The sequence below is a fragment of the Emydura macquarii genome, unplaced genomic scaffold (genome assembly GCF_026122565.2).
Source record: "Emydura macquarii macquarii isolate MOO-44397 ecotype Brisbane River unplaced genomic scaffold, CSIRO-AGI_Emac_v2 contig_2768, whole genome shotgun sequence".
NCBI lineage: Eukaryota > Metazoa > Chordata > Testudines > Chelidae > Emydura > Emydura macquarii.
Genome location: NW_027132905.1, coordinates 18,395,314 through 18,519,726, shown reverse-complemented (window position 1 = coordinate 18,519,726; position 124,413 = coordinate 18,395,314). Strand labels below are relative to the sequence as shown.

Below are 124,413 nucleotides of genomic sequence, written 5' to 3'. Positions count from 1 at the left end.
GGAGAATCAGGCCCTTCATTTCATAGGCCCAGCTCATTAAAGGCAGTTATGTGTTGTTCCACTCATGGTTGCAACATCTACACTTAGGCTGTCTGCCATTCAGTGGCATTTTCAGCTCCAAACTGAATGCCCAGACTCCCCATGCAGGGAGCAGTAAGCACCTAAGAAAGGAATTTTAAGAAGTGGGCAGCTGAGTGGGAAATTGCCTAAATTAGCCAGGAGTGAAATGCCACACAGGTAGAGAGAGGGGGTTAGGCATCTATGCAGTTGACCTGGTGCACCTCATTGACAGGCCAGAGTCAAGCACCTCCTACCACTTAAGAACCTCAGCCATAAACTCTTGCCTGGAGTTGGGCACCTAAACCAGGGCAGCTGCTTAGATCGCTCGTGCCCTAGAAGCTGAACATTTCTGTCTCTTGCTCTACAGCTCTCTCATGCTGGTCTCACATTGACTTGTGCCCTGTGCAGTTGGTGTGTGGGTGCTCTGCTCCCCTTCCACCTGGTGGTGGTCTGCCTCCAGCCCCCGGGGTTGGCTTGCTCAGAGCACACCTATGGAAACGGGCCCACTGCATGGTGAGCTTGGCAAAGTAAGTGGGGGGGAATGTCTGTCTGCTTTGGGGACTCTGAGGGGTTGGCTGGAGCTAGGGCCAGCGTGTTAGCTGGGAGGTTGGCAGCAACACTCAGGCAGCATTGCAAATACCAACTTGTGGGGACATTGGTGCCAACAGAAGTGAGCAGCAGCAGTTCTGACCATGTCAGCAGCGCCTTAATGGTGGACTCGTCACCTAACAAGGCTGATAGATAGGGAGGTATTTTGAAAGATCCAGGTCTTTCGTGCCTGTTTCCTTACATCTGAAATGCGGATGCTGTCTACAATACCTGCCTCACGCAGTGGGCCTGCTCCAACTAAGTTAATTATCAGCCACCTGTGTATGATGGAAGTACAGCTGAGCTGCCTGCCCCTTAGAGCAGCATCCACAGTCTAATGGTCAGATCCTCAACTGGTGCAAATTATGTTTCATTGCTCAGTAGAGCGCTGCTGATTTACAGCAGCTGCCTGGGCCATTGCATCAGGACAGGGTGGTACAGCTGTGTGATGCAGGCTGGGCCCCGTAGTACATGGGTGCTCACACAGCTTTCAACAGCTCAGCTGTATGGTGGCTACTCGGGGCAGCTGGTGTTTACCAAAAAAAAAAAAAGAGAGAGAGAGAGAGGGAGGCCCTGAAACCAGAGAAGTGGCTGTTTGCAGAGACCCTAGTTACCCTCTAGATTGTGCAGTTTACTCACATTAATGGGCAGTGGGGGAGATTGGTGGCAAATGGTTTCACATGCTGGGCTTTAACACACTGGGCTGTGCCCTGCATTAGGGCAGTCAAATGGGAGGGGTGTGTGTGTAAAGATACAGGACCCTGCATCTTAGTGCTCGGTACTTACCTTTTCTTTGAGAGAAGGAACAGGGCAGCGCTCAAAGAGCTGGAGGCAGTCACGCTGTCTGCAGCCTATAAACCCAACTCATCTTGCATTGGAGCCGCAGCAAGACAGGAGGAGTTTGCATAGTGCAGTCCCACTTGCTAAGGGGAGAGAAAGGAGATAAGACTATGGAATGGCAGGGAGGGGGCAGCATCACTCTTCTCCTTTACTAGAACTGTTCATAAGTGCGAAGGACCCAGAGAAATGCATCCCAGAATCAACTAGGTTAGAACTGGAGAAGAGGACTGAGCAAGGCCTGGAGGCAAAATGAGCAAGCAGTGAGACTGTGTCTATTTATCACACTGCTTATCTACCAACTGTTTTGTGCAGGGGTAGGCTGGGTGATAGAGCTTACTGTATCGGCAATCTCTCATACCACAGGCTGCACAAGATGGTGCTACAATATGAGGGATTAGGAGAGGAAACTTTTTAATGTAGAAAACCAGACACACACATAAGGCCTCGCTTTAGCTACCATGGAGGGTGCTCTTTAAATTGGAATGAACACATTTTGATAGTCTCATACAGCCTGCTACGAAACTCTGCACAGCTCTCTCCAGGGTGTACAGAACGCTAACTCAATGGTGCCTTTTTCCAAGGTTAAATTGTTCTACAGAGTATTTCTCAAAGAACTCAGATACACCTTAATACCCCTCCAAAGATTAACTATTAAATTAATTTAGAAAGCCTCCTGTGCCTTTCAGTACAGCATCAGTCACCAGCACCACACAGAACGGAAGAGTCGGGAATGGTGTGCTGTCTCCATGGAGCAAAAAATAAAAGCTGTAACTGTAAGACTGGGCAGGATCATGAAGTCATCTGGTAAGTCTCTGCTGGTGATGATACACATTAAAACTATTTACACATCATCACATAGAACTACACAAGTAGGATGGTCTGCATTTCAGAGATGGAGGAGTTAATCATGGCCGTTAGACTAGTTGGAGCAGCCAGGAAGCTATTGACTAGCACTGCAAGGGAAGGGAGCTAAGACAACAAATGCAGCTCAAACTCAGCCTGTTGCAAACAAACTGACACAGCAAAGAATGTGAAGTGACACATTTTCCGTTGTTTATATACCAATGTGAGGAGCCTGAGTAACAAGCAAGAGGGAAATGGAAATTCTCACTGATGAGAAGGAATTTAATATAATTGGCATCACTAAAACCTGGATGGACAAGTCACGTAATTGGAATATTAAAATCACTCGTTCTAGCTTGTTGATGCAGGGTGGCGCTCTACATTAAATAGAGTTAACTCCTTTAAAAAAACCAACCTATCAATAACTGGAGCCACAGCCCCTGGAATGTATAGGGAGCAACAGGTAACTACAAAGATTAGAAAGAAGTTGTGGTCTGTTCCAGACCAATCAAACCAGAGAACACGATGAGTTACTCTTTAAACAACTGCCTAATGGGTGGGGAGAAAAATTGTGTTATGGGGGATGTCAATTTTGGGAGGTTTACGTGGGAGGGGTCATGCAGGCAGTAGTAAAATGTCAGACTTCCTAACACAAAATATTGCACCTTGGTGAAACACAAAGTAACTATTTTGGACCTCATTATGATGGGAAAAGGGCAGCTACCAACTTCCAGTCCAGTGATTAATCCATCTAAGGACCAGTGATCCTCATTACGTTCAGTATCGGCAACCAGAGGACAGTCCCACCCAGTAACACCCACTGCTTCAAAAGGGCTAATTTTTCAAAACTGAGGAAAACTATAAATGAGATTGATTGGGAAGAATAAATTGAAACAGAAAAATGTGATTAAAAAGTTTATTCGATGACCAGAAAGCCATGATTTCACAATCAAGAGGATAACTTTGACTAAAAGCCCATCCCACTCGTGGTGATGGCAGCAATTAGAAATAAAAAAACAATATATAACAAATGGAAAAAAAAAAAAGGGGGAGGGGGGAAGGGAATAGATAGCACTATAAATTAGAAGTTGTGAAGTATAGAAAATTGATAAGGCATAAAGCTAAGGATCTCGGAAAAAAATCCTTGGCTGGCAGGGTTAGGGACAAGAAGTATATTAGGGACAAAAGAAATCACAGAAATGATATAGGCCCAGTGCCAGCAAGAGACGGTAAAATTTGAAGGCAGAAGTGTTAATAAATTTCTGTTCTGTATTTGGAAAAAAGCAGGACCATGTGCCTGTAACACATAAGGATGACGAAGCACTTTCTAGTCCATTGGTACCCAGGTGGATGAAAACATCTACTAAGGCTAAACATTTTAAAAATCAGCAGGCCTGATAACTTGCAAGCAGGAGTCTTTAAAGAGTTGGCTGATATTAATTTTTAAGAAATCTTGTAACAGAAATTTCAGAAGACTGGTAGAGCATTAATGTTGTGTCAATATTCAGAAAGAACAAGTGGGATGCCCCATTAACTATAGACCAGTTGCCTGGGATTGAAGTCAGGCTAAAATAATGGAAAAGCTGATAGGGATTCCATTAATATAAAATTAAAGGACAGGACTATAATAAATGCCAGTTAACATGGTTTTACAGAAAATAGGTCTTGTCCAACAACCTGATTTCATTCTTCACATTTACTTTCCTTTGTGGCAGTCATTTAAATACCTACATACTGCAACTGACATTTTAAAAGCTCATTCAGTATTCCTCAAACTCATGGTGACTGCACGGGCAAAGAACAAAACTAGTAATATCATGTAGTCATTCAATTGTGCTTTTTCCTTTGTACTGTAAGATAAATAATTTCCCCTCTTATGCACAGAAAATATTTTCAGCCCTTCAGGCCTTTAAAAATCTGAAGCAGGAATATAATACAGGAAGAAATCTGCCCCTTAAAGTTTGTAAGACAAGGCATCAGGTGTTAAATCATTGACTGTGGCTCTACACATCTGATGTACATTTGAGAGTCCTGTTCACTGAAGTTAACTGTTGATTAATCAGCCAGTCAAGAAAGATTTCAAATGTCCAGAATCAGTTTGGGATGCTCCAGTTTAAAAATCGACTTTATATTTATAAAAGATCTGGGGTTTTTTCCTTCTAAAGGAGTAGCAGACGGAAGCCTCAGGGTGCTAACCGGAGCCCCTTCACATCCTCTTTGCACTTGCAGGTGCAAAGAGGCTGTCAATCTTGTTTACACAACCAGCAGAGTAATCCCTGGTGCAGGGAGAATCTACAGGTGACAAAACCTGAAAAGCAGGTTCTGACTTCCCCCTCAGAACCCTGGCGAACAGCTCTTTGGGACTGTTGCAGCCAAGCTGTAGTTAAAAGTAGCCCTGTGGCTGCTCTTAATTACACGAGGACCAACTAGCTCCTTCAGAGCTCCTCCACCTCTGCTGCACCGAGCAGAAACTGGGCAGAGCTGAGAACAGAGCCTTCTGTGAGACATAAACCCCATTCCACTAGCACAATTCATGACTAAGGCCAAAACACATGGAAATTCTGGTGGCTGTTTTCAGTTGTTGACATTTTAGTTATGCAGAAGAAGTTAAAAGTCCGCATAGGCCTCAGTGTGAACCAGGACATTTTTCCATTGACATTTTAGTCCCCATGGACGTTGTGCACATTCACTGCAGACATGAGGTAGTTTGTAACAGGTGCTATAGACAGCACACACCCAGTAGCCATATAGTCAAAACTAGCCCACGAACCTCACATGGCAGGACATAGCTAAGCAAAATCCCAATCTTTCCAAACAAAGGAGAACCACAGCACTAAAAAACTCAACAATAAAAACTAGGATATAGCTTGAGGGGCTGTCTCCCTCTGGCATGTCATTGTAGGAAATAGGGCTCAAGATATGCGAGTACCAGATTAATCTATGGTGACAGGAAGCTGAAGTCAGGTGCACACAGCTAAAAAGTTTCAGGGCTAAGTTAAAGGAGAAAGAGAACTGGAAATGAATAAACAGCTATCGTTCAATTATTAATTTAATATTTTAAATAAGTGATGTTTTCAAAGCAACACAATATTAAATTAACAGCTGCAGCCAGGTTTTGGCCTTACTATTACAAAACTGGGTCAAAACAAAAAACCATGGTTAGCTACACACTACCAAAAACCCTCACCCCAACTCAAACCCCACAATATTTTAATAGTATATTGCATAGATGTAAATCTTTCCTAGATTCAGAGACTCTAATACAGCTCAAAGACCTTTTGCAACCACTTTAACATCACTGATATTTGCATCTCATTATCCTAGCATCAGAAAGCTACTTTGTGAAACCCACATGTACTGAATCCAGGCAGGTGAATTTCACTGACCTCATAGTAGAAGTTAACACACCAAAAACATTAAGGCAGTTTGTAGCTTCCAGATAGTCTCCAGAGAGTATCAAGATAAAGTAGAGAACCTCTGATGCCAGCATGCTCCAGAAAATATTAATGATATAAACTCTATAAGATAATGTTAAGATTAAAAGCCTTGCAATTAAAAAAAAAAAAAAAAATCAGTCTCTTGCAAATTTGCTCTCTTATTTGTAGGTTATGTTTATATGCATTAAAAAAAATTCCATCATTCGTTGGTTACCTCTTGAGAGAGGCCAAAATACTGGACAAAAATCACAAATCAGCCCAACAGAAACATCAAGCCTTTATTACAATGAAGATAAATTATACCACAGAGGAGGTCAGCTTGCTTCTATTGCCACTGCCAGTCACACTCAGTGGCTGAGCAGAGAGAGGTGCTTCTGATAGATTCACTAACACCACAAGACACCCATTAAACACACCTGTAACATGGGTTACAGGCATGTGAGCATTTTGATTCAACTGAATTGCTTGCTAGACTGATGTTGCTGAGAGTGAATGGGACAGGGTAGCCAACTTCCTTGTTAGGGAAGACAAATAATGCACTTGGAAATACACTCGGCTCAAAGTCGTCACTGTAAAAGGGAAATCAAATGACTTATTAAATATTTCAGAAAAGTGGAAATGAATAGCCTCAAGTCTATTTTCATTTGGATAAAGTGATTTTACATGTTAAATGATTGCTGGACACTTTTATTGGTAGTTCAAAGCACTCTGTCACAAAGCTTGAAAGCCAGCTTTTTAATAGGAGTAGGCCTAGCTCATGTTATCTGTTGTTATTGTTTGGATTTTGAACAAAATTGATGGAGTATGAGCCAGTTGAAGAATCCTGGTTGATCTGGAAATTTTCTGTCGACAGGCCAAAGGGTCGAAGAACCAAGTTCCCAAGATCTTTCAGCTTACCTAAAATGCAAAATTAAGAAAAAATTAAACATACAACTCCAGCCTATGTATAAGTGGCTTGAAAGATACTGAATTATCCGTAGCTCCACAGCCTGGTTATACTGTTCGAGGCAGATGCAGCCCATTCAATCCTTAGCATTTGAGACCAATATTTTTTTTCCAGTTAATGTGTTGCAGTCACTTGTCCACTAGAAACTAAAAACAGACAAGCAAGCCAATTTCATATCATGTCCCAAACAGCCTGATGGTAATTCTCAGATACTGGAGACATGGGTGTTATATTTTAACTGATGGCCTACAAGTGGCTCTATTTTCCCATACCAATCTTCAAGGCAAGAGATTTCTTAAGACAGCAACAGCAAAGTGCTTCTCTCTCCTCAACATTTCTATCTAGATTTAACTCTGATAACGGCACCATTTGTTGTTCCATTTCTGATAATTCTGAAAATTCTCAATTCCCACCTGGTTATCATTTGAAACATCTTCAGTTTAGAAGTATACTACATAAACATTAATTAACTTTATAACTAACCACAGAGTGCAAAACATCAGTAAAACTGTGTAAATATATCGGTCTCAATAACTGGTTTTGACAGTTCTCTCATTAGCTGGCAAAAAGTGTGGTTCCCTTGATTGGACTATTTTACAGTGTCACTACAGTTAAATTATCCCTCTGGCCAATTAAGGAGCAGCATTAAAGCACTCTGAAGAAAGAGTTCAATCCAGCTCTATACTAACCAAGAAAATGGCTAAAATCAGAGGCCAATAGAGCAATGGAAGACGTAATAAAGCTCAGAAGAGTTAAAGATCCTCAGATTTCCAAAAAAGGAACAAGGAAACCACCACAGACTTCAAACTTGTATTTACTCCCTATTTGTGAACTATGATAAAAAATATGCATGTTGCTAGATGAGTATATCCATGTGTAATGAATGAACAAAGGAAAAAGGAACTGGATCTGTATATACCAATGCATTTGCACATGCAGACTGAGTATTTAAGTTTCAATGTATGCTTACTGGCCATTTTGTCTGCAAAAGCTTGGTATTTGTGCACACAAGTAAGGACACGTAACTGCATTCCCACTGTTGAAAGTAAGGCCCTCTGTGGCCAGCTTCAAAAACAAACGAACACTAATGCCACCAGCTACTGTAACTGCAGTACAGGTCAGATGACAGTAGTGTTACAGGTAGTTTATTTTGGTACCAAAGTTAATGAAAACTAAGGGTTTATCCTATGGATTTAGAACTAATTATTGTTATGACTTCAGATTCTTTAAACTACTAGTATAATTGGCACTTCAGAAACATAGTGAATGAAAGGTTAAAGGGTTTGATAGTACCTCCTGAAAGTTTTCTTTATAGACAAGAGGTAAAAATCAGGCAAATAAAATAAAATAAATAAATAAATAAATGGGATTAAATTAAACCGAGACAGAAGGGAACAGTGCTCAATATTGGCCTAGTAACACCAGGCAGAGCCACTGTAGTGACGCTGAGGCAGCTGCAGGGTCAGCACAGAGCCAGGCAGTTGATGTATGAAGCTGAATGGCCTTAAAGGAGATAAGAGGGCAAAGTCTATGTTGAATAATAAATGTAGACTGCTTCCCAGGTAGCAAAGAAGTTTGAAGCCAGTGCTGGGGTTGGAGCAATAGGCTACTTATCCTCCTTAGAAAACCCTTCTATCACTACAGCCAATCGTTATCAGCACAGCTGTCCAAACAGAAAATGGAAATTATTTCAGGAAAAATAATAGTAGGAGGTGGAACAAAGCAGTTGGGAAAAGAACTAGTACTATTATTTTTATTCATAATTCTGTATTTAAGAAATCTACAAATACTGCCCCCACCACTACTTGCCAAGAAGCGCACAGATTCAGAATCCATTTTTTACAGCTCATATGGATCATAAGGAACATTCTCTTCTGTGCTATTCAAGTTCTTCTTCACTCATGGAGAACCTGGTTCATTACCATGCACGGAAGTTCATAAACTCCAAAAAGCATTCGTGGCCAAGTCTGGGATTTTGGAGTCTGATACTAGACTATCATGGACACCGTATTTGGCTTCTTCTCTTCTGATACAGAAAGTAGAACAAGCCTCTGCTTTTTAACATGTCCTGGAAAGAAGTTGTCTGCACCAACTCCCTACTTTTCCCAAACAGTATAACTCTCATCTCTGCCACTTATAAGGTTCCTCACAACAATGTACAGGACTTTGCCCAATAGTTAGGGCTTTACTGTTGAGCCTGACTATTACAGTGAAGCAATAACTTCACAGAGTGCATGGTCTGGCACCTCATGCATTTAGCATTTATCAAATCATATTAAGGGAGCACATAATAGCGACTAGTGCTTTGTCTGAGAAATGCTACTTTAACTTTGACTTTCCTAGGTTCTAACTGTAACTCACATTCTTGGAAGGTAACATGCACGCTCCACACATATGCACCTGCAACCTTAACTTCATCACAACACAGGTGTGTGTGTGGTTACAGTTCTTTAACCTCAATTTCTCATTATCAGAATGAGAAAGTCGAATTAGAACATAATTGGGTATCTCAGTGCCTTACAAAACCGGCATTTCTTAGACATACTTAAATATATCCCTTGCATCAAGGATGCGCAAGATAGGCTGGAACAAACTATTCTTATGCTAATAAGCAGCAAAGAGAAAGCTGATAGCATTTTCAGTTAGAGCTCTCAGTTGGAGTACAACTCTTGCACATCATTTCAAGAATTCAGTAGCAATAAACTACAAAGGTCACTAATGTAATTACAGGTCAATATGGAGCTCTGCAGGAGAGTACCCAGAGTAATTTCTGGCAGCTGTTCAATGAAAATGAAAGTTACCTCCACTGAATTGTCACACTATCCCACTACCAATATTTGTCAGAAACCACAACTGTTTATTACTGTCTATCATAGTCTGTTTAAGCAGGCTTACATACATAAGCAGAGACTCTTTTAGATATATTTCATTGAATATGTTGCAAGCTGAGAGATCAGGCATTCAGATACTACAAGCATGGGCACCAAAATAAGAACCTAGACCAGCGGTCCCCAAACTGCAGGAACATTCAGGGAGACATGGCAGGGCTTGGATCAGCCCCCATGGGGGGGCGGGGAGGGAGCACCACCCAGCCTCTAGCTCCATCCTGAGCTACAGCTCTGGCCCTGACTATGGCCCTGCTTCTGGCCCCAGCTGCAGCTCCAGCCCCTGGCTCCGCTCCCAGCAGTGGCTCCCAACAGCAGTTCCGATGGGGGGACGGGATGGGGACAGGGCTCAGACAGTCCATTACAGGTAAGGGGTGACGTGAACTAAGAAGTTTGGGGACCACTGACCTAGAAAGACACCAAATTGTTCTCTCTCTCTGACTGAAAAACTGCTGTTGTACAGATTCAGGATTATGAAGTCAGAAGGGACCGTTGTGACCACCTAGCCTGACCTCCTGTATAACAGGCATGGAACTTCCCTGAATTCATTCCTGTTTGAACTAGAACCTCTCTCTTTTAGGAAAGCATTCAATTTTTATTTTAAAAATGTCAAACAATGAAGAATCCTTCACAGCCCTTTTTAATTTTTCCAGTGGTTAATTGTTCTCATGGTTAAAAATTTGTACCTTGTTTCTAATCTGTATTTGTCTGGCTTCAAAACTTTCAGTGACTGGATCTTATCATCATCTTTGTCTGCTAGAAGAGCCCTCTATTAAATTTCTGTTCTTCATGTCGGTACTTAAAGACAATGAACAAATCACCCTTAACCTTCTCTCTGTTAAGCTAAGTATATTGAACTCCCAGAGTCTATCACTATAAGGTAATTTTCCAATCCTTTAATCATTCTCATGGCTCTTCTCTGAATGCTCACCAATTTATCAATATCCTTCTTAAATTGTGGACACCAGGACAGGGACACAGTATTCCAGTAATGGTCCAATCAGTGCCAAATACAGAGATACTATAACCTCCCTACTATTACTCAAGATTGTCCTGTTTATACATCCATGGATCACATTAGTCCTTTTGTTAAATTGCTTCACCATCTCTGAAGGATGACAGTCTCATATTTCCCATTATACACAAAGAAAATTATGCATCTGTAATGCAGCAACACATAGCCACAGGCAGGATCAGGGCCCTGTTGTGCTAGGCACAGTACAAACACAAGGTAGTACAAAGTAGCTCATACATAGTACATTAGATCTCACAGTGCTTTACAAAGAAGGGAAGTATTGTTTCTTTTTATAGATGGGGAAAACAGGTGGAAAGAGATGATGCAGCAAGCCTATGAGAGAGCTGGAAATGGGTCTCCTATCTCCTGAGTCCCAATCTAGTGCAACTACAAGGACTGTTTATGCTATTTGACAATATTTCAGATCAAATTAAAGTCCAGCTGCAATAAACCAAAAATGCAGCATTGTTTCCACTATAATGTAATTAATCTCAGAGGATTTAGGGGTTTTGGCAGGGATGGAGAACAGAAAGGAAATGTAAATAAAGTCAGTTCCTTGAACACATCACCAATCCATGCACTGGGTGGGTTTTCAGAAGTAAACTGACGAAAATCATCATTACTTCTACCTCTATACTTCTTTCCCCATATAATTCAGATCTCAGTTCAAAGTGCTAATTCACCAGGGGACATTTCTTAAAGAGTCAGTGAAATTAGGCTGATCTTTGGCAGTCAGTATCAAAATTCTGCATTCCCGCGGTAACACTGGCATCATTTCTGTAGAAGTACAGTTATCAGGCTTTCAGCTTATTTTATCCAGAAAGACCTAGTCTATACCAGAGTAGCTGGTTTTCAGGGCAATCTTTCCTTTTAATTCAATTTTCCATCAGGGTTAACTAAGACAAGGAGATCAAGTGATTTGGCTAAGGTCACTCAGTGAGAAGCTCAGCTAGTTTAGCTCCCTGCTACCAGGGCCTTTGCTTTAACCCCACTAATGAACCATTATAAGTAGTTTATAATTTACGCTGCATCCTGAAAGCTTTTTGGTCAATACAACTTGGAAATTCTTCATAGTGTCTATGTCATCATGATTAATAGCTACTATTGTATTTAGAGACAAAGAAATTGGTCATTGCTTAGCTTCAATCTTTTGGGTGAGCAGTGTCTTTGTCTACTAGTGGAAAAAACTTGGCATAGTTGGGATCTCTGGCACGTTCTCGGAGCCAGTTGTAAACAATTTACGAATCATCCAAGCATTGCAGCTGGCTCAGGCGCATGAAGATAAGTTGGTCTGTGTCAGGAACCAGTGAAGGGCCTTTTCTAATCACAGTTAGTGTCTCAGCCCTTTCCCGGGCATACTGAAGCCAATAAACAGAAAATAACTCTTTTGGTATTCTTACTTGCAAGCTAAGCCATTTTTTGAGAAGCCAGATGCTGTGTGATATATCTGATATTACAAGCCCCATCTCCCTAGAAATCTGTTCTATTATTCAAGCAGTAATTGTATCACAGTCCACCTACAGATTTAGTCTTCTGAGACACCCATAGCTGCCTGTTTTGCTGCTTCTAATTTAAGTCCAAAATAAAGTGAAAAAAAGACTTTTTCCAGGAACGCTGGCCCAAACACAGTTTCTTCTGCTTACAGCATATAAACCCATCATTGTAGCAGGACACTTTCCTTCCCCCTCCAAATGCCACTTCCCCAAATTTAAGTTAAGGTTTGTACTAAGTATCTCTCTCTCTCTCTTGTGCGTACACACACAAAATCTCTTAAAGAATAACTGTGTTGGGAACACAAGTGACTCAGCAACAAAGTATTCTGACCTCTTAGCAATCAAGTGCTCATTTGTCCTGGATCAATGTCAGGTTCTCTCCTGTCAGAGAATTACTGTTTGCTCACAACAAAGTCATTTTGATGGACATTATCAGTCTTGACATTTTAAAAAGCATCATTCACACAATCTACTGTGTCCACTCTCTACTTGGAGTTTCACCATGATAAGTGTTTATTAGACAATACATTATAGCTATTTACAGATTCCCCATTAGCCTCTTAAAAATTGCTACAATCAATAGATGTGACTCAGAAGTATGCATAATATATTATCATTCAGCTAGATGAAATTTTAAACTTTCCCTGGCAATCATGATCAGTAGATGGATACACAGGAGTATACTTGTTACAGTTTGTTTATAAACAGATCTTAGATTCATCACTATTGAGTCTTGCAATTCTTCTAATGTGAATCTGCCAATATTCTTCTAACAATGAATCTGTTTTGTTTAGAAACCAAAAGATAAGCAGAACAGTGTTTTGAAATTTCTCCTCTTCTACACAGCAAACATAATATTAATGGATAAAAAAACTAAGGCATATCAATTTGCATGATGAGTTTTCACCCCTGGGCAAAGCTACTGCTTTTTCAACATAAGCGAACAAGTTCAAAAGAGCTAGGGCAAATCTGCTCCTCTCCCACAATCACGCATTAAAGATGAAGTAAAAAGAAAGCTAACAATTGATGAACACTGAGCTGCCGACTATTTCACGTGAGCTCACGGTCTCCATATCTACAGTATGAGGGCTTAGCAGACTACTCAGTTTCATCAGAGTGTGCCTTCTACCGGAGCAATTTTCATTCTCTTAAGCACTAAACCCAATGAATATGCTTGCTGATCTCAAATAGCTGGCAAATGAAGAGGTCCTGAGGAAAGCTCATGTGAGAAAGGAGGCCAGGTGTTCTGGTTTATCAGAGACTTTCTGTTGGTTATTAACATGATTATGCACCAACCACACTTGGTAGTTTTCTGGTGTCGTCTCCTTTATGCCCTTCACAGAGGTAGCCATATTTTTTATATGATTTGATATTTAATCAAATGAACAGGAGTTGGGAAAAATGGACTAGCCAACAATTCAAGTGGCACACCGCATACAGATTATATAGGTAGTTTTGGCAGTCTGATAACTTCTCATCTTTTCATGATGCTACACGGAAAACCTGTAATGCCACCAAATAAACCCCAAACTGCTCAAAAAGCAGCATCTAGCTCTTAAACTTGCAGTGGGTAGATGGGTGGGTTATGGTTATCAACACTGAATTAAAAGGGAAACAGCAAATAAAACAAACTGAGATGGGTTACATGATCATGTCCTATGCAATATAAACTATATCATGTCCTATGCAGTATAGTAGAGTATATAGTCCTATGCAGTATATAGTATAAACATTCTCTCTCACCAACAGAAGCTGGTCCAATAAAAGACACTGCCTCATCCATTTTGTCTCTCTAATGTTCATGCCTTGGCAATTTAAGTTAGGCATAATGTGTTCACAGTGAGGAAGTCAAGACAGAGTATATTTTTAACTAGAAGAATAAAAACTTAGAAAGTTGGTGTTATTGGCTGTTTTATCCATCTAAAGTGGGAATTCACTGTGGTGGATAGATCTTAATGGGGTAAGGCCACACAGTGAACCACCGCTAAAGAATGCTGTTAGCGGCTCTCCAGTGCCCTGATCTTGCAGAGATGTATGCGCAGTTTTTGCAGAAACACTAAGTTGCCAGAGCTTTGAAAAGACTAAATATATTGCATCCTCATTGACAGCCCTTGGGAACAGGATTGGGGTGGGAGCATTCTCATCACTAGCATCCAAAGTGACCTACCATGAACTCACTGTATAAGTGCCCTAAGAAAGGTGAAGAAAACGGTTGTCAAAGTAGCTACAAACATGAGAAATTTTCAATCCCTAAAATGATTAAAATCTGAAATTAAAAAAAAAAGAGAAAAGGAAGGACCAAGGCTCTTTTTGTTTTGTTGATGCATAATACATGTTTGACAGAGACAGCAAAGAATCATGAACTGAAAACTAAACTATGTTTCAGATAGACAAGAGGATTGGCTGGGTGTGATTTGGTGCAGCTAAGTCTACTGCTCTCAAGAATGGGACTGTCTTGAAATAAACAAAGGAGCTTGAGCCTAGAGTGCACATACAGGAGGAAGAGACTTCAGGTCCCCCTCCAAATTTCACTGTGGTCACTTCTCTATAGTGCATAGACATTTTAAATGTATGACTGCAGCACAGCCTTCAAATGGCTGTGCCTCAAGACTCCCATTCCCAACTGGGATACCAGGAATGTTACCGTGAAGTGGCAAGTTCAGGTGACTAGCCTGATCACAGTCAGTATTCCAAATTTAGTTTTTAACTTTCCTATTGTGCATATGTATTGCAGGGATTCTCCAAATATATCTGTTGCAATAGTGATTGCAAAAGGAAGAAATAAAATAATTCTTTGCTCTTCTAGAGTATTTTTCATGGCTCAAGACACGATGTCAAGCTGAAATCTAAACTTCCACGCTTTTGGCAGTTTATGTCAAGCCCTAAATCAATGTCTCTTGTACAAATACATTTATTGCATGTAGGGTTGGATGCCTCACCACAACTCCCAGAAACCCAGTCAGCAGCCTGGCTGTGTGCTTCCATGCAGCTGTATATGACTACCGATGGATTTAAGTCATTGCTCAGCTCTGAGACAAGGGACTCTACTGCTTATTAGAGTAAAACTCCCAAAGGAGCAAACACTGATTTATGTTACACAAGTTTAAATCCAAAAGCCAGAACTTCACTGGATTTATACCTGCAAAAGTGAGATCAGATATGGCCCCAAGTCTCTCCATCACTGAAAAGTGAAGGACAGGGTTTGTAATGGTAGCTTATATTGCTGAGTTTATTGTTTTAACACAGCCTCAGATGATTAGCAGTGAAACCTTTCTGCCATCTGTGTACCATTAGCAATAATTCTGACAGACTCAAACAGGAGTTCAAAAAAGTTCCAAAGACCTTTTTCACACAGATAGATATTGAACTCACTATACTAAAACTTAACCCCAAATCCTGAAAGCAAATATCTTCCTTCTGGAGTTATCCACCTTTGTCATTTACTTAGGTCAGCATCACACTTCATATATTATTGATCAATATATTTAGCCTCTTACAAATATGACTGCTGAAATTGGTGATGTGCAGCAGCTCTAGAAATCCTTATTACTTGTAACTTCACTTAAGCCTACTGGGAATAGACAAGTATCTGCAGAAGTAGCTTGAGGACTGAGCTTTCAGCCTCACTGCTCTGCAGAGAAAAATCCAATTTAAGAAAACACTGACTTCAGCAGAAGCTCTTGAAACAATTCTTCCTTCCCAATTTTTTCAGGGATTACACAGCCTCACAGTGTGCAAGACAAATGGAATGTCTTTAACTTGGCTCTTCCTAGATTAGACAAAGAATATGGTCAACTTAAAAAAAACCCATACATATATGAGAACATACTATTGGCACACAGAGGATAACTAACCAGATTAGTAAAACATTGTTTCTAGGTTTTTCAGTCTGTTTTGTGCATTTTCCAGCACTATGTATATAATCAGTTTGTTTGTGCCCTGTGTGATCACTTGTCCTTTTATGTGTGCATCTTCCAAACAAAACAGCAAAGAACAATAATAATAAAAAAGGGGAGAGATTTTTTTTGTAAAAATAATAAAATAAGGAAAATAAAATAGTAAAGGCATCAAAAGTGTCAAGACAACTCTAGCATTGGCATAGTGCCTCCAACAGCTACCAACTCACATTTTCAAACTGACTAGATTTCAATCGACAGTATCCTTTAAAATACAGTAGAAAATGAAATATTTAGTCTGCTGAAAATTGCATCCAATATTCCAATTACTACTTTTAAAAAAAGTATTCTAAGCATTCATCTGTGTTTAGCCAGGGGACTAGACTTCATACAAGAAGATTACTTACTCTCATGAATAACACATTTGAAAACCAATCATACTTGGACAATGTGTACTAAAGAATTGTTTTTTTTTGGCCATTTCCTTATTTCAGAGCAGTGTATGCAGGTACTCAAGACACTGCAATCACAGGGACATATAAGTACTTAGGAGTATCATTGATTTAATCAGAGACTGTTTTTCCTGAACAATTTCAGGTAACAGTACCTTAATCTTTGGCACAGATTTGTCTGAGAGGCAGCATGAACCAGTGGCTAGGACATTGGGCTAGAAGTCAGGAGACTGTTCCATTTCCAGAGAGCCTTATGACTTGCTACGATGCTTTGGGTACTGATATCTACCCTCCTATTTGAGATCCTCTGAGATCTATGGATGGAAGCTATCACATAGAGCCAAGTACTTTTTACACAGCCATTCTTTTATGCACATCAGATTCAGAAATACATAGACACAATAGCTGGTGAAAATTTTGTTTGAAAACCTGACACAAAACTGCCTGTAAGAAAAAAAATTCATCTTTGCCAAGTTTGTTTTTGAATTTTTCCAGGTTTACAAAAGATGGAAAAATTTCTGTAAAAGATTGAAATATTTCAAACATTTTTTGTGCAGAAAATAGATATAGCATTTTTTGACCAACTGTAAATATGCACTTTACAAACAAGACTTGGGTAATTTTCAATGTGTCATCCTATTACGAAACTGGTAGAAAACAGTCTTTTTTTATGTCTGAGGGAAAGGATATTTGGCATTTTTATAGTACCTTATCCACATTTATCTTCAGAGTTTGGTATAAAAGAAAATTGACATTCTTTACTCAGAAGAGAATGAGTTCTCTTATAGCAGGACAGGTCAAAAGTGTGATTTGTTGGCAGCCCACAGAGCCATCTGTGGCACAAGCAAGAAAGTGATTCATTTTCACAAGCATCAAAAAATTATTTTTTTCTTGGTGAATTTCTCTCACAGTTGCTTATTTATTTCTGTAATGATTGTTTCAGCAAAGCAATTTCTAGCAGCAGAGTTTTCCATGTCTTGGGGAGTGAAGGGGAGAGCAACCCCGCAAAAAACAAAAAACAGACATTTAGGAAACTATTTTTTTTCATTTAAAACAAGTGATTTACTTACCTACTTTTGTCTACAAAGAATTTTATCTAGTCATGCAGTTTTGTTATTTCTACAAAACTTTTCATAGACATTACAAGTTATTTGTATGCACACAAGTTATATGTATGAATTACTTACCTAACATTTCTGTTTTTAGTCTTTCATTCCGCTCTTCAATCTGTCTAGGTAATCGCTGAAAGAATATAAGAAGACCAGATTCAAGAGAAAGCTTTTGGCAATTTCGTAAGTTACATATATATAATTTGCATACAAATATCTAGGATGTAGACCTACTACTTATGATCTAAAAGAAATGCAGATGTAAGACAAAGACACTTTTTCATCTGGTTTAGAAAGCCTAAAGTCTGCCTTATTAAATAGGGAAAAAAGTGCAGTGTTCATTTATAAATCAATTTTCACTTCTAGGTTAAGGAGGTCAGATGGTGCCTATTTGTTTTCTAATATTTTAATTGAAAAGCTAATGGAATTTAAAAAATACAGAATCAAAAATCTGTTTTTAGTTACATAGCTACATCTTCAGTGCAGCATTAATCTTGATAAAAGAGACTGTAAAAAAAACAACTCCAAGCAGACATAGGGTTTAAATCATGAACACAAACATATTTGGGTAAGAGGGGAAAGAAGATTGCTAGGAATCTGGGTCATTTGCATGAGATTGTAGAAAACTTCCATTTTATGAAATGTATTAGAAAATTTCAGATTTCATATGGTGCTTTTGTCAGCCGTTCTTTAAATTTGCTATTTATGCACCTCAGGCTCTCTTGTTTTAATGAAGCAGCAACTTGTTATGCAAGACATGACACATCCAAGTCTGAGAGATGTCAGAATGTCAGAGATCAAGGATTCTATCTTGCAAGTTCTTCCATGGCGGAGGGGAACTCCAGCACTTACATACAGCCCCACTGCACAGGAACTGGGTCCTAGTTACATACTCTTCTTTTCAGTGAGTATCAATCAACATTAGGTCTTTGGGGCAATCCTCAACTATGAAAGCTTGCAAGTTTTTATTGAACTAGTGGGCAAAATTAGTCTTAATTTCTAAAAGAAAAGGATAGCTTAAAATTATACCTAAAAACAGTTGCTAAATTATCAAGTCAGTTCACATCCTTATAGTGCATTCTACATTGAGCTCTCGCCAGATGAATACCGTGAAAATATTAATGAGACGTTTGTTGCATTGTAAGTGTATACAGTACTTCAAGACAGAATTAAGGGATTCAATTGACCATTTTAGTAAAGAAAAAGAAACAGTCTATTGTGTATTGATTCACAGAACCATCTCTATTAGATACATCGTTATAACAAAATTAAAATGTAGTATGGATGACATCCATTCATTATACATCACATATATATTCAAAGGACTCTTTCTTGAGACTATGTTGTGCTCACCTTATAAAATGAGCATTTGAGGGAGCAATTCTATGCACTGAAAAAGTGCAATCCCAGCTCTTAATATACTAACACCTCTTCTTGCCGGGGACAGACCTTCTGTGAAGACGCAGAGATAGAATAGCTCCAGAAGTGTCCCCCACAGATGCATTAAACAACAATCACCAACTATGATAGCAGGTGAGGACTTATTCCCCACTTGCTCCTCGAAATCTAGAGATCACCTTTACAGGTGTAACTTGCTTTTCAGGGGGATAAGTGAAAACATTCCTTGCCCTGCTAGTATAAGCAGGAGTTGGGTGAGAGGCCTTGTTTACACTACACAATTAAGTCAACCTATGTGGGGTCAATGTACAGCCACTGCAGGGTTTTTCATGTCCACACTACCCTCCTTCTGGCGGTGGGACATGTCTTCACTAGGAGTGTGTCTGCTGACTTAAGTGGGACAGTGGGGGGGCTGACAACCTGAGCAATCAGCTCTGCATGGGGCTCTCACCTGGGAGCCTGGCTCTGAAAACCCTGTCTGGGAGTCCCGCTGCCTGTGCTGAGACCCCATGCTGTCTGCTCCGCACGGTGCTCTCAGCACAGGGCAGGAGGGCTCCCAGCTGGGCGCTCTGCAGGGAGCTGACCACTGGGCAGCACAGTGCTGACAGGCAAAGTAACCGTATCTACATGGACATGTGCCACCCTAACTACATTGACCTAAGTGCTACGCCTCTCACTGAGTGCAGTTGTTCGCTTGGTGTAGTGGGAGACTTAAATAGGTAGGAGCAACATTGTAGTGTAGACACTTCCAGAGTTCGGTTGACATAAGCTGCCTTATTTCAACCTAACTTTGTAGTGTAGACCTGGCCTGAGTGAAGGTGTTATGAATGGGGTATTCAGAGGTAGGGGAATCTCAGTTTCAACAGAGGGTGGAGATGCCACATAGGAGGGATGCCCCTTGTGAACATAACTATGAGCTACATAGCTATAATGTGTCATTAGCAGTTCTATCACTGAGGTAAGCACAACAGATCCCTAGTTCTAGCTCTGACATAGACTCAGCTTATTAAGAGTCGACATAACATTATGATTCTGCAGCCAGAGGTGAGTGCACAAGAACATCTACAGTAACAAAAGTCGCTCTTTATATGCTATTATAAAATTATCAGAACAAATTTTAAGAGACCAAAACCTCTCCAGTCAAAACCTTGCACATCACGTTTGAACTGTAGAAGAATTTTGTATTTTCTTGGCTTGGATTATTTCTTATTGGTTCTTATACACAACCACCATAAAAACTCTGAAAATAGGATTAGAGTTTCAAAATGCTGTATTTTAAACTATTCTTTCCTTGTAACAGTTTGCTTCTGAAGTTGGATAAAGAATTAGAACTGAAGTTTGTTTTCTCTGTTACATCCTGTAACTGAAAGCCTTTTTGAACCATTAGATATAGCTTTGCTGTCCTGACAGTCTTTTTATATCTATATTCTATATACATAATTATGTACTTATAAGAAAAAAGCTCCTGTAGAGAGAAAGCCATTTGATTAGCAAGCATGTACATGGCTTTTGCTTTTTGTTTTGTTTTAATTATTTCTTTGCAGACTATTGCAGGCTGGTAAAGATGCAAGAATACACGTCAGCATTTGGCTGCTTGTTCTGTTTTTGTTTGTTTTGCTTTTAAAAATATGTCCTTGCAAACTCTAGATGCCTCGACTGTCCTTTGTTAGAGACTTGGCAGGTGTGTGGGGGTAAGGATGACACTTTGTGCTCCACCATTACTGTATATTCTGACAATAGAAAGGTGTCTTGCTGTGCCAGGGCTTCAACAGTAATTGGGAGGAAAAAAAAAGGTCAGAAAAAACTGCAGCAGTGACAGATCTATTTGGGTGTGGAATAGACTCCCATTTCCTATAAACCCTATTGCTCATTTATAGCTAGACCACACAGTTGTGTGTGCAGTATAATGCACTGAAAGATAGCCAGAAAGGCTTTTCTACCAATATCCTACAGTGGCTCCCACAGACAAATGTTCATAGATAGCTGGGTTTGTGATGACCGGGAGAACTGCATGGTGACTTGTCTGCCAGGTGCAAAGGTTGCAGATCTCTTAAGACATCCGACTTACGTGAAGTGCTGGGGAGAAGCTGATGGTTGTGATACATGTAGGTACAAATGACATAGGGAAGGATAGGAGGGAGGTCTTGGAGGACAAATTTAGGCTGCTAGGTAAGAGATTGAAGTCCAAGACCTCCATGGTAGCATTCTCTGAAATGCTTCCAGTTCCATGCACAGGGTCAATTAGGCAGAACTGCAGGGTCTCAATGCATGGACGAGACGATGGTGCAGGGAGGAGGGGTTTAGATTTATTAGGAACTGGAGAACCTTTTGGAAAAGGGGAAGCCTATACAGGAAGGATGGGCTCCATCTAAACCAAAATGGAACCAGATTGCTGGCATGTAAAATTAAAAAGGGCGTAGAACAGTTTTTAAACTAAGGGCTGGGGGAAAACCGACAGGTGCAGAGGAGCATGTGGTTTGGACAGAGACATCCCTTAGGGGAGGATCTATTAATGGAGATTTTCTATATCCTAGTAAGGAGGAGAGGATGGATGAGGACAAAATATGGGTAGGATCTGATGAGAAACAGTCAAATGAAAGAGTTCCATTTAATTACATCACATAATGGTAGACAGCTAAAAAGTGACATTTTTTAAAGTGCTCATATACAAATGCTAGAAGTCTAAATACTAAGATGGGTGAACTTGACTGCCTTATATTAAATGAGGATATTGATGTAATAGGCATCACAGAAACTTGGTGGAATGAGGATAATCAATGGGACACAGTAATACCACGGTACAAAATATAATGGAAGGGCAGAATAGGTCATTCTGGTGGGGGAGTGGCACTGTATGTGAAAGAAAGCATAAAGTGAAATGAAATAAAAATCTTAAATGAACCAAATTGTGCTACAGAATCTCTATGGATAGTAATTCTACACTTGAATAACAAGAATATACCAGTAGGGGTATATAATACAGACCACCTGACCAGGATGGTGATAGTGAGTGTGAAATGTCAGGGAGATTAGAGATGCTACAAAAATAAAAAACTCAATAATAATGGGGGATTTCAACTATCCCCATATTGACTGGGTACATATCACCTCATGATGGGATGCAGAGATAAAGTTTCTTGACATCTTAATGACTGCTTCTTGGAGCAGCTTGTCCTGGATCCCACAAGAGGAGAGGCAAGTCTTGATTTAGTCCTAAGTGGTGCACAGGATCTGGTCCAAGAGGTGAATATAGTTGAACCACTTGGTAATAGTGACCATAACATAATAAAATTTAACATCACTTGGGTGGGGGACACACAAACACCCACCAAAGCAGCCCATCACAGTAGCATTTAATTTCAGAAAGGGGAGCTACATAAAAATGAAGAAATTAAACAGAAATTAAAAGGTACGTGCCACAAGTGAAATCTCTTCAAGCTGCATGGAAACTTTTTAAAGACACCATAACAGAGGCTCAATTTAAATGTATAGCCCAAATTAAAAAACATAGTAAGCGGACCAAAAAAGTGTCACTGTGGCTAAACAACAAAGTAAAAGAAGCAGTTAGAGGCAAAAAGGCATTCTTTAAAAAGTGGAAGTTAAAGCCTATTGAGGAAAATAGAAAGGAGCATAAACTCTGGCAAGTGAAGTATAAAACTATAATTAGGAAGGCCAAAAAGGAATTTGAAGAACACTAGCCAAAGACTTAAAAAGTAACAGCAAAAAAATTTTTTTTAAGCAGGAAGCCTGTTAAACAACCAGTCCCTCATCAAAGGAAGTGGTCATGGGATAAGAGGGAAGGTCCTCTCTTGGCACAGTAACTGGTTAAAAGACAGGAAATAAATGGTAGGAATAAATGGTCAGTTTTCAGAATGGAGAGAGGTAAATAATGGTGTCCCCCAAGGGTCTGTACTGGGACCAGTACTGTTCAACATATTCAGAAATGATCTGGAAAAGGGGGTAAACAGTAAGGTGGCCAAAAATTTGAAGATGATACAAAACTACTCGAGACAGTTAAGTCCAAAGCAGACTTCAAAGAGTTACAAAGGGATCTCACAAAACTGGGTGACTGGGCAACAAAATGGCACATGAAATTCAGCGTTGATAAATGCAAAGTAATGCACACTGGAAAACATATTCCCAACTGTATATATAAAATGATGAGGACTAAATTAGCTGTTATCACTCAAGAGAGAGATCTTGGAGTCACTGTGGATAGTTCTCTAAAAACATCCACTCAGTGTGAAGCAGCAGTCAAAAAAAACTAAGAGTGTTGGGAATCATTAGGAAAGGGATAGATAAGACAGAAAATATTGTATTGCCACTTTATAAATCTGTGGTATGCCCACATCCTTGAATACTGTGTGTGGATCTGGTCGCCCCATCCCAAAAGATATATTGGAATTGGAAAAGGTACAGAAAAGGGCAAATACAGTTATTAGGGGTATGGAAAAGCTTCCATATGAGGAGAGATTAATAAGACAAACTTTTCAGCTTGGAAAAGAGATGACTAAGGTGGGATATGATACAGGTCTATAAAATCATGACTGGTGTGCAAAAAGAAATAAATAAGGAACTCCTTGACAGAGGATGTTGTGAAGCCCAACACGATAACGGGGTTCAAAAAAGAATTAGATAAGTTCATGGAGGATAGGTCCGTCAATGGCTATTAGCCAGGATAGGAAGGGATTGCTGTTTGCCAGAGGCTGGGAATGGCCAATGGGATGGATCACTTGATGATTACCTGTTCTATTCGTTCCCTCTGAAGCACATGACATTGGCCACTGTCAGAAGACAGGGTAGTGGGCCAGATGGACCAATGGTCTGATTCAGTTCTTATGTTAACCTAAACTCCACCCAAACCCTGAATGATATTGATTCCCACTGAACTAGTTATTTCTGTTAATGTGAGCAGTGAAAGAGCCAATGATCACATGAAAGTGTCCATTATTAGGGTCCAGAATCACCCTCCCACTGAGATGAAGGGGACAGTTCATAGGCCTCTGAGCTATAGTTTTAGGTTGTCTCCTTGCAGGCTCAGGAACGTCAGAACAAACTGGATCAACACAAAACAACCAAAAGAGTGAGACTATTTAAAGAAAGACTGATTCCATGGAAACCAACAGAAGCACCAGGTAAGTGTTAGATACATTCTGTACTATACCACTTGTATTAGCGCTGTGGCTTTAGAAAAAAAAGCCACCTTTGTGGTAGGATTACGTATGAGTAGGGATGGAGAGTGAGCAAGATTAATCATCACTGTACTCTCATTACGGTCTTTTTTTAGTAGTTTTTATCTGGTAATTGGTAAATTAAGGGGCCCTGGTTAAAAAACCCATTCTTTCAAGAACTGAAAAACCTTGAACTGTCAAAATATATTGAGCCTTCAATAGTCTCTAACACAGCCTGAAACTCAATGACGTGAAACCTCAATACTAATGCCTTCTTTATGTGAAGTATTTTATTTAAAATTTATGTCCAACTTGACTCTGAAGACAAGGTAACAGTCAGTATTACTTACTATTAAGAATTACCTAACAATTATATAGTGCTTTTTATTTAGAGAGAGATTTACAAAAGGAGGGTAAGTATCATTAACCCCAGTTTTATGGATGGGAAGCAAAGAGGATAAGTGACTTGTCCAGGATCATACATCAAGTTAATGGAAGAGTTAGGAATAGAACTTGGGTCTTTTTACGTGAAAGCTTGTGCTCTATTGATTGGACCACACTGCCTAGCATACCACCTGCACCATGCAAATTGCAACAATTTATTACCAGCATATTCCTCTATCTTAGAATAAGTGTTACTATGTTACAATACTTCCTACACAAATTCTGTAAGTAGTGTTTACTTCAAGGGGGAAATTTTTATACTAATCAAAAAGTTTTTTCTGAAAAACTAGATTAGAACTATATTGTCTTTCTGTTCTGTTGAGCTAGAACCCTTAAACACAAATATGAAGCTTGTGTAGTGATCTGAAGCAGTGTTTTTGAACCCCTCATTCTTAGATTTCTGTAAAGCTTTGGTTTAGTATGCAACATGCCACTATATCCCTACAAACATCTTAGCATTCAGGGTTTGTTTCTAGAGTGGGAGAAGTTAGTTAACTACATTGAGACCTCTAACAGAGAGCAACAGGTTTCCTCCTAGTCTTCTCCACTAAGTGTAGCTTCTTTCTGGAACACAGAACAATGTATCTAGTCTTACAGCTCTTCACAAACTGCTTGTAGGCTGAAACTTTCTGATATATTCTTAGTAAAAAACAAGGGCTAGAAACTGATGCAGCATAAATGAATAAACACTCTGGGGAAGTATGAAGAGGGGATTATTTGGACACAGAACACTGTAATTTCAAACTGCTTTATTTTGCATGATGGCTGTCAGGAGTAATTCAAATGTGCCACAGTGGGTTTTAGTGCTGAAACTCCATTGCTGTATACTGGAATTCAGAGTGAAGCTTATCTCGCTCACGTAGGTACATAAGGGCTGAGGCAGAGAAATGCTGTGTGCCAAAATATTTTTAAAAAGTCATTGAACAGGATTATTAAACTCACTAAAGCAATATGCCAAAATCCACAAAAGAAGAGACTCGCTCTAACAGCAAATGAAGCTAATTACTTGCACCTTTTTTATTTTATTTTTAACAAGAAAATAGAGCTACACTGAATTTGTTTAAAAAAAAAAAAAAAAAAAAAAAAAAAACCTAAACACAGCCAGATTCACTGCTCTCTGGTCCCTACATACTACAGGTATGTTAAACTATAATAATCTCAAAAAGGCAGCACCACGTCTAGAATCACATTTTTATTGTGAAAGTCAGACCATCTCCCCTTTGGAGCAGAGAAGCTACTCCACAGTTAGGGAGAAGCCTGGCAACCTCTCTTTCTTTATGCTAAACTGAACAGTGGGGTTTAACAACTCCCATCTTAAAGACTGCCTTGAAACAGGACACATATCGGGCCCTATTCAGAGGGCCCTTAATGCCCCGACTACAACAGGGGTCAAGGACACTTGGACCTCGTCTACACTGCAAACTTATGTCAGTATAAGTATGTCACTCAGGGGTATGGAAAATTGAACTCCCAGTGTAGACAGCGCTATATCACTAGGAGGGCTTCTCCCATTGACATAGCTGTCACCACTTGGACAGGCGGAGGCATTGGCAGCACCTGCACAGGTGCTACAGTGACACAGCTGTACGGGTGCAGCTGCACCACTGCAGTGCTGTATGTGTAGACGAGACCTCATCATCTTGCAGGTGGTACACTGTACAATGCAAAGTGGGCTAAAGTAAGCTAGAGTAACAGAACAGGGTATGTAGGTAACACTTAACCTCTCTACTTCACAACTACAAAAGTCAGGATAATTCCCCAACATTTAAAGCACTTTTGAAAGCCACACATCAAAGAGCACTATGTCCCTACTGTACTGGTACAAAGTGTTGAGTGTCTCATGCAGTAAAGCTATCAGCATTAGGTACCTTTTCACCTAAAAAGGTCTGTTGTAATTCTGATGCTCACATTAGACTGGTTTTTGCTGGCAGTACATTAGTAATGAGAGCCAATGTCTATGGCTTAGTTTACACTTAAGTTTTACAGGCATAGTTATGTTGGTAAGGATGTTTTATTTTTTCTGAAGTCACACCCCTAACCGACATAGCTATTCTAGCAAAAGCCCCAATGTAGGTGCAGTTACAGCAACAAGAGATTGTCCTTTTGGCAGTATAGTTTATTTCATTCAGGGAACTGGTTTAAGCAATACTGGAAAAATAACTCTTTTGCTAATATAAACTGCCACAAGCTGCTAAAGTGGCAAACCCTTTCTAGTGTAGGCAAGACCTATGACCATTTGAATAAGAATTTCAACCAGCCAAAAAGCCTTTTTTTAAACATACTTTAAAATTAGCATTAACGATGGCCAGTGGCTCACAAACTATAATCTGTGGAACACTTGCACATGGTCTGTTGACACCCAAGTGGTCATATGGCTCTTCTGTTTTCAGCTGCTAAATTGCATCTTGATTTTAAGAAGGCTTTTGACAGTCCTACATGACTCTCTCATAAGCAAACTAGGGAAATGCAGTTTAGATAAAATTACTATCAAGGTGGGTGCACAATTTGCTGAAAGACTGTACTCAAAGTAGTTTATCAATAGCTCGCTGTCAAACTGTGTGGGCATATCTAGTGGGGTCCCATAAGTCAGTCCTGGATACAGGTCACTAATGACTTGGTAAGGGAGTGGAGAGAGTGCTTATAAGGTATCATCTGCTAACTAAGATGGGAGGGGTTTGCAAGCACTTTGGAGGAATGGATTAGAATTCAAAACAAATGGGAGAATTGGTCTGAAATAAACATGAAATTCAATACAGACAAGTGTAAAGTACTTCACTGAGGAACGAAAAACCAAATGCCCAACTACAAAATGGGGAATAACTGGCTAGATGGTAGTATTGCCAAAAGGGATGTGGGGGTTATAGCGGATCACAAATTGAACACGAGTAAACAACGTGAAGCAGTTGTGAAAGGCTAATACCATTCTGGAGTGTATTTAATAAGAGTGTCATATGTGAGACACAGGAGATAACTGAACTCTACTTGGCACTGGTGAGGCCTCAGCTGGAGTATTGCATCCAATTCTGTGCACCACACTTTAGGAAAGATGTGGACAAATTAGAGACTGTCCAGAGAAAAGCAACAAAAATTATAGAAGGTTTAGGAAACCTGACCTAGGAGGAAAATTAATAAAGAAACATGTTTACTCTTGAGAAAAGAAGATTATGGCAGGGGGGGGGACCCAATAACATGTTAAAGTCTGTTATGAAGAGAACTGTGATCAGTTGTTCTCCATGTTCACTGAAAGTACAACAAGTAGAAATAGTTTTAATCTGCAGCAAGGAAGATTTAGGTTAGCAAGTTTTTCTTAATATTTATCTATAAAAGGTAATTAAGGTCTGGAACAGGCTACCAAGAGAGGGTGTGGAATCACCCTCTTTCGAAGTTCTTAAGGATAGATCGGACAAACCCCTGGCGGGGCTGGTCTAGGTTTACTTGGTGCTGCCTCATCACAGGGGGCTGGACTTCAGGCCTTTTTGAAGTTTCTTCCATCATTACATTTCTATGATTAAAAGGCAGTTAGATACACCTTACATGATTTCCTAATATTACCTCGTTATATAACTACCTTGCAATAGGTACCACCGAGGTTATACAATTTTGAATGGGAAGGGGTCTGCAGAGTATTGAATGGCAGAAGTGTCCAGGTGACATTCTATGAAGATGTGGTGCACTATGTCTGCAGAAAAGGACCTGGGGGTAACAGTGGATAAAAAGCTGGATATGAGTCAGCAGTGTGCCCTGGTTGTCAAGAAGGCTAATAGCATATTGGGCTGCATTAGGAGGAGCATTGCCAGCAGGTCATGAGAAGTGATTATTCCCCTCTGTTCGGCATTGGTAAGGCCGCATTTAGAATGTTGTGTCCAGTTTTGGGCCCCCCACTACAAAAAGGATGCAGACAAGTAGGAGAGAGTACAGCGGAGGGCAACAAAAGTGATTTTGGTCTGCAGAAGAGAAGAATGAGGGGGGATTTAATAGCAGCCTTTAACTACCTGAAAGGGGGTTCCAGGGTGGATGGGGCTAGGCTGTCCTTGGTGGTGGCAGATGACGGAACAAGGAGCAACGGTCTCAAGTTGCAGTGGGGGAGGTCTAGGTTGGACATTAGGAAAAAAAGTTTTTCACTAGGAGGGTGGTGAAGCACTGGAATGGGTTACCTAGGGAGGTGGTGGAATCTCCATCTTTAGAGGTTTTTAAGCTGAGGCTTGACAAAGCCCTGGCTGGGATGATATAGCTGAGGTTAATCCTGCTTTGAGCAGGGGGTTGGACTAGATGACCTCCTGAGGTCCCTTCCAACTCTATGATTCTATGTCATAGATTGAGAAATTTTGCTAGAGCACATTACGTTTTTGCACGGATTATGTTTTATGAGCTCTTTTACCAGGAAACCAGAATTACAACATGTACTAGACCTCAATCAGGGAAATGCTGACACTTTAGAGATCCAAGTAAAATACCCCAATATACCCTATATTGCAAGAACAGTGACGGTCTGAACAAAAACTAGGAAAGGCCCTGCTAAAAAGTGAAGAACAAGTACAGCAACATCAAGGAGGAAAGGGAGGAAAATAAAAAAGTCGATGGATTATAGTAACAGACAGAGTTTAGGGACTATGGTGCTAAAATTAAGGATATTTTAGAAACTACAGAAAGTAAAAGAATCATTGCTTTCTCTATGAAGGTCACCGGAATTTTTAACTGAATTATTAGATTAAGTAGTCATGGCTTCAGCTAAAAGGAAATCATGAACAAGGATAATATTAACATATTTACACATGTGTTTCTATAACATAATAGCCCTTGCACATTTGTTATACATGAAATGGTGTGACAAGCTTGACAACAGCGTAGTGAATGACAAGAGTGATGTGCTTAGGATGTGCCCTCAACTAGACATATGCAACTTACATTAGCATTACACATACACATATCAGGCTGGGGCAGAAGAGAGTCCTACATAAGGATCTACTCCCACAAAAAGTAGTTTCTGTTCTGGTTTCAGGCCAAGATTCTCTCTGGTTGTTTCCATTGCTACTCCTATAGCAGCATAATGGGTTTTTAAACAGAAAATGAAAAACTGTTTTGGGCATCAATTTAGTGTTATGTCAAATCGAACTATACAGAAACCAGTTTATAAACCACCACCAAGTTTTAAAATGTGAGACCATTCATATATATGATCAAAATATTCAAACTTGGAGCCTAAAGTTATTAATAGTGCTATACAAACACATGAAGACGTGTACACACACACACACACACACACACACACACACACAGAGAGTTCCTGCCCCAAGGAGCCTTCTATACAATCTACACACAAAGGGTAGGAGAGGAAACAGAGGCACTGAAAGGTGATGGGACTTGTCCAGGGTCATGCAGCAGAGCTGGCATCATAACCCAGATCTCTTGAGTCCCAGTCCACTGTCCTATCCATTAGATGAAACTGCTTCTCACGTTACAGTTTTAGAGCTAAAGATAGAAACAAAGAGGCTTCAAATGAAGCTACACCAATTCACATGAAGTGATCTTCTCCATAACAGGAGTTTGCATTTTGAATTGAATGCTAGAGCTAAATGTTCAAAATTTGGGGTAGGTACAGGTGGTTTACGTGCAAGGTGCTCATTCAAGCCAGTCATTACTCAAAGCCTCAAAAAAAGGTTCAGTTCACACTCTTCTTTTCCCAAGGGAAGATGTGATTGAGCCCCATGCTACTGTTAATTGCATTTTTTTTTTTAAATAAAGAAGTTAAAATTTTAGTCCTTAAGTCTTGATCTAACGGCTGCAATGAAGTCAATGGGAGATTTACCATTGACTTCTATGGCAGAAAATCTAGATTACTGCCAAGTAGTTTCAAAAATCTCATCAACCAACACTACTGCTACAGGCATGATTGTCTCAGACCTTTATGCAGTCTTTCTGCACGCATACCCTTCTTGGTGATAGGCCATAGCTTCCACTTTTCTACATGGGGAGCCCTACCACTCCACTACTCTGAGACTGGGTCCCCAGCTTTAGCACTTCTCTTTCCCACTTTGGCTTCTTCAGTAGATCCCAATGACCTTGTGCTTGGGCCCCTGCTGGAGATTTATGTTCTTGGGAGCTATACAACCAGCAGATGTTTGCAGGGACACAGGACAGCCTTTTCAAAGCAAAACATTATTAGTCAACTGGAATACAGTATTTAGGGCCATTAGGTTCAAATGGTAAAGCAAAGCCTGAATCTAACTTGCCAGCTTTCCCTTGTTTAGTTAGGTGGCTGCCGCTTTGTCTGGGCCTAGAAAGCAAACTATGTGCTTGCTGCAAAACATCTCTGGTCTTCCCCAACCAACGCCAGGCTGAAAACCTATAAGGAGCTCTTCCTGTTTTACATCCATATTAAATGCAGTTTTATTTCAAGTATTAAAGTAGCTGGATTTTTAGTGGAGTGGAGGAGCACTTGCAGCTCCTACTGAAGTTAACTGAAGTGGTAGGTGCTCATTCCTCCTTAAAATATAATTACTTGAATTTAAGTGCCCAAATTTGGCTTTATATGCCCAATTTTAGGCACTAAATTTGAATATTTTATCCATTCTCCTTAAAATAGTAATCAAAAGTATTTTCAACCCATACAACATTGCTGTTCATAACAGTCACAGGATTGTGCACATCATTTTATAAGCAGATCATCAAAACTAATACTAGATCCCAGAAACAATGTATATGAACCAGCATTTCCACTTACACAAAAACTTAAAAACCCATAAACCACAACCCCAAGGGCTATATGACATGCTGTAATGATAAAATTCATGTAAGAATGAAGAGGCACTTTTGCAAATGCCACCAAGTGTTCCCCTTGGAAACGAACAGCTGCTTGTGGGTATGAGTGAATGGCCTCCAAAACCCAGAGTTCAAAGACAAACTGCTCCAATTGTTTTGAGTGCAACTACTTCTGAGCGGTTTTTGAGAGCTACCTTTTCCTGGCAGCATGCTCCCTCAAGAGCCCTACTGCCCTTTCACATGGCCTTAACAGAAGCATGAGCTAACTTCCACATGAAGAGCCAGGGTGTGATAGAATGCACCCCTATATTCACACCTTATACACTACTGCAGGGGTGGCCAAACTTACTTACCCTCCGAGGCACATACAATCTTCAGAAGTTCCAGAGCCAGAGCATGCCTGCCAGCCCTCTGGGCTTTAGCCCTGCAGCGAGGTGGTGGTGGGGCTTCTGCCCCACTCCCGCTGAAGCCCCTGAGCCTTGGCAGGCATGCCCTGTGGGGAGAAGTCCCAAGCTCCCCACCCCAGTCTGGTGGGCAGAGAATAGGGTGGGGGGCATAAGGGATTCTGCGAGCTGCATTTTAACTGTAAAAGAGCTGTATGTGGCTTGTGATCTGCGGTTTGGCCACCCCTGCACTATTGTAATAATCTTTGTACAAAATATGCCCTGGAAGGTATCGTTTGAAAGCTAGTAGCTTGCCGGTCAATAATATAATGGTGGACTGTATGTAGCAACATTATATGTAAAGTTATGAATTCTCCATGAATGATGCTGGTGGCACATATTCAAGCCCAGGTAGTCCTGATTAGGCAGAACTGGTCAAGCAGGTCTTAAAGGAATGTGTGTTTAGCTCCATTTGTATACAAGTTGTAAACAGAGTCCTCAGATAGTGAGAGGGGGAAGGCAGGAGACAAGGAAAAATGCACATTTCAGCAAACAGAGGTAAAAAGAAACAGCATGGAACTTTGTTCACCACCAGCCTTCTTTACTGTTTGAATAAATTTTGCTTTGAGGGGTAACCTTCAAGAAAATGCACCACAAATGGGGACTGGACTATAAAAGTGAGGGGTAAAAACACTCCCAAAGTTCTCTCTCTTTCTCCTACGAGAACAAAAGAAAACAGGCCATTGGGAGCAGATGCTAACCTGAAGTTTCATCAGCAATACTACTGGAAACCTGAGGTAAGAACTTCATTTTGAACCAAGTTTAGAAAGTGATTTCTCTTGTAACTATTTCTGACTTCAATACCTCATTACCTTGTACTCACTTAAAACCCTTTGTAGTTAAATAAATTAGTTATATTCTTTAATCAAAAAACTAATACAGTCTTGTGAACTGTGTAGGTCACTCCATTTTAAAGTGGCAAACTGTTGTATTTGGATCTCCTTACAAGGGCAACTGACCTAATATCTGGACTACCCAGGAGAGGGCTGGACACTGCCAAACACACATTTTTTTGGGAGGGGAGAAGGGGGGAATCTAGAACTACAAGTGTGTTGGGGTCACCCTGCAAGTGATAACCAAGGCTGCTGGAAGCCAGAGTGTGACTGGTGTCTGCTGACAAGCTAATGGAATACAGCTCCAGCCGTGCTCCAGCAAAATGAGAGGACATGCTTTTGGTTGTAAATAGCAATCTTAAACTGCAAGAAAAATAACTCAAAAAGTTTTCAAAAATAAACCGCTCAAGATTTTGAATGATCTTCTAGTCTGCCTCAAAATAACCACTTTAGCTAGAAATATCTTAAGTTCATTTTCTGATGTCCTCAAAATTACATGATCAACACACAAGTGAAATTATTATTTTTAACTCCAGTTATTTAGGTCCATCTCCCTCAGAAAAAAAAAAAAAAGACAGACAATTGTGTTGTAGAGATGTTTGGCCACAGAGTCACCATGCAGAAGAATGACGGCAGTATATTACCACCTAGGTCTTCTACAGGTGGTTTCATAAATTCCAGTCCACTGAAGAAATAGCAAAAGCAGCATTACTGTGTGCCTGTTTTCTGATCTACCAATTCCTCCCATCCTAGATGCCTTTGCACCTCTACCCTTGCAAGAGGACAGAGGCAGTGTGGGATGTGATTTCCATTTCAGGGCCTCAAGTGCATATCACACATGCGCTGCCTGCTTGGCACATGTGTGTGGCTGTTATATATAGGTGTAACTACCAGTCAGAATTTGAACCAAGATTTGTTAGATATTTATCTGAATGATATTCTGCAGAGGATACGTTGAAGAGAATCCAATCATAGAAAAGTGTATATATTCACTTTCAGCTTCATTTCTAACAATTAACGTAAGCCTCAATGCTATCCTGCCATGGTTCCTATGGGGAACATTATAAACCAAATCATTGCCCATTTTAGGTACAGAATAAACCAAAGCATCAAAGAGAACAAAGACAACAAAGGACGATAGTGTACACAGTGATAAACTGGGTGTGGTGGCTGTTTACTAACAACAAGTAAAGCACAATTACACACAGTTCTTATATGCTAAGCACCTGTAGGCCAGAACACCCATGTTTTCTTTCATCCATTTATAAAGGTTAAATAGTTCCATACTTTGTAGATAATTTTTCATGACTCTTTTTTTAAAAATAATGTTGGGGAAGGGGGAAAGGAGGGTGCAAGAAAGTGGGATGACAGAAACCCAGTCAATCAATTTTCAGAGCCACAGGGACAAAATTTAGTAACAACTTTACTAATAATATCAACATTAAGCAACTGAACAGTTGATATCCTAAGTGTACAAGGCTATACATCTGGGTGTTGTGAATATAACATGATCTGAGATTTAAGCCTGTTTGCATCACTAGTGAGAGTTAAGTCAATCCCAATGAGTGAAGCAGCTTGCATAAGTAGTGTCAATGCATTGCATATGTAAATTTTATGGTTAGTCCTAAATAGGGTTTAAAGGCTTACCATGCAAGCTTCTCTCGCCTGATGTACTGATGGATCTTTTTCTAGGACTGTTTTATAATCCTCCAGGGCTTCATCTAGTTTTTCTGTTTTTTCATATAGTTCTGCTCTCCTCAGCAGAGCCCTGATATAATTAGGATCTAGTTCGATTGCTGGAAAATTAAAACAAAGTGGTACGTTTTTATGGAGTGTTTCTACATCCCACTCAAATCAATGGTTAAGTGAATACATATATCTTGAAGTTAATGGTTGATATTTTCAGCATGTATTTTTATTTATTTATTAAAATAAAATAAAGCACAGTACCAGTTTAATATATTTCATCGGGGGACTACAATCCGCACTTGCAAGGGAAAGACTCAATCAAAGAGGGTTCTTTGCATCTCTATGGGCCTGTCTACGCGGGAGGTTTAATTCACAGTTTTCGCACACTAACTGGTGAGTTTTAGATAGTATGCAATAACTACAAACACATGGTCAACTGTTTTCTGATTCAGTACAGATTAGTGTGTCTACACTGCATAGACTTTATGCAAAGTAAGCTTGCAGAATTCTGGGCAGGTATTCCATGGTGCTTTGCCTCATGCTGTGCTCCCTGCATTCTGCAACTTTTCTCACTGCACACATGAGATGCATAACAGAAGCGTGCCAGAAGGGACTGGGTCTTGGGGTATTATTTATATTATACATAGTAATTATACTGGAAACTTCAGAGATAATTTGCAGAGTACCATAAAGCCAATATACTACAATACATGATCTGTAAGATAAAAAGATAGCAGATTTAGACAGATCCACAGAGGATGAATTTCTCTTCATCTGCTGGTATAAGTCAAAAGTAACTCCACTGAAGTGCTTCTGAACCTACACTGATAACAGATTAAATCTGGCTCAGTGCCTATAAGTGAATGGGTAGACTAGTTCTAAAAATTACCAGAGAACCATGTTGATTCATTTTATGCTTTTTTCATCTCCTTATTCTCCAGGCAGGCACGGCCATGATTACTGGTGCAGCTGGGACTGAATACTAAACTGTTTGCATCTATATACCACAGTAACCTGCTAATAAATAAGCTCTCAAGACATTTCTCCAGCCAGTTTACAAGGAAAAAGCAGTGAAAAGCACCTTTTTTTTAAAAAAAGAAAAACAAAAACAAACAAAAAAAAAAACACCAAAAAATTCTTAATTTAAGCAATGCAGCCCAAAATATTCTAGCCAAGCATAGCTTGTTTCTTCTTTTTAGAAGAAGGACAAGGACAATGCTGCAATCAGCAAGATGCAGGTCAGTGTGAATTGCTTTGCTATGCTCCTAGTGTTGCATTGCAGCTTGTGAGCCAAGCCCCTAGAGACTGTCAAATGATGGTAAAGTTTAAATCGTGTAATGTTGAACAGCTGATTGATTTCGTTTCAGCCAGTACAAAATTAGCAGAAGCAAAAAAAAAAAAAAAAAAAAAAAAAAAAAAATCAAAACATCCCAATCAAAAACCGGAAAGACAAAGCAAGCAAAGTGGTACAAGCCAGTTAAATTTTGCTACTTTCAAAAAGGCAAGAATACTTGTAACACAAAAAATGCTTACTGTATAAGCAGTGCTGGCACTAAGCCACTGAATTAGTTCTCCAATTGGTAAAGCTGGACTTTTGTCCCAGCTGTCATAAAGAGTATAATGCACATCCAAGACTAGACATCTGGGGATTTGCATATGGGTGAGTGGATGGATGCAACAGTACACAGCTGAACAGATTTCACCAAGAGCTGCAGACATAAAACTAGGCAACATGGGATGAGAGCATGAGCTCAGCAATAATGCAAAAGACTTTGACAAAGGGGGATTTGCTAATGCCTTTAATTCCAAGGGACCACATAATTTCTTGCACTTCAAGGTTAAAACTCGAAGACTTGGAGAGCAGGGTTGGGTTTACATGAGTAAGTGCAGGAAAAAGGGCAGCTTCTGTGATAAAGATTTTGCTATCATCACACTGCAAACATTCTTATTTGCAATGGGGAAATAAGATATTTCAGGTAGTAAAAGCCTGACAGCCATTTTATAAAGTTAATCCAGGTTACTTGCCCCTTTCACCATGACTTCCCTGAGTCTTTTTTTTTTTTTTTTTTTTTTTTTAAAGTTGCCTTGCCAAAAATTGCAGCCCTACTGTTTGGCATGATTTCTGCACCAATGACATTGCACTACAGCAGCACGGTCAGAATAAGGAAAAATGATCGTACCTTTGCTGCAGTCACTTAGGGCAGCTTCTGTCTTGTCCTAAAACCAAAATCAATAATATTAGTTTTGTTTACCCATTTTTACTGACATATTTTACTGAATACGTACAAATGAGTGCCAGTTGGGAACTAATATATTTGTAGAGACTTGGATACCCACTGAAAGCCTTAAATTACATTAGCAGTATGCTAGAGATGTCTAAATTAGAAAGAGACCAGCTTTCCATGAGAGAGGTTAGTGTCAGTCAAGTGACTGCACACTCATTCATTTTGCACTTAGCAGCTCACAGAAGGCAGTGTGCAAAAGGCTGAGTCACTCATGCAGGCCCCAACTCAGGGCTGGTTCACACTGACCGCGCGATTCGGCAGCAGTCGACGGGAATTACGCAAACTACACAGAGTAGTTTGCATAACTGATGTCGACTGCTCAGCTTCCCTTCTGCGCGCTGTTCACACTGCGCTGAGCCATTCCCGTCGACTCAGCGCTACGCTACTTGAGGGGGAGGGGGGGGACACGATGATGACTTAGTCGACTTCCTGATAGATTGAGAGGGTCTCACTGACCTCTCAATCGATCCTGAAAGATCGATCTGGCGGTGGCAATTTTGCCGCTGTCAGTGTAAACGTAGCCTCAGTTGAAGTGTCTACTGCACTTATCTCCACTTACTGGGATCTGGTCCGGTTGCTTGAGGAGTTAGATCTAAAGCCATAGGCCCACACTTCCCTAAGCTGCCAGCTCAGTCCCTGTCCATGTATGCTGATCTACTTGACAGCAGATTGCTGCCTTTAACATTTACATACAGTGCTCTGCAAAGAACAATGCAGTAGACACTTTGCAGTGGAAGGGACTAGTGCACATGGGCTCTGCAATGAAAGATGAGAGGGTATCCAGCTGTAATGGAATGAGGGCAGATAAAAGGTTTAAGAAACAAACATCCTGTTTTCATCCAATAACTGGAGTAACAGAGAACAAGGGCTGAGAAAGATATACAATGCAGGAGCAGAATGGCTTCTAAACAGTGTTTTTTTCCAGAAGGCACCAGCTGGTCTTTCAAGAAGTGTCTTGATTAAACTATCTAGCGAAGTGCTGATTAAACATATCCATAGCAAGCATATATTTAAAAAAATATGACTGACCATAAGTTATTGCAGAAGCCCCTTAAAACAAGGATATTTTAGATCTCCAGGGCCTGGTATTAGCCTAACCAAAAAACATTAGTTTATAAGGAGACATACTAATTGTTTGTATCCAACTCATTTATTCCCCTTGGAGACTTTGGCCATTACTGGATTTTTTCCCCAGTGACATGGATTTTTAACATCTGGATTGTGAGGCTATTTTCCTGTTTATATATTCAGACAGCATTCATGTTTGAGAGATTATTGCAACAGCTGCTGAGAATCTTTTCTCTGCTTTAATGGTCTGGTAGTACAAAAGTAGTTTAGGTGGTTCTACTTGAGCAGAAATGCTCAGCTGACTCTCTGGCACTTAATATCAGCTTGACGACAGAGTATTCTAATATTAGAGACTGTCACAATGTTTTCTATCCCCAATTCTCTCCCTGCATGTTGGACGGTCATGCAAGTTTTCCTCAAGTATTGTAAATAACTGGTGGGCGTGGGGGAAGAAATACACATCTCTATTCAGAATACATTTAAAAGCAACAGAAGAAATTGCTTCCTACTCCAAAGTTCTTGGTTCCCCAGAGGTTATTTAGCAACATATCTGTGGCCCATATAGAAAGTGTTGAAAATTGTATAAGCTTTTCTATGAGGTATGACATTCAAGTGCCTCAGACAATTAATTTAGACCAACCACTTCTCTGTGATGCAGGGAAGTATTGCTGAATGCTCATGTTAGGTTCTGCTCCAGCTCCCACTGAAGTCAATGGCATAATTCTCACTGGCCTAAATGGGAATAGGATAAGGCACTAAGGGGTTGTCCTTGCTAGCTCCTCACTCTTCTCCATTACCCTCTTTTTCAGTAAAACTCTGCAACAATTCTGGCAGCACATTTATTGTGATGAAGCCCACCATACCCACATCGTAGCTTTTAACTGATTTTTTAAAAAAACTGAATAGAGGCATAGTTGATTGGTGTTCTCACAGCAGATTTTCTGCCAACTTATGTTTATGTCTCCACACCTGCCATGCTGCTTAAAGGTGTATCAGTGCATTCTGGTAACATCTGGGCAGCTATCCCCTTGTGACTGTAGTAGGAAGTGAGAACCTGAGACCTGAGGCCTAGTATAAAAGGCCTAGAGTACAAGGCCTGAGGCCCAAGCTGAAACAGTAGCGAGGCCCTACAGTTATAAAGCAGAGTTAGCAGAAATCAGGCTGTAAATCTGCGTGCAAGTTCACAGAAACCAGCAAGAACAAAGCTGGTATTGCAAAAAAGCACACATATTCCTAAAGAAGTGCTAGGCACAAGATACTCACACAAGCACATTCCAGAAAGGCAGTATCAGAACGACCCGATATCAAGTATGGTACAAGTATGTTCCCCAAAGATAACAAGGATATGCTTTAAGATAAGGTCAGGATGACAGTATGATGGCTAAAGGTTTTTTGATCAAACCAACATGTACAAGGTAAAGGGGAGTTTCTAACCACATCAGAGGGGCAACACGTATCAGTGTATAAAAGAGGGTCTCAAAGGGAATGTCCTTGTCCAGCCGAGTGGGGAATGGAAAGTCCTGCCATTCACTGAGCCGCATCCATTGTCACAGCCATACATGTGCTAGTGTACCGGTAATCACTGAACCAGGGCATTAGGACCATGTTTTGTCAGCAATAAACCTGGCTGGGTGCCTTTGCTACTGAAACAGAGTCTGAGTGGATTTATTGGGCAGTTCGATCAGAGTCTGCTGCACAGCCTAGCCAGTGCAGTACATAGAGAGAACACGCATGCAGCCAACGCCTGATGACAGTGACTAAGAGCAGCAGCAGTAGCATATGAGGCAGTATACGCTAGTTTGTCCTACCACACAGAAAGCTGAGACAAAAGAGGACCAGCCAGACTTGTTGGTGAAAGCATGGTTAGGAAGTCCTGCCCACATCATAACCCACTGATCTGGTTACTGCAAGGCAACCATATGACAATTTAGGCCTCCAGAAGGGCCAAAACACTGATCTGCCAAAGTTATTAAGCAAGAATTAAACAGGTGATAAAGATACTAGCTGTGTTTCGAAACAACTATGCCCACAACTGGTTATGAACTGTTAAAAGTTGTAGCATGGACATATATGTAGCATGGATAAGTTGTAGCATGGACTCTAACCAGTGGGAACAACTGCATTTTTCAAATCAGTTCCCCTCACCTCCCCCTCCACACACACCCGCCCCAAATCATCACCAGTGTTTCTACTGACATGGACTTCCACTCCCTCCCCGTCAAAAAAAAAAAGTCAGAGTAGCAAAATCTGGAAACTATGGATTAATTCCTTCAAAATTATTCCTTGACTCTTGTATTTTCACAATACTCAGAAAGTATATTCACCTGTTTCATTCTTGCTGCAGCTCTGTTTGAAAACAAAACAGACCTGTCTTTTTGGTAGCAGGCTGGGCAAACTTGTAGAGCTTTCTTATAGAAGTCTTCTGCTTCCCCATATTCTGAAGATTGAAGAGAAAAAAAAACACAACAACATTCATTTAATTTGCCTGTAGAATTAGTGAGCATCACATAGCTTAAACTCTCTGGAAATACGTTCCTCAATATCTGAAGCAACATCAGTTTTATACTAAACCAAGACTCTGCTGCTCTGAGAAAAAGTACCCTGCTGACTATAGTTCTGTCATTTTAAATCAGCACCCACAGGATATTAGCTATGTTAAAATGCCGTGAGACCTCTTCCCATGGCTACACTCTCACGACTCGTGCCACTGCTGTGCAGACTTTAATTCATATGTCTCACTTCCAAACTTTGCACTTTCTTTGAAGTTAGAAGTGAAGTAGTCTCAAAATAAAAACATATTTAGATGAAGCTATCCCAGTAACGATCTCAAAGAAATCACATGACATCAGCACCTCCTCCCAAACCCTAGAGAGGAATCCTGACATGATGAGAGATGCTAAATCTATTTAAAGAAAAGAACAGTTCTTCTCTAGATCATGCCTTGAGGATACACCTGTATCGAAGCTTTGGACAGCAAGGGGGCAAGTAAAGGAAGGAGAGACTTGTTATTAATCAATATCAGATTTTCAAAAAGTAAAGATACAGCAGGTTGGCTCCACCCCTGCCCCCGTTTATTACAGCAATAAGGTTTCTTTACACATTATGTCAAAGTTTCAATCATCCAGTATAGAAAGCTCTCTCTAGTGAGCTGTTTAGGAAGCAAACAACCACCTAATTGTTGGCAAGTATCCACTTCTACGGGATCATTACTCTAATAAGTATATTAATGATCCTTTCCTTTGGTGTGCATTGCACCAAGCACTTTTTAAGCATTTGGTCTCTAGCATTTATTGTTGGCAATTAGCTACCCCTCATCCCCTTTATTTGATGGTGGTATTATGAGAGGGAGAGAGAGACTCAGGAGTGCTGTACAAGACATCTACTTTAAGATTTTCCCACAGTATCTGACTAAGTGATCTAAGTAATCACTAATTTCAGAATTTATTATGTTAAAACAACATTGACTCACCTCCTTTCTTAAACTGCTTGTTTCCTTTCTCCTTTAACATCGTGCTCTCCTTTCTTCTTTTCTGCAACAGATCAGAGAATTTCACAATGTCTCATAGTATTTAACTGAAATGAACAAGTAGGTCAGCCACAGTTCTGCATTACTGTGAAAGGAAATCAGAATAAAAATTCTGGAGCATTTGACAGCTACAAAGGTGTTGTCTGTAACCAGTTAGTTTACTATTATATAAATCTGGTGCATCACCACACTGGACATGTGCATAAAGGGCTCTGATTTATAAAACTAAAATGACAAGGAACATTTTAAAAAGTAATTTTGGCGTTTGCTGCTTCTTTTGGGGCAATAGTACTTTACCAGGGCAATTTAATTTCATTCCATTCAAACTGGCTACATAAGACATGTCTAGACAGTGAAATCCCGCAAGATATTGTTTGAGACATCCTGTCCAAAAAGTTTATAATCAGCTGGCTGTGAAGCCTGATTAGGACGGTCTAATATTGGTGGCATGCAGAAAGTGCATTTCCAATGCAGCAGAGATAACAGACCGGTCCAAATGTGATACTATTGTCTTGGAATGGATTCATTATGCAGAAGGCTAGGTTAAAAGAACAATCTTTTGGTTCTAGTGAAAGTAATGTAGATGTCAGGCACTATGAGCAGCTAGAGTCTGAAAAACATGTCATCAGCAGAAATACGTGCGTATTTCTTTCCTTAGTAAGCCCATCTTTTCCTTGCTGTATCTCTTAGTATTGCTCACAGATGACTAAACAACCTTCAAAACCAAAGGCTGGGAGAAGGTTCCATTAGATGGTGAAAACTGCAGGAGTGTGCATTCAACCATGAATATCTAACAGCACTGCCAGCATAAGTGAAATTGGCATGAATGTCTTTAGCCCCCCTATGCTGCAAATACAAAGGACATCACCAAGCCATCTCCAAATGATCACTAAGGTATACTTCACACACACAGCTCATGAACATAAAAACAAAGTGTCATAGGGTAAGAGTACAAGAGACCTGAGATGCAAGAGAAAGTGCAGCTCCTTATTATTTCTGTGCCAAGTGATCATTTTGACCATTGATTTCTTATTTGTGTGTGTGCTCATGCACACACGCACACACCCCCCCCGCTCAAATTGAAAGCTTATAAATTACAGGTCATTGAGCGATTAAAAAGCCAACAGTGGGGAAAGGAGCAGTTTCCTTCCCTGTAGATTGTATAAATCAAGGATTAATGCGATTATCAATATCGCACAGAACATCTCCTTGGAAACAGCTAAATATAGTACTCTGTGTGGAGAGCTGCATCATTTCACAGCTGTGCCAAAAAGCAGATTCAAATGCAGTACAAAGAGAGGGGTTCTTTCTACTGCCTGCTTTGCCTTCGGAAAGTAGTTCTCCCAACCACAGACACCACACTGATAATCCAGAAACTACAATAGTTTTCACAGAGCAGATTTAGGGGAACACCACGCAGTTTACTAATCACAAATAAGTTCACACAAGGATCTTGTTCTGATCCTTTGGATACATGCTCAGATATCAAAAACTCATCCAATGAACAGGAGATGAAGTGTGCTCCCCAGCATTCTACTCTAACATTTACAAACCCCATGCATGGTGAGATATTGAAGGCAGTGGATAATGAGCAAACACTGCATCGTCTTTCAAAAGTCCAGAATGGAGAAATGGCAGTTTTAAACAAGGCCTTATTCAGCACTCCAGCATGAAGGCAAGGAGAACATAAGGGCACTTAAATAAAGCAAATAAGTTGGCACATGAAGGGTATAAATGCCTGTTCTACATTCAGGACTTGGCTGGCCTATTTAGACAACTATATCTGAAGACTGAGCAGTCATGGGCTTGAGCTAAAGGAAAGCAGCATCTGCAAAGTCATTTCCTGATGTATGGATGCTGCATAGACTAGAAATGTATATTCTCTACCGTACATGCTTCTTGAAGAGAAAACTACAAAATATAGAAATAGATTTTACAACAGTGAACAAAATATTAAGATACCAGTATGTAGCAGGTCAGCAGTGTTTGCCTTCAAACCTCACTGGTAGGTGGTGATGACCCTGATGGAAAACAAGTAGTAAGGTCCCTGCTTTATATGCTATACTTCCAGCTCAGGCAAGTAACATCTGCAAAGTGACTGGTCATCAGTTTACTGTGATCCTATCAGAACTGTTTTGACACGTATCAATTTTCTTTTCATTATAAGTGAAAAAAAATTGTAAGTGACTTGTCTTTGGGACAAATTTTGCAGAATGTCATCCCACTGCCCCACCGCCTTATTTTTAGAGTGAAATTTAAGTAGCTGCAGGGCAGATTGCCTGTTCTTCAATCTGTGACAGAAGTGGGTCAGACTGGATTCTCAGAACATTCTACTAGGAGCAGGGAGGGGAAAAAAAAAAAAAAAAAAAAAGTAATCTTGACCCTTTGTTTCCCCTGAGGCTTTATTAATATGATCACTGAATCATGTATAACTATTCTGACTTACTTAATTATGTTTTTGTGTGTTATTCATAAAAGAAATCCAAAGATCCATTTTCTGCAGTGTAAAATGTTTAAGAACAGGGAAATTATGAACCAGATAATAGTATACCACTGTCAGGAATTTAAATTTCTGTCAATTCATGCATCCAAAAAGAAAAAGAAAAAGCCCAGTGAAAATGTTAAGTTAAATGCAGTTACTTCTTATAAACTAATCAAGTGATCCTTAATCAGGGGCTTTCTTTGACCATACTTAACATTAAGAGAGGTTTATGAAAACGGGAACTATAAAGTAGTTGTTATTGCTTGAGTTTGAAGCGAATTAGAATCACAGTGTAAACTTGTCTGGTAATCAGCAAAGGAGACTGAAGATTAAAGACTGACCCAAAGTAAGAGGCAGAAGGGAAAATCCCCCCCCCCAAACATAAAAGACACCTTGGCCTCCTGACAATAGAGCACTAGTCCAAGAGAAAGACCATGAAGTACAATCACATGACCATTGCTACTTTGTCAAAAAAATATCAAAGGTTAAAAATGAAGGCAAAGTGAGCTAGTTTGCTATTGAAGGAAAACAAGCTATGCTTCTTTACACTTTATTCTGTAGTGATCAACTTTATAAAAAATGAGAAGCTAAATCTGTATATTTATCCTTCAGCTGTCACTGTTAACAGATACCTACCCTGCTATCTTACAATACTCCCCACTCAGCAACACCTCCCCACTGAATTCCCCTGGCTTTTTCTTATACATTTTATTTGATGGATTGATTTTGCCCTACTGGTGAACTATACTTGTGCCTCTGAGAAAAATGGAGCCAAGAAGAGCATGTGCTCTCCCCCTTCTCTCTCTGAGGTTATTTATATAATGTGAAAATGCATCTCTGGGTCTTAATGACCTCACTAGAAGGTGTACAAGAAGCAATTGTTTGTGCTGAATGAGGTTCTCTCACCAAAGGGTGCAAAACACAAAGTCACTTACGTAATTAAGGAAATATAAGTTTCTCAGCCTCAAACTCCATTTCCTGATTGTAAATCACTATTTAGCAGCTGTCTGCTTCCCTCTGCAGTCTTATAAAGTCATTGCTACCTCATGAATTCAAGCATCTAAGCTTCACCTTAGGAGTGTGGTGCTCAGGTCAACCCCAAGACTTAATGCTGTTAATAATAGTCTCAATTCTTAACAACTGTTTATTTACATAACAGATTATTATGTATCTTCTCACTGCCCTATCCCTGATCATCCCCTGCATGTGCTGCTCACAAACCAGGGGTAAGAGGATAACTTTAGTCTCCATTCTCATTAAATCTTTGGCTTCTCTGTGCGAGTTAGTGAGAAATGCGAGGGCGATGAAGCAAACCCTCAGAGCTGTAAAGTAGATTTTCAAAAGTGAGTACTGTAGCCACTTCACAGCAGCATACAAGAGTCATAGACTAGGTTTCTTACTTTTGTGTGCTTAGTGTCTCAAGCTGGTAGCAATTGTACTTTCCAGAGAAGTGAAAAAACTGAAAACTAAGACTAAATAAGTCAGCTAGTGATGCTGAAGAAAGACAACTAGTGACAACAACATGTTATGGACTGTATTTTAATGACTTGTCGTGCCAGCACTGACAAATAGTGTTAATATAATTTAGGAGTTCCAGAGGGGTAGCCGTGTTCATTGTTTTGCTAGAAACAGACTGAGTCCTGTGGCACCTTAAAGACTAACAAATGAATCTGGGCATAAGCTTTCATGGGCAGAAACCCACTTTGTCAGATGCATGAAGTGGGTTTCTGCCCACAAAAGCTTATGCCCAAATATATTTGTTAGTCTTTAAGGTGCCACAGGACTCTTGTTTTAATATAATTTATATTTCTTCATCTTTGTGAAATGTCCAAAGCCACATTTATGAACCAAAAAGAGTTGTATATGCAATTTAGTGTCTTGTTTTAATCTACAAAATCATTTACTTCATCTTCCACCTCCCCAAACCCTATTTGCCAGACCTGAGGGTAGATTTTTTAAAGACACAAATGGCGGTTAGGCACCTAAGAAAATCCAGCCCCCTTATAACCAACTCGGGAGAAATATCAGCATATGTGTTTGCCAACAAAGGAAGTGACAGTTTGGTTTCTTTCTTTAGCTATAGTGCGAGTGTATTTGAGTTGTGGACTTCTGTGATCAATATTTTCCCTATTTGACCAAAACAATAGCATATTTTGTAATACTGCTGTCCAAGGACTGCATAAGGACAGCATTTCATATTTGACTCAAACTCTTAATAGCTCTGTATGCTTTCCTTGGTAAAGGCCCAACTTTAATACTTGTATTATTATAGTGCCTAGGAACACTCATCCTGGATCAGGACCCCTTTGTGACAGAGTGCTGTACAAATACACAAGACTGTTGAGTTTAACGGGTCACCATTAACTTGCAAACCATATTTCTATGCAAAATATTTCTCACCACCACCCAAGATTACTGTAACTAAAGGTTAGTGAAAAATACTTCCCTACTTCCATTTGTCAGCACTTTATACTTGTGACAGTCAATTTCACAGTTATGTTGATGGTCAATCTCATTTTGTCTCCTGTACCAGCTGTCTAACATGACTGCTTTCAGGTCCACCTACTCTTCCTTCTCAAAAGATCTTTATAACTATTTGCAGGGGAGAAGAAAACTTTCATAAATTTGTTTTGTTTTTTTAAACCCTTTTGAGAAAAACTACACACACTATTTGAAAGGTGCTCTGTCAGGAAGAATTTTTTTTTTTAAATTGAGACACAGATTGACCACAACTTTTAAACATATACCCTGTCTTCCATTTTGTGAGCCAACTACAATTTTGGCCAATAATTGGCAAATCTGTTTACAATCTCAGCAAAGATTTAATGGCTTTTGACGGGTTTTATTCTAAGCCACTTACCAGCCTTTTTGGCAACACATTAGTGAGGTATGTTTCAATCCATGTGGGTATCATACAGTCACATGGATTTAGGTCAAGGACAAGCAAAATTGCCTCCCCAACTCTTCAGTCCCACACACTTTTAAAAATAGTTAACAGAAGTTATAATGCATAAACAATACTGTGACACACAAATATTCATAATGGATTCCAGCTGCACACTATAGTTCTGCGGTATATAAACTATAGCATTGCAAGTGGTAGTACCGCTTGAAAACCTAGTAATCTGGTCTACAGATCAGCTGTGGAAATGAATAGAGAAAGGATATCAGTGAAACAGAGCAATCACTTGGGCAATACAGAACCAAGGGGGGAAATTTCACAATGAGGCACGTACAAATAATTCACTTTTGCCAGAAGATTTTTGTTTTCCCTTGGCTATTCGTTGCAGATTCATTTTAACAGGCATCTTCTCCCACTTTAGATTCTTCTTTTCCTTGATCATGCAGTATACAACTAACCTGTTGTTGTGACATCAATACCATCTCCCTGGAAGACAACTGCAGTTGTCTAGATTCAAAGTTATAACTGCACTGCAGAGTTAAATGAGAGGAAAAGGTGGCGCTGAGAGAGAGAAAGCTAATGTCCGTACAGAATTATCATTAAAAAAGTGAAAATAAAAGAAGCCTCAAAATGTGGGCTCTTAAAAAACTCCCACTCATTAGCTTCTTACTTTTGATATTCACAATAGCGACAAGATACTCCGTCTCTCTGCATAGATTCTTCAGTTACAAGATAGCCTAGCCCCGTGCCGTGCCACATACACACTTCCCCCACCTTATAGCTCCAAAATAAGCTGGTCCTCCAAATAAGATAGGTCCTTACTATTTGAGAAAAAAGATTCTTTCCTGAGCTAATGGTAGAAGTTAATGCCTTATCTTCTCTATGGGCCAGTACTTGAGAACAATATTACTCACAAGTACTAGATTACTCATTCACTAGGTGCTCAAATACAACGAGTTTTGATGTTTTTTTTAAACCTGTGGCTGAGAAATGTGATCTCTTAGAGCTACATCTGTGGCCTTAAGCAAATAATTTAGAGCCAGATACTGCAACCACTACTCATGCAGAATAGTCTCACTCATGTTGTGAAGGAATGTACTAGCCCTTTCAGGGACAGGCTGGAGCCTACAACTGACCACCTGGGTGTAATCAAAAGAGGACTATTTAAACAGGAAGAGGAAGCTGAGCAACAGGGAGTGATGCAGGTATGCCAGGAAGGAGTTCTCAGGGTGAAGCCGGTAAGACTAGAGAAGGTATGAGAAACCGTTCAGGTTACAAGAGACAGTAATCTCTCTTTTTGGCTCCAGGCTAGCCTGACAAGTGCCGAGACTGTGTTTGGGAGCTCTGAAGCAGGATCCTGAGGTGAGGCCCTTCTTAACAGTTTGTTGTAATTGCTCCTTCCATGAAGCCTTAGTAAAGGAGACATACTACTTGGTTAGTCTGTGTTGGATTCTCCTTGCCCAGTCTGTTTAAAGTGAATTTAATGATGCCCAAACAGGAAAAGCAAGGCAGGGCTCACCCATGCTACCACACTGGCCTTAAAGTGGCACCAGGATGGCCCACACATTTACATATGTAAGTTGATTCATTGAAGTCAGTGTGGCCACTCACATAAATAAGTGCTACTCAAGTAACAGCTGAAGAATCAGACTTAACTCTTCAGTTTTACCATCTGCAAAGTGGAGGAATTAATATTTGTAAAGAACTTTCAATAAACTACTCTAAGGGCTATCAATAGAATGATAAAGTTCATACATGCAGTGACCCCTATTTCAAAAAAAATGCCTGTTAAGAATGGAGTAATTTAGGTTTGAGAAATTTACCAAATATTTACAAGCCAGATGACTAAACCCACTAGTCAGAGAAATTCAGATGAAGGTGGTGGGAGGGTGCTGGGACTCATACTGAATACTGGTCCTGGGCCCTGCTTTTTCCTTCCACTCCAGAGCCTCCTCACTATCAAAAGAAATAAGGGTCTCTGATAAGCTTCACTTATGATCATAGGGCTCTGAAGAGCAGTAGTGAAACTGACTACCATTGTTAATTTCATGCTACTACTGCTAAAAAGAGTTAAAGAGCACCAAGGGAATTACAGCTCCATCTGTGGACTCCAGATCCACATTTAACAGGTGATATTCCCAACCATAAACAGTAGAAACTTTCATTTAAAAAAAACAAACAAAAAAAACCCCCAAGTTTTAATTTGCAAAATTGATGGCTTAGGCCTCCAGACCTATCAGGGAAAGCTTCCCATTCATCAATACTGTATGTGGATTTCTCAAGCCCTTCTTAATGAATGCCAAGAACAATATTTTCTAAGAAAATAAAGTCACAATTTAAAACTTCTTTTAACTTCCTCAAAAGTTAGCAAGATTTTCACTACAGAACATAAAAAAAAAGAGTTAATGCAAGTACTGCTATACTTATAATTATGGTGCCCCTATAATACAGGTTCATTCCACTCCATTATTTAAAGCCAAAAGACCAAACACCACTAGATACAGTCTCAATCTTTCAACAGCATACAACTAAGGAAAGATTAAGGTAGAAGTTGTCTCAACTCAGACCTCTATTCAAAGGTGTCTCTCACTTTTAAAGACAGTATTTGACACTACTGTAGTACCTTTCATTAGATGTTCTCAAAGCAGGTAACAGCCAACAACATTCACAACACTCATTTTACAGGAAGGTAAGTGACTTGTGAGGTGAGAATTAAAAAAACAAAAAAAACACCCGAATCCCAGGCCCGTTTTCTAGCCACTAGACTGAGCTTCTCCCCAGTGCTTAATTCCTACTATTCATTTTTAGTAGAAGCTACAAATTCTTTAAAGGAACCTTCAAACTGGAATTATTAGTTATTTGTATTGTGGTAATGCTTAGGAGCCCTAATCATCAACTAAGACTACCGTCCCTCCCAATGTGCTAGGTGCTGTACAACAGAACAAAAATAGTAGTACAAATATACCAACACCACTTAGATCATACACTTCTCATCAGTAGATTTCAAAGTGCTTTAGAAAGGATGCAAGTATTGTTATCCCCATTTTACAGACTGGAAAACTGAGGCACAGAGAGGGAACGAGTCCAAAGTCATCCAGCAAGCCAGTGGCAGAGGTGGGAACAGAATCTGGGTCTATTGAGTCTCACTCTACTGCCCTATCCATTACATAAAGTTGTCTCCCTGCTCCAAGGTGCTCATGTAATGACACATTTTATGTACAATATGAAGGCAAATTAAGAATAAGGGCATTTCTTACATTTTTCCATATTTTGACTAAATGAGTAAAACATGAGCAAAAAATGAACTAACACTGACTTGTGCACAACAGAGCTTGATTGCTTGCTCATTTGTGTTCACTTGCCTTCTGAACTGTACATGTTTCTCCCTATCATTTTCCACTTACAGCAGTGAACAACAAGGCTCTAGCAGAACACAATCAGGATCCCAGCAAAATCCTCCCCTCATTTGTTTTTTTGGGTATTCCGTTTAGTTTGGAAATGAAGGTAGGGACAGGCATAGATCAAAAATTTGGTTCCAACTAAGAAAGAAGCAGTCTGCTGCTTTAAAAAAAAAAAAAAAGCCACACACACAACCCATTACAAAACTCTCCACTATTGAACTGTAGGATTTTGTTGTATAACAGCATCCACATCCTAATCTAGACAATGTTTTAGTACTACTGTACAGCCTTCTCTTCCAGCCTCACACAACTCCTCACCTCCCTCCCCTTCCATGCCAAACAACCTCACTCTACTCCTTCAAATTCCTTCTCAAAATTTGCTTTTGGTTAGCTTTCTGTTCAATCCCACACAGTCATTTCCATTCCAATCATTTACAGTAATCTTGCTCCATGAAAAAAGTTATACAACCTCCCCCCTGTAAAATAATTCTCTCTCAAGAATAGTCCCGTCCCTTAAGCAATTCACACTCACCATGATCTGTTATTCAGCATGTTAACTGTAATTTATATTGTAAACATACTTTAGACAAAGCAGTGTTTTCTTACTTCTGTAAGAATTCCACACATACTTAATGTTGTAAAAATAAAAGTCTGCTGAAGGCTCCTCTTCACACAAGTTAAAATGGATCAGAATCACACTATTCCCAAGCTTTCAGTAGCGGATGACTGTACAGAAAAATTGAGACATTGCTGAGAAGCACTATTTAAATTAACTCCATATGGACAGTCTAATCAGATTTCAAATGCATGAATCAGTACTTTGAGAACATTTGAACTATTTTATGAGGTCATCAATTCAGGAATTTTGAAGCCAGCCTACATAATAAATTAACAGAAGGAAATGCAGTATGTCCTATCATGTCAGAACCAAAGTGCTCATAAAGCAAATTTATAAGATTTGGAACTTGGATTTTTATCTTTCAGTCTTTCCAAACAGCAAAAGAAGTCTCATGAAATTACAAAAATATATCAGAGAACTCGACTCCTAAATCCTTTAGAAATATTTAAGCTGTTGGTTTCAGCAGCATCATTTTTAGCAAAAATCTCATCACGTAGCTGAAGTGAATATTGTTAGTTGAACCCTAACTTTTAAAAACAAAGATTTTTCAAGTTAATATTGATAGAAGTGTATTCAATGGATTTAAAAAAAATTAGAATAAGCAATTCAAACCACTGCCGTATGGTACTAGGGAATGAGAACCAAATAGAAACTGATTAGTCTATTTTCATTGTTCAGATTGAATGAAGTGTAGCATAAATGGTGCAAGGTGTTTTTTTCCCCACCCAATTTTAATAAATTGAATGGATACAGTGAACTTTAAATCTAGCAAATTTCCTAAAGCAAGTAGTCAATTAGAATGTACTAAAACTCTTTTGTAAAACTAAAATTTGGCATAGGGATTCAGATCACATTGTCTTATTTTGCATGGTATTTTTCTCCACTCTGTTGCTAATCAGGGCTTAAATGTCTAAGTGGGAAAAAACTTTTGTGCTGCCAAATGCACAAAATAAAATGAAAAAAGAAAAAAAAAAAAAACCACCTTGATTTTTTTCCCCTGTAGTCTCAGTTATGATCTTAGTTGTTACTTATACCAAAAGTAAGTAAAAAATTCACACAGAACTCCGTTTTGTTTTTTTAGGTTTATCGTCCCTTTAGGGTACTCTTAGCAAAAACAAAAACAAAAAATTAAGTGAATTTTAACTTTGCAGTGTCTTTTTAAAAGTTTAGTAGGGTTAAAAGTAGTGTCCATAAATTTCATTTGCACACTGGATTTAATGTTTAAAAAAAGATTAACACACATATTGAGTTAAAAATTCTAAACAGATTCTCTTTTTAAATATACTCTTAATAAAAAGTTACCTGTTTTTCTTCCTCTGGCATATTTTTTTCCAGTTCCAATAAATATTCTTCATCTAATTCTGTCTGCTTCCCTGAGGGATCCTCACTGTTGTATAGCTTCTCCTGTTCCATTCCTGGCTCCTTTGCCTCAAAGGAGTCATTACAGTCATGAAAGCATTCATTTGCTGCTTCAGCCTCTTTGGAGGACTGAACGTCTCCCCGGTCCAGGCTTCTTGGAAGATGTGCATCTTTGGAGCCAGCTGTCAAAGGACTGGCACTCTCTGATGACTTCTGATCAGAAAGCTTTAAGCCATGGAGCAATTCTTCAGGTGGACTGGATTCTTCAGTCTCTTCCATCCTGGGATTTCCTGAAGGGTTAAGCTTTCGAAAATAAGGGAGAAATAAGTACTTAAGTATAGAGCACTTTCAGTCAATTCTTCAAAGTACTTCACAAATTTCAGTTTACCCTCACACTGACAATCTCGGAGGTAAACGTTTCCCCATTTTAGACAGGCAGCTGATGCATAGCACTTAAATGACTTTGACTTGTCCAACTCAATCCTGTGAAATTACACACGTGAACCACTGTACTCCTAGGAGGGCTACTACTGGATTCTATATGACTACTCCCACAAGTAAAGTTAATCCTGTGCATAAATCTTCACAGGACTGGGCCCTACCTCCTCATTGCATTGCCACAACTCCCTTGCACACAGAGCAGTCACTCGCCCCTCCTCTCTCTCACACGGCATCACCGTCTTCCTGGATGCTTGCCAAGCCCCAAGACAGCATCGCCACACACGCCCCACCCAAGCCAGGCTCCCCCCAATTCTCCCGTGCTACTTCGCAGAGCATCCCCCAACCACCCAGTCTCGATTCTCGTTACCTTACCCACCCTACGTTCATACAGACCCTCTGGTGCAGCAGCCCCATACTTGCCCCCCCAGCTTCTCCCTATCCCGAGCCCCAGGATCCCCCAAGGCAGAATCCCCCCACACTTGCCCCGAACCCAGGCTCGCCCGCCACACAGCCTCCGGGCGGGAGACACCTCCAGCTGCCACCCCCCACAGCTGGGCAGGGGGGATGCCCCCAGCAGCAGCAGCCACCTGCCCCGGGCCGCCTTCTCCCTGCGCCCCCACCAGGCTGCTCAGCAAGGACCTGCTCCGCTTCCACTTCTCCTCCACTGCCCAGTACCGGCGGCGTCCCCTCTGACCTCTCCCCTGCCGCAGTCCAATCACTTCCTGCCTCTCCCGGCCAATGGGAACCCAAGGAGCGGGGATTGCTGGGAATTGGAGTCTTGTGATGATTTATGACGTAACAGTAGCTTCCGCTAACGGGGGATATTCCGTAAACATCGTCGGGCGAGTAGGAGGGAGGGGTCCCTGCTATCTTGGGGGCGGGGTACGGTAGGGGACTAGGACTTCTTGACGTCACCCACTTTAGACGTTCCCGCTGGTGACAAGCTAAGGGATGGCATCTGAGGCTGTCCGTACCCAATGGCTCGAGGGCGCCGCCATCTTGGATTAGGGCAGGGGGTGGCCATCTTGTGTTACGGCAAAACAGGGACGCACGTGCCGCTGCAGGACAAGTGACAGTCGTGTGCAGGCTGCCTTGGCGGCGTCCTCTGCCCTTTTCTTACCCCCCCCTTGTCATCTCTCAGGCAGGCAGTTAGCCGCCAGTAACTAGGGTTGTCAAGTAGACAGAGTGATGCCTAGGGGTGGCAACTCCCCCCGTCTTCAAATATCCTGAATAAGGGCACGTAGCCAGTCACCCCGCCCCCAGCTCACATTATTAATGCATTTTAGTTTGTTTAGTTTGCCTCCTGGTTTTTGAACCTTTAGGATACACTCAGATCAGGCTTTCAAACATTTCTGCGTCACCACATGGACCAGGAACTTACATACTCCCCCTAAAGGGCAAGCCGAGATTCTCACACAATAACATGACTCCAGGAGCTGTGGCTTTAAAACACTGACTATCACAACCTGTATAAAATCATGAGAGCTGGCAACACAGATCATAGAATGTGAGATTCAGTAAAGAAACATTAGCTAGAGATTACAGAATAAATCGAGGTAAAGGAATGAGAGAGAGAGAGAGAGAGAGAGAGGAGTCAGTTAGGTTAGACAGATCACTAGCAACAGCTGGTGAAAAATTTTCACCTATTTAAAATGTAAATGTAATTGTTTCACACAAATGTCAAATGTTTTTGGGATAGCTTTATCAGGGAGATGAATGACAAGGATCAGGATACAAATGTGTAATAGTGAATAGAAAAGACATGGTAGAGTGGGAGCTTCTGTGTCTCAACATCAGAAAAAGGGACATTCAATGAAATTAAAAGATGGCAAATTTAGAATAAATACAAAGAAATAATTCTACATTTTAATTACACATTGTGTGAAGAAAAAAAAAAAACTTCGGCACAGGATGTTGAGACCAAAAACCTAGCAAGATTCAAAATGAGACTGGACATTTTTGTGGATAACATGAATATCCACTGTTATAGTAGTTAATGCTAACAAAAATTTTGGAAGGAATATTAAACCACCTACCTCAGAGTTTAAACCACTCTCCACCTGGGATTAGGAGTTTTCTTGCACTTTCCTCTGAAGCATCTGGTCAGAGACAATATACTGGATGAAATGAACCATGAGTCTGAGCCAGTCTGGCAATTGCTATGTTCCTATTATTTTTCTATTGCTTGGAAAATGTGTGACATTTAAAGTGACATTTATTCCAGAATAGTGGCCACACAGGGAGCTATTGTGGAATAGCTTATTTTTAAAGCAGACTATCCCCTAGTTAGTTCACTAGGTGGGATTCGAGAGACCTCGGTTCAATTCCGTGCTCTGCCTCAAACTGTGTGATCTTGGGCAAGTTACTTAGCCTCTCTATGCCTCTGTTCCTCATCTGTAAAATTGGGGTAAATTGTACTACTTCATCTCCCAGGGCTCTTGTGAAGATAAATACTAAAGTTTACAAGGATGATAGGGGTCATATAATTACTATTGAAAGATTCTGGCCTATTTCCCTTTGTACACAAGCCCTTAGGCTATTCAATCATGTTTAAACACAAGATGGTTGCAGCCAAACTGATTCTTGTTACTGTTTGGCTGGCTGATATCACGGCAGTTTTTTTAAATCACAAGTCTTGCAATTTGTTTTCTTCTTACAGCCCCAGTTCCTGGAGTCATGTCATTATGGGGAATCTTGGCTTTCATTTAAAAAAAAAAAAAAAAAGTTTCCAGTCTTCATAGTAGCAGAGAAAAGCTGGAAAACATGAATTCTAAAGGCTAAAAACCCAGAACATAGATAAGACCACAAGTGTATTATTTTTTAAAATAATTTTTAAGCCAATGCCATGGTTTTTGTAGGCCTCACTTCCTGAATGCTGGGTTTTGGCTATATTGTTTATTGATGAGGTCACACTGTGCTTTAATAGTGTTAAAAGTTATGGTAATGGCTTTCCCCTCCACCTGCCGGTTGGGTTACAGGTGGGTTTGATTTGCCAAAAACCAGAAGGATGGTAAGGGAAAAAAAGTGTCTTTTTGGGAAATGGTGCTACCTGTTGCCACCCTTAGGGGAGGCAGATACTGTTGCTGTTTAATAGAGCCACCTTCATTAAAGTGCACTTTTTCTGTGGACAGTGTCATCTTGCCTTATTAATTCAGCTACCCCCTCATGCTATACTCTGAAACTAGGTTTTACTGGGATGGAAGACAACTGGCAAAGGAAAGCTGGCCGCATGGCAAAGTGTGGGCTGTTCTGGGGTGGCGAGGTGGTATGACATTATCACAGTGCCTGATGAAATTGCACCTCTCACCCCTTCATGGCCTCTTTAAGGGCACCCCACTTAGCTCTCAGGACTCTAGTTATCAACTTTTCTGGAGGACAGGTGTGGGGATTCCACACTCCACTTTCTCCTGAGTGAGGATTTAGGCTACAGATTCCTGCAGTTCACTGTGATTATCTCAGCAAGTCTGATGTTAGTTTAGCACCAAGAGTCCTGTTCTCTCAGACAATGACAGGGTTAACCAGTGCCCATCTAGCCTTCATAAAGCAAAGTATTATTTATTCAGAACAAAAACATTAGGGGACAGCATCTTGAAAAACTTCTATGCATGTCTGCCTTACCAAGTGTCACCCATCTTCTACATGAAGTCCAGGTTATTGTCAAAGTACTTCAGGTCCTTTTACAGGGCCTGTCCCTCTGGGTCCCAGTCTCAGATCAGTTCTTGTTCTGGTGAGAATAGCCTCTCTCCCTAGGGCTGAGTGATCAGTTTATATATTTTTCAGTTTTGTTTGTCAGTCCTCTTGAAACAGGTCAAATGTGGATATGCAATTTCCCCTGGGAAATCGCTCCAGACGGGCCTAGGTATTTGCATTATCCTCCTTCACACCAGTCATTTTAGTGCCTGCAGAAAACCCTGCAACTTCCCCATTGAGTCAGGAATACAATCCCTATTCCACAAAAATATATATAGCATTTATAAAGTGGATACAGTAGTCTTTGACTACACCGTGTGTTCATAGTAGCTGTCACAATGAGACTGGAAGACAGGAATGTGACATCTACTGTTTCCCCTTATCCACAAATCTCGTTACCCTGACAAAGAAGGATATTGGGTTGTTTGACATGATTTGTTCTTCACAAATTCATGTGGACTGTTACTTATCTTCTAGGTGCTTACAAATTGATTGTTTGCTTATTTTCTCCATTATCTTTCCAGGTATTAAAATTAAGATAACTATAATTCCTTGGGTTGTCTTCTTTCTCCTTAGGTATAAAAAGGGGAATAAACTTTGAGTGAATTGATGGGTCACTTGACCCTGTGATCAAATATTGCTGTCATACAGCAGGGAATTAGGAATCCAGTGACAGACAGAAGCATCTTTTAAGAAATGGTTCTGGAGATTCTCTCTTTTCGATGTTGGGTGAAGACGACCTCCCCCAGAAAGGAATGGTCAGATGTTTGCAAAGTATCATTTCCTAAGCACACACAAATTAATTGATAATTAGAGTAAAGGTATGGATTTTTCTCAACTGAAAGAGACTTGAGACATCTACTGTTTGTAAATAAGCCTAGTTCAAAAGGCTAGTGCAAGAGCACTAGAGTAAAAGGCAACATTTGCCATGAGCATGGCAGCAAAAGTCTTTCATGACATGCTCCTTGCCTGAGATGATGCAATTCTCCAATAAAGATTGAACTTCTTTGTACAGTTCTTTATTCCAGTTGCTCTGATATTAAACATTTCTGAGCCATATAGCTTTTTGCTTTTTTGCTTCACGAATGATACAACTATATTACAGTAAAAATGCTTTTGTGGTGCTAGAATGTGATTGTTAACTGCTTGGAATTAACATTGCACAGAGGCTCTCCTAAGGAATATATTATACAGCACCAAGGAAGAGCCACCAGTCCAGCAGACAACATGTTTAGAGACGAGCCACCGGTCAGTAACTTCCTCAGAACGAGGTAAGAAACTAGTAAGTAGGAAAACCCTGTTGGTTTGTAATGAGACTTTTAGCTCTTTTTTCTGTATCACTCTAAAAATCAGAGCTTGATAACATATTCCTTTTCTAGCATCTCCATAACACAATAAGTGCATTGAATAAGGACCTAGTCCCATCACCAGTGCACAGCCCACGCTGCCAACCTGTGTGAAGGGGAGATTTTTGAGGCTGAGAGGAAAAGAATCATCTCCCCCAGCTCAGGGAGCTGCTTTGCACCTTCTACTGCAGTCAACTGAGGCTGCAATTGTTCCCACAGGTCCGGTACTCCTGCATTGTGCATGCATATGGAACAACAGGTGGGATCTGCATAATCACAGATCCTCTCTGGTCTCAGCCCAGCACCTCCACCACCCCTAAACACTGCAAGCCAGCACACAAGAAGCCCCCATGCAGGAACCTAAATTTTTTTCCTCCTCCAACTTACTCCAAATGGTGAATCCGCATCAGTACTGCTGGGGCTGGGCTCTCCCTGGGGGGAAGAACACCTCAAGAGAGGCAAAGTTTGCCTATTACTATTAGCATATATAATTGCATTGTTTGTATCTACTTACAGTTGCTCATATCAGACAGATGCAGATCTTGCTCACTTTTTCCTGTTTCCATTCTTCATTTCTGTGATCCACTGGAGCTTCAGTGCTGCCCTTAGAACTATGATAGCAATTTTTTTTCAAGTGCCAGAATTGCATAGGACCGGGATACACCAGCTACATAGGGACAACATTGCTGTGTTGTTTTGCACTATGTACCATACAGTCTGATCCAAAACCCACGGGAGTCAGAAGGAATCTTTTCAGGGGCTTCAATGGACTTTAGATCAGGTCCTTGGACAGCAGTGAAGTGGACAAAACTAGAATTATCCACAATTCATTATGGGAGTAGTTATGCCTTGTAGTTAGAACATGAGTCAGTAGCCAGGAATAGAAGCCCATCATTAGAACCAAAGGCCAGATACCACAGCCAAGGGTCAGAGTAGAAATCAGGAATTGGAGCCCAGAGTCAGAACCAGGTTACCTGGAAGAAGGCCGGGAATAAGCAGATACAGGAGCTATCACAGCTATGGACAAATGGTTTGAGCAGCCAGCAAACTACTACTGGTGCTGGGCTTAAGAGCATACCTACTAGCTTGCCCAGCTAATGAGGCAGGGCAGTCCATCAGGGGTCTGGGTGGTGTAGCCCAGCTGTGCTCATTAGCTGTCAGGAGACTGTGCAGGTGCAGCTGCAGGGCCTTATTCTTGACATTAGGCAACATTTCCTTCAATTTTGCTTTGCTCCTGAATTTTAAACAAACCCAAAATCTCAAAGCAAAATTTTGCCAGATCATTAAGTTTCATCCGTTTTCAAGTCAAAGCCATGTGAAGCTCTGCATTTTGATTGCAAATTACTATGCAAAACCATAAGGCAGCCCAGGAATACGCTGACTGGATTCATGCTCACCTGGAAAGTGCATAAATGTTAGTGACCCCTTCCCCTGGCAAGTTCCAATAAAAGACAAAACCAATCAAGTTTCAGATTTTCTTGTGAACCTTTTGCACAGGTCTAGCTAAAAACCAAAACCAAAACCAAAACCAAAACAAAAACAAAAAACCCCACAAAGAGAACTTGGCCAGGGCAAGTAGCCCAGGCAGAACCTAACCTGATTGGGTTGCCAAAAGGAGGGGCTCATCACCAAGAGAAGACAGCACTATTAAAAGCAGACGGGAGATAAACTTCATTCATATTTCTAAGGGAGCTTCCCCCCCACACTATCTGAGAGGAGGCATGTCAGATTTGCCTTTCCATTTTCAGAGGCTACCAGCCTCCATGGTTAAAACATCATGGAGCATAATAACCCCTGGTAGAACTCCACTGACTTCAGAGGAGGTGATAGTTCTCTCAGTTTCCATTCTCTTTAATGGAGTTACATCAGAATCATCTAACCGCAGCACCTTCATTTTGGACCTGATCATTTGAGGGGCTGAATACCTTCTGAAAGGGGTTGGGATCTGGATTAAGGTTCAAGTAAATCTTTCCCCTGACTTCAACAGGTTTGGATCAGGCCTGAAGGGACCACAGATATCAGCGCCTTCCAAGTGCACTCTCCACCTCACAGGTTCAGGCCCCACATGAAGATTTGGAACCTAGATGAATCCTGGGTGTATCTCCTCTGACGTAGAATATAAATGCAGAATTGCTTCTAAACAGAAACTTTCATAAATTAAGTTTGTAATAAGGCCTCAGCAATTTTAACATAAAACTAAGATTCCACCTTAGGAGTCTGTTAGTGCCATTGCTGGATGTGGGTATTACACAGTGTCTGCAATACCCAGCAGTAAGCTGGCAAGAGCATTGCTAGTTACAGTGACAGCCAACTGAATGCCCAGTGCTGTCTCTTCCCTTCCTCCCCCGCCTTCTTTGGACAAGAAGAATGAATTCAGCATTCTGCACCATTCCAGCTGCAATGACTTAGCCCACAAAAATGTCTCTTTCTGCTGTTCTTCTAGTATCATCCCATAATTTATTCTGATTTACAGAAAATATTTCTGAACCCTCACACTATCCTATCAAGTGTCAGATCATTTTCAAAAGAGAGAAGCTGTGATACAAAACTAAGCCAAAAGCAATTTTGAAGAGGAGCTCAGACTCCAGCTAGAACTTCTATTGATGTGCAAAGAGCACTGGGGTCTGAGCTAGAGTGTCAGCCTTGAAAGAAAACTGCACTGATCAGAGTAATACCTTAAAAAACTCAGTCAGTATCTATGAAGTATATTTCAAAATGGGTTTTAGAAATACCTGGTGCTATTTCACTAACTGAATAACTGTAAATGGGACAGCTGGACTCAGTGGAAGATGCCATTTTATTGACACTTCCCAGCTGGAATGGGTGAAATAAATACTAAATTTTGCAATGTCACATGAATGTTGGTGCTACTCAGCTCCCAAATATATTTGCCCTCCCAGCAGCTTCCCGGAGCTAGACATTGGGGCTCCCCTCACTTTGTATTAGTATCTAGCCTGGATTCTCCTCTTCCTCCTCTGATGCACATAGTAGGGAGAGGGAGAGAAGAACAACAGGCTAATTGAGACCTTTTTCCCAATTTGCAGTTATGGGTGGAGGGATTTTCTTATTAATCCCTCCCATAGATTTAGCAAGAAGGGTGAAGATTCCCATAATTCCACTCCCCTGGACCTGCTGATGAGCTAGAGGAGGTTTATAGCCAGGGCTTGCCTGAGCACCTTGTTAGCAGAAGTGGTCTTTGGGCCCCAGGGAGGAGAAGTTTAGCTTTCATTTAAGAGAAAAGAAGTTTCTAGACCTTTACTTTGTGAAGATCCTGGAAAGCATAAATTGATCCTTAGGATTGAAACAAACAAGCTGCTGCTAAAGAGACCTAAAGATCCCTTCACACACATTCACTTTGTGACACTCCCTGGGGGTACCCAGGGTAATGAGGCACCTTGCTACCACTTGCCCTTAATGTGAGAGAGCCTTGTCTGTACCTGCCAGCGGTCAGTTCTCAGATAACCCTGGACAGAGGTAGCACAAGTACTCCAATCAGCCCCTGTGTGTTCTGCTGTCCCTCTGCAGGCAAGCAACAGGCAGATAAATGCCTGAGCCTTCTGAGTGTCCCTCTGGAAAACCCAGCCCGTGGTCCACTGGCCACATACAGAATTCACAGATTATCTACTCCCAAGGAATAATTCACATCTGCTTGCTAGTTTCACCTCAGGATCACCGCTCCACTTAACACGCAGCACTTAGATATATTTATAGAGAAAACAAGAATACATTTATTATAAAAAACCAGAGATTTCAATCATAGTGAATAAGAATATTGGAAATAAATGGTTACATATAAAATAAAAACATAACTCGCTTTCTAGATCCTAAACTTCATTCACAGGACATTCCCCTGTCTCCTACCGGACAGCTCACTCCAAGTTCTATCCCCAGTGTTTTCAACCAAGATGTCTGAGATCCTCTTTTCTTACGATCAAGCCCACTGGCATCTTGTCTTCCCATACTGAAGGGTGCCAGGATATCACTCTGCACTCCCAGATCTACCAACCAGACCTTTGATCTCTACCTGAAAACAGGGTCCCTCCCCACCACTGCTGTTTACTTCCTCCTCTTAATTTTCTTGTGAGGTCCCCACAAACTCTTCATTAGGATTTTACTTTTTATGCTAATAGATTTCTATTGTGAGACACACAATACACAATGGTTAACTAGGGAGGTAAGTCTCCCACCCTGTCTGGAGAAGTTTATCTCAAGGCATGCTGCTTTTGAGTGAGCTGCCTTTAACTTTAAGGCCTTAAGAACATAATTTCCAATATATAAACATATCTTTGTACATATTATCTGTACATACATATCACAATGATTATGGTGATCAATGTGACACAGGCTTTCATTAGAGACCTGACCTGACATTCTTTGGTGGACTAGTATGTAGACACCAGATCAACGGGCTTCATGCAGCCCTGTGCCCTCTGTCAGTTGGCATAAAGAGTCACACACTTTACATGTAAAAGGAGTCAGTAAAGTTTGAGGGGCATCCCAGGAGCATCTTATAGTCCTCCTCCAAATTGTGAAGCCAGCTTGATGCAGAGTGCTGTGATAATGGTGGAAGGGAGTCAGTAATGCTGGGAGTGAGTGGCAGCAAAAACTTATTTCCTAGGAATTCTGAGGCCAACCCAGCAACTTAACATTTTCAGCTCTTTCCAAGGCTAGCAATGAGCCAGTTGCTACTTGCCCAGGGAGCTACTACACCAGAGGGTCACTATTGTGGCCACTCTGCTTCTTCAAGAGGAATGCCCCTTCTTGGAGTGCTACTAAAAGTGCATTCTGGGTGTAACAGGCAGTCATTCCTACATGCTTTCTGGCCACTCCAGCAATGCTCAAGGAGGAGAAGGACAGATGCTGTGTTCAACCTGCTTCATCACTGTATGTGAGTCTGGCAGTCTGTCTCCCTCTTCTTGTTGGTGCCACCTGCAGCTTGAATTGTTGTTGATGGCAGATAGCCTGGAACCCCTTTGTCCCTTTGCACTCCAACCCTCTATGATAATACAGGGGAAACCCATTCCTTCTTATCCCCTCATTCTAGCCAAGGATACCCACCATCCTTGGTCCCCCACAGAAGCTAGGGGAGCTCATCAACATTCAGGGGAGAAATACACACCTCAAGAACCAAATGGAGTCTCTGTCCCCAAATGACCACTCTGCCCATCAGAGGAGACCTGTTCCCCAGCTGGCCAACCATCTCACAGCCAGAGGCCTCTCTAAACTCTCATTATGAATGTAGATGCCTGTCTTTAGGCACCCAAGTCTCATAGTGTTGGCCTTACCCTCTGTCTGTCTCATTTTCCCTGTACTATACCAATACTTATCAACCTCACAGGGCGGTTATGAATACCAATCACTTAATGTTTGGACTGTACTTAGAAAATGTGTAGACATGCTATGTACTATTAGTAGGGGCCTTAACAGGCCACCCATATCCCTGAGATTATAGAGCATCACTTGTCCGCTTTCACCTCTGAATCTTGCCCACTTCAAATGCAGCACATTTCTGCTTAAATAAGCCTGTTAGAATCCTTTGTTTAACTACATTAAGTAGAAATGTATGACAAGCTGAAGCTAATTTATATCCAAAAATGGAAACTTGGTAGGGTTTGTTTAATCTCCTCAATGCTAAGGCATTCTTCCGAGCAGTGATGTTGGTTTAACTTAACGCCTGTTGAAGAAATTGAGAACATGTGGTCCTATGCAAGTGACCAAGATGGGATAATAAGGGCCAGATTGTGGAGACCTTAATTCATACTGGTGTGCACTTACTCACTGACATATGTGGGACTCCTCCCATGAGTAAGTGCTCACAACACTCCACTGTCAATGACACCCTAAGGTGAAACAGCTTAAAATGTGAACAAACTTGGGGCGGTGGAATGGGAGGATGATGCTATTCCTCCACAAAGTGATTGTATGCTCCAACTTTTTTTCCAACATTTACCTCTCTTTTTTTTTTTTTTCTTTTCCAAAGTGGTAGCCTGCAGAGTGTGGGCTAGACTGGCATAAGCACTGAGCACTATGCAGAACACGAAAAAGTATTGATGCTCATGCTGGGCTGACTCAGTTTTTCCCACCTGATATTGAAAGAAGCATAGGAAAAATGTACTTGAAAGTATTTATTTTTGTTTGTTTCTTTTTTTAATTCCCTGCTTTAAAGGTAACCCACAAATAGAAGAAAAATGGATTTGTGCTCTCTTTACGGCATCTAAAAAGTTTTTGTAAAAAATATTTTTTCCCTCCTTCATTTTAACATTAAAAATTTCTTGTCTTCCTTGGAAGACTCTGTTGTCACTTGAGAGCTGGTGAACTTATGACATCAAAAATACAGAAAAGTGAAAGTTGTGCAGCTGGGAGGGAAGGGGAATTTTAGTGAGATTACTTAAAACACTTTTTTTCCCATTTATTTTTCTTAACAGCTGTTTTACACTAATACTTACAGTATCTGGCATTTGAGGGAAAAGGAATGCTATCTTGTTTCTTAGGTTAAGCTGTGGGAACTCACAGTATTAATCTCTGAGTCCTCTAAGAAGTTCTCCAGCAATAGCAGGGATGATCAAAGTTGACACTGCTGATGTTCTAAAATAAAAATTAATCAAAAAGCAAAAAAAAAAAAGAAAGCCTCAAATAATTTTAAAAAATTATTTGCAGACCATGTGGTTTGAAAATCTCACCCTGACTATCTAAGAGAGACTGAATACAGACGCTCAAATTATGATGTGTGAACCCCCCCAAGCTCTCAGCAGAATTAAAATATTTTTATGCTATTCTTTGAAATGTGGGTCCAGTAGGTGGCACCATTGCATATTAAATACCAGCAGCCGCAATCCCCTCATCTAGGGGGCCTGATATGCTTCCACTGAAGTCAATAACAAAACACCCACTGATTTCAAGAGTGCAGAATTGGGCCCTTAACTAGCTCAAAGAAAAGGACTGAGCTGTAGCATGACCACCCAACGCCCCCAGGTCTTCTGCTAAACTTAGCACTGTGATTTTTTTTCCTTACTGGATCCTCAAAGCGTGGAAATCAAAGCCTTCACTCATCAAGCAAAGAAAAAATAAATAATTACCATTTTCAAGAGATCATATAAAGTTCAGATTCTTTGCTAGAGTAAAATATTTGCACACTGGTCGCAGTGGAATCAAATGATTGGGCTTCCCAGCGAGTGTTTGAAAGGAAATCATGAAAGAGTGAATTAAAGCCTTTTAAATCAATATAATAAAATAGAAGTTTTACTATATCCACTTTCCAATTTTCACTGAGTAAAGGAGCAAGTTTTCTTTACATTATTAATTTCTAATGTTCGTTTCTTTTGTTTCTTCATAACTTTTTGTTGGGACTTTAGAGGAAGAGCCTGGAAATTAACAGGCAGAGGGAATGCTCTGTTTGGGCTAGGCTGACATATTTTGACACAAGAATTTTCATGAAAGGCACCAAACTTCCTCCATGCCACTCTGCTGCTTTCAGAAAAGGCCTGATCCCTTTGATACCCATTGAAGTCAGTGGAAAGCCTCCCATTCTCTTCACTGGACTTTGGATCAGGTTGAGAGGGTGTAAACGAAGGGTCTGAGCTATGTCGATTCATGTTTATCTTTGCTTTCACTATGTTTCTCACTGTCTTCTGACATAAATAAGGAATCAGCTCTGCAGCTGGTGTAAATCAGCTTAACTCCATTGAATTCAATAGAGCGATGCCAATTTACACCAGCACAGCATCTGGACCATAGTATGTGGGTCTCTTAGGATTTGCCATTAATCAACCCATTGGTCTTTTTAGAAAAATAGCTTGCCCTCACTGTGGGCAATATTTGCTATTTCAGAAAATGGTAATCTGCCCTTCCTCAAACAAACATACAAACCAACCAACCAAGAACCCTAATGTATTTAGTCCAACCATTCCCAAGTTATGGTCTGTGGATCACCTACAGGTGGCCTGCAGAGAGCTGGCTGGTCACATGGTGTTACTGCTGGGAGAAGTGGAAGAGATGGGAGAGGGAGCAAAAGTACAGAATGCGCTTGATGATCTTCTAAAAGGGAAAAGCACTTATTGGATTAAAGGCAGCTAAAATATATTGGTTCTTTATGGTGATTTTTCCCATGCAATCAGTTGCTGCAGAGATGTTAACACCATCGTGCACGGAAGGAAAGGCAGCCTGCACAACAAGGAATGGGATGGGAGGCAAACATCAGACAATCTTTCTATTCAGATGTGCCCCATGCTAAGAAAATATTTGAACACTCTGATCTAGTCAATTCTGCAATGTTGTACAGGGATGAGAGGAGGAGATGGGAGAGGGGGTAATGCCTTGTTGGCCCAAACAGGCAACCAGTTTAATCCTTTAAGCATGAGATTTGATTTCTCCCAGTATTTGAGTTTATGTTACAAAGATTGCTAGTATAGTGGCCATGAAATTATCTAGCCCTTTTAATAAAAGCCAGCCACAGTTTCTGCCTCAGTTCAATTCTGCAGCTACAAGCTCCACAGGCTGCAATAAATTCTATTTGTGTACACCCAAAAGCATTTTCAATTTGCAGAGATAGATTGTCATCCCAGTCGTGCTAGAGATCGTGCTTCTCTTTTATGTGGATTTCAGACTTGTGCCCATAATGGAACTAACAGGGAAAGCTAAGTAGCTCAGATGTGCAAATGATTGCTATGGAATTCCCCAGCTCCAGAATAAACTACCAGTGTAAAATTAACATGATGCTGATATTTCAGAAGAGAACATTAATTTGTGGATGAGTGGAAAAAATTAAAACCTCAATCACATTTTCTTTCAGCTAAAAGTTTTAATCAAACTCCACACCCAAGTGGAATGGACAGTTCCTGAGGCTGGGAGCTTTTCAAGCAAAAGTCAATAAATTACAAGCGAGCTTATATAAAATCTAGTTCTACATCCTTACAGCAAAGGCGAGAGAACATAAAAAATGCAGGCACATCTGCAAACACCACAGCTGCATAAATTGACATAATGTCCTTGCTTTAGGCTACAAAGAGATCCTGTGGTTATTACTAACCTCACCACTGCAGGTAAGCAATGTCTAAAAATACACTCACGCTAATGAATGATACATTTTTCACAAGCACATTCATCAAAATACCTGGCGAGGTTAATAGAAAACTTGATTCATACAAATAAAGTTTGAGGCAATTAATTAAATGTGGTTTAGCTGATTTATATAATTCATAAGTAGTCTTTATAGTCATCAATTCTGCGAACACATGCTTAATTTTATGCACTTGAGTAGTGTTTAAAATGAAGCATGGAGTAAATGTTTTCAGGATTGGGGCCTGAATCTTCAAAACACTCCACAAGCATTAACTAATCATCCGCACAACAGCCTTGTGAAATAAACATTCTTGTCTCCATTTTTCAAATGGGAAGCTGAGGCAGAGGTGAGAGTCAGGATTAGGGGTCAGTAAATTCCTCACTTCAAGACCTTGCTCGGAGTAGCTAAAGCACACCTCTTTCTTGTATAGAACTCTTTCTCTCTTTCTTGTAACATATTACAGTTACATATCTACCCATAGATATCAAGATGATGGGTGCCTTTCAAAGACCATACATGGCCTCAGGGGATTGATGCAAGAGTCTGTATAGAGACCAAAGGAAAGGAAAAGGCCAGAGATTTCCATCCTCACTGACAACAAAAGTCATGATTATTGTTTGTCCTGATTGCTACACTTAAACAGGGAAATTATTTCCCTGTTTCGAAGATGGGGACAGGAATGACAGATCCCTAGAGTCTCATGAGTATTTTTAGATTTATATGTATATGGAAACTTAAGAAAGTAAATAATAGCTAGAGAAAAGTTTCAGTGGTTCCGAAAATATGTGCATAGCACCAAATACACATCCCCTTCTTACATATTTATGGCATGTAGGCCGAGCAGTTGGCTACAGGGAGCTAGACTCTAGGTTCAAAACTAGCCTTGTGGTTTTGCTTTCTTATCTGAGCCTTTGGAAGTTTTCTCCCTTTCTTGACTTACTTGCTGAGTTCTCTTCTGTGTTTGCTGACATGTATTCAACTGTTGTGAGGAAAGCATAAGATAAATTAAAGAAAAAAAATATGCCTGGATAAATAAAGAAGCATGGAGAGAGTACTGGTCTTAAGCCACCATACCAAACAAGATGAAATTAAGTTTCAGGGTTAATAAACCCAGGAATCTTGGCTGCATTTCTGGAAAGTGACCCTAGAGACATGTGCTAACATCCACATGTTCCACTACAGGGTGGTGTGATTAAGATTCCCAGGAGGCGTGGCTCCTTCTGAGTATTGCCTATATGTGGCATTGGAGAGCAGACATCGTGGGGTCTATTCAATTGGTGAACTCACATAACTCTCAGTAATCTGTGTGGGCTTCAGTGGGACAATAGATACTGGAAATGTCCTATATATTCCATTACCTCACTTGATGAAGCACCTACTTTCAGTAGTGTAGACCCAGATCCTCAGAAATATGTAGGTGCCTAACTCCCACGGATTTCAGTGGAAGTTAGGTACCTAAATACTTTTGAAGATCTGGGACTTTTTCCTCCTGACGCAGGGCCATTCTCGTTCCACTTACACTGGTGTAAATCAGCCGTAAATCCATCAAATGGCATGATGTGTCCTTTTTTGTACTCACTGTGGCACGTCCACAGCATATATTTTAACTTTGGACTGAAATCTTGGCCAGCAGTAACTCCTGCTTTGAACAAACTTAATCTGGGTTGCCTTCAGTAAATCACACGCTCATCAGCATAGCCTTCTTTTTACAAAACTGGCACTGGACACCTTCCCTTAGACATAGCTCCTCCCCCTGGCAAACTGTCCACCATGTTAACTAAAGTACAAGTTGTACCATAAAAGAGAATCAAAGAACTAAATTTTGCCCTCATTTTATGTCTGTGCAACCCCACTGATGTCAATGAGAACTGTGAATGCATACGTGAGAGTGGAATTAGGCTCCGTGTCCTCCTGCTGTGCTGCTTGTGAGAGGGATAGCTCGAGGGGAGAGCAGGGAAGGAAGAGGTGCAGGAGACTGAATCTCTTTGTTCACAGGAGCTCAGAGGCAGAGCAAACACACTTAAAATTCCAGCAGCAACAACCTTGGAGTCTGGCAGCCAGTTCACAAGGAGAGGAGCCTCCTGTTCAAAGCCTTCCAGAGGCTGCCAACTCCTGTCAATGTGTCTCTCCATTCTGTTTGTCTCAGAACCTTCCCTCCATGCAAACAATACAGAGACCCTTCATAAAAGGGGTGTTTGTGTATGTGTGTGTGGGAGATAGGGGGGGTGTAATGTGAAATACTTGTCTTTGGGCTCAACCCCCCTGCCATTTCTTACCCCAGTGGTGTCCCTGGCAGGAAGTCTTGCTAAGTTACAAAGGGGTTAATCCCCAGCTGTTGTTCAGAAGAGGCCCAGGGAAGCACTCCAGCCAGAAGCTATTTAGATGCAGTTGAGTCTATTTAGGCTCACCACCTTAAAAGAAGGATGTGTTACTCTCCCTACCCCTTATTTGTGACTAGAAATCAGGGCAGCGAGCTCTGGAAAAACCAAACACAGAGGATACTCTTTATCACTTGTACTGGAGCTGGGCTGAGTTTACCGCTTATAAAATTACACGAATGGAACATGCTTTTGCCAAATTAGGTTAAGCTCTGCAGTAAAACCCAATCCAGAAATGGTGACTTGTGTTCACACCTGAGCCTCCAGTAAACCTTTTTTCTTGTCGCTCCACTCCTCAGTCTTCTCTAAACACATTTTTCTCTCTGTTAGAGTGATTCTAAAAATGGCATGATGGGCCTTCAGGGTAGTTGAGGCTTAATTACGTTCTCATCAAATTTGTTTGGTTTAAAGGCTAAAATGATCTTTCTTCCTAACTGCCAGCCTTGCAAACTCAGCCTGGATTTGAAAGTCCAATTGGATTCTCTCTGTCTTGTGCGTTGTCATCACCAGGTCTCGTGTTGTGCTTATTAGGAAACTGGCCGGAAGATTATGGGGTTCCAGTTCACAGACCCTACGAACCGGAACAACTGCCTTGGTACACTCTGTGGCTGAATACTGTGCACCGGTGTGGTCTCACAGCAGTCACACTAAACTCCCTGATACTCAACTCAATAATATCATGCACATAGTGTCAGGGATGCTCAAATCGACCCCAGTTGACTGGGTCCCAAGTCCTATCGCACATCCAGCCTCTACAGATTAGAAGACCTGCCTTGACATCTTGCTTTATTAACCATGTAAATGCAAAACACTAATGACCTGCAGAACCCACCAAAAACAAGATTACAATCCCACAACCCTCTATAGAATCTAATCAAAACCCTTACACTCAACTTCGACACTGAAGCTCAGTGAACAGCCACATGGAGCATTTTGACCACTCAAAACAAACAGCTCATCGCTGACGCTGCTGAGGAACTCCCGGGGTTTTGATTTATGTTGGAAAGACTGGTGCAGATTGAATCACATCAGGACACTTCATGAGAGATGGGGACAAACTTTCTTTAAATGGAAAATGAGGCAGACACCAGTACGTGACTTTGGTCACCAGTCACAAATGATGGAGCACATCATATCTGAATGTCCCCTTTGTTCTTTTGCCAGGGGCATGATGGACATTAACCAGCCCCCTGCTGCGGTAATGTGCTGGCTATCAAACCTAGATATCAATTTGTAATCGTTGCTACCTACCCAAGCCATACGCAAGAAGGAAACCGCCAGGCCATCTCGGCCTCATTACATCTACACAGCCCCATCATTTCCAGTGCAGTTTGGAACTAAGTGAGCAGTTCTGTTAATGGGCAAGCCAGCACAGAATCCAGCTCACTCTTTCATAGCTAGTTGGTGCTGAGCCACAGGGGCCACTACCTCAATTTTTATGTAATGTAATTTGGATGGTCATTCCCGCAGATGAAGATCTGCTCCAATAACTCTGAATGCACCCAGAAAGCATAGCGTAGAGTAAGGAAGTGCTAATTTTACATGTCACTTTTCAGACTAGCACTTCACTTTTACACTATTAATGTGCACTCCCTGCTTTATCCCTTTCCCACCCCATTTGGAAAGATAACAGAAAACTTAATTTTCCAAGAGGAAACAATGCACTACGACCCAAAGCTGCAATGGTATAATCTCATTCACTTGGATTGGTTTTACCCTCACCTCTTGCCAAAATAAGAAGCATTCTTGTGATGGATGAAAATGTTAACACCTAATGGGTTTAATGTATGTGCAGCTGACCTATAACAATATAGTATGAGCCATTACAGCTGTGTTCTTGACTGAATGGCCTTCTGCAGGCTTCCAGTTAGGGACTAGTCTCCACGCTGTAGTTGAACTTGGAGAAACACAGTGTTTTACAAGCACCTTCGGGGCTAAGTGGCAAAACCACTGAAATGTAAGCAAACTCATTTGGCTATTGAGGACATGCTACACTGCAATTAAAAACCCACATCTGACCCATTCAGCTGACTAGAGCTCGGCTAAGGGGCTGTTTAATTGTAATGTGGACATTTGGGCTCGAGATGCAGCCCGGGCCCTAGGATCAAGGTGGGAGGGTCCCAGAGCCTGGACTGCAGCTTAAACCCTTAAACCAGTTAAACAGCCCCACAAACCCAGCCCCACAAGCCGGAGTTAGCTAGCATAGGCCAGCTACAGGTTAGTGTAGACATAATCCTAGTTAGTTTATCTGAGAGGTTATAGGTGCTACAGAGAGAACTGCATGATGGAATATAACTGTATCCTGCAGGCCATCAGAACATGCTAATTGCCATTTCCCCATAGGCTGCAGGTATTCTATAATATAACCTGTATTCTTTCCCTAATAAAAGGGCTAAAAGGAACTGGTTCCAGAAGGCCTGGTGATGATGTTCTACCTTGATTAATTTTTCACCAAAGTAAGAAGCAGCAATGGAGGGAGGATTTATGGAGAGAAGATGGGGAAATGTGTAGGACCCCATTTGGGCTAGAATTGACTGGATGCAGACTTGAAAGGGATTCTACTGGTCCAATAAAGAGATTAGAATAAATTTCCTCTGAGGCAGCCAGATGGCCTGGGAGGTGGATATGGAGCTTCAGGACACTTTTTAAAACCCAACCCTGGCCAGCAGTGACTGGAATGTAAACCTGATAGATGTGTCTTCTGCAGGTCTCCCTACTTTCCTTTATATGTGGAGTGAATGGATGCTCTGAAGTCTGTTTTATAGTCTTGAATCCTTCATGCTGGCCTTTACATTCTGTTTGGTAATGGGGCCTCAGATTTTGTGTTGATGCTATGTTAGAGGTGAGGTGTTTCTCCCTGTCAGTCTATCTGTAGTTTGAACCATGGCTTTGCATCACTTTGCCAAATCCTCACATGTATGTGCAGGTTGCTTCTCAAAGGTGCCAGAGTGTCAATGGAGCTCCATGAAGAACCAAAACCTATGGCTCAAAATGAGATCCTCCAAAAAAGCAGAGTTTGTGGTGCCTATGAGATGAAAGACAGGTAGCCTACAAGCAGGAAACTATGTAATGAAGAGGGGAATCATGAAATATCTAAAGCGAGGTCATAGGGAATCCATGGCTGAAAAAAAAAAGAAAAGAAAAGAAAAAGAATCAGATATGTACAGCAAAGAGGTGTGAGAAATCCTGACATTTTGTGGAGATACAGAGTACCAAAAATAGGTGTTTTAGGACAATGAATATGAATGAAGCTAATGAGACATCACAGTTTATTGAAATAATGTCTTACATGTCAAGTGTCACCTAACTTCATTGCTGCCACTGGCATTGTTTGCTTTTGCACAGTTCTGCTAAAGGATGTGATCTATCACTCTGGCTACATCTTCACTGACGGCAGCAAATTCGCCACCGTCAGATCGATTTCTCTGGATCGACTGAGCAGTCAGTGAAGACCCACTCAGTTGATCCAGAAATCGACGTATTAAGACCACCTTCTCTAGTGGCGTAGCGCTGCGTCGACAGGAATGCGGTTCTCGTCGGCGCAGTGCAGTGAAGACGGTGCGCAGAAGAGAAGCAGAGAAGTTGATGGGAGTTACGCAAATTTTTTGCATAGCTTGCGTAACTCCGGTCGACTGCTGCCGAATCTCGGAAGTAAGTGTAGATAAGCCGTCTGTAATGCATCTGATGTCATAGCAATGAGAGGTGAAGCTTTCGAACCACTTCTGGATGAGATGCTCCAGTCAAGGCCTGGCTTGCTCGATGCCCCAAGAAGGCTGTAGAGGAATTGTCTAACTTAGAAATTACAGTATATATTTACTTTTGGCTGGGTGTAATTGTTTGCCATTTTTATTACCATTCCGGATAAGTTAACTTTTTTCTTGTTATCTTCCTAGGCGCCAGAAATTCTAAAACAGAACTTTTCCTGGATTTTTGTTCCCCTGGGCAAGGTGGTATCCCCCAACCATCTCAGGCTGCAAGCTGCCTCTGATGTGGTGGCTGTGATTATGAAATGGAGAATTTGGGGAGGTACTATGCAAATGATATGGACTAATGTGATGTTTAGTTTAGGTTTCTTTGGTCAGTCTGGGTTTCCTCCTCTGTTATTTGGAGAGAGAGATTTTTTTCTGCACTAAAATGACCAAGATTCCCTTTTGTAAATGTGAAAAGCTAAATAAGCAGTGAGGAATCTTTTCTTTGGAAAGTTGTAAGGAGTATCCAATCTATACAAATGACAAGTGCTTATAGCTCAGTCCAGCAACGAGTGGCATAATATCAAATTTCAAGGCTTGCACAGCTGACTAGAGAAATCTTGTTAAAATGAAATTCAATTATTTAAGGAGCTTAAATGATTATCAGAGATCATACAGCTTTTGTTAAGAACCAAAAGCAATAAAAAGAAATGTCAGTCTTTCAAAGCCTCGTTAACGGCTTTATAGGAATGAAATGCTGGCTGTGTTGAACCTTCTACCATCAGCTCTGAAAAGTTTTCAAAAGTTGATAGATATTATTTTGGTTTGGTTTTACATTGCATGAATCACTTGGTAAGCTAAATGTACAAGGACACTATCAAGCAGTTAGGCCCAAAATTCTGATTTGTAATCAACAATAATTTACAAAACCTAATGTGACCCGAAATGTTTTTATAACATTCTACCTCTGCCTTTCTTCTCCCTAAAAAAATGAAAATGAAAACTTACACAATAGAACCCCATGCAGTCATCTGCACTGTGGGAAACCCAAAAAGAGCAAGTGAAAAGCAAAATTGTCCTGTCTAGCTTCCTTTTCTGAGCTGAGTAAAATACAAAAAAAATAAATGAACAGCAGAAAGAGTGGAAAGGTTTTTAAAATCCTTTCTATTTTAATAAGCAGTATCCCTATAAGAGGAAATTGCAACTGAATAGGAGCAAGATTGGGTCATTTAAACACAACAGGAGATTTGCCATTGAATTCAATGGGATCAAGATCAGACCCAAGGTGCTCTATATTAAGTCTGTTTATGTACTTATATGGCTCTCATCATTGTAGTATATGAGCATATGGTGACCTAGACACAAAACTGCCCTTTCTTTGCTCACTGAGTTAGAGGATATTTGGCCCAACTACAGATCACATCCATCCTCATCAGCCTAATGAGGGAATATACATACTCAATGAAACAAAGGGAAGCAACTCTCATGGGAGTCAACATTGTTAAAACAGCTGTTAAGTGTTATCAGCACATCTGTTTATGGTTCAGCCTCTGTTTCAGTATTCACAAAAATGTTGCTAAAAATTCCTAATAAGGGAAGCCTCAGGTCAGAGGAAGGAGTAGAGACCAATTGTCATGGTTTGTACCACTTTATGTAAAAATTCACAGTCATTAGTTTCATGATTCACACTTAATTGCAAGAGATGAAAACAACTTCCAAACATGGCTTAAAACATACTAGAAAATGTCCTCAGAGATACCCCAGTTTATGATACCATGTTATCGAGCTGAAGGATGCAAACCAAAGTGGGACTCTCATATAACTGCATCCTTTTGACTTTTCCACTTCCGATCTCAGTGACAAAGCAGAAGTCACTAGAAATGCAATGTCACCCCAAATACTGCCAAAAGCACCAAGTGGGTTTTACTGAAATTCAGCATATTTGCTCTCAGGTCATGAACCTCTAGCGGTCAGTGCTCTTTTGTGCAATGCTGTTCATGAAGGATCTGGAGTGATTTATGGGTTTTGCTTTGGAAACCAGACCCTTTGGTTGCCTGTAAGCTTACAGGACAACTATTAATGTGCTGGAGCATGAAGAGTGAGCCCTGACCATTGCTGATGTATTTAAACTTTCAAAATATAACATGGTAAAAGATGGGGGAGTTTGGCCACGTTGTTTCACTTTCATCTTTAACTTATGATGAGTTAAACTATTGTGGGAGATATCGCCCCAACGTGCACACGCATGCACGGATGGGACAGTAGGCAAGATGGTTTTCCTGGAATCCTAATGGGATATTAATAAACAAAAGCAATGAACAGATGGGAAGTTACTTTGTTTTTTGACACTGTTTTCAGTTTCTAAAGTGCTAGTGTTCAGTGAAGTACACCAATAGGTAAGGTTTTACAGGCAAAAACAGAAGCAGCTGATGGTACCCTGGAGAAGTAAAATAAAATCACACTTCCTGTTGAAGACACACACACACCCTCTCTACTTATACATACTGTCTATACACATGTGTTTGGCTGCTCCACAGCCTTTCCATCTGAGCTGAATATTTGGCTGAGCACTGCCTTTACAGGGCCCATCCCTGCTTTGGGCACAAATTTCTGCAGCATCTCTGGCAATAAACTTGGAACACTGATCTCCCTGCCGTGGTTGGACCATGCCAGTACTCTGACATTTGGCTGCCTGTGACTGCCATCCTGGCTGAACTCCCTCCTCGCACCACATCAAGCATGTCTAGATCGTGTGCAGGTTCGTGTTTTCAACTGGATTAAACACCAAACAACTCAGCTAAGATCAGCATCTCTGCCCTTCTGCATGCAGGGGACAGTGTTTAGAATTCGCTCATTTCAACAGCCATGTTTCTTCTGCTGTCGACTGTGCTGTTCAGAGTGTCACAGATGGTCTTGCAGTCCCCATTGCTCGAGGCTTGGCTGCCAGCAGCAATATGTCCATTGTGCTCTGTTGGGAGCTTGAAGGTGAAGAGGCTGTAGAGGTCTTTTTGCCTGCTGCCTTCCTGTAGGGGGCTCAGGAAGGAGGTGGAGCTCTTCCACTCCTGGAACGTGTACATTTCCGTGTGCGGATGAGTGACTTTGCTCAGGTAGCCTGGGCTAGGGGAGGCTGAGGATAACGTCCTCTGACTGCCACTTAGGAAGCTCCTGCTGTCTTCCAGTGAGTCCTTGCGGGAGTGTTCGAAGGAGCCTTGGTTCCAGTTCCTGTAGTTGTAGGCCCACCACCCCAGCCGCTTCCGCCGATGGCACTGGCACTTCAGGATCCGTATAAAAGCCCTCTTGAACTCCTTGCTTGAGCAGGGGTAGATGATTGGATTCAAGCAGCTGTTGAAGTAGCCAAGCCAAAAAATTATCTTGAAGATGGTTTCAGGTGGCTTCAAAGCAGAAAACATAGATCCTATCAGAGAAAAACAAGCAGAGAAAGTATCTGAGATAACTGGTCCTGACTGCCTGTAATAAAGAGAATAAGGTGAACCCATGATGTTGGTGGATGTTCTTGTTAGGATGCCCTTGCCACTTCAGTTAAAGTCCTCCAGTAAAATTAAGACCAGACTTTGACATTCTTGATATTTCTAAGGTACAAAACTCACCCCAAGAACTTCTTTTGGATAAAGAAGCCTGATTTTCTTTTTTCATCATGCAGCTACAAAAAGGTGCACAAGTTCAATTTTAATCCCCCCAAACCTCTGTATTATTGTTATTTATTTATTTCTATTGCAGTAGCAACTAGGGGATCAGGGCCCCATTGTTCTTGGCACTATAAAAAACTCAAAGAGAGAATTCCTGTTCCAGAGAGCCCTTTGTAGGTCACCTTCAATAGGGAAAAGACCAGTTTATATTCACAAGCTCCTTTTTTGCCTGTCCTCCTGGGGTGTGTCTGTGCTCAGACATAATTTGCCATTTCCACAAACTTGCTAGGGCAGCCCTAGGATCGGGAACTTGTTTTCTCTTGTCTTATCTAAGTCACCAATAGGAAATATTATTCAAAAGATACAAAATCTATTTGTCTGAAATCAGCTAATGTCACACAGGTCTGCATAGAGCAGGGCTTCTCAACATTTTTATAGCACAAGCAGAGGGATTATCTCATGAACCCTTCCCCTTCCATTCACTAGCACATTATTTCCCTGAAGCAACTATTGCAGTTGCTTACACAGAAAACTAATATTAGCAAAGCATTTAGTGTATTTAATGCATTAATTCAAAAAAATGAAATTTAACAAAATGGAACAGTCTGAAAGAATGCCTGAAGGTTCTGAGTTAAAATTATGGGCATCTTGCACACATTTATCTTTCTAGCCGGAGCAAGCTGAGCGGGTGGATTCAATGTGAGAGTTTAATTTCAGGAATTGGGACTAGATTCTAGGCCTTTTAAAAATGGAGAGATGCATTTGAACCCACGTGTCAAGGCTCTGAGAACAGAATCCTTGTGTTTTGGAGCAGTTTCAGATTATCTGAGCTATGAAAGCAGCTGAGTCAGCAATAACTATCAGACTGCCTTACTGGGGAGGAAGGGATGTGACTGTAGGCATATTTCCCCATCTATCACAGCAATTCAGAGGATGTGTTCTAGGCATCAAAGCTATGCAAAATCCTGTTTAATGGACACAGCTACATCCTATTTAGTAGGGAAACAGCTGTGTCATGCAGATAAACATAGCTGCTGCCTTTCCAGTCAGAATGGTGGGCTTCATAGTAACTACAAGGAGCTGAGCAAGCTTAACTCCGATGGAAGCCAGGGAGAGATAAGGACATGCAACAGCTCATACCTCAGCCTGCCTTCCTCCATGCACCAACCAGCATGGCTGAACTGGTGCAGAAGGGGAAGTAATGTGCTATTAATACTGACAAACTGGAGATTAATTCCTGCTTCTGCCCAAAGCAAGGGGGAACCAGGGAGTCACCATTCCTTCCATGGACTGCTTATTGGGCAATGCAGCTAAGTGCTAGCTCTTTCTATGGCTTAGAAGTAAAGTGTTTACCTAGCTCTGAGAGTTTAAGTGGAATTTAAAAGGTGCATAGTGCTTTGTTCATGCCTTCTGCAGTGGACTGCATTTCAGTGCACTCCATAGGTTGCACAAACCAGTCTCTAATCATTGTGCTGCCCCTAATAGTCTGCAGGCCTCTCTCTCCCATTGATACAGCTCCCAAAGCTCAGCCCTGATTTTGTACTGCAGGAAGTGAGGAGTGCAGCACAGGGTCTAACACTGGAGAAAGTGTGAAAAGTACCCAGTAGATTTCTGACAGATAAACCAAACTAATGCAAGCGTGTCAGTTGTGTCTGCTTAGCATTAAGTACTTCTTAAGGAAAGTCAACAAACATTCATGTGGTTCTAGGGAATAAACCATGAAAAGGGTGTGAAATCCTGAAACTTGATCCAAGCTTATAACTCGAGCCAACATGGGCAAGATATGCCAAGTCCTCCCATACACTCAGTCGCAAACTCTTTCAGGATTCATTTTCTAAACAAGAATTACAAATATTTTCCTTTGGATTTGAAGAAAAATGTCTTGTGATTGTACTGCACAAATATGAAACAACTAGTCTGGGGGTCATCCTTTAAAGTGTTTCTATTTTGTTTTCCAGAACCAGCATAAAATATAGATGAGCTCAAGATAGTAAGGACCAAAAGGACCAATGAACTAGCTGAAAACCACATATGGTTGTGCAGCTCCTAAATAAACATTGGCTTTCCCCCCCCCAACAGACTGGAATATATATATATTTAATATTGGAAGCATTTAGAATCTAGAAGACATTCCTCCCCCAGATTTTAATGTTTTGGGGCAGGACAAAATCTGGACATAATCCATTTGACAGTGTCTTTTTCTGTAAATAAAAAAGTAATAGTTAAAGAAGGAAAAGTTGCTGGAAAGACTTTGCCTATGGATGAGTGAAGTAAGAGATGTTCCACAGAAGAAATGAGTGGTTATACATATGAGGGAAGATAAGTGGGATGTGTCTGCATATGCTGTCTTGCATATAAACAGAATACAACACAACACAGTGAGACACAAAGATCAAAGTCTAAAACAAAGCACTGGAAAAGATTAAAAAATCAAGTCCTGAACAAAGATGGGTAATATTGTAAGAGCTAGTGGAAATGTGTATAGTATACAGTTAAGAAAAGAAGGTAACAGACATGTCTCTCACACACTTTCAGGATAATCAAGTTTTCAGGTGTTTACTAATGACATCTCCAGTCAGTCAATTTCAGAGTTCTCATCTGTAAAAGGACAACTTCATAAAGGTGCAGAGAATTACTTCATAACATCCCAGGCTGAGAGAGGTAGCATGTGTTCATTCCTGATTCTTTAAATGTCACTGAGCCTTGACCGATAATTTAAAAAGTCTACAAAGCAACTTCAGTACTGCAGTCCATCAATAATCGAGTGCTTGGCATCAAAGATCTGAAGACATATCAATGTGGAAAGCAGGATTTTGGACTTAAAAATGATCTGCATCTAGCAACATTTAAAGGAGAGTTTGGCATATTTCTCTATTGCTTTCTGAGTAGTATGGGAACAAGCTTAAAGATAGGTATTTAAAATATTGGTGACTAAAGGGTTATGTTTCCAGATTTCTTTCTTTCTTTTCTTCAGCTGTTGCAAACATGAACAAAAATAACTGTGACTACACCTATGGAGATAGCACACAAAGCCTAGAATTCATTACGTGCACTATAGTGTCCAAGATAATGCTTTTTTGAACAAAGGGATACTAATCTGACAAGTGAACATCCTTTGAGCTATTATAGAACTATAGGCTAATAACTCTTTTTTAGGCAGTTGTATTAAAAGAATGATTTCTTATCTCAATAAATCAAGCCTTACAATCATATAAAAACAGCTCTGGAGGCTAGAGAATTTCACTTAATATGTAATGCAGGATAACTGCATAGTTTTAAAAACGTATTAGATATTAGGATAATTATGTTGAAGGTGAACTGGCAAACAGAGAAGTTATCATACTGATGGAGAATGAACAAGTTCCTGAATAGAAACGTAACTATTTCACTTTTACACAGCGCTTTGCATCTGTAGGTCAACCCAAAGTGCTTTATACAGGAGAGTCAGCTGCAGCATCCATGTTTTACCACTGGGGAACCTGAATTACAGGGAGGCAAACTGACTTGCTGAGCCAGGAATTGAACCCTGCTCAAGGCAATTTGTTGCCCTGGGCCAGTGGTTCTCAACCTATTTACCATTGCGGGCTGCGTATACAGCTCTGTATGTGTTATGTGGGCTGCATCCACACAATATATATACTACCTGTATGGCCCTGAGGATGTCACATGGGCCATAGCTGTATGCTGATTGGTCTGCAAGTGGCCCGCAGGTTGAGAACCACTGCCCTAGGCAAACATGCTGCAGTCTGACACTCAGGCATTGGCCAGGGTACTCCCCAGCCGATAGGGGGGCCAGGCCGGGCACTGGCGGTGAGGGACTGGGCCAAGGGAGCCAGGTGCAGGGCCAGGCCTCATGTGGAAACCCCCACTGTGTCCAGTGAGAAGAAGCCTGGCGCTGCCCCTGTGTGAGGGGGATCATAGCCATAGCCTGGAAGCCTGGCTGCGGCTGCTTCCTGCTCCTAGGAGTCTGACTGGCCCAACTAGCCTTATCTGCCACAGCTGCTGCTTAGGCATCTGAGTAGGCAAAGAGCATCCTGGCACTTTATGTTCCCTTCAGGGCTTTAGAAAGTATCTCAGATTTCACAACCTCTCCCCTTCTGCGTGTGGGATCCCCAAAGACATCAATAGGAATTTCCCACAAAGATAGGAGGTCTTTTGTTATTAGGAATTTGAGTTTGATAGGCGCCTTTGTATAGACCACCTCATTCTAAGCGTGCAGACCTTGGCATAATTTGGCCACGGTTGCATAGAGCTCCTTTGCCATTTATTCTACAACAAAGATAGGAAAAAATATTTTGATTAGCTAGTATATTTTTAACATCTCCCCTTTTCCCTCCCCTTTCTTGGTACTAACAACGACACCTTTTATTTAATCGTGCACACATGCCTTACCTCGTAATTAACTTGCCAGGAGCAAACAACTGTGGGCCATTTTGATACTTTGATAAAATAATAAAACTAATCCTACCAGTCTTCAAACATCAAACTAATATTTCCACCTCTAATCTCTAGCTATTTTCCCATCACAGTCTGATAAACAGATTAAATATTTCCCAGTCCTGATTTAGATTGCCTTTCAAAATAGCAGAAAAATGTCACCTATAATTATCTCGTCAGTGATTTATTCCTGATGGGGAAGCCAGAATAACTCCCCCACTCTAAATTATCTGTTTCCTGGCACTTCATGTTCAATAACTTTCCAGCTAGGGAATGTGTTTTTTTCTTCTCTTTTTATTTTTATTTATTTGTTATGGTTTGTATCGTGATTCACTAAATATAGCACTGCATATGATTTACTTCTGTCTACAGCCTTGACACCTTCGCCTTCTAGCAATTTTGCAAATCCCTTTACTCAGTAAAAATGCAGAGCAGGAAATATATCAGGAACTCATTCAGTCTAGTAGTTTTTGATGGCATTTGAAAAAAAAATCATCCCTAATCATTACCAACTATACACACCAGACATGACAAAGCTATTCAGTTTGGAACTAGACTGAGCAAAAATGAATAATGTAATTAGGAATTAAAAAAGTATTTTGTCTAGTGAAAACTAATTTCAATTAGAATGTCATTAGTGTTTAAAACAGATTTTAATGAACTATTTATTACAGTCAAACTATGTAAGTCACCTTCAGTGAAATCAGTGAAGGTTGTAGAAACAATTTATGGGATTAGCCTGCCATTGCACATTTTGAAGCATATCAGAGGAGCACATCACTGGGTTATTGAAATGAACCTATTACTAGCTCCAGGGTGAGTTTCCCATCAAGGGCTTGATCCTGGAAAACACTGAACTCTAATAACGTTTTTGTTATGTTCTACCATTTCTATAGCAACCAGGGCTCAGCTCCTGATAATGGCCCAGTCCTACAGTTTGTACACACCATAGCTCCCGTTAACATCTGGGATTTTGCCTGAGTAAGGACTGCAGGACTGGACTCAGGGTTGTGCAATACAAAACACATCTTTCTCTTTTTTGCTCTTCTTTTTCTTACCTGATCATGTTCTTCCTTTATTTTTTTCCCAGATGGAAAAACAAAGCATAGAAAGTAATTCAGTGCACACAGCAGAACACCCAGCCTTTCCCTACGGCACTGCTAAGAAATAGCTAGTGATGGACTAGAGCTGAAACCAGGGTGCAAATACCTTCCAACACTGGGAAAGTTTGGATGCAGGTCAGAACTTTGTGGCCAGTCCCATCTGTATAATAAGCCAAACTAACCCTCCAAATCTGAGAATTCGGAAACAATCAGGCTCAAGTCCTACTCTAGGGATCTAATCCATAGTGCATTGATTCAATGGGAGTCTTTGAATGAGCTTTGGACTTGAGTGGGCTTTGGATCAGGCCCTAAAACGGCAGGGTGAACTGTAGGAAGATCCGCTGGATTTGCCAAATCTTGACACACTTACATAACCAAATTCCACATTGAGACAGTTCAAATGCAGCCTGCTACAGAGGAGACACATACACCATAATCTCTCATATTCTTTGTTGTTTTCCTTTACTCTAAAGTAAAAGCAATTAACATTAAAAATACTCCATGTGTGGAAAAATAACACAGACCAGCTTTAAAACCATTGCTGTTCAGACTCATCAGTAGTCTGGCCTGTTAAAAGAAAAGCCAGGTATATAACAACAACCACCATTGTTATACTCTGTGTCATCCATTAAAAGCTAGATCTGAGTATTTCCAGAGTAGGGATAATCACAACTAGAAAAACAAAATTCTTTGTGGATCCACTGACACCTTAACTAGCAGACTCCTAGGAGGGGTATTTCTTCTCCAAGCTCTAGATCCATTCTCAGCAGCCTAATATGGCATAAATATTTGCTCAATAGTTTTCTGCTACCTCAGTCCACCAGCAACTAAATTAGGTGTGACAGAAAGATGGCAAATTTAAAACTCTTCATTTAAGTACAAAGGATAAGTGCGAGTCTTATGCTAATGGATACAATACATCTCAGAGGGTCCTGTTCTCATTTTTATAGGAAAGAACTGAGCATAAATAGCCAATCCAAAGCAAACAACCCTCAAACAGAGATTTTAGCTTGTCAAGGAGGACAAGCCAGAGACTCCATGAAGCTCATGAGGGTCCTTGCTATAGCTATTGATTTTATATGCTTAAAGTGCTCAGATGCTACAGTGATGGGCAGGAATTTAAACCCCTAAGATAAGATAGAAGATAGGACATGTTTGCTAAGGAAATGCCATTGAAGTTGGCTTTGATATGTTTGTGCCAAGCAGCTGTTTATGCCATTTCCATTCACGCAATGGGAAATAAATTGCGAACACCATATAAATCAAAACCATCCATCATTTCTGACATCATGGACCTCAATTGTGTGGCTACATTTCCTTTCATCTCTCCTTTGTGCAGGGAATATATTTTACTTCTGCTGCGATGGGTTTGAAAACCAGGCAGCCAATGGGCACATATTAATTGATTTACACCTTGGTGTAATGTAAGTAGGTTGACAATCTTCATGCGGGGGTGTTCTCTGAATATAGATTTGCAGGGAGTGATTATATATTTCTCATTTGTGCCCAGCCAGTGGGAAACTGCAAACCACTTTTATTCCAAATTACTGGCATTCTCCTCTTTTCCTTTCCTCTTTATCTTTACCTTCCTCTGGTGTTTCTTTTTCTCCTTTCTCCATTTTTTCCTTTCTGTCACCTTTATTCTTTTTCCTTTCTTCTTCTCTTCATTTTTGTCATTTATTTCTTCTCTTCTCTTCTCTTCCTCCCTCCTATCTAGTTTTTTTTAACATCTCCCCAGTTTTCTATTTTCTAATCACCCTTTTCTCTTCACAGTTTATGATTTTTTATTAGCCCGGCATGCATCTTTAATTACATGTTGAAGTGGTATTAAACACATAGGTTCATTATTCATTAGTACAGTAGAAACACCTGCTCTGTCCACCCAGATGAAGTCTTGGAGATTTATCTTTTTTCTATTTTGGCAGATGTATGATCAAACAGTAACTAAGTTTTGATGGATGAGTTGTAGGTGCTCAGGTCCTCATCTAGCTATTACTGATAAAAGGGACCATGTTAAAAAAACTCTTATGAATTGGGTTTCATATACACAGGGACCCACTTAAAGGAAAGTCTGTCTGTTGTCATTTATAGGAACAAATGGGAATCATTTGTTCATATGGAAGCAGGATGATGATCTGGAATTGCCATTCTGGTAATAGTGCACTTCTTACAGTGAAATGTAATGTGAAATGATAACTTGATAGTGAGAAGATTTTACCGGATAGTTTTTTATGTTTTGATTTGTTAAAAGACTAAACCAAAGCACTCAATACCATTTAGTAGATATCTGAGTGGCAATGTAAGTCCCATATATGCTCATTTTTAGCAAAATGAAAAACGAAGAATTCCAAAGTTTCAAACACTGTTCTATAGTTCTATAGACCAGGGTTCTCAACCTTTTTCTTTCTGGGGCCCTCCCAGCAGGCTACAAAAATTCTAGTGCCCAGTGGGGACTGGCACTTCGGGGGGATGGGGCTCTGGGCTTTAGCCATGAGACCGGGAGTCTGGAGGCTTGAGCCCCATGGGGCTGGGAGGCTCAGGGTTTTAGCCCCATAGGGCACCAGGCTCCCAGCTTTTTGGGGGACGGCTCAGGGCTCCACTGGAGGGCTTGGGGCTTTAGCCCCATGGGACGGGGGCCTCAGGGCTTTTGCCTTGTGATGCTCCTGTCTTTAGCCCTGCGGAGTGGAAGTGGGAGGGGGAGGGCCTTTAGCCCCACGGGGCACTGGGGCTTTAGCCCCACAAGGCAGGGGGGGCTCAGGGTTCTCCCCCTGGGGTGCTGAGGTGTGGGGCTTTAGCCCCTGGGGTGCTGGGACTTCCTGCAAAATGCAGGGGCTTGTGGCTTGCGGACCCCCTAAAACAACTTGTAGGCCCCCAGGTGGGCCACAGACCCCCGGTTGAGAACTGCTGCTATAGATAACATGTCACCTTCTTGTGTGAATGTCATAAAGCAGGACTAGTTGTGGGGTTAGTTACTACTTATTCTGAGCACGGGTAGTAGAATTTGATCATAAGTTATTAAACATCCAGTGGTGTTGTAGGACAGGTGTAGGAAATATAATCACTAGGTTGCAGAGAGACTGAGAATGGAGCTGAGCAGAGGAGGGAAATTCCATTTCATGAAGGATTTTGAAAGTTGGCTGCATTCCAAATTGGAAAGACACCTGTACATTCTGAAATTCTCCATGGAAGAAAATAAAAAGTTATCATTTCAGATCCATCAGCATGTAAGAGAGAATACAAAATTTAAAAGAATTGAAACAAAAAGTAGCTTCAAAACAAAAAATTGAAATTTTTCCCTGATAATGCTGCGTGTTCCAGAAGAGAGACTTGTCCAATGTCACATAATGAGTAACTCTCAAAGCCCAGACTAGAACCCTACTCACTTCTTTTCCAGTCCTCTGCTCTTTTTACTATCTCACGCTGCTTCCCTTAATAGGGATCAACTAAAAGCCAAATTTTTATTACTGGAGTTACTTATGGCATTATGCTAGTAGTGAGAAAAACTTGGCTTGTATGTGGTTGAAAGTCATAGCTTCCTATCTGTAAAAGGAAATGTTAAGCTAAGTAGAAATAAAAGGTTAAACCACCACTGCATTTGCCTAAGGGTAAAGGGCAGACACTAAATGTGTGTGGTAATTAGGTTCTTACTGGATAAGTGAGAAGCATGGAAACTAGCTATTACCAGAATATATTACCAGAATGGTTGTGAGGACTGAATTTACTGAATGCAGGAAGACACTCTGAACTTTGTTAGCTTGCTGTAGTCCTTGTTACACTGTACTTGGCCAAATCAGCATGCCAAGGTTTTAATGTTAATTAGATTTCTGAAGTTCCTGATATTTTTTTGTCTCCAACGTTCAATATTTGTTTACACCCCCTAAACTTATTAAAACAGAAAAAAAAAAAGCCTAGTTTCCAAACATTTCATAATTGACGTCACAGAGAGAGGCTCTGTTATCTGTCTCAGGGGGTTATGAATGATGCATACTCATGTTTCCATCCTGTTACAATTTGGAAATGCAATCTGTGCAAACCAATAAACATTGTCAGCATCATTAAATGGCTAATAGCATTTACACACATAGAGCCTGATCTGTATTCCTTGCGCACGCAAACTCCCCAGGGAATTCAGTGGAAGTACAGGGTGTGCAGGGAATGCAGAATCAGACTCTGAAAGGCACATCTCTGTACCAACACCTTGGTAAATAGGATAAAAAGCTCTGGCAAGGGTATTCCCTGCCTCTGGCAGCCTGGAGTAGCTTTGCTTTTTGTTCTCTTAGCTTAATTAAAATCTCCATATTCAGATGCCTTCTCTTATCGTCCACCTCATCTATGTGTGATTAATGGTGTGTCAAATTCCAAGTGAACAACTCACCCTTGCAAACACAGTATGATTTCATTCTGTTCTATTCAAATCTGAGATCCGTTTTAAGGCTCAGGCTCTAAGGACTTGTCTACTGGCCAAAATAGGACCCATACTTCTAGCGAAGTTTCACTGAAGGATGCAATAGTGAAAGCTGTAGTGTAGGCAGGGCTCAGGCCTTTTTACCAGTGTGTTGTCTAACTCTGCTAAGAGCAGAGCCCTGTCTTCACTTTTCAGTAGTGGCTGACATGGTCCTTATATATCCTATGTGCTGCAGGCAGTAGTAGTATGGAGTAGATAAGGTTCTGCTCCCACCCATCTATATCTTTAAGGGTTAGTTCCCCTGCCACTCACCCACTCAGTCCTAGCATGTAATAGAGGCACTGGGAATGATCAGTGATAACCCTTCTAACATGACAGAGAGTCACTGGCTGGCACATTCCATGATGCCATCTAGAGACTGGGGCCATCTCTCAGGCCCCACCCTGCAATCCATTACCCTTGGGTGGCCAACACTCCTTTGTAGATCTTTAGAGGAAAGATGCTGTCAAACTACAAAGCATTACTGTTATAATACAAAGCTTGAAATCTGAATTTAAGAATGTGATGGTATAATAGCCCATTTGAAAATAGGTGCTCAGAATGATTTGGCAACAGGGAGAACAATGGGAGCTTTCTCTTATGGGGTGAAAGCAAGAAAGAAGCCAATATCTTAACTAAAATACTACTTGGAATTCTTTGTGCCCCATCTATAACATTGTAACTATCAGCAGAAACACAGGACATTTTTTGGATAGCAGAAATTCTTTCAAGTTCATTCTCCCTTTTATTTAGATGCTGTCAAAACAGTATTTAAAAATGCATACAGGCAAATTCAAGAAAAAATCTAAACACAAATAAAAATCTGTCAGCCAGATCCTCAGCTGGTGTAAATCACTGTGCCTCCACTGAAACCAATGGAGCTTTGACAGTTTACGCCAGCTGGGAATCTGTGCCTTTATGTTTAAGTTGTCTTCCTCTCCCATTATCAAGACTTTCATTTATGGTATTTTTATATTTTAATATAATGTTTTTAGGGCTCAACCTTGCTCCCGTTGAAGCCACTGGGTGTTAAATGGGGACAGGAGTCTGTTCATATTTTTTTTGGCCAGAACAAAACAGTTTTGCAGCTGGCTAACTGGATAGGATATGGCCAGGACTTGTACTTGTTTTGCAAAGGATTAGTTGATTAAGGAAAAGCTAATCTAAGTCTGCTGACATTTCATTTATTATATTTATGCATTTTCAAGTACTGGGCTTGCTTTATAAACTGTTTTAAAACTTCTTATTCTTGGTTTATGGCCTAAACATACATTCTTGGATACCTTGGTAAAGGATAAACTTCTAGTGGGGGAACCTAATAGCAGAGCTATAGAAAGGTTATCTTGGCTTCCACTCTAAACTCGGATATTCTCACCTTGATGATCATGGCTCTTCAATTAAGCATCACAAGTACAATTTAGTGCACAGATTTTTAGGGCTCAGTCCAAAAACCATTGAAATAACTGAAAAAATTCCGGTTGTTTCAGTGGGCTTTGGATCAGATCCTTTGTTTAGATGCTGTTGAACCCTGTACCTAGGGTAACCAGATGTCCCAATTTTATATGCACTGCCCGATATTAGGGAATTTCTCTTACATAAGATCCTATTGCCCCCCATCTCCTGTCCCAATTTTTAAGACTTGCTGTCTGGTCACCCTACTTGTACCCCATGCCCCTGACCTTCATTTAATAGATTTGTCCATTAAAAAGCACCTAGCCCATAAAGCTAACTATTGCCCAAATCCTATAGGCACTTGTGCATGTGTCTAACTTTACTCACATGAATAGTCCCACTGAAGGCAATGGGATGTGAATAAAGTTACACGTGTTCACAATGTCTGCAGGATCAGGATATTTGTCCATTGCTCTGCTGGATGTTGATAGCAATGTTCCCCACTTGAAAAATCAGTTCCTTCCTCCGTTTAATTTTAATAGCTGTGAGACTTTCTATAGCTGCCCGTGGGTTTAATCCCCATATTTCTTCTTTGAATCTTCTGGTTCAATAAAGTATGAGATATATTTCTCTGTTGTTACGATATTGCCCTAGAAAATAAGAAGCTATCCACATTACCTCACTTCTTGAGATTTGTTATCATTTTTGCTGAGACCAGTTGGCATCACCAGAAATCAGTTTCTCTTGTCCTGTGATGTCTGTTTAGAATTTGTAGTGTGTGGTTATGAAGTTTGTCTTTAAGTGACTAATTTTCTCAACACCTTTCTTTGTATTCAAGCTGTTTTTTGTATTTTACTTGCATATTTACTTCTGTGTGATGATGTCTTTTAATATTTGCCTCTGTTTGCTACCTAAACCTCCAGATATAAGTTAGTAAATAAAAGAATCCAATCCCCTGATGTTCATACAATTTCAGGTGCTTTGACAAACAGCTTGCTTTGAAAAGTAAAACACGGCAAGCAAAGTAACTCATTGCTTTGGGTATTTTGGATGAAATTCACCCCTGTGCATAAGGGTCTGAATAGGACTTAAGTGGAACTTGAGTGATGCAAATTCATTGCAGCACAAAGCCTCATTTTGAGAAGGGCAAGAACTCCATACGTGACAAATTGTGCTGGGCCTCTGCAGTAACTGTCCAGCCTGATCTTTGGTCTCGTGCATTGGTCAGAGAATAGAAAGAACTGTTTCCTCCTGCAGTTTGTACTATTGAAGTTTGTGCCAAAGTTCTGGGCTGAAACTGAGCATATGATTAAATTGCTTTATATACTTAAAGTGCTGAAACACTATAAAACGCTGAATGGCAACTTGAGGGCACCAGTCTTAAACAGCTAGGTTAAAGAGGGTTATAGGAAGAAATAGGCCTAAAGTCTTTAGGAGCCAATACACTCAAAGTCAAGACTAGACCTAAAACCTTTGATAATATGTGATTTCCATGGAAAGATATGGGGCCCGATCCTCAATTCCTGGTGCACCCAGAATGCAGAATCAGGCCTCAAATAACACAAACCTACATTGTACTTATATATTGGTTGCCTGGAGGACCCCTAACATTATTACTTATTGTCAGATTTAAAAAGCCTACTAAAAAGACTTTTTAAAATAGTCATATGTCTTGGTGTTTTCTTTTACAAATTCTGGTCTTTTATGCTGCTGCCACTGACATCAATGGAAATGTTGCATCTGATTTCCGTGGTTGCAGGATCAGAGTTTATTTAAGCTTGCAATGGGTAGACCCTTGTACTTGTGTGGAGCCCCAGTGAAGTCAAGTTGCAGGACTGATGTCTTACATGTTAATGCATTTTTGGTGGAGGTGGTGGCTCTTTTCCTTGCATTGTATGTTATGTGTTGTATAAACTTTAAGGCTGGGCTTTTCAAAGGACCCTGCAGGTGTTGGGTGCCAAACTCTGATTGGTCAAATTGCAAGTTGGACACCTAATTCATTTACACTCCTTTGGAAAGCTCTGCCTAATAACTCACCAGATAGAAATAACACCAAGTTGCAACTTGTAGCCCTGCTGTACCATATATAGCCTTTTCATCTTGGATGCATTTCTTTTTATACATGTAATGGCTCAAAATTGGTTCCACCTTATTTAAAAGAGAGAGTCTTAATAAAATAGATCACAAATGGTTTCAGACTTCTTTTCACATTGCTCTAGCTAAAATGTGTCTGTTTTTATATGATGTTTTTTAGCAGTGTGTGTTTAATATGGCCCTGGTGCCTTTGAATATTTTTGGGTGGAAAAAAAGAAATGTTTATTTTGAACTAACCAAGATATTTACATTTTGAAATTATGTTGCTGAATTGGTAGAGCTACCAATTGCCTTGACAGCATATATGCCTTCATTTTATTCATTATACTGCACTGTGCATAATATGGAATAGCAGGATAGTTGGCTACATAAACCGAGTGTTTATAAATATGCACAACAGGGATAAAACGTAGGCCTTATTTCCATGAAAGAACAGGTACCTCATGGGAAAAAACACTTTGCACATTATTTTGTTTGGAAACAATTCTGCTGTATCACCATATTTTTAGTGCTGGAAGCAGCATGGTCTATTGGTTAGATCTGGGTGTGGCTGTCAAGCAATCAAGGTTCTGTTCCTGATAGTGACAGGTTGTATGATGTGTAACAAATGACAACCCCTGTGCCTTAATTTCCCTGTTTGTGGAAGTAGAAGTACAGTACTTTTCCACCCTGCTAAAGAGCTTTGAGATCTTTGGTTGAAAAGCACTATGTAAATGCGAAATCTTATTTCTCTTCCCTTGTTCTTTATGACAAAGAGCACACTTATTAAAACAAAATCTTTTTTCTCAAGAATTCTTATGATCCTGCTGCATATTCCCGCCTTCTATCCCCCCGATGCCATAATCCTTTGTTTGGGACAGTACAACAGGTAGCTGTGGAAATTTTTTCAATGTCACAACCAAAGGATTAGAACTTTAACTGGGGAACAAGCAGCAGGAGTTGAGGAACTTTTTGAGAGGATAAGAACTTATTTACATACAAGCGGAATCATTTGTCAAGGCAATATTTTTCAATGTCCCAGGATTCAGGCATAACTTTACAGTTATAAAAAGTGTTTCAAGATGCATAGGATGAGATTCTGATCGCTCTTATGCTACTGCAAATCCTGAATGGCTCTATTATACATCCATATATATTGTGGGGTCATGGCATCACTGATTATGCATCAGGAGGGGAAAACAAGATGATTGCAAAGGAGTGTGTGTGTATATATGACTAGAAATAGTGGAATGGACTTAAGAAAGGGAAAATGTAGGCTGAACTATAAAGACTAGATTAGCCTAACAGTAGAAAATGTACCAAAGGTAACAATCCTGCATTAATAGGGATGTGGCCAACATAACAGGCCCTTTCCATCTTTCACTTCTATTCATTTTCAGAGCACTGTAGATGTGCTTTTAGCCATGTGTTTTTATTAAAGTTGAGGGAAGTTGCACTATGAAACCTCTAGATATTAGTCCCCCTCCATTCCAAGTGTCTGACAATGAATAAAATATAACTTCCACTCAATATTGCCATTGCAAAAGATTTGGGTGGATTAGGACAAATGTGTAACATCTGGAGACTTCGGAATGTAATCTGACCACCTATGGAAAGTCTTCTGAAAAATGTTTAGTTCTATTGAGACTACAATGTCAAAATGAAATGTTGTCACTGCAGTTAACTAATCTTTAAAAAACTCCAAAAGAAATTAGATACAAAACAAAGAACACATTAGTATAAAATTAGGGTCCTGAATTCAAGTAAACCAAACCAAGGGAACTTTGAAAAATATTGTGCACTTTACAAAGCCTTATTAAGTGGCTTTTTCTCTTTTTTTCTGATCAAACATTATTGGACTAGTCATGTGTTAAGAAAAGCTTTCTCCTTTCTAATCACCCTACGTTTTGCACCTCCTTCATTCAGTGATCCTGAATATGAATGACCATCCATCAATATGGAGCAAATATGTATTGTCAAACAGATAGGATTGTGACATCTCTGAATGAATTAAGGAACAAGAACAGGTGAATTAGGACCCGATAAACTTCTATTTCTGGAGACTAGCAACAACTGAAAAAGTAATAGAGGAAAAGTACACAGCAGTTAAATAGGCTTGGAAAACATATTTTCTGGGGATCAAAGCACTGATCAAGGATTTGGGCTCCTGGAGTAGGCTGACAGAGATATGAGACTGCAGACAGGGAAGACTGTATTGCTATTTTAATGTATTGATGAGTATGTACACTCTCTAATAGGAATGGATACTGATGGCAAAAAGCATCTCATAACTGACCTAAATAGCAGCACTTTCACTATCCCAATAAAAGGCCCAATCCAGTGAGATGCCAAGTTCTCTCAACTCCTCATTGTTCAATGGGAGTTGTGGAAGCTTAGCACCTGGCAGGATCAGGCCTTAGAACCCCAAGAATAGCTGTTGTCAGCCGTACAGCTTCTCCTCAGCCCCTGCTTCCAACTCTGAATCTCAGTCTCCAAACACATAGCAGTCCTCTATGTTGAGACTTTTTGATCAGTTACCCCACTTGCAACATCTTAGGCTCACGGTTGAGACAACAGGTGAACTGATGTTTTAAATTTCCCACTCAAGTGTCTTAAGCAATAGTTCATTAGCCAGCCCATAGGTGAGTTGGGAGTCTGCCGCGGCTTTTAACCTGTCTCAAGGCAAAATGAAGACATGTCAAAATACTGCCTCTTTTGACTCTATATCTGTAGCACTCTTGTTACAATGATTTTGGGGGTAGGTCCTCAGCTAGTGCAAATCAGCAAGCAAAGCTATTGACTTAAAAGGCTGCACTGATTTATGCCAGTTGAGGATTTGGCCCTTTACATTTAAGTTAGTCAGGATATAGCAGGTTCCTTCAGCAATCTAAGTACAAAGTGACTGAGCTAAATTACTTTATCAGAAGGTCCCGAACCACTGGATTCTGCTACATAGCTTTGGTGATTCTTTAGATCTAGACTGTAATGTTGTACTTTGTATTGTGCATAGCATATTTACATCTACCCTGTGTGGATGAAATATGTATTTTCCAATGGTGTGTAGCATTATCTAGTGTGGTGAAACTTTCTCTGCCAGAGCACAATGTTTGACACAAGGGGGCCTGAGTTCAGAAGAACTTAACTTAGAATCTCCCTGCTCTTGTGGGTTTGTCACATGCGTAACTTTATATTTATGCAGGTTTTTATATATTTGATTTTAGACACATCGAGCCAGATCTTGGAATTATCCTGATTTTCACCAGCTGGGAATCTAGCACAAAGATTTTGCAGGCAGTTTAGAGAGAATTTGTTCAGTGGAAGTCAGGGGACTGTAGGTGAAACAACTTCTTTAGTTTACCACAAGAACTGGATTAGAAATATCTTTTTTTTTTTTTTTAAACACAATGATTAAGTAAATACATGACACAGACCCCAGAGACAGCTATTTTTCACCTCCTTTCATACTTAACCAGTGGCATAATTTGCTTTGCATAACAGCTGATTTTAGACAGAGATTTTAGAGAACAAGTTTTAAGAATTCTGTGCTAACAGGTCGTGAGATATTGTACAGTAATGTTGATTCAAGGTGGTGAATAACATTAAGGACAAAAGGGGAGAATGTCAAAAGGATTTCAGGAATGCAGCCCTGTGTAAAGATTATGTAGAATGCTTTGGTAACATTTTAAGTTAACTTACATAGTTTAGAGCATTTAAAAATGAAAGAATTGGTAGCTGAAAGTTTTAGCTGTAGCTTCTTCAAGGGTCTGATCCAAAAGCTCTTTGAAATCAATGGGAGACTTTCCCTTTGGTTCCGACCCCAAAAGCAGAGATTCAGTTAAGTCACAGCATTTGGATCCAGAAAAAGATTTTGAACACCCCAATAGTTTAGACTTGTTTGGATCCAGAGCTTTGGATCAGGTCATTTCTACTAAAAATATTACAAGCTGACAGCATAACGTTAAAATGCTTCGTATGACATCTGTATATGCTGCATGCATCTATTTAATACATGACTTTTGCTATTCAGCATGCTATAAAAGTGTCCATAAAACATTTAAAAATAAAACACCTATAAATGGAACCTTAATATAAAGTGTTAAGAAAAAATATGTGAAGGTTTTATACATGTGCCATCTGTCTAATGATAAGTTAGCTGATTTCCTGCAGGCTGCACACACTACAAAGTTTTTGCCTAACTTTCAGCAACAGTGTCAGATTAGATAGATAGATAGATCTACAGCATAATTTCCCTCTCTCTGCATTTCTAATGCATCCATCTTTATGGTAAATAGACACCATTCAGCTGATTTTTGTCTGATATTTCTGTAATAAACAATTGACCCTCATCCCTTGATCCCCAACTTACCTAAAGGCAGAGCTATGAAGAAAGGTAGCCAGCACAAGATAAACATGCCAACTACAATTCCCAAGGTCTTGGCCGCCTTCTTTTCTCGAGAGAATTTAAAAAGTTTGAAGGCTATGGAGTTCCTGGGGTGATGCCCCTTGGCCTTGGTGCTGTTGAAAGTGTCCTCGTGAATGTTCCTGGAGTGAATCCTTAACGTCAGCTCCTTGGAATCACACATTTCTTTCATGACCCCAGCTTCCAGGTTTTTAGTTGTCCTTTTGGCCACTATGTAAACTCTGCAGTACATCACCAGGATGACAATCAAAGGAATGTAAAAGGACCCCAAAGAAGAAAACAGGGCATAGAAAGGTTCTTCAGTGATGCTGCACTCTTTATCGTCCTTGGGTGCTGGTTCCTTCCAGCCCAGCAGAGGCCCAATGGAGATTACCATGGAGAGGACCCAGACACTTAGGAGGGCAAGAATTGCTTTCCTTCTTGTTACCAAAGTCGGATACTGAAGCGAATAACTCACCCCTATATATCTATCTATAGAAATTGCACACAGGCTTAAGATAGAAGCAGTACAGCACATCACATCAACTGCTGCCCAGATATCACAAAATATCCTCCCTAAAACCCAATAGCCAAGAATTTCTAGTGTAGCAGAAAATGGAAGGACAGTAAAACTCAGCAACAAGTCTGCTATTGCGAGGTTAACTATGAAGTAGTTTGTAGGGATTCTTAAATGCCTATTGCAAGCTACAGAGAGAATTACCAAGATGTTACCTACTATTGCAAAGAGTATGAAGGCACCTAGGACAAGCCCCACAGTTATTGCCCTAGTGATATCCAAGGCAGGTACATTCAGATTGCTTGCTGACTGATTTGAGTTGTTTGCAGTGAGACTCCCATTACTTAGTACAGAGTCATCCAAATATCCAGGTATTGATGAATTGTAGTTATCATCAAGGTAGGTATTCATCTTAAAAATCATCCTCCATAGCAAGTTGTAATTGGATCCCCTGGGCAATGAACAAAAGTGCTTAAGCTGTGTTGAAAGTTATCTCTCCACCCAAAAACTTGCTGCAAGGCAAAGTCCAGTTTCAGCATGAGAACTCATCTCCACTGTAGGTTACGAGCCACCAGCATGCAGAGTTTGCACAGCATGAAATCCTCTGAAGCTTGTCCAAAAGTAATAGGATGCTCAACTTGGTTAATTTTCTCCGTCAATTCATTTAAACAGAAATTAGCAGATGGAACTCTTGGACTGAGTCTTAGAGTAGCTGTTTGGATCATGAAGGCTCTGAAACAAAAGGCAGTTTACTATCCTCTCTTGTGCCTTTGTGGCTCTGTTGGAAGGATGCCCCTGCCTAGCTGTTATGACATGCGTCTCCAAGAAGCATTTGTAAGCATTTAGGCAGCTCTGCATGGAGTGGCTGCCTTTGCTTACACTGGCTGCTCTAATGACATCACTGGAGCCCTGACACATAACAGCACTAGAGGGCAATACAGTTTAAGTTAAAACTTCCAAATCGAAATTTCAAAGCTAAACAAATGGAATCTATCAATCTTAATTAAAGCATTTGTTACATAGAAATCTGGATCGGAAACCTTAAAAAAACAAAACAAAAACAGTTTCATGTTATCTGAGAAAAATACACTCAGTGAGATGTGAAGAAAAAGCAATTGCAGTACAAAATGATCTAGCATCCTAGCGTTTTCACTCATTAAATAAATATCTTGTAATTTCTTTTGTAATCAAAAGGAATCAGATGCTCTTTGACAGAACTAATGACCCTCCACCTCGTAAAGATGAATGCATGGATTTGGGAAATGCATCGTTTACAGTTTTCACAGTAAAATATAGACAGATTTAGTATTCAGAAGTGAAATAGAACTGTGCCTGAGTTAGTTCATTTCAAAGACTGTTTTCTCCTGTAAATTAGGAAAAAAGTGTCAGATGATGAAACTCAAAATCTGTGTCAAGATCTTTATGATGGTTCTGTATTGTATTATTCTCAACATGTCTTGCTCTTTAGACCCCAGTTTTGCAAGGTGCTGAGTGCCCTCAAATACATTTGAAATTAATGGGGATTGATGGTGCTCAGTACTTCTTAGGAGGCATTCAATATGCTTAAATACCTTGCTGCATTTGTGCCTTAGACTGTGAGGTCTTTGGGGCAGGGACTCATTAATATTTAGGTGCAGTGCAGTGCAGTGGATGCTTATAGTGCCAGATAAACAAGAATTTGAATAATAAGTGATTTGTGGTGAGCTGTGGAATCTAGAATTCTAATGTTGGTGAAAGATCTTTATTCTGAAAACTGTCACCGCCTAATTTTGTAGAGCTTTGGATCAGCAGATACAGGGAAGTCCTGCAGCTTCACAGCCTAATACCATTAAAAAGTAAAAGCAAAACATTAGCGAATCATAAAGCTGCCAAAATACTTTTCTCCACTTTCTGTCGTTTAAATTATATCCTACAGCTGTTGTCTGAAGAACTCTGAGTTACCATATATTGGTTTTTCTGTTACAAAATGTACCATGTTTAAAATAAAAAGGTTTATTTTTAATAAGGCTCCGGTGAATGAACAGGGACATTGTTTTGAAAGACATATTTTGTAAACAAAAACTCTGGTTGAATTTTATTTCAGAAAGTGTATGGCAGATGTTGGGCTAGTTGCACAAAAGGGAGTTAGGCTTAGCATTGCAAAGCCTAACTTGAAGTGCCTTTCCACCTAGTGCAATCCATAGCCTTGAGTCAGGTGCTCAGGGTCCCTATACAATGCACAGGGAGAGTTTGGTGTCTAAGAATGGGATACATAAAAGCCAGCATGCTGCACAAGGAGCCACCAAAGCTAGCCAATAGGAAATGTCAAGGAGAGAGGTGTGACCTAAGCCCCACCCCTCCCAGGAATCACCTAACTCCGGGTTGAAAGGATGACCCCTCTCCTGGAGGTAGGCACCCAAGCCAGGTCCTTCCTTTCTTGCAAAAAAGACAAGAAGGTGGTGCCCCCGTGTACCCACTATCCTCGAATGGATAGAGCACTCATCCAGGATGTGGGTGATCCAGGTTCATGCCCCCCCTTCTGCCCATGAAGAGCAGGAACTTGAACCCAGGTTTCCCACCTTCCTGGGGTGTATCCTAAATCCTTGGGTTACTTTGTATAAAATACATCCATATTCATTGGAGCAGGGACTGGAACCTTAGTCTCCCACATCCCAGGGGAGTGCCCCTACTGGGCTAGACAGTCGGTCTCACACTCTCACTGGGTTAGACAGTCGTTCTCTCTCCAGCGGTATTTTGTGCAGGGCTTGATCCTGTAGGCCTATTCTAAAGAGCACCCTGAGCATGCCTACACCCTGGGCCCCCCTAGCCTGGGGGAATACCTTCTTGGAGATTCTTGCTGGGACTTAGGCAGGAGCCAGGCACTGGCACCAGGACTTAGGCAGATTGTAGCCCTTGCTGCCGGACAGACTTACATTTTTTATTTATTCCCCACATTTGCTCAGTTTCACTGGAATCCCATATCATTTCTCCCAGGCTTGTATGTGATCTCTGATTCTTTTCCCCACCATTTGTCTTGTTCATTTAGATTATAAGCTCTTCAGAGCAGGGATGTTCTCTTACATTGTGCATAAACAGCACCTAGTATCATGGGGCATCGCTCTCGTAATAATAATGAAATTGGCACAGAAACAGTAAAAATCAGTGTAGAAGGAGGAGAGGTCAAACCAACAATGTTGGTGATGGAGTGAGTTTGGTCTAGTGGTTAGAGCAGAAGACAGGACTATTTTACTGTATGTTCTGCCACAGACTTACTGTATAGTTTTGAGTGAATCACTTGACTGCTCCTTGTCTCAGTTTAATCATCTGTGTAATAATACTTACCAACCTCGGTAACTTGTAAGGCTTAACTAATTAATGTTTTCAAATTACTTTGAGATCTTGGAAGACAGATGCTATAAAAAGCATTGTTAATGGAGAATGTGCACAGACATGGATATGGAACATTAACTCTTTACCATCTTTTGCATGGATAAGAGGCACAGGTACATATAGGAAACAGACTTCTCTTTCCATTATGATTCAGATGGTTTTTTATGTTACTGTATCTGGAGACAGAGAAGGTCAGAGAAACATAGATCCTATCAGCTGCAAAGTTGCTTTTATCCTGTAATTCAGATATGTCATGTTCTCTGAAAAAAGATTTCTAGAGTTTGAAGATTCTATTCAAAGCTGTTTCAATAGCATTCTACTGTAAGACAAATTGCTGTTCATGTTAGCCTTTCAAAGTGAGTGTGCTACAGTCAAATTGCCAAAGCAACAAGAGACTGAATATAGGACACGTATTTACAAGGAGTACCTCTTTAAAGGCACTTAGACTAGTTTGAAACTTGATATGTGCTGAACTCTTTACAAATATTTTATGTTATCAGATACATGATGCAAAAAGATTCACATCGGCAGAGCCTAACTTTGGAATTAGTTGAGTAACTTTTTTTTTTAAGTTTCACAAAGCAGTTTTTAAAACATGTATCAGTCTTTTGTTCACGTTGACCGAGATTTTTAAAGGTATTTCAGTACCTAAACATAGTTTCTATAGTTAAGCTCTGGACTAGGCTTCCAAGGGAGGTTGTGGAATCCCCATCATTGGAGGGTTTAAAGAACAGGTTAGACAAACACCTGCCAGGGATGGTCTAGGTTTATTTGGCCCTGGCTTGGCTCAGGGGGCTGGATTTGATGACTTTTTGAGGTCCCTTCCGGCCCTACATTTCTATTATTCTAAAGATGCAGACAGGCGTCTAGTGGGATTGTCAAGAGCCATTATTTCCCCTGGGAGTTAGGCACCTGGTAGGATTTTCAAATGTGCCTCTGGTGCCTATCCGCATCTTTAGGGGTCTAAATACTTGTAAAAATCTGGCCCTTAGTGTTGTGGGAAGAATTCAAATCAGTAGCCCAGTAGACTGAAGTCATTTTTTTAACCCACAGAACTGCGCTAGCATGGACAATAACTATACAATCTATAGCTACATCTACACTGACAGTGGCAAATTTGCTGCCGTCAGATCAATTTTTCCGGTTCGATTGAGTGAAAGGGAAAACACGCTCAACCAATCTGGAAGTCGATCTAATAAAACCATCTCCAAAAAAAAAAGTGTAGTGCTGCATTGCTGGGTACGCATTTCCCGTCGGTGCAGCATAGTGGAGACAGCGCACAAAACGGACATTACGAAGTGGACAGGAGTTACACAAGCTACTCTACTTAGCTTGCGTAACTCCCATGGCCTTTGGCTGAATTTGCTGGTCAATGTAGACCAGGCCTTAGACCTGACCTGGGAAACATGCATGTGCTTAACTGCACGTACATGCATACTGTCATTGAGTTTAAAATGCATCAAGCTAAGTACGTACATAAATCTGTGTAGGACTGGAGCCTAGGACAGTATGCAAACAAAAGTGGTTGAAAAAATATCAAGGAGGTTGCAAGACAAAAAATATTTGTCATTCATTTTGACATATGTACTGCAGCAAACATACTGTAGTGTACTTGATACAAAATATTACTAATTATTATTATTTATTTGTATTACTAGAATGTCTAGTAACCCCAGTCATGTACCAGAACCCCACTGTGCTACATGTTGTACAAATACAGAACAAAAAGATGGTTCCTGCACTGACGAGTTTATAAATATAAGTGAGTTTAAGACAAAAGATAACAGATGGATACAGATGAAACTCTAGTAATGTCAGACTTCACTGCAGCACTGTCTCTGCTATTAAATCTTTCCTGAGAAGTGTGGTAAGCCTGCTGCTTTTTGTGAGATAAAGCAGGTTTGTGGCTAAGGAAGAATTGGTGACATTCTGGTGTCTCGGTGATATTTTATTCTGCAGCTTAAAAAAAGGATTCTTCATAGATAATGTCAGCAATTTTACTTACACGTGTAAGTTAAAATTTAAACAAGATAGAAAATGATAAAACTTTTGTCTATATATCATCATTGGATACTGCAGCATTCTTCATTTAAGCTGACATTAGCTACAGTCCTTTTGTTGCTTGCTTTTTAATTGCTGGTAGTGCATAAAATGGTACCACTAGTGCGATATACTTGTTTTACAGTATTTTTAGATCTGTTTTATTTCCATAAAGAACTGCTGACATGTTCAGCCAAACTTGTAAAAACCAGAGACAGTATTTTACAAAAACTTCATTAAACTGTCATGTATCTCTTCCTTTCCTCTCATTGCCTATTAGCAAGATGTTGTGTGTAGAAAATCACTTAGCATTAGCCAGAGTTGTGCAAAAAAAAATCCACTGAAGTCCCGACATCTGAGTGTTTCTCAATGTCATTGTGAGACAGCAAATTGCTCCATTTTGCATTTTTTGTACTTTTCCTCCTCAAAAAAGGGTCCATTTTCAAGATGAGCTGAGAAAAATTGCATTAAAATGGGCCACATTTCAAATTATATTTGGCCTATTTTTGAGCAAAAGCAGATTCACAATGATAGCATATGAAAACTTACCCTTTCTCTTGTGTTTAGCATGAAAAAACATGAATAAAAGCCAAATTTTCAGGCTTGAAATAATCTGAAACAAAATGCAAACAATGTTCACGATTTTGAACAGTCTGCATTTCCCAGAGCTACAATCCAGCACAAGTGACATCACAGCTGGCTAGTTACTTTTAAAAGTTATTAATCATTTCAGGCATAACTCCCCTCCAATTTTTGTTTTTGCACTCACATTTTCTATTTTTAAACATATTTTTCTCTGCCCTGTTGCTATACCCAAGACTCACACAATTAACAGAAGAAACTAATAGAGACCCTAGTCCAAAAACTGGTTCCATGTAGGTGAACCTTTGCAGCTGTGCTGAGCCCACCGACTTCAGTGGAACTCCATGTGGGCTCACTGGTCTACCCACCTGTAATCAGTTTCATAAGGGAGGCCTAAGACAGTAACAGCACAGGGGAAAGGGTGAAACTGACTTTACCCAAAGTAGCAAACTTCAAAAACATTTTAAATTGTAGACAGCACTTCGGAAGTCAGCAATCTGTATTGTGGCATGAATTGGATAGGAGGGTGAGATGATAATAAATAATAATAATAAATACATAAATAATAAATGTACAGTGCCTAGCACAATGGGATCCTGGTCCATGACTGGTGCTATACTGCAATACAAATAATAAATATGACTACTAGTAGTACTTTTCACTTATATAGTGATTCATATTGAGAGGTATCAAAACAGTTTACAAAGGGCACAAATCCTTTGATAATCATCAAGACAGCCCTGCAAATCTGTGGATCATTTCTGCAGATTGTGGCTCGGATGCGGATACAAAGTTTGTATCCATACAAATCTCTAGTCATCAATGTTAGGAACAGAAACACACAAAAATGTGTGGCTTGTATTGAGGTTTTGGTAAAAATCTGTTTGGAAGTTTGCCTGAATGTGTCAGTGGGTCTTTAACAATGAAGGAAAAAAGCACTTAGCTCTATACAAGTACAGGTGGATGTGTGTGTACATGTGTGTGTGAGTGTGTGCGTGCATTTCTTAGCTCCATACCAGCACTGGGGAATGTGTGTGTGTGTTTGTGGCTTTAGATTCACAAACTCTGTGAAAACTGATGGGCAAATCTAACACAGCTATAAGAACATAAGAAAAGCCATACTGGGTCAGAACAATGGTCCGTCTAGCCCAGTGTCCTGTTTTCTGAAAGTGGCTAATGCCAGGGGCTTCAGAATGAATGAATAGAACAGGTAATCATCAAGTGATCCATCCCGTCTATCGGCCATTCCCAGACTCTGGCAAACAGCAATTCTTGCCTCTCCTGGCTAATAGCCATTGATGGATCTATCCTCCATGAACTTATCTTGTTCTTTTTTGAGCCCTGTTATTGTCTTGGCCTTCACAACATCCTCTGGCAAAGAGTTCCACAGGTTGACTGTGCATTGTGTGAAGAAATACTTCCTTTTGTTTGTTTTAAACCTGCTGCCTATTAATTTTATTTGGTGACCCCTAGTTTTTGTGTTATGAGAAAGGGTAAATAACCCTTCCTTATTTACTTTTTCCACACCAGTTATGATTTTATAGACCTCTATCATGTTCCCCCTTAATCGTCTCTTTTCCAAGCTGAAAAGTCCCAGTTTTATTAATCTTTCTTGCTTTTCCATACCTCTAATCCATACCCCCTACAATTCATTGCTAACTTCATCCAGTCACTGAGTTAACACAAGAACATGATGACATGACAAAACGGAACTATTTTCTGTACCTATAAATTATATCTATATATGTATTCAAAAAGAAGCCACACACTCTTATGGAATAATCTTTCATACACATTAAGGTAAAATTACTCTTGTGCTGACTGCAGTCTGCATGCTATCAGGATCATTTCATGCAGAAAACTGGAACCAGCAGCACATGCAGCTCAAATAAATCAAAATGCAAGCTTGTCATGCGTCTGCATGAGACTGTCAGCCTGTTAGTTCTGATGTTAGGCTTGTCACAGACATATACTGTTTTGTGCCTTTTAAATTTATAAAAATGTGACTTGACTTTCAGAAAGTGCCTGAGGTGAGTACAAATTGTGGGACCTAAGCAGACTAAAGAAAAACAAAACAAAAAGCCTTGGTGGTAGCATTAATACTGTCAGGGATTCCAGTCTCCATTTGGACAAGCTCCGGATAACCTCGCCTTCTCCCAGCATCCCAAGACACCACACTAGATTCCCAGCTAGCAGGCCCGCTGACAGCAATTCTGGGGCCCAGGGTAGAATGGTCAATGTCCCCGGAGGGGCCCTAACAATAGCAACGGGAGGGGAGGGTGGACTAGTGGTGGAGGAGGGACATGGTGGCGAGGTTAAGCAGGGAAGGAGGGTGTGTGGACAAGAGGAGGGGGGAGGAAAGTGGCAGCAAGTGGGCCAAATGGGGGAGGGGTGGGCCCTGGGACAGAGCGGGGACGGAGTGTGGCCAGGGCGGGGAGCTATCCTCCTCGAGGGGAAGCTTCCCCTGCTACCCATGGCCCAGGCTGTTTTAAAAATCACCGGGCCCCTGGGCAATTGCCCCCTTAGCCCCCACCTGCTGGAGGGTCTGCTGGTTAATGTCAATACATCAGGCAGTCTTGTCCACCTAGACATTGGAGCTGTCAAGGCAAAAGAGGTGCTGCAGCTAGGTCCTTACTCTAGAGATATCACAAAAGAAGGGCAGTGTTCACTTCTTGTCCACCTCCACAGGGTGCTTTACCCCCACCAGCTATTTTACAACCTTACAAGCCTCCTCATGCTGCCATCACATGTGACCCAGCATGTCCAGCCCTTCTGAAACAGCCACCTCTCTCTTCACAGATGAGGATACACTGGGACTGTGAACAGCCAGAGCCAATATCCTTCAGCTGACTCCTGTGGCCCAGACAGTTCCACCCCAAAGCAATGTTCCACCCTGCATGCAATTCTGATGTCAAAGGAAAACATCCAGAGGCCAGGAGCATCATTGAACAGCTGTCAACACTGCCTTTCAGCCACCCCTGAAAAAGCCAGCTCGGTCCGCTGACCTTTAAAAGTTCACTCCTTCTCTCTGCCCAAGGGAATGTTATCTACAGCTAATGCTGAAGAGGATGCAGTTACAGACGAGCATCACAAGGCAAAAGATGGGGGCGAGGTAAAGACCTGAAAGATGGTGAAGTCCTGATCTTTCCTCTTGACTTGTTGGCAGACTGGCATACAGCATGAGCATGTCATTCCTTTATTATTTACAACCCTTTCTTATCAGCTTATGCAATGTCCCCCCCACCCTCAGTCACGCTGCAACTATCAATGGAACATGGCTTTGTGCTGCAGCTTCCCCCAGTATGCTAAAAATAAATAAATAATAATAATCAAAACAGATTTCTACATAAACAATAGCTCGCGGAGTGCTTTTATGTAATACAGTTCTGCTCTTAAAAGTATTCCTACCTACTAGCATCGAAAAATGGATGCATAAAAAATGAATTTTAGTGGTGGACGAGGAGGATTTCATTTTTATTATATCTCCTCCGACATGTTCCAGGAAGGCACACTGGCTTGAAGTTAGTTGCAAACTATGGGGAGATCGTGGAGCTATTGTAAAACCTTATTAGCCAAGTGTAAATCTGTTCTTCTGATAAAGGAAACAATGATAATGAGCTACAAATGTTTTCCTAATACATTGCTCATCTAGAGGTGTGGGACATTAGAAGCTGCAGAAAATTAGAAGCCAGGGGCCAAGTTCAGCATGTATTTGTAGGATTACTGGTACTACACACGTTTTGAGGATGGAAACTACTGAAAATTTGGCCTAGAAGCCTGGGTATGAAGGTGTCTACAAAAATACACTCATGCTCATTGAACTTGTGCAACTAACTACCCATATATGTGCACCTATAGCTTTTATTGGTGCACCTTTCTACTCATATTTGAAAGTTCAGCCACCACTGTTGCTGTATAAATAGCTCTGCTTTGGTAAATCACAATGTATTGTCTTGAATTAAGAACATAATGAAATATATAGGCAAATCATTCTAAAGTTGCTTCATTGTATTTGTTGCTTGAAATGTGGATTTCTTGAAAGGAAAATAAAATTAAAAAAAATCAGGCACCACAATCCATCTTTACCATACCTTGAAATTAAAAAAGACAGAAAGAAGGCATATGTAATACATGGGATCTCCTTGCCAGTTTCATGAGACACATCATTTGGAGCCTAAATTGGACCTTCCCTTTACCACTGAGATAATCTGACAATTTCTGTGTTATCTGGTTTTCAACAACACACTAATTACAACCCCTGCAGTGGGAGTTAAAATGCAGCTTATTAGCACATGAAGCTTACTTAGCTTTGTCTACAGTGAGCTCATCTTGCAGTCACACAGCTTTATATAGACTAGTTACACAATCATGATTGAGGCACAGGTCTCTGACTCATGGTGAAAGCAGTACCCAACACACAGCCTGCTATGAATTCTTAAGTAATTAGTGAACTGATACATTGGCTAACAAGAGGCCAATTCAATTAGATCTGTTTTGCCTCCCCTCCTCACCTGTCTACCCAATTTCATGATAATAAATTCTTTTAACCCTGGCTACAACTTCTTCAAATATGTGTAGGTGATTTTATAAACATAGCAATCCCAGGTGATTTGGGGGTGAGAGTGAACTAGCAGATTAATTGCTAGCAGGCCAGCATTTAATAATGCTGAGTTATGCAGTATTCAAGTGGAAGATTACCAAGAGCAAGTTCCAGCACAGCTACCTATTTCCACTGAATTTAACTGTAAGTTAATTATTGGGATCATTACAGATGTAATGAGGCTGGATACATAAAGGATGACTATAAAACTGCTGTCATTTGAGGGAACAGCATTTTAAATAAACAATAACAAAACAGTTTAAAAGTTTTCTGCAGTTTATTAAGTTTATTAAGAACTAAATGGTTCTGATTTGGTGAGCATAAGAAAATAGAATTGTCACAGTGCAACACAGCATAGCCAAGCTAATCTGTTTGGTATCTTGTCTCCTAAAATAGCTAAAACAGGATATGTCAAAGGAAAATGGAATTCCTGTAATCCACATAATTCACCTCACTGTGCCATACTGTACCAAGGAAGGAGGTTTCTTCCAGACCTCAGCTGGAGATCAGTCCTGAAAGATATTTAGCTTTGTGATTTTTATCTTAGCTAGTGTCTCTGCAGGCACTATTTTAGTGAAATTAATGTCCAGTCCTTTTATGAAATATACCAAACTGCTTACCTCAGTTACAATGGTTCTGCGTGTATGTATAATTACATATAAAAAACTATGTTAAAAGAACATTAAAGTCAAGCACTCAAAAGTTAGGAAATCCCAGAATTAAGGTTGCTGGCAAAAGGCATGTTAATAGTAATTATCCATCAAGTCCCAAAAATTGAAGTTGATATCTATAAAGAATTAAAGGATAGTAGCATAATTAATGCCAGTCAGCATGGGAGTAAGGAAAATAGGTCTCATCAAACAAACTCAATATCATTTTCTGGGTTGAAATTACAAGTTCAGTTGACAAATGTAACTCAGTTGACATAACAGATTTGTGTAATGCATTTAACTTCGTACTTCATGACATTCTGATTAAAAATTAGCATTATACAAAATCAATATAGCACATATAAAATAGATTTAAAACTAGCTAACTGATTGATCTCAAAAAGTAATTTCAAATGGGGGATCATCATTCAATGGAGGGTTTCTAGTGGTACCCCAAAGGATCCGTCCCTAGCCCAATGCTATTCATTATCTTTAGCAATGATCTGGAAAAAATGTAAAATCATCATTGGTAAAGTTTGCAGATGACACAAGAATTGGTGAAGTGGTAAATTATGATAAGGACAGGTCAGTCCTACAGAGAGATCTGGATCTCTTGGTAAAATAGGCTCACCTGAAAAACATGCATTTTTAATATGATCAAATGCAAGGTCATACATCTAGAAACAAAGAGTGTATGTCACATTTACAGGCTGCGAGACTGTGTTTTAGAAATTAATGCCTGTAAATGGAACTGACAGATCATGATGGAACCAGCTGAACATAAACTCCAATGCAATACAATAGCTAAGAGATGAAACACAAAATCCTTAGATGTATAAGCAGGGGAATATCAAGTAGAAGTAAGGAGGTGCTTAAGGCCTTAGTGAGATACCATTACTGGAATGCTATGTCCGGTTTTGGTGTCCATACTTTAAAAAAAATATGTAACAAATTGGAAAGGGCTCAGAAAAGAGCCACAGGAATTATCTGAGATCTGAAAAACCTGTTGTGATGAACTGGGAAATATCTGTATTTTGTTTTTAAACGAATATAGTGCATGCCTCTGTGTGTTTGTTTATGATGGGTTACTTGCTATGGAGTGAGATCAAAAGGGGTTGTTAGAGCAAGCAGGAAAGGTAAAACAATAGCCTAGATAAGGAGCATTCCAGCAAACACTCAAACACAATGGCCAGGTTTATTGAGGTGAAGAGGCAACTCCTTGGGCCAGTGCTGGTGACAGAGCTGGTTGTGCCAGGGCAGGGAAGAGGGAGGTGTAGAACGTTAGCGGACCCTGGTACCTAGAGAAGAGTGGGAGTTGAGTGAGTGATGAATGTCTGCCTAAGGAGTGTCAGCGAGTGCTGACAGGCTGGCAAGGAATTACACAGAGACAGAGAGAGCCTGCTGAGAGCAAGGCAGTTTGTTTCTCCCAGCCAGAGATGGGGATTAATGGGGATGAGGGAAATTTACAAAAGCTGGCAAGGAAAGATTAAGGTATAAGCAAGAGATTATTGCCCCTTGCTATATGTTCATTGTACCTTTGGGCGAATGAATAAATAATGCTTTGTTTGGAAGATGTTATTTTTGATTCACTTTATCCAACTCACTGGTCACAGGTTCCCAGGGTGAAAGAGTGTCCAGGTATCAAATGCAGTTGGGCCTGTCATATTTAACATGGTTGGGAAACGGCACCTGTAGCCCAGGGATCCCATCTAAGAGTGGTTGGACTGCATGGTTCCACCTAAAGTGAGGTGCAAGAAGCCAGGTCAAGAGGGACTAAGGCATGTAAGGTACATTTCACGCTTGTAACCATGATACCTGCTTTCACTGAGAGACTAAAGCAATTAATCTATTTAGTTTATCCAAGAGAAGGCTAAAAGGTGACTTGATCACCAGCTGTGAGCACCTACAAATGGACAGGTTTCTGATAGTAGAGAGCTCTATAATTTAGCTGTCAAAATATAACAAGATCCAATGGCTAGAAGCTAAAGTTAGACATATTAGAAATGAAGTGCAAATTTTTAGCAGTGAGAGTAATTAACCATTTGAACAACTTACCTAGGGGTATGATGGATTCTCCATTATTTGAAGTCTTTAAATAAAGATTGGATGTCTTCTAAAAGATATGCTTTAGCTGACCAGAAGTTATGGGTTTGATGCAGGAATCACTTGGTGAAATCCTATGGCCTGTGTTATGCAGACTAGATGATCATGATGGTCCCTTCTGGCCCTAAACTCTATGAACATCCACTGGGTGACCAGTCAGATCTCCATTAGCCTCTGAAGTGGGTAATCTGTGTTTGCTACTAAGTCCAGGAGCCCTTTGTCACAGCAAGCAGCCTTGCTGCTAAATAGCAGGCCTGGGCAAGTTATGTGGGTGTAACAAGGCCAATCTAGTTTAATTAGTCCTGCTTTGCTAAGCCCACTAGTTAGGGGCTGGCTATGGAGGAGAAAAGTTGAACTGATTGGGGGCTAGAGAGCTGAGCCACAGGGGTAGAACTGACTTGTGGTGACCCCTGGGAAGTAGTCCTGGGCCCACGGTTCCCCAAGAGGAACAGGGAGCTGAAGAGAGGCCCAAGAGGAATGAGAGATGCTAGGCCAGAGAGGGGTGAAAGATGGTCTGGTAGGGTTTAGTGTTGTCTGTAGTGCTGAAGTTCTATTTGGGGATCCAGAGAGAAGCCCTGGGAACTACTGCTTTGTGAACGAAGAATGTGAGACCCAGACAGAGGTGACCAACAGGAGGTGATGACCCAGGGGAAGGCACAGCAGCCCTGCACCTAGCCACCAGCGAGTGCTATCTGGTGAGTCACTTCTATGCACATGGGGCTTGCTCTAGGCTGGGAACCTGTAGCAAGGGGTTAAAAAAACCACAATCATGCATCTGGATTTAAGGTTCCATTGGGTCATTATTCTGACATGACAAAATAGTCAGAGCTAGAATGTAAGGTATGATTTAACAGTGTGATTATCTTCATAAATCCCATGAAACCCCTTCCTACAAAAATTGCTAGGCCTGTTTTGTTTGTTGTGGTTTGCTGTGCAGGGTAGCATTAAACCAAACATACCAACCCACACCCAAAAACCTACCTGCAAACTATGGATTAAAAAACTGTGTGAGGAAATTTACATCAAAGCATTACAAATCTCTGCAATTTTATCCTGAGTTTATTTTGCATGAATAGAGTAAAAAGAAAAAAAAAGTGGTGGTGAAAGAGATCATCTTCTTGACTCCTAACTGGGCTTTTGTGGGACTGCGGTTTCCTAGGTCCTTTTTTATCTCTGACTGTTCTTTCAGTGGGTTTTCTCCTGACCTGTGGGAGGGTGCACCCCTAGAGGTGTGGGTGCCAGATTTTGTATAATTTTTGGTGGTGCACAGAATGGGTCCAAGTCCTGCCCTCTACACCTGCCTTTTAAGCCCCTGGGGACGGGCGCCAGCCGGGTCCATGTGGGAGTAGTGTGTACCTTTGGTCTCCGGTGCCAGGGGGCCAATGCTGGCATTAGCTCCCACCCCCCCACCGGGGGTGTGTGGCCTATGCTGCCTCAAGCAGTGTGGCGACCGCCCCCACCTCCCAGTCCCACCCCTTTCCCAAGTGGGCCCAGCCGGCGGCCCCCTCCCCCCCCAAGGCTGGTGCCCAGGGATCTGGCCCCCTCCCCCCCAGTACGCCACTGCCTATGCCTAGAGGTCTGTCTTTGTCCCCTTGCTCTTTTCAATTTACACCCTGTTTCTATGCAATCTTGTCCATTCACATGGCTTTACCTGACCTCACTCTGCTGATGACTCATGAGCCTACTTGTCCCCTCATGCTGATGCACAAGGCTTGGGCATCACTTCAAACCCACATGAGTCCTATTTTGATGGTTTAAATGGGATTCTCTTGCCATTCATTCCTGCTTCTCAGCCTGACTCTGACTTCTCCTCTCAGCTTAAATGTTAAACTGTCCAAAAGTCCAAATTTCTTCTTTTCGCTCTTAACCCCGCTCCACTTGTCCCTTTATGTCTGTTAACAAGAGCACCGTTCTCTCTGCCATGCTTGTAATCTCACTGTCCCTTGGCCACACAGCCAGGCCATGTCTATATCCTGCAGGTTCTTCTTGCAGAACATTGGTAGGATCCATTCTTTTCTTTCTCCATTATAGTATCTCTCTCATTCAGGCCCTCATTTCCGATCTTGACTACAGCAATATTTCCTGTTTGGTCTCCCAACCTCCCATATTGCCCCCAGTCTAGACAAAACGTTGTCACTAAAGTTCTCTTCCTTGCCTATTATTTTGTCCATATCACTCACCTCTTTGAATCCCTTCACTGGTTCCCCTTCTGCTGTCACATCGGATTCGAGTCTGCAAGTGTCATGGGAGCTGTATATTGAGTATTAATGCGCTGATTATACCCTGCAATCTACAACACAAAGCAGCTAGAGGGTGGAAACTGGTTACCCATTTCTCTCAAAGAATAAATGTATAGCAGGGACCCCAAACTTGTAGCAAAGGACTAAAACATGAAGGCTGAATGTAAAGGTCCAGGGCAAGCTCCATCCCTGGTTAGTGTTTGAAGAATCACCTGCAAAGTTGTGCATTGCATTATGGAGATAGAATAAGGAGTTGATTTATGCAGAACCCACTACAATGTTAAAGAGTTTCTTAATCACATGGGGATTCTTTTTGGGTAAGAAGACTGCATGGGTGGTATATAGCAGCTCGATGCAATCTCCTTTCATGCTTTTGAAGTAGGGAGCAAACAAAGGGGCATGGTTGGACTGTTTCTGCTCTAGCACAGTTGCTAGGTGTATTTTAAGGTAGGCTGAGTTTGTTCTGTAGTGTTGGGGCTGAATTGGCCCCTGATGAGCTCAAGGATCAGGAAGCTGCACAGATGACACAAAACCTTTTCCTCCACTTTTCTGGTCCTGTACTGAATCCACAAAGCTGGACCAGAGATTCTGGGCCTGTGACTCTAGAGAACTGGCAATCCAAAGGAAATCCAAAGAAGAAAGAGAATCTTCTGCATGGAGAGCTATTTTCTTTCTTTATGTAACAGAGGAAACAATATTCTAGCTAAAATTATGGAAAGACCTAAATTCTAAGAAGTGGTTCTGGCTTCTAATGGATTTTGTCAAAGTGAATTATTTTATCTACTTATCACTCAATTTATTGGACACTGAGAATATGTTTGGTCCTGGGAACACCACTGAGGGAACACCAGGGGCCCTGGGTTGATGTCAAGGATAAATTTGACCCAATCACTGTTCCCAGGAGCTCATTATATAGCATATATCCACATCTAAAGAGTAAATGATACATTGTTGATGAAAACATTATATTCGCTTGAGACAGTTATATAACAGTACATATTTGACAGAGTCCTAATGCGGCTTTACAAATACTATTGAATTTACATACCATTGGCTTTCTAAATAGAAAGCCATTAACTGTATTCACTCATAACAGTGAGTTATTCTCAATTTCTAAAATGAAAACTTCCCCTGCAATTTTACCTTTGCCCTAAATTAATTATTTTAGGATTAAAATGAACAGGAACATTCTAATCCTCTGTAAAATTTGTGACTGCAATAAGTTAAGGAAAGGTTTGTCACTGAAAGGTTTGCCAAATATTATTGGTTTTAATGGAAAAAGAGTTGTCTTGCTTTGCCAAAGATTTAAAAACTTGGCAGTTGAACAATGCATCTGGTTCTGTAGGCTGAGGCCTGATGTGGCTTTGTTTAGAAAACTACATTAAAGTTTTTATGTCCTTTATTTTAAGAACTTTTCTTTATATTTTTTAAAAGTAAAGAATTTGTGCCCCATCCTGCAAGCTGCTGAGTAGAGCTGTGAGAAACTTACTTTCATTTCATGCAGAATTCTGTTTTTTTTTGTTTTTGTTTTTTTTTTAATTTTTTCCATTTTGAAACAAAAATAAAAAATTTGAAAATTCCCAGGAAATGAAAATAAAAAAAGTAAATCCATTTTGGGTCAACAAAAATGTTTTGTTTCAATGAAACTGAAATACTTAGTTTTTTGATTTTGACCTCTTCTACAATTAAAAATGTTTTAAATAAAAAATTCACTTTAAAAAGCAATTTCAAAACAAAACAAAAAAACCCCAAAACAAACTATTTTAACCCGGAAATGTTGAAATGGGGCATTTCAACATTAGGAAAAAATGAAGCTAAGCATTTTGATGATAATTTCATCTAAAGCCACATTTTTTTTGCAAAACAACTCAATTAAACAAAAAAGGCATTTTTTGTCAACCAGTTCCAGTTCTGAGCATTCTTCTCTCCCAGTAGATAGTCATGATAGATCAGAGTCCAATATTAACTCAGGATTGGGCTCTATAGGTTAAGTAGTTAAATGGAAAACAATTCAGGAGAAATCTCTCTATAACTTGAATATTTGATAGCCTCATTGCTATGATTTTTGACTTAGGGTTTTAGTCTCTATAGTAACATCTGTTCTACATCATAGTGCTAAAGACTGATGTATTTTCTTTTAAAAACCCACATTGTTTATTTCTGTAAAACAGATACACTGAACAATCTCCATCTGAAATATTTAACATGACATTGAAAGTCAACAAATTTAAAGTTGAAAAAGGGAACACTTTTTTACACAACACATACATTTTCAGGGGTCACACACTGTCATAAAACAATTCATGTCAAAATCTCAATAGGAATCCGAACAATTAGACATTTATATGGATAATGAAACCATTCACAGTTAGATCAGATCAGATGACAAAGTGGATGTAAACCTTCATGCTTCAGGGCATAAACTTGCAGCTAAACAGAGGTTAGGAAGAAAATTCCCTTATTCCTTAATTATTCATTACTAGGTTTCGTGCACCTACCCCTGAAGCAATTATTTAATGGACATTGTTAGAAACTGGATATTAGGTTGGGGTAAAATCTTCAAAAGTGCCTAAAAGCCAGATTTTTCATAGGCATTTAGGCATCTAAAAATGCAGATAGGTGCTTACTCTGAATTTCAGAAGTGCCAAGGCAGATTTCGTGCCTATTTCCCTATTGAAATCAATGGGAGTTTGGTGCCCAGTCTGCTTAGGCATGTTTCTAAAACCCACGAGGCTCCTATTTTGGTTCTTAAGGTACCTAAATACCTTTGAAAAATCTGGCTTTTAGGCAGTCTGAAAATTTTATCCCAGATCTCTTATGATAGAGTTGGGCCAACTGTTCTGCTCTTATCATTCCTGTGTTCCTAAGAAACCAAATCTGAATTTTGCAAATAGTCTCTGTATTTACAATGGGCCAAACCAAACCCCTGGATTTAAATGCACCTAAACCTTTTGGGTGATTGAAAACTGGATCTGAATTGTGCAGCTCAAGCCAATTGCCTGATATTTTGCCAGTGGCCAAAAAAAAAAAAAAAAGATTTTGTGGTTTCTTCCTCTTGTTGAGGACACGTTACTTTCCAGTCTGGGTGTGTATTAGGATCACATTCAGAATCTGAATCTACAGTGTACATATGTTATCACTGCCAGTTAATTAATACAGGATCATTATTAGAGATAGTGAACTGCAATTTGCTGTGCTGGTTCATTATATATTTTGCCTTCATGCACACACTTATAAGAGCTAGAGACTGAGTTTTGTACATGTAATATTACAGTTCCTAAAATGACCATAGATGACATACAAATCCTAATTTAAACTACTCTGTGGCAACATTTCAATCTAATTTAATCTGCTACTTTTCATAGATATGTCATTAGATATCTTCTAGGATGTCCTTTTTGGAGCCACCCAACTTATTTATTCTTGAGGAAGCATTTTTGAGTTCCGCTTGTGTTAAAATAATGCAGACTATGGAAAAAGCAAATATCTCAAAGCATTAGCTATATGTTCATCTGGATTCCTGGTCCAGTTAGGAAACTGGGAGGGATAGAATGTGCTTCTCGTCTATGCCCCAATGATATGCCTTTCCATTTGCTGATGATGCAAAATTGACAGGGAGTAATCATTAAAGTGGAAAAAGATAATAACACACCTCAGAATGATTTAGATGGGGAAATAAGCAGATGAAGAGCCTGTGCAACTCAATGTACAGAAAATTAAGGCAGTGGCGTAGCTAGGGGGTCGAAGGGGCCATGTCCCTGGGTGCTGGCCTGGGGAGGGGCACCGACAAGGCCCTCCTTGGAGGAGTTGCCCTTCCCCCTGTGGCAGGCAGCGAGGGCATCCTCCCTGCTCCTCTGCCCCTGCACTGGGTACAAGGAGGAAGCCGCGTGGACCAGAGCCCATCACGCCCTGCCTGCTGCCAGACAGCCCCCGCCATCTCCACCGCATGGGGAGAGCGGGACACAGGCCCCAGAATCTGCTGCTGCTGTAGCCAACAGGGGAAGGAATGGGGGAGGGCGGGACATGGGCCTGCAGACCATCCCCCCGCGCAGGGCGCTGCTGACGGGGAAACACGTTTGCAATGCTGTATTGATTGTCAGTCAACATAATAGTGGTGTTCAAGAAACACTGTGGGGGAGGGGTGGAAGAGCCAAGAGAATGGAGATCAAGGTCTAATGGAACAAGCTTCATTGTATGGATAGTTTGCATCAGCGAAGTCATTGGGAAACTTAAGCAAAACAAAATAATGCTAAAACAATCCTTCGACATCTGCAGAACTGCTCCATACAATAGTTCATCTAATTTTAAAACTGACATTTAGCCAAAGCCAGAGAAACAAATCCTGCATAAGGCTAAACCATTCCTTTTTTTGAACTGGGAATAGTAAAAAATTCTAGAAACTCACTGGAAAAAACTGAAAAATAAGTAATCTAACAACACTTATTGCCTCCTTTGCTCTGTGGATAACTACAGCCCCTTGTTTAAGTAGTGAACAGAATTGTTTTTCATAATGCACGTTTTAAAATCGATTCTTAAAAGTTCAGTATGTGATTCAGATATTCAGGTAGGTCAAATATCATCCTCATTCATAGAAAATAATACTTCGCACTTATACATTGCATTCACCTAAAGATCTCAAAGTGCTTTACAAACATTTACTGTTTGTCTTTCAACACCCTTTTCAGATATTACAGATGAGTATTATGTATATTTGAAAGATGAGTGTAAAAAGAGGCATGCACAGATAAGTTGTTTCTTTCCCAAGATGACACAGTGAGTCAGTGGCTGAGTCAACACAGAACCTAGGAGTCCTTTTCTCTAATAACTAGACCATATAGTCTAGAAGAATCCCAGTGTTGGATCTGAGAAGTTCAAAGAAAGGAATTTAAATGAAAGCCTTTAATAAAAGATACTGGGTTTATTTTGTATTGTTCCTTTGAAATGAGCATGACTCTTCTTTGCATCAATGCTAAATCATCATAAAATTTGCTCCTTTCTATAAAAGTTTTATATTGTTTTCTCATAAAAGCCTGTAAAATATATACATTTTTTTCTCTAGAAAAAATTAGATAAAAATATATATTCCTCCCTTTCCTGTCTTACTCTTATTCCAGATCTTGATGGTATAATACTAATCACCATAAAGCTTTCATCTTAATTCTCAACATAAGCAGAACAGCAGTTAAATATAGAAAAGAATAGAAGCATGCAGTGCCTTAAAGTTCCTCAGTAGTGTGAGATCAGTGATATGGAGCTTTATTTTATGCTCATCAGCAGAATGAGGAAGATCTCTGCTACTTAAATATTACTTTGGCTCACATGCAAATTTACCTTATTCTTTATTTAACAGGGTGGCATGTCATATATGACTGTTGCTTATCCAGGCACAAATGAAAATTAGAAGAATGCAAACTGTTTTAGCACAACTCTGGATCCAAGCCAGGAAATTCACATGATTTCTTTGTATTGCAAAGGGGAAAAATCCATTTTAATTACCATGAATTCAGACAGCTCTCCTGCTGATTAACAATTTTCCAGTTTGCTTTATGATCATTTTAATATTTTTACAAGAACCTAAATTGTCTCATGTTATACCAGCTCCCACCATATTACTACATCTAAATGTTTATTATTTATTGCATATATTATATGGCACCCATCAGTGCCATATCTGGGCTTGCTGCACATGGTTTAAATGAAAGCAAAAACATTTCCCAGAATTAACATACCTTAATGCTTTTTAGCACCAGGAATTTAAAAAAAACAAAGAGAAGACATACTTTACCAATGTGGGAAAATGAGCTGTTCATTATCGAGAAGCATTGGCCATGCTTCCTAACTGTAAAGACCTGGCTCAGGATTAGGCAATTTCCAGCTGTAGCAGATTCCAGATAGAAGGGTTTGCTCCTGTGAACAGTTTGGCCCTTTGTCCCTGGCTATTTTGAGCCTCATCTTTGGGACAGTTAACCTTTGTTTTCCAGGGATGACTGCAAATTGCATAGCAGGACAGAGTAGTGGTTAATCTCTGGGATAACTGGACCTCCGGGCATATGGGACTCTACAGACTGTAACCAGCAGAGGTACAAAATTACCTTGAATTTCACCTAACATTTTGCTGTTAGCAGCAGAGTTTTGTGTTTAGAATACGTTCTGAAGTTCAGCGACACTCACTAATTCTATCTCTCTCAGTGGAGTTGTTGACATAGCAATACGTAACCAACAAAAGCAAGGGCAGGCAATGGGTATATAAAATAAGTGTGTGAGCCTGGAAAAACCTAGAACCACATGCATATTTACTCTTATATGGGCCCCCTTAGACTCCACATAGAAGTGGCTCATTGTAGAACTCCGGTGATTCCTATTGTATGAAAATACAGTATAGATGAGACAGTGCATTACAATAAATAGGGTTTTTAGAGGTCTTTTCTAAAGGATGCTGTTTTTAAATAGGACATTTAAAATTATGATTTTATCTACGTAGATTTGTTTTATTTTGTCAAGAAAATGGAAAAAAATTCTAGTCCCTGGTGAGGAGAGTTGTATTTTACACACACATTCCAAGCAATGTTAATGAGAATGATGTATCTATATGGAGAGGAAAATAGACCCTCAAGTCATTATGGGCCAGATGGAGATGTGGGATGAGGCTGTGCAGGTTGAGATATATTGACCTTGGCCCATCATTAATAGCTTCACTGGTACCTTGCAAGATTGTTCTAGGAGCTGTCATCTTCCCAAGGCACCAACTGCAATATGATCCATGAAAAATCATAGCCACCAGTCCTGGGAACGATCCTATGTATTTGTCCAGATTGTAGGAAAGGCATTGTGGTGGCAGTATTTATAATGTGGAGTTGAATGAACTGAATGGTCAGTGACTGACTTTGTAACAGAGGCTAGGTCATAGACATAGCAAGCTAGTTGAAGGCTATGTTAATAAGAGAATCTGCACAAAGGGCCATCTGTGGAAAGGTATTTAGGTACCTAAAGATGCAGATATATGCCTAACGTCTGAAAATCTCAAAAACCCTACTGAGCAGATATCTGCATCTTTAAGCACCTTTAAAAATCTGGCCTTAAAATACTTGAGTTACATTCTCAATTACTATAGCTCCACCGAAGTCAAGAGCTAAACTGATTCCCACTGGTTTAAATGGGACGTGCCTCGACCCTTTTGCAAATCCCACTAGCAGGGCCAGCATTATTGGGTGGAGGGGCAAAGGGGGCATTTGCCTCCCAATGATCTTTAAAGGGCCCCAAATTATTGTAAAGAAGCCAAAAGATGCACAAAATTATCAAATGTTAAGTAGTAGTGCAACAGCAGCAGATTGGAGAATCTTCATCCTTTGTATAAATTATAAATCACAGCAAAATACCGAGAGAAGCCAAATTTTACTCCTTTAAACTCTTAGAGCCCTGAAAAATCTTGTATTTTAACTAGCCCCTGGAGTCCAGGAAGGGTGGGGGTTTTGTCTGTTTTTTTAAAAAATAGTGACATCCAGGCCTGATGGACCATGGTTGACACTGTTCATGCATAATACTTCAGTGACCTCAGAAGGTTCTTGCTTTAGGAGACTTTGTCTCAATCCATGGTCTGTTAGTCAGGTTAACTTCTGTTCTAATTAAAAATGACCAGTTCTAGACTCCAGCATGATATTTTCCCTTCAGAGAAAGCTTCTAGAAGCTGACAAGTAAGAAATGCCAGATGAGGTCATTAGACTCTTATGCCTCTTTCAGCAAGGCATAATCTCTGATTAGCAAATTTCTTTTTGCTTTTAGGGATAACTCTAGGATGGTGGGTGATGGAGACTGACTGACTGTACCAGGTGTCTGATGCCCCCTGCCTTGGCACACTGAGCATGACTAAGCATACTTTTTGAGAAAAGAGCAGTGAGTCTAGACCTCCTAGAGAAGCCACCCAGGATCAGCTGCTGATAGAACCAATGAGAATTGGTCATTAATTCTAGAATGGACTGGAGTAGGCAGAAGCCAATCAGGGCTCAACAATCAAGGTAGAAGGAGCTAGCTGCTTCCTCTAGGGTGCAGTCCTGGGTGGAACTGGAACATGGTGGGGGAGGGGAGAGGGAGATTTCCCACCTTAACCCAAGAACCTCAGATAGATCAGGGAACTAGTTGTGACTGTACCTTTTTCATTAGACCAGTGAAAGACTTTTGTTTTACACTGTGGAATTTAAAGCCAAGGTGGCTACCCTGAGTTAGACATCAATTTACTGCTGTCAAATCAAAGGAAGTTTGCATCGTGCGATGCTCCACTGCTTCAGGTGAACCTGTGACGGAGATCCAGCACAACAATCTCTGGGGAGAATCAAAATTGCTTGGAGAGTTTCATTTGTAACTGCAAACTGTTTTTTTAACAACTCTCCGTTAAAAAACAACTCATGTTTGTTTAAGGACATCTATTGTGTTGAAGAAATATAGACTCTGACCTCTCTTTAAAATGATCACAGCTTCTGACTTTTCAGAATGAACGTTCACCCATGGTGATAATGGAAGAAAATATGTATGAGAATGAGTAACTGAAGTTCTAGTTTGAGAGGCAAGACCTAGGGTCTCAACGGATCATTATTTATAGTCCAAACTTGTTCAGTTTAATGCTTCTGAGGGACAAATTAAATAGCGTGATAAATTAAAGCAGTGCATAATGATAACTCAGCTGTTTTATTTCCATCACAATACAGGTTTTCAACAAGTAAGCCCATCATGGCACTGAGACTAGCAAAAGAGCTGGGACTGGTTTACTTCTGCAGAGCCTTGGCAGAGCTTTTTGAAACACAGACCTGGGGAAAAGCTTATTAATCAAATAATTTGTTTCTCAGTGTATCTATCTACACTTGTATTTATACAAACTTAGTGTGTTTGTGTGTGTAATATATCAAATTGAAAGAAAGCCCCTTACAGATACAAAAATGACGTTCAGAGCAAAGGTACAGAGGTGCAGAGATTATATCTTTATCTGCGCTCTGCATCTCATCTGTGTCTATCTTTCTCCACTGTCACCTCTCAAATGCATGTGTGATATTTACCTTTAATCAACTGAAATGTATTCAAAAGGAAAAAAGTATATACAATTATGTTGATGAAATCAGACCAACCCTGTATAAAACTTCCTTCAGTAATGACTTAGTTCTGGGACTGTAAAATAATTGCAGGCATGAAACAGATACTGCACTATTCCAGAACTGACCCACTGAGAGATTTCATGTGTATTTACTCAAGAGGAAACTCCTTGTGCAGTAGGACTTTGCTAATTTGATGCAATTGAGGTAGACAGGTATAGTTCCAAATTAGTAAGACACTAGAGTAAAAACTTTATTGTGTAAACAACATTACACATCATCACTTCTCAGGCTTTTGGCTAAGATCAAGTGTAGCAGCTGTTATCAGTTTAATATCTGATACATCCCCTACATGGGGACAGTATTTGAGGCAGGGTGTCTAGTGGATAGAGTACTGGCCTGGGATTCGGAGACCTGGTTTCTATTTCCAGCTGGGCCATTGGCCTGGGCAAGTCACTTTTCTTCTCTCTGCCTCAGTTTCCCCAACTGTAAAAAGGTGATAATGATGCTCACCTCCTAGGTAAAGCTTTTTGAATCTGCAGATAAAAAGCTCTATATAAGAGAGAGACAATGTTGTTATCACAAGGGGAAAACCCATGATTCTACAGGACATATATTTGTGCTCTAGTGCTGGTGTGGTGTTCTCCTTTATAATGTGTTCACCGATCATTGATTCTGCCAGTGTGAAGTCTTCAGTTGACACAGACACACAGGCTTTGTGTAGCCTCTTATATATACTAAACAGAGGCAAATGCCTGTTGATGCAATCCCCTACCATTCTTCTGTGATGTTACCGATGATATTATAAAGAGAAATACTGTTAGTATTTCCTAAAGTTCTTGGTTACTTGTTTATTTCACACAACTCTGCCTATGAACTCCTGCCTTGGAGAACTTGAACTATTCGAAGGAGAATTTGGCTCTTTTCACTTGCTTTTGGTTGGTTTTGGTTGACATTGATCTGCTGCAGCATGTGTAACAAAAGTATTTTTGGTACAGAAGAACTGGTGATTTTTCTTGGCTTTCCTTGCACGTCACTGTGATCTCGGGGGTGCCGAATATGTGATGTATCACAGGCTGCAAATCTCACTAACAGCAGCTGTGTGGTGAATGTAAACTAGCAGTAACAGAAATAAAGGTTATTTCCAAGTTGAAGATAACTAACTTCCTCACTCTGTTTCATGTACCACCTGCCAGGTAACAGGAGAGGACTCCATACTTCTAAAACTAAACTGGCTCTTTATTAAGGGAACCATTTACAGAGATGCTGCAGCTGCAGCTAGGATTCTAGTCATGCCCTATTAAGTGGTTTTGAATCAATGCAGATACTCAGTTTTCCTGAAGATTGTCTCATTAGTGCTAGGCTACCAATCCACTCTGTGCCAGTTTCAACAGGTGTATTGATGCCACTTCTTTCAATGGCTGCCTGTACCTTCTGTGACTCCACCAGGGACAATGGAACTGTGCGTTTCAGTAGTTTCACAGGTTGCACATTGGGGTCTCCTTCTAACACCAGCTTGCCATTTGGTTGTCCATCTCCTTGAAATATGTCCTGATATTTTGTTAGAATCCTGGACAGGGCCCATAGTGACTGTTCTTCCTCACATTGAGGATATTCTGGTATTGCACTGCAAGCAAATCCATGGTTCGCACTGCCTAGAGTGGGTGGTTCTCCTGTGTGTCCACTATTATAAACTCCAAGTTATGTCTCTTCTTTCATGGGTTTCTTATCAACGGCCTGCATTTGCCCATCGGTCTCAAAATGATTTTACTGTACATCAACAGCAGTAGGGTCCTATTTCTCCAGTCTAATATTGATGCTTATCAGAGTTGCTGGGATTAAATTGAAGCTGGCTCCACAATCCACCTGGGATTTACCTGGTCGTTGATCTAATAGCACAGTTGCAAATATGGCTGTTGAATGGCTGGCAGCCTTCTTCCTCAGTGTGTGTGCACTGAGGGTCTTTGGATCTGCCAGAGGTGCACTGCAGATATTGTCTTCTTCATTGGAAATCTCTACAACCTTAATCACTGCATGTACTTCTGCTTGTCTTCTGGGGTAGCTGCAGTATTGGGACATAAATTGCTTCTGTTTCCCAAATCCTTTACACCACTACCCTTGGGCCGGGCAGTTTTTGTTCTGCCCCTAGTGATTCTTTCCAAGTATATACACTGCAGCATGTTGTCTGCATTCTTGGTTGGTCGGTCTCTGTCCTGCCTCTTGGGTTCCTTCAGCTAAAGCCAGTGCACTTGTTCTGTTGTTACTTTGATCCCTTCCATGGACAATTCAGTTGCCCTTGCTATTTGAAGCCCTTTCTCCAGGGTAAATCTCCTTCTTCCAGCACTCTCAACTGGTGGGGAGCATGGATCAGCATTCACATCGTACTCTCCGTCAGTACCAGCCCAAGCCAGAGAAGCTAATGATCCAACTAGCGGATCAAATTCGGTGATGAATCCTGGTCACATGCAACCTGAGGCATATGCTAAGAAGAACACTCTCTCCTGTAAATGGGAATCATGTGTCCCACAAATAATTCTCTCTCCAATTAGGGAATCTTGAACGTCTCCAAAGTTACATATGGATGCCAAAATTCTCAGCTCTGCAATGTCAGTATCTGTCTCCTCTTTTTCTTGGTTTCAGGTCTTTTAAAAAACAACACTCTACAGTGATAAGGTGGGGGAGGTAATATCCTTTATTGACCAACTTCGGTTGGTGAGAGAGACAGGCTGTTGAGCTTGCACAGAGCTCTTCTTCAGTTCTCTCTACAGTGTAATTACTGTTTGGGTTCACGGTACTCAAACACCTTTATCAGCTGTTCCAGTGTTTCAGGCATTATTCTTAAGAAATTGTGTCTTCTCACTTACTTCTCATCCCTTTCCTGAGTAAAATAGTAAAAAAGCATTATCTGTGCCTCACCTTCATCCCGTGAGGTCAGATCTGTATAAAGGTCTAATTCTTGCCAACACTGCTTCCATTTTGGTGAAAGGTTTTTTGTTGAGAAATTCAGCATAGCTGGTGGGCTCAGTCCTCTATGCTGCCTGTTTGCAAATGCTATTTTGGTTGCCTTCCAATCATATTCTCCTCCCTGTTGTGGGTCTCACTAGATCTGACCAGTGCCACCATGTTTCATGTACCATATGCTGGATAATAACATAACAGGTCTCCATGTTTCTAATATTAAGCTGACTCTTTATTAAGAGAACTATTTACAGACATGCTTCAACCACAGCTAGAATTCAAGCCATGTTAAAACAGACTGACTTCCTCTCTTGCCTGCTCCAAACTATTCCCTCCAGCTTCTCTCTCCAAGTTCCATGCAGGTTTGCTACATTTTGGACTCTAAAATAGGAAAACCTTAGTACTGCTTCTGTTTGTTTTATAATTAAATGTATGCTAATGAGAAGTTGTTCATGAGCTGTGTTATGGAATCTATTCACTGCAAAACTTTTATCTCAAAACAGTTATCTCAAGACATTTTGTCTAATTCTAAGCTCAAAACAAAATGTAAGATCTGTCTTCCATTGCAAACTAAGCCCAAGTTTGTGGGACCCAGGCTCATGGACTCAGTGTTTCCAAGCCCATGCTCTAATGTCCACACTGCATTGTAAAACTGGGTTTACAGTTGCTGGACCCAATTCTCAAGTTGTGGTAACACATCCACACTGCACTACACAGACTTTCTGACTTGGGTCTGTGGCTTTACCTACATCATAGAATCATAGAGTTGGAAGGGACCTCAGGAGGTCATCTAGTCCAACCCCCTGCTCAAAGCAGGACTAACCTCAACTAAATAATCCCAGCGAGGGTTTTGTCAAGCCGCAGCTTAAAAACCTCTAAAGATGGAGATTCCACCACCTCCCTAAGTAACCCATTCCAGTGCTTCACCACCCTCCTAGTGAAAAACTGTTTCCTAATGTCCAACCTAGGCCTCCCCCACTGCAACTTGAGACCGTTGCTCCTTGTTCTGTCATCTGCCACCACTGAGAACAGCCTAGCTCCATCCTCCCTGGAATCCCCTTTCAGGTAGTTAAAGGCTGCTATCAAATCTCCCCTCATTCTTCTCTTCTGCAGACTAAACAAGCCTAGTTCCCTCAACCTCTCCTCATAAATCTTGTGCTCCAGCCCCCTAATCATTTTTGTTGCCCTCCGCTGGATTCTCTCCAACTTCTCCACATCCTTTTTGTAGTGGGGGGCCCAAAATTGGACACACTACTCCAAATGCGGCCTCACCAATGCCAAATAGAGGGGAATAATCACTTCCCGCGATCTGCTGGCAATGCTCCTACTAATGCAGCCCAATATGCTATTAGCCTTCTTGGCAACCAGGGCACACTGCTGACTCATATCCAGCTTCTTATCCACTGTTACCCCCAGGTCCTTTTCTGCAGAACTGCTGCCTAGCTCGTCGGTCCCCAGTCTGTAGCTGTGCATGGGATTCTTCCGTCCTAAGTGCAGGACTCTGCACTTGTCCTTGTTGAACCTCATCAGATTTCTTTTGGCCCAATCCTCCAGTTTGTTTAGGTCCTTCTGTATCCTATCCCTACCTTCCAGGGTATCGACCACTCCCCACTGCAGGATGACAGGGCTTGGACCCAAGTCACAGCAGGACACAGGCTCTGACACACACATCCCTGGCAGGGCCTAGGACCCAGGTTCTTAGTGTTTGCTGACCTGAATTGCACTGATTTGTGTGTGGACAGAAGGGGGGCTTGGGCCCAAACCTGAATCAAAGCCTGGGTTTAGTGTGCAGTGTAGACATACCCTATGAGTACAGAGACCCAAGGGAGGTAGCTTGATCCTCCCTGATCATGAAGCTCTTAGAGGCCCACTTGACACCTGTTACAGGCTAGGCAGCTTTGAGATCTGATCTAAATTGTGCCATGGCTGCCATAGTCCCTATGAACATCGTGGAGGACAGAATAGCCCCCTCCTGTCCTCAGTATTGGAGGTGGGGGTGGAGAGTGTGCAGATGCAGCATTCTGGCTTGGTTCGTTTAAGCAACAGTTGCTCCGTGCTGTACTTTTGTTTCCTTTCCATATTAGATTTACAGCTCTGGCTTAGCATCCCACAAGTTCATGTAAAGCAAAGAAGTAAACAGGCAACTATGCCAGCTGAGCAGCCAAACATTTTCAGAATGTGGATTTGGGGGCCAACTTCACTCTAGCCTAGGGGCAGTAGCCATGTGCAGCTAGGTG

The 124,413-nt window shown here is 40.6% G+C and overlaps 2 protein-coding genes, 1 long non-coding RNA gene and 1 pseudogene across 9 annotated transcripts; 2 read left to right on the top strand and 2 right to left on the bottom strand.

The window, feature by feature from the left end:
• Positions 1–5,029: 5,029 nt before the first annotated feature.
• Positions 5,030–58,430, bottom strand: TTC1 (tetratricopeptide repeat domain 1). Of its 7 annotated transcripts, XM_067566605.1 has the most exons (9): positions 57,935–58,430; positions 54,421–54,483; positions 51,887–52,246; positions 41,124–41,184; positions 39,979–40,091; positions 36,482–36,518; positions 34,260–34,408; positions 17,643–17,697; positions 5,030–6,665 (listed from the first exon to the last, which is right to left on the bottom strand). In XM_067566605.1, exons 3-9 carry the CDS (start codon positions 52,220–52,222, stop codon positions 6,529–6,531), a joined length of 888 nt encoding a protein of 295 aa, XP_067422706.1. In that variant the 5' UTR covers positions 52,223–52,246; positions 54,421–54,483; positions 57,935–58,430; the 3' UTR covers positions 5,030–6,528. The 7 variants fall into 7 exon arrangements, with proteins under 7 accessions (XP_067422706.1, XP_067422704.1, XP_067422711.1 ...); XM_067566603.1 differs by lacking the exons at positions 54,421–54,483; positions 57,935–58,430 and adding an exon at positions 53,005–53,101; XM_067566610.1 differs by lacking the exons at positions 54,421–54,483; positions 57,935–58,430 and adding an exon at positions 53,079–53,092.
• A 16,955-nt stretch (positions 58,431–75,385) lies between these two features.
• Positions 75,386–94,980, bottom strand: ADRA1B (adrenoceptor alpha 1B). Its single transcript, XM_067566455.1, has 2 exons — positions 94,008–94,980; positions 75,386–75,960 (listed from the first exon to the last, which is right to left on the bottom strand). Exons 1-2 carry the CDS (start codon positions 94,978–94,980, stop codon positions 75,386–75,388), a joined length of 1,548 nt encoding a protein of 515 aa, XP_067422556.1.
• Positions 94,981–105,251: 10,271 nt separating this feature from the next.
• LOC137165284 (uncharacterized) lies at positions 105,252–118,013 on the top strand. Its single transcript, XR_010923315.1, has 3 exons — positions 105,252–105,292; positions 108,468–108,596; positions 117,921–118,013. It is a non-coding gene; the product is annotated as an uncharacterized lncRNA (long non-coding RNA).
• A 1,484-nt stretch (positions 118,014–119,497) lies between these two features.
• Positions 119,498–119,704, top strand: LOC137166005 (U2 spliceosomal RNA; annotated as a pseudogene).
• The last annotated feature ends 4,709 nt before the right edge of the window (positions 119,705–124,413 follow it).

Coding starts and splice junctions, on each gene's coding strand:
- TTC1 (XM_067566605.1), bottom strand. CDS start 52,222: ATGGAAGAGACTGAAGAATCCAGTCCACCTGAAGAATTGCTCCATGGC. Junction 41,185..51,886: donor TGCCAGAGGAAGAAAAACAG/GTAACTTTTTAT, acceptor GATCTGTTGCAG/AAAAGAAGAAAGGAGAGCAC. Junction 40,092..41,123: donor CAAGCAGTTTAAGAAAGGAG/GTGAGTCAATGT, acceptor TTCAATCTTCAG/AATATGGGGAAGCAGAAGAC.
- ADRA1B (XM_067566455.1), bottom strand. CDS start 94,980: ATGATTTTTAAGATGAATACCTACCTTGATGATAACTACAATTCATCA. Junction 75,961..94,007: donor CTTCATAGCTCTGCCTTTAG/GTAAGTTGGGGA, acceptor TTTCTCTGATAG/GATCTATGTTTTCTGCTTTG.